The sequence below is a fragment of the Liolophura sinensis genome, chromosome 8 (genome assembly GCF_032854445.1).
Source record: "Liolophura sinensis isolate JHLJ2023 chromosome 8, CUHK_Ljap_v2, whole genome shotgun sequence".
Taxonomy (NCBI): domain Eukaryota; kingdom Metazoa; phylum Mollusca; class Polyplacophora; order Chitonida; family Chitonidae; genus Liolophura; species Liolophura sinensis.
Genome location: NC_088302.1, coordinates 3,749,778 through 3,857,708, shown reverse-complemented (window position 1 = coordinate 3,857,708; position 107,931 = coordinate 3,749,778). Strand labels below are relative to the sequence as shown.

Below are 107,931 nucleotides of genomic sequence, written 5' to 3'. Positions count from 1 at the left end.
GTGAGACTGGCCCCAGGTGTGTATTTCTGAAAGTTATTACCTGGGAAGAATGACACAGGTCTCAATCTATGGTCGTGTACCCATTTACCAGGAAGCTGGGAACCCGTGTGCGCTCCCGGTTTGGTGTTTAGATTTGTTTGCTGTACTTTTATAATCTACTGACGAAAACGCTAGGTATGTGCCGACGCATATAACACTCGCGAGTATACAGTGTGAGGTACTACAACATGGAGAGTAAAACCCGATCAGCGACGACAGTGTGATAGTTGACAACTGGTGACACGTTAACCATGAAATTCAGCCTCTTGTTAGTTTGTCTCGGTTAAGATTTTATTCTAACTCTTCATATAAATTCTTAAACAGTAGCAACGTGCACACTTCCATAAAACCCCGTTTACTTCCTGCCTCCATAGAAACCGACCACAATTGTTTTGACCAATAAGACGGATCCAAGGAGCTACCTCGCGTTCTTTGGAAATTGTCTTAACAATAAATGTTTTATCGTTATCCGATGAGTGAAATGTCGGGCACTGAAGATGATTTCGACAGCATCAAATCGTGCCATGAGCTCTGTCAAAACCTTCCTGTTTGCAGCTAGTATCGCAATTGTTCTCCGCTCGCCCTGGTCACAGCCTTACAGAATGTGTGTTGAATGTATGAGTTCGACATTGGTATACCTCCTGAACTTTCAGTCTTACAAAAGGTGTGTATACAGATAAATACCTTCTATTAGCTCGCAGGTTTGAATATTATCTTAATATTCTTCCTCTTAACATTGTATAGTTGTTCATTTAACAGTTTTCTTTCATAACTATTTAACAAAAAAAGTAGGGGTTGCTTCCCGATTTGAATTAATAAGTTATATTTCATGAATGGCCCTCTTTTACATTTAAGTGTGTGAAATAATTTTATGAAACAAAACCTCACATATGTTTTTCACCACGACATGGCTGAAATTATATTGTATATTATGACAGACAGACAGATATAGAAATAAACACCAACAAAAAGTAACCTTTTTGGCAGAGGTACATGTACTAAATATAAGTGAATGGCTGGTGCAGTGCTTTTCATGATACGGCCTATATTCAAGGATTTGATATCATATGACAATATCTGTAAGATCTACAAGCTCGTTCGCCTGTCCCGCTTTATGGTATATTAAACAATGTATAGTTTACAATTAAATCTGTGATTAGTCTCTGGTTATGTGACAGATGGTAACATTTGCTATATATAGTGACTGGTATAACAAACAACTTTTAATATTCGGCTACTCTTTTACTTTTTATTTATTTTGCCGTTTGAAAGACAACATGGCAAAAATCATACATATTTGGGGAAATCTTCCTTCATTTGCCACGAAGATGACGTAGTTATTTATGGACTGGCTGACCTACTTAAGGGCCATATGATATACATATTTGAATGATTAAAACCAGAAACTGTAAGCATCCTAAAGCAAAATTTATTTATTTGATTATGGCCGGGTTAATATGTGGAGGAAATCGGAATATACCGCCGGCCTTCCCCATGTACCTGAAAACCTCCTGACTTCCGTTCTCGTACCACATGGGTTCTGGTGGAACCTCATCAGTCGAGGAATTATGGGTCCCGAGGAAAATAACAGTTTCTAATGACATAATCATGTGGGCGATCATCGTAGCTATTGTACTGCTTTGACGAGGAAACATTTGTAGAGGAAATGTCACATTTAGTTTTTTATTTCTTTTAAAATTTACAAATGGCAGCTGCTTAAATGAAGATAGTGATTCAAACAAAACAAAAAGCGATTGCCTCATGTTATTCGGCCCATGATATCATGTCTCATGTTTAACAAATTCGGCTTATTAAACAATGTCTAATCTATCTCAGTTCGGCCTATGGTATCATGTCTGATGTATAACAATTCGACTTACTGAACAATATCTAATCTATTTCATTTCGGTCAATATGATATCATGCTTCATGTATAACAATTCAGCTTATTAAACAAAGTCTAATCTATTTCAAATCGGCCTATATGAAACCATGTCTGGTGTATAACAATTCGGCTTATTAAACAATGGCTGATCTGTTTTCAGTTCGACGTGTATGAAACTATGTCTCATGTTTAACAATTCCGCTTATTAAACAATGTCTAATCTACTTTAATTCGATACCATGTCTCATGTATAACATTTCGGCTTATTAAACAATGTCTAATCTATCTCATTTCGGCCTATGATATCATGTCTCATGTATAACAATTCGACTTACTGAACAATATCTAATCTATTTCAATTCGGACAATATGATATCATGCTTCATGTATAACAGTTCGGCTTATTAAACAAAGTCTAATCTATCTCAATTCGACCTATGATATCATGTCTCATGTATAACAATTCGGCTTATTAATAAAAGTCTAATCTGTTTCAAATCGGCCTATATGAAACCATGTCTGATCCATAACAATTCAGCTTATTAACAAAGTCTAATATCTATGTTAATTATGCCTATTATATCTGGACTCATGTATAACAATTCTTATGTATAGATTTATTTATTAATTATTTATTTTCTTGATTGGTAGTTTACTCCGTACTTATGAATATTTCACTTAAGGACAGCGGCCAGCATTGACCCCATGGCACAATGTCCCATCTGTTTTCATTCGGCCTATGACTCCTTGCGTCTTTCCGCCATTAGTAATTAAACTTTTCACATCAACTTTTCATTGCTTTTCTCGGATGCTTTATAATTTGTTACTTTATACATTGGTCTCTCGATTATTTACCCTGAACATCATTGCTGGCTGACGGCTCGTATACAAATGTCAGCAATCCGAACTATGACACCATATCTTCTACATAGAGTTTCGGCCTGTGGTATCATATCTTCTCCATTGCATTTCGGTCCGTTACATCATGTCATGTACACAACATTTCAGCCTGTGACAACATGTAATATACACAGAATTTCAGCCTGTGAGACCATGTCATATGCACAGCATTTCGGCCTGAGACACCATGTCGTGGACACAACATTTCGGCCTGTGACAGTATCTTATACATAGCATTTCGACCTGTGGCACCATGTTAGGGACACAGCATTTTGGTTTGTGAGACTGTGTTTTATACACAGCATTTCGGCCTGTGGCACAATGTGTTATACACAACATTTCGGCCTGTGGCACCATGTCACGTATAAAGCATTTCGATTTGTGAGACCATGTAAAATACACAGAATTTCAGCCTGTGAGACCATGTCATATTCACAACATTTCGGCCTGTGGCACCATGTCTTATACACAACATTTCTGCCCGTGGCACCATGCCAGTTACAAAACATTTCAGCCTGTGGCACCATGTAATTTACACAGATTTTCAGCCTGTGAGACCATGTCATATTCACAACATTTCGGCCTGCGGCACCATGTCATGTACACAACATTCGGCCTGTGGCACCATGTCATGTACACAGCATTTTAACCTGTGACAACATATCTTATACATAGCATTTCGGCCTGTGATACCATGTCATATACAAAACATTTCGGCCTGTGGCACCATGTTAGAGACATAGCATATCGGTTTGTGAGACCATGTTTTATACACTGCCTTTCGGCCTGTGGCACAATGTCTTGTACACAACATTTCGGCCTGTGATGCCATGTCATATACACAACATTTCGGTCTGTGGCACGATACCAGGTACAAAACATTTCGGCCTGTGGCACCATGTCACGTATACAGCATTTCGGTTTGTGAGACCATGTAAAATACACAGAATTTCAGCCTGTGATACCATGTCATATTCACAACATTTTGGCCTGTGGCACCATGTCATGTACACAACATTTCGGCCTGTGACAGCATATTTTATACATAGCATTTTGGCCTGTGGCACAATCTCATATACACAACATTCGGCCTGTGGCACCATGGTAGGTACACAACATTCGGCCTGTGGCACCATGTTAGAGACATAGCATATCGGTTTGTGAGACCATGTTTTATACACAGCATTTCGGCCTGTGGCACCATGTCATGTACACAACATTTCGGCCTGTGACAGTATATCGTATACATAGGATTTTGGCCTGTGGCACAATCTCATATACACAACATTCGGCCTGTGGCACCATGTTGGAGACATAGCATATCGGTTTGTGAGACCATGTTTTATACACAGCATTTCGGCCTGTGGCACCATGGCATGTACACAACATTTCGGCCTGTGACACCATGTCATATACACAACATTTCGGCCTGTGGCACCATGCTATATACACAGCATTTCGGCCTGTGACACAATGTATTGTACACGGCATTTCGGCCTATGACACCATGCATTGTACACAGCATTTCCGCCTGTGGCACGATGTCTTATACACAACATTTCGGCCTGTGACACCATGTATTGTACACAGCATTTGGGCCTGTGGCACGATGTCTTACACACAGCATTTCGGCCTGTGACACCATGTCATTTACACAACATTTCGGTCTGTGTCACCATGTATTGTACACAGCATTTGGGCCTGTGGCACGATGTCTTACACACAGCATTTCGGCCTGTGACACCATGTATTGTACATGGCATTTCAGCTTGTGATACAATGTATTGTACACAACATTTCGGTATGTGTCACCATGTCATATACACAGCATTTCGGTCTGTGGCACCATGTCATTTACACAACATTTCGGTCTGTGTCACCATGTATTGTACACAGCATTTGGGCCTATGAAACCATGTATTGTACACAGCATTTTGACCTGTGGCACGATGTCTTATACACAGCATTTCGGGCTGTGACACCATGTATTGTACACAACATTTCGGCCTGTGGCACCGTGTATAGTACAGAGCATTTGGGCCTATGACACCATGTATTGTACACAGCATTTCGGCCTGTGGCACCATGTCATATACACAACATTTCGGCAAGGGACACCATCTATTGTACACAACATTTCAGCCTGTGACATCATGAATTGTACACAGTATTTCGGCCTGTGACATCATGTATTGTACACAACATTTCGGCCTGAGACATCATGTATTGTACACAACATTTCGGCCTGTGACACCATGTATTGTACACAGTATTTCGGCCTCGAACACTTATATCTTACATGAGTTATATATGTATGATTTACATCTGGAATTCATGTATTCTTTTTATTTAACTTTCCGTGTACCTTTGTATATGGTATGGTGCGTAAACACAGAGGTGAGCATATTGATGCATTGTTTTATGCATACGTTCATTTTAATACATTAGGCCACCAGGGCTTTAGTAGACTCATTTATTCTCGAAAACCCATTAGCATTTAGCCCCAAGTAACACCTTTCATACATGAATGGCTCTCATGTTTTATGAATTTGTTCAACTAAACTTAGTAACGGCAATCCAGACATATAAAATAATACGCCTTGTCACAGTTAACATGGAAATACAACTGAAGAGCCGGAGAAGGAGGGGGTGATGGGGGGGGGAGGTGGAGGTGGTCTGTACAGCAGAATGGTTAGGTCTGTGCGACAGGTAGCTGTGATACCATATCTTTTATAAATGTTGTGATAACGACTTATATAAGCACATGTAATTTAATGCGGTATTCAATTTTATCGTTTGTTTGCTTAATGACGCTGGGATATTTGCACAATTCATGTAAACTAGAAACACTGCCAAACATTGACAGTCAGCGTTGAAATAGTTCATCATGACAACGGCATGCAGGCAGATTATATAAGTACACATTATCTGCATTGAACCTATCTCATTCCCATGCTAAACGCATTTACCTTAGGACACGTTATATCTATATGAGCTAGGCATGCAGTTGGCTTGTAGATACGCAGCAGTGTTATACAGACTACACTATACACTTTCCTTAGTGCATATAAGAAGTGCCTTAATTTGCTGATTTCAATGAAGCCTTTGAAAATTGACTTTTTGGTCAAGGTTCTTTTCATGAACAGCCAGATTTGATGTAAACGGTGTTTTTTCTAGTGTACATCATAGAATTAAGATGGTATAACACTTAAGCTGAACTTTAATTATTGGCGTCTGTAGTTACCTGATCAGTAGGAATTCGCTGACGAGATTTAGAAGTCAGGTGAGGGGTGTGTATTTATTACTCGATGGTCATCGGTTATCAAATTAATTAAAAATAAAAGGTCAGTACCTTTATGATTACAGTTGTGTAACACTACACCTAATTAAATCGGCAGTGCAAGTGATGCGTTAATCGATGTTTATAGGGGAAAGCTGCGTGTTCATGTACTGAAACCTACAATCTTTCTACTGCGCCTGTCACGACTCCATGTGATGACAAGCAGTTCGTGTCACATGTGGAATGAAAGGGAAGGGGCGTGTCATCAGCCGCTTTGATTGGCGTGATCAGAGAGGGCAGGAGCAGTACTCAGTTAGTCACACTTTGTAACTGGCTGTATTTCAGATGCTCTCATTACGCTGCTGGGGCTGCACGGTGCCGGTCCCTTGAACGATCTCAGCCGAATGGCAAAAAAGGCCGAATTACTTATCTGTCCTGTATCTTTAATCTGGCGGGTTTTTACATTGCTTTCTGACAGTTAACTACTCTATTCCTCTGGAGTTAATTTCGTCGTGCTCACCGCTTTAAGCGTAAGCTTGATTAGGGACAAACAGCGAAGCGGCTCTGACGTCCCCGCATTGCATTGTCTACAGAGCGTGTTTGTGCTATCTTTTTCACTATTTACTCTCAACCTGCCGTCCAGAAACAGCCAACAGAAATAAGTGTGTACTGGCAAGCACCAACCACTCCAGACGCGTTTCATGAGAACTATAGGAAAATGACCGGTGCTGCATCAAGGCCCAAGATAGCTGATAAGTGCTATTAGATTACCTGAGACGGACAAGTGCAGAACATCCACGGGCGTTGACAGCGGTAATGCCTAATCCGTTGTCCCCTGGCAAAGAATTGTTGGTGTAAATCTGTCTCATTGTATATCATCTGCTCAAGAACTGAATCATCGCGGTGTCAAAGTAACTTTTGCAACTCAGCAAATATGCTGTCTATAACTTTAGCCGTTGTCATTGTTTTGGCCTGTGGAATTTCACCAGTTTCTTCGCTGTCAGTGCCTCGTTTGCCGCGACGACGGCCTAGTCTGATCTTTCCCCGCACAGGTAAGTAGTGTATATGTATATGTATACACATGTATACAACAAAGTATTTTGTAGACATCCATTCATCCATTTAGGTTACAGACGGTAAAAGTATATATTACTATTGTCTAATATCCTTCATTATAAGTGCTGCTATATCGCATATTCCGACATACCGTGTACAATTTAATAGACCTGGGAAACTTATAGGTATAGATGAGAAAATGAACGAAAGGTTTTAACCCCACATCGACGTATGTACTGGATGGATATGGCAGGTTTACAATATTGCTGGGTAGCCCCGGGCATTGCATGCATGTATATAGAGTGTCCAGGGCATTAGCATGTAGAATACTTGAGATATACTGACGTACAAATGTCCGGTCAGAGTATGTACCATTAGGCTTGTTTGCACGTATATGCAAACAGTTAATGCGTGTCAGATACATTGTCCTTATTTAATTAAACCCGCGGGTGAAAAGGTTAAAGACTTTGCGTGGTAGTTAAGCTGAGAATACAGGCTTCTGTTGTCATATTGCAGCATTGACCTTTACACTCTCTTTCAAAATCAACCTGCGTGTTCTCTTTTTGAAAGATTGATAGAAAAATCATGTAGGCCCAGGTCTAACAAACTGTCCCAATATCTCGGCCGGTACACAGGTATGTATAATCCTTACTAGCTCTGATCGGTCATGTGGAACCAAGCCAGGTGACAATCACTAAAAATACATCAATCAGTCTACCTGCGTGCATCAACCCCAAATGCAAAATAGTGCTCGTAATGTAAAACGCCGCGATTCAGGTGACTTCTGCAACGATCAGTTTTATACTTATCATACATAATTATTGAAGTCTTTCTCCACTTGTGTCACTTGTTCTGACCAATTTCAATATACATGTTTATGTAACAGTAAATGCACGCATGTGCAGTGAAGCTGCTGATCAACATTTCCGGTATGGAGTTGCCGCTATTGTAAACCTTAATTGTTACTTTTCTAACATGGATGATACGTCAGACTAAATGATAAAATGCCGTGCTGCTGCTGTATCTAATAGTTATGTGTTGTTTTAAGTAATTCTATTGATCAGTGTACAGGTTGAAAAACAGAAGATTTAAACTACAGTCTTGTCATTATTTGTACATGAAAATGGCTTAAAATCAACCCTATACCTTTTCAGTTATATTCTGTTTACACTCTGGCATTAGACTAACCGTCGTCGTATCAGCGAAATACTCTTTAAACCCCACACAGATAAGTAAATAAATAAATAAATATAAAAAAAATTCCCGTGATCTGAAGTAAAATGTATTTGCGTGCATACCCGGATCGTGGTTAATGGGTTATCGTTAAGTGCCAGGAATATAACAAATCCTCAACAACTTCCGGCGTGTAAGTAGTACGGTAAATGTCCTCTCTCCTCATTGATAATATGAGAAACACAGTGTACATTTAGAGAGATGTTACAAGTCAAGTTTAAAGGCTGACGTTTGCGCGCAGTTTCCGTACGTAACTGCGTTTAAATGATTGCATCATATTAGTGATGCTTTTGAAATCTGTGATCATGTCGTATTGTTTTCTTTACTGTCGTCTTCATCTAGTTTGCTCCATTAAACCTTATCTATATCTACTACAGTTTATATCAAAATTTGTAGGATTTTCGCACTTGCTTTATTACCACTTTTTAACTGAATCATGCACACGGAAGACAATCGACTGCTAGCTATGAGCTGTTTTAATTCAGATTTGGAGCTGTTTGGAAAAACAAGATTTCGATGAAGCTGGGGTAACATGTGTGCAGGATTTTAATCATACGAATCATGTAAAAGCTTGTTTACTGGGACAATATATTAACATTGTGCACACAGTTTTTTGCTTGACAAAGAAGTGTTTGCATAACACCGTCCTCCATTCATGACTTTGGTCGACATCTTGCTTTTGTTTTATATATAAGAATTTGTTTAAACAATGATCCTATTTTGTGCTTGACCCAGATTATGAAGACATGCTGATTTTTATTGTGTTTGGACTGCTGGCTGTTGATTGGTTGGAGACGTCCTGGGATGGTCTAGTGGGTCGTTTTGCCTCATTAAGCACGTCGGGAGCTCACACTGACGTATTTGTTTGTAGAGGCATTCTTAGCATCCCTGTGACATGCACAAGACAACAACACATCAACACCTTCCTGCTTCTTACCTATTGCCTTTAATCACCTGTTTTGCCTGTCTTTTGGGTGATCTTGAATCAAAGTATTTTAGTATGCCATAAATACCAGCGACATTCTCACTGAGACATTAATGCTCCCTTTGTGTAACCCTGGAGTGTTCGGTAGAACTGTTATGTAAATTATGCTGTTAGAAGCTTTGAAGACACTGTTAATAAATGATAGTATCCATTGTAAGTGACATATTGTTTTTCTTTGATAGCTGTGTATTTTCTTACACTCCATTAAGCAACAATAGTCTCTTGTTTTTTTTGTGGGTGGGATCGAGTGGGGATGTTGGGTGGGGGTGGGGGTGGAACATTTCGATTAGAGGAGTACGCACCACAAAACCATGCCGTTACATATGAGATGATGAAACATTAATATATAAGGTCTATGTCTAGTGGCTTGTACTGGCTAACCAGTCAGCATCCAGCATCCGGTTTATCGATACACAGATTGGGGGGCCCGGATTTTTTTCTTCTATCACTTCACCACTTGCAAATGTGTTTACACCGTACTCAAAAATATTTTCCTTATACAACGGAGACCACCATATTGGTGTGAGAAAACGGGGTAAAGCCCTTGCGAAACCCACGACCATCCGTATATTGCTGCAAGGCCTTCCACTTGCGGCCGGAGAGGAAGCCAGCATGAGCTCACATCGACCGCATTGATGAGGCTCCTGGGTCATTTTCCGACTAAAGATTTGTCATTGAGGTGTGATGTTGCGTGATAGTCATGATGCTTCATATAATAAGGGGTCAGATTGTATTTGAGACGTTACCCTACACCCGGGTTTGTGATGGTCGGCCATAGTGTACGCCATAGATGAGTTGTTTGCCCTATACTTCAATTTGTAGTTGTCGGTCACAGTGCAGGCCTTACATGAGTTGTTACCTACACTACAGTTTGTTGTGGTCGGTCACAGTGCAGGCCCTACATGAGTTGTTACCTATACTTCAATTTGTAGTTGTCAGTCACAATGCAGGCCTTACATGAGTTGTTACCTACACTACAGTTTGTTGTGGTCGGTCACAGTGCAGGCCCTACATGAGTTGTTACCTATACTTCAATTTGTAGTTGTCGGTCACAATGCAGGCCTTACATGAGTTGTTACCTACACTACAGTTTGTTGTGGTCGGTCACAGTGCAGGCCCTACATGAGTTGTTACCTACACTACAGTTTGTTGTGATCGGTCACAGTGTGGGCCCTACATGAGTTGTTACCTACACTACAGTTTGTTGTGATCGGTCACAGTGCAGGTCCTACATGAGTTGTCAACTATACTCCAATTTGTAGTTGTCGATCACAGTGCAGGCCCTACATGAGTTGTTACCTACACTACAGTTTGTTGTGGTCGGTCACAGTGCAGGCCCTACATGAGTTGTTACCTACACTACAGTTTGTTGTGGTCGGTCACAGTGCAGGCCCTACATGAGTTGTTACCTACACTACAGTTTGTTGTGGTCGGTCACAGTGTGGGCCCTACATGAGTTGTTACTATACTCCAGTTTGCAGTTGTCGGTCACAGTGTAGGGTCGACATGAGTTGTTACCTTTACTCCAGTTTGGAGTGGTCGGTCTCAGTGTAGGCCCTACATGAGTTGTTACCTATACTCCAGTTTGTAGTGGTTGGCCACAGTGCGGGCCCTACATGAGTTGTTACCTACACTACAGTTTGTTGTGGTCGGTCACAGTGCAGGCCCCAAATGAGTTGTTACCTATACATCAATTTGCTGTGGTCGGTCACAGTGCAGGCCCTACATGAGTTTTTACGTATACTCCAGTTTGCTGTGGTTTGTAGTTGTCGGTCACAGTGTAGGTCCTACATGGGTTGTTACATATATTCCAGTTTGTAGTGGTGGGTCACAGTGCAGGTCCTACATGGGTTGTTAACTATACTCCAGTTTGGAGTGGTCGGTCACAGTGTAGGTCCTACATGAGTTGTTAGCTATACTCCAGTTTGGAGTGGTGGGTCAGAGTGTAGGCGCTACATGGGTTGTTACCTATATTCCAGTTTGTAATTGTCAGTCACAGTACAGGCCCTACATGAGTTGTTACCTACACTACAGTTTGTTGTGGTCGGTCACAGTGCAGGCTCTACATGAGTTGTTTCCTACATTACAGTTTGTTGTGGTCGGTCACAGTGCTGGCCCTACATGAGTTGTTACCTACACTACAGTTTGTTGTGGTCGGTCACAGTGTGGGCCCTACATGAGTTGTTACCTACACTACAGTTTGTAGTGGTCGGTCACAGTGTGGGCCCTACATGAGTTGTTACCTACACTACAGTTTGTTGTGGTCGGTCACAGTGTGGGCCCTAAATGAGTTGTTATCTATACTCCAGTTTGTAGTGGTCGGTCGCAGTGCAGGCCCTACATAAGTTGTTACCTACACTACAGTTTGTTGTGGTCGGCCACAGTGTTGGCCCTACATGAGTTGTTACCTATACTCCAGTTTGTAGTGGTGGGTCACAGTGCAGGCCCCACTTGAGTTGTTTACTACACTCCAGGTTGTTGTGGTGGGTCACAGTGTAGGCCTTACATGAGTTTGCTGTGGTGGGTCACAGCGTAGGCCCTACATAAGGTGCTACTATACTCCAGTTTGTAGTTGTCGGTCACAGTGTAGGCCCTACATGGGTTGTTAGATATACTCCAGTTTGTAGTTGTGGATCACAGTGCAGGCCCTACATGAGTTGTTACCTATACTCTAGTTTGTAGTGGTCGTTCACAGTGTAGGCCCCACATGAGTTGTTACCTATATTCCGGTTTGTAGTTGTCAGTCACAGTGTAGGCCCTACATGGGTTGTTACATATACTCCAGTTTGTAGTTGTCAGTCACAGTGTAGGCCCTACATGGGTTGTTACATATACTCCAGATTATAATGGTGGGTTACAGTGTAGGCCCTACATGGGTTGTTACCTATACTCCAGTTTGTAGTTGTCAGTCACAGTGTAGGCCCTACATGGGTTGTTACATATACTCCAGTTTGTAGTTGTCAGTCACAGTGTTGGCCCTACTTGGGTTGTTACATATACTCCAGATTATAATGGTGGGTTACAGCGTAGGCCCTACATGAGTAGTTACCTATTCTCCAGTTTGTAGTTGTCAGTCACAGTGTAGGCCCTACATGGGTTTTTACGTATACTCCAGATTGTAATGGTGGGTTACAGTGTAGGCCCTACATGAGTAGTTACCTATACTCCAGTTTGGAGTGGTCGGTCACAGTGTAGGCCCTACATGAGTTGTAACCTATACTCCAGTTTGTAGTGGTTAGTCAGTGTAGGATCAGTAAGTTGTAGTGGTTGTATAACTAATATCTAACGGAATACTTGAATACAATTAGTAGATTGTAGTGGTTGTATAGCTAATATCTAACGGAATACTTGAATAGAATCAGTAGGTTGTAGTGGTTGTGTAACTAATATCTAACGGAATTCTTGAATAGAATCAGTAAGTTGTAGTGGTTGTATAACTAATATCTAACGGAATTCTTGAATAGAATCAGTAGGTTGTAGTGGTTGTATAATTAATTTCTAACGGAACACTTGTATAGAATCAGCAGGTTGTAGTGGTTATGTAACAAATACCTTACGAAAATACTTGCATTAAATAAGTTGGCTATAGTTGTTTTATATCTACTATCTTACGGGACAGTCGTATAGAATTATTTGGTCATGGTGTTTGTATAACTAATATCGAACGGAAATTCTTGTATAAAAATTATGTAGGTTATTTAGATGGGGTATAACTACTACCTTAATGGAACACTTGAATAGAAGGAGTTGGTTGTAGTGATTGTATAATATCTTACCGGAATACTTGTATTGAATGAAATGGTTGTAGTTGTTGTATAACTAATATCTTATCGGAATACTTGTATACATTGGGTTGGTTGTAGTGGCTGTATTACTACTACCTTACAGAAATACTTTTGTAGAAGGTGTTGGTTGTAGTGATATATATAGAACGATTTGGTCATATAGTTGTTGTATAACTGCTATCTTACGGAAACACTTGCATAGAATGATTTGGTTATAGTTGTTGTATAACTAATCTGTTGTGAAACACTTTTTTAAAGAATCAGTAAGTCAAACTTGTTTTGAAATTACTATCTTATTGAAATATCGGCGTTTGTACATAATGAGTCCGTTATATGACATCAGCTTCCACTAAACTTTTTATTATCAGGTCGGTAAATGCAATTCTAGATATCTGTAAAATTGAAGATTTATATGTCTACAGCTGATCTGTACATCTTCTCTTTTTGCTGACTATACCCTATTGTGAAACCCAGTGGAGAATGTATAGGTTGAAGCCTATCTCCAACCATCACCCCGACGGCAATACTGAGTTTGTGCGTGTGTTGGTTTTGCTCGTGTCCCCGAATGTTTTGTTGTTGGATGCTGGTTTTCGTGGCGGAGATAATTTCTGCATTCTGTCATATTCAGAATGGAGGTGCACTGCTGGTGTGTAGAACATGTCAACATGATTTGTTTGGATGGCTTCTCACCCGGCTGTTTGTAGGCCGTCCAAACCGCCTCGTCCCTTACCTCTGCCACGCCGTCCTACATGTACTTCCTCCACTCTGTCCTAGTCCGTGCATGGTCCACGGGAGTTCCTCCCTAACTGACCGTATTCTTTATTAAACAACGCAATTCCCGTCGCACTAATGTATCTATATGATTCGTTAAATCAACTCGAACAAATCTGCACGTATAAAAAAAAACGTAAAAAAACAGTTGCAATAAAAGCGTAACTGGGATACTCTCATTCTGACCAGATGTAAATGTAACTTACTCTTGCCTCTCAAAGAGATGTCAAATGTTCATCGGTCGGTGTCCCTTTGGTTTAATCATTTAACGAACATCTGGAGTAAACTGACCTGGAGTTCACTTTGACACGATTATGTAAAAATACACGCAACGCGTCAAAGGGTGTACCGATGTTGAGATTGCAGGAGTATTATGTATGTAGGCCAGTATGCATGGTTTTACATACCTTAACAGGCTTGTAGATTAACGGAGTTCCATATGTTCACACAGTTTGATGGATAATTACCTAGATATTTCAGGATCGAGCTCTGCTTTATTACGCAGGTGTTCACCAGTGCACAAGATATAATGCGTTTGAATGAATAAACAGTAGAGTCCGGGTTATGCGTTGTGCAAGCAAAGTGTACAAGAGGCGACTTAACATATCAGGTGTAAATTAGAATAAAAAACATGACCTAACAACAAAGAAAGATAAAGGATAACGTACCGGTCTTTTGTTACAGGTATTTGAAATGTGCATTTCAGATTTTATACTTTACAAATAACTAGTCATTCAAACGTCATATTTTCTAAAAACAATGCTGTGTGAAACGCAGAGGTAAAGCATACTAGATTCGTTTGTTTTGTTTTACACATTGCGTGTTATGATTGTATCCTATCTCCATTCATTACTCATCTTATTTCTCAAAATTTGTGGGGAAAAAAATTGCGGTAGTGGTCGGGGTGGGGGTGGGGGTGGGGGGTGGTGGTACTTTGGAGCAAGACAGACGATCGGCGCAGATATTTTTACCGCGCTCAACATATCCACTCTCATTTTAAGAACATCTATTTTAATGTTATCAAGAGAAAGGTCATTACCCATGATGTAATTTCCATTGTCTTTTACTTTGCTCCTTTTTTTGTGTATATGTTTGGTTGAGAGTATAACATTGTGAGCTAACTTACTAAGTGCTTGTTCTTCAGCCGCATCAAATGATACACTCCGCTTATATAGATTCTGAACAATAGAAGTTGACGAGCCCTTGCACAAACTCAGCTCTTAATTTTGACTCGAGGCGCTCCGTGACTTAAGCATCCTATTGTTTTGCCTGCCAATCCAATCGTTTGGGGCCCTGGAATTTAGAGTTAGTTTATTTAAGACAACACACAAAAGCCATATTAAGCTGAACTCGTCCTTCACTTTGACACGAATATGGTCCAAAGCCACGCGATGTGCTGTCTGCAGCCGGCTGGTTAGTTGGGGTATACCTCGCTATTACAGCTTGCCCACCTGTATATACTATTATTACGATATATATTGAACATTTTATGACATAACACACAAACGTTTGAGAATGACAAATTTTGTCCAAAAGATATTGAAAACGTCATATACTTGCTTAAAGTACCCACTGACTACGGAAAGTTTTGCAACAGTTTTACTTGATCTGATTTTTACGTTAGGAGGAAAAATTGTGCATCCCTTAGTCATCCTGGATCGTTCACGATGTGTTTGACCTGTTTTGGGGCACTTATCTGTAACATTTGGACACTGTTTACACGTGTCTACCTGTTGACCAATGAAGTAGCCGGTACGAGTTCAGGAGCGATAGTGCAGGATGTTTGTCAGCTGTTAATTGTGAATGATGTGGGTTCGCAGAAAGATTCGGGGTGTCTTTTGAATCTAACCGCTTTTCATATGGAGGATGGTGTCACATAAATCAGGAAGTCGGTAATATTTCTGTTCAAGTGTTTAATACGTTATACCCCTCTTCACTCTAAAGCGCTTCATACAGCCACAATTCGCCCTGTATGTATGAGCTTAGAGGAATACACTTGATACGTATTGTGTTGAAGTCTGCAAGCCTGTGATGAGCAACACTAAGGCGCTGTAATAAGGTGTATTATTGCCGAGCGACTTTCTGTGCAGTTGTACCTACTTCACCGACATTGTTTTGGTTCCCTTCAGGTCATCCAGTCTAACTGTATTATTATCGTAACGCTTATTGCTGCTGGCCCCACGTGATCGTCGTAACACGGTTACTCGGAGTTGATCTGCTTCATGTAATGTCTGTATAGCAGAATATAGAATATCAGTCAAGTGTTAACGTGGAATGTATGTCGGTACGTGTGGAAATATGAAGCGTGTATGTGTTTGTGTCAAGATGTCAACATTTGCAAAAATTTAAAATATAAATAACGGATTTTGTCCCCCTCCCCTAGATATTACATCAGGTGCTTCCCAGTTTAATTGTTATAATGTATGCACGTGACATCGAAGATAAAAGTGGTTAGAGTATTTATGCCGTTGTGACACATCAGTTCATCAGTGCAGCAAAACGGGAGAGTTGAGAGGAATGGGATTTGTGAAAGGTGGGTACTCGCCAGAGAAACTTTGCATCGACGGCTTGGAATATGTGGGGAGGAAATAAAAAATCATCACTATGGCGGTTGTAAAACTGGGGCGGAATTGTTGTAATTAATAATCTTATACATGTGCGTTGATTTATGTTCAGACCAAAACCCAATCCAAGGATTACAACACCTCTATGGTATATAGGTGAGACATGATCATGGATAACAATACGTGTCCACAAGGTCCTTCATGGGATATAGGTGAGACATGGTCGGGGATAACAATACATGTCCACATGGTCCTTCATGGGATATAGGTGAGACAAGGTCAGGGATAACATGTCCACAAGGTCCTTCATGGGATATAGGTGAGACAAGGTCGAAGAGAACAATAAATGTCCCCAACCCTTCATATCATATAGGCGAGAAATGGTTGGAGATATCAAAACATCTCCACAAGGTCCTTCATGGCATATATGGGAGACATCGTTGGAGATAGAAATACATGTCCTAAGCCCTTCATGGCATATAGGTGAGACAAGGTCGGGGATAACAATACGTCCACAAAGTCTTTCATGGGCTACAGTTGAGACAAGGTCGTGTATAACAATACATATCCTCAGCCCTTCATGGCATATAGATGAGACAAGGTCGGGGATAACAATACATGTCCACAAAGTCCTTCATGGCTTATAGGTGAGACAAGGTCGGGGATAACAAAACATATCTTCAAAGTAATTATAATTAGGTTGAAATCTTGACTGATTTCGTTGACAAATAAAAAATCAAGCAACACCAGACGTATTTTCAAAACAAATCAAGCCTTAGTTCATGATAACAGTGGGATGAAATTTGGTGTATTTTTTTTATACAGAATATATCCACAAGGCTATTTATAAGTAAACAAAGATGAAAACTTAAATCCAGGTATACCTGATTATGTTGCCTTCGTTTTGATGCATTGCTATGTAGCTTACAGGAGGATTAGTGCCCGAGGGTGTCTCATCCTGTACCATCCTAATACCTAACCTCTAAAACGACACTGCCGATTGGCCTGAGTCGTTGTTGTGCGTACTACAGTCACTGAAGGGGGTCATCGGACACTTAAGAGGTTATTTTGCCTGTGTAATGTGTGTACGTATAAGCAGAATTATGAAGTAGTCTGATGACGTACAGGATCTATGTACCTCTATGTATGTCGGACATGACTGTGTTAGGAGACCAACTGTGTAACCTAGTGTTACAAGCTATACCGTATGTAATAGGGTATAAGATGGCTGTCTACAATTGTATTATTGAGAATGTCATGTTTGATTTGGGTATTGATGCTGAAATAGATGTATCAGGCATTATTGCTGCAAGGTTGAAAAAAATTACTGAGTATATGTACGTACATCGCTACATTCCTTTCAAAACAACATTTTAAATACTTAAATTATGAAGGACTTTCGTTGAAGTTCATTAAAGCTATTTTAACATCTGATTACAAGTACATTTTTCTTCATAAAATTCACAAAGTTTGTGGATAAAAGCACTAAAAGTGAGATTTTAATGAGGAGATCTTTTCACAAAGTTTGAGCAGTCAGGATTACGGCTACAAGTTTGAGCGAGTGCGCGTAGATGAGCAGATGATCCCCTTCATTCACACACACATACCTCCTCACACAAACACACACCAACCACCCCTCCCTCACAGACACATACCTCCTCACACACATACACACACACACACACCCTTCCCTCACACACATTCCTCCTCACACACTCACCCACCCCACCCCTCCCTCACATACACATACCTCCTCACACACTCACTCACCCACCCCTCCCTGACACACACATACCTCCTCACACACTCACTCACCCACCCCTCCCTCACACACACATACCTCCTCACACACTCACTCACCCACCCCTCCCTCACACACACACACACATACCTCCTCACACACTCACCCACCCACCCCTCCCACACAAACATACATACCTCCTCACACACACACACACACATACCCACTCACCTCTCCTTCACAGACACGTGCCTCCTAACACACTCACACACCCACCCCTCCCTCACACACACATACCTCCTTACACACTCACCCACCCACCCCTCCCTCACACACACATACCTCCTCACACACTCACCCACCCACCCCTCCCTCACACACACATACCTCCTCACACACTCACTCATCCACCCCTCCCTCACACACAAACATACCTCCTCACACACACACACCCACCACCCCTCCTTCACACACACATACCTCCTTACACACTCACCCACCCACCCCTCCCTCACACACACATACCACCTCACACACTCACTCATCCACCCTCCCTCACACACACACATACCTCCTCACACACACACCCACCACCCCTCCTTCACACACACATACCTCCTTACACACACACACACCCACCCCTCCTTCACAGACACATACCTCCTCACACACTCACTCATCCACCCTCCCTCACACACACACATACCTCCTCACACACACACCCACCACCCCTCCTTCACACACACATACCTCCTTACACACACACACACACACACACCCCTCCTTCACACACACATACCTCCTCACACACTCACCCACCCACCCCTCCCTCACACACATACCTCCTCACACACTCACCCACCCACCTCTCCCTCACAGACATATACCTCCTCACACACACACACACACACACATACCCACCCACCTCTCCTTCACAGACACATACCGCCTCACACACTCACTCACCCACCCCTCCCTCACAGACACATACCTCCTCACACACACACACACACACACACACACACACACACACACACACACACACACACACACACACACACACACACACACACACACACACACACACCTCCTTCACAGACACATACCTCCTCACACACTCACCCATCCACCCCTCCCTCACACATCCATATCACCTCGCACACTCACACAATCACCAACCCACCCTTCCCTCACACACACACATACCTCCTCACACACACACCCACCTCTCCCTCACACACACATCCTTACACACGCACACACCCCTCCCTCACACACACATACCTCCTCACACACACACACCCACCCATCCCTCCCTCACACACACATACCTCCACACACACACACACACACCCTTCCCTCACACACACATACCTCCTCACACACACACACACACACACACACACACACACACACACACACACACACACACACACACACACACACAAACCTCCCTCACACACACACACACACACACATTCACCCACCCACCCTTCCCCCACACACACACATTCCTCCACACACATTCACCCACCCACCCTTCCCCCACACACACATTCCTCCACACACACTCACCCACCCATCCCTCCCTCACACACATACCTTCCCCTTAGTGTACAACCTTTGCCAATCCTTCTGGAACTATGTTCGAACAGGCGACATCGCAACCACAGTAATTGTAACAGGTCATACAAAACGAAATTAATCAGTGGAAATGCTAAAAATGTCAGTTGGTCAGTTATGTTTTACCTGGTCGAGTGAATACAGATAATAATAAAAATATGCTGACCTACTTTCAATAGGTCACGATCAGACAGTGAAATTGTACTGGACAATCAATGAAACTGGCTCTCAAACGGTAACTGAAAAACGTCTTTCCGCATGCACAAGAGCAGACGAGGAAGGTGTCATCAGTAGGCTGTAATGACAAGAGCTTTTGGATGTTTACTTATTTAATCTTCATTGTACTTTATTGTGGTATGGCGGTGCTTCACTGTGTCCATTGTATTAGCCGTGTGCTCGTCCCAGTCGATCAATCTGAGCAGTCAGATGGCAGGTTCAAACCCAGCTGTGATCATGAAAAGGTGCTGCGCTTACTTTGTGACTAAAATACCTCATCAAATACAGAGAAATTAATTACCCCTGTCACGACGGACATGAATCACTTGTAAATATGATCCGAGTGCCCAGTGTCCAGCATCTCAGTGGCCCCCTGCTCCATAATCCTGCCTAATTTCCCTGAAACCTCACCAGGTATATCGCAGTTTAGATACATGGTTTTGATCAACCACAACTTATGAAATATAGTCCGTTTACTTTAACTCATAGTTACTACTAAAAGTGTCGCTCGTTCATGGCACGTAACAACACAGGCTCTCTACGTATACATTCATACGTAGGTCGTCCATATTAATGCAGTAAACTCGGTCGTCCATATTAATGCAGTAAACTCGGTCGTCCATATTATTGCAGTAAACTCGGTCGTCCATATTATTGCAGTAAACTCGGTCGTCCATATTATTGCAGTAAACTCGGTCGTCCATATTATTGCAGTAAACTCGGCCGTCCATATTATTGCAGTCGTCCATATTATTGCAGTAAACTCAGTCGTCCATATTATTGCAGTAAACTCGGCCGTCCATATTATTGCAGTAAACTTGTTTTCAAGACCAAGACTTTATTGCCGCGGGGAACGTATTTATAATTACAACGTTTACCGAAGATATGAAAACTTGGATTAAAAAAATTCTTACAGAATTTAACTTTAAGAATTAGAAAATAAGGACTCTGCATTCGTTACGGTGTATGCCGGTGAATCTTCAAGTCGCACGGCCATCAGGGACTGGGATCATCTTCGTGCGACCAGTTGAGTTGAGTTGAGTTGAGTTAAGTCGCGTCCTAAGCTCTCTTGTATACCGAGCTTAAGGGATGTTACTGATAACTAGATACAGGCGACAAGTTAAAATTATAAAAGTATTACATTATAATTAAGACATACAGCGTATAGCGATACAAATTACACGCCCCCTAGCACCATGGCAGAATTAGGTAAAAATGCAGTGAGGTTAACTGCAATTTAATGGACGTCACTGGTCTTGGATTACTCAAAATGCTGTGTTGTCATCACATTTCACATACATACAATCTATACCACAGGATTTGGTTACTAATTAAATTTACCAATACAGAACATTCTCAACCTCTTTACATTATCAATGCAAACTGTTTACTGTTTTTATTTACATGACTCCGTCCTAAGTTTGTATTTTATGTACTTACTTTGGTGGTTTGTGTTGAACGTGGTCATGGATTATAGTTGATATACCATTATGTTGATTGGTATACGAATGTTTGCTGTGATACCACAAGGTATAGTTGATTGGTATACAAATGTGTGCTATGACGCCAGAAGGTATACTTAATTGGTATACGAGTGTGTGCTATGACGCCAGAAGGTATAGTTGATTGATATACGAAAGTGTGCTATGACGCCAGAAGGTATAGTTGATTGGTATACGAAAGTGTGGTATGACGCCAGAAGGTATAGTTGATTGGTATACGAAAGTGTGCTATGACGCCAGAAGGTATAGTTGAATGGTATACGAATATGTCCTATGACGACAAAAGGTACAGTTGATATATAGATCAATCTTTACCTAATTCTCGGTGACGAAATGTACCATCTTGCACTTTTAAACTAGGTGAGCCTGCCTGGCACTGACATGCGCTGCAACACTCTAGATTGATGTCTTTTTGTAAATTGCGTGGTACATGTATGTATGGTCAGTGTTATGGGTTAGACGTGTGTGTGCAGCGAGTGACAGCCACGTTGAGTAGGCGTACCCAAGAAATCACCTGTAGGCCAATAGGGAGTATACGCTCATTTACATGTGTGTACTTTGTCTTTTTTCATCCGTGAACGATTGTGTTTGTCTTAAATTCTGTTCACCGTAACCAGAGATCTGCTGTTAAATTAGTTGGAGCATATATGAAGGCTCTCTCAAGAGAATACACAGTTGTTTTCAGAGACGTGCAAAATCAACATAAAACGTAGGGTGAACATTGAACTGGTGTCATGCACTGCAAGTTTCTAACTGTCGCCATATGTAAATGAGCCTATGTTTATGGCACAATTTAACACCTCGTCAGTCACTCTGTTGATCATTTGTGTGAACAAGACATGGAACAGTTCTTTACTGAGAACCGAAAATACAAACAGAACAAGCAGGATGCACAGAAATGGTAAACACAGACATTACAGTGAGAACTACTTTCGACAATATCCATGCAAATCGAAATCCCATGGAGCATCAATTTCTTAGCGTATTGAAAACCGTCTGGTAACATTTAGCTAAGCTTTATAGAAATCACTTGAAAAAATGTTCAGGATAAATCAGGTAATACCTCATAAAGGTAGTATGGATATAACCCTCACTTAACAGAAAGAAAGAAGAAAATAAACCGACTGTTTATGATGAAGAGAGATAGACTGCCCGTGCCCTTTTAACCCAATGATTCAAAATGTACATGCCATACACTTTATGGGGGTCATGCAACAAAGAAAGTAGTGCTAGCTTCGACCTGACACTTTGCCGTGCACAATGGTCTTATGCCCGCATCGAAATTTCAACGAGAACGACACTATTGTTATCCATTAGGCTATCAATTACGGTACCTAACAGTAATACATACATGTATTTGGTTATTCATTATTGTATTTGCGTCTAACCCATTCGTATAAACCATTGGTGTATTGTGGAGACTCTAGTCGATCAGTATAGGTGATACAAATAAACAAATATTGCGTGTGGCATATTTCATCAGACTATCCACGGTTGTCATAGTTGCTATTTCCCAGGTTATCTAGATAACTTCAACAACAGCGATATATATATATATATATATATATATATATATATATATATATATATATATATATATATATATATATATATATATATATTCAGACTTTCACCTACATGTAGTAATAACCTCATGGCAGTAGTATCTCTATAATGTATCTCTATATTTCATTGTTGTGTAAAGCCATACTGTAGAATATTCAATTTATATAATAGCGCTGTGGGCAGAGCAAACTGGGCTGTACATGGCATAGGCCTACCACCGACTTTCCGACGCACTGAAAGAAGAAAAGTGGACTTCAGCGAGCATTACAGAATCGTCAATGACAGCAGTGACCGTCAATACATCGCCACCAAAAGAGCTCTGACCATTAGGTTCCCACATTTCTAGTTATTCAGATATCTGCGAGGAATACACATAAGTTACACATATATTAAATTAAATATGTCGAAAAACGAATGATGAAAAACACCAACAAAATCATAAAATTACTGACCAGTTGATGTTTTATGTCGAACTCAGGAGAAGCAATATTTTACTTCTTTAGGGAAATTGGGGATTTAATAAACTTTCCTTTATTACCGATCAAAATCGGTAATTAATTTTATAGAATTTATAAAGCGGGTCACGATATAACTGCGGTCAAATTTTAGTATCATTTTAGGAGGTAGGAGTCTGAGATTTACTTAAAAGCAATAATTTCAGCTATTCTTAAATACTACTAAATTTACTAAAAATACTAAAAATTTGATCGATTGGCCAACGAGGATTGTGTGGCCAAAGTTTCCTCTATAGCCTTTTCGAATTGTAGTATTGAGCCATACTTGCATTAGTGGGATGTGTTACAATAAGATGTCGGATAATACTCCAACTGGAGAGCCTTGTTTAAAACAACAAGTTGCCCAACAAGTGTCGTTTTTTGCGGGGAGATTTTTACATGTTCGTGAACCTGGAAGTTCTGGATAGTTAATTAACTTTTCAAATATTCCTTTGCAGACTGAGCGTTATTCCTGATTGTAAAAATAAACATCAAAAACAACCATTTCCTTGTTTAAGTCAAAACCGGTGCAGCTTTCCATCTTATTCATTTCGTTATATGCATGACTATCAGTTCAAAGTGAAGTAACAGCCACGTGACAGTGTGTGTGGGAAACAGGATGTCATCATGCACAAATCGAGAATTCTCAGGGCGCAGAGGTCACTTCCTTGTCACGTGAAGTGCTGAATCAAAACTGCGTTCAATTGACACTAACATCGACTTGGTTTGGTTGTCATTAAAACAAACAAGTACAAAACTGTTGATTTTCCAGTTGATATGATCTTCGTTTGCTGCAGGCTGTTTATCTGTTGAGATCCACCGAGTGACAAGCACGACTTAACTTTATCATGCTACCGGGGGCACTTAACCCATCTTCTGTGACATATCCGCAACTTTGACTAATTTCACTGAAGCGTTCCACTCCATGAACGACTTGGTATTCAAGGTATTGTCTTATGACCTATGGTGACGTTCACTGGGTTATTGCTATACTTCCGTGGAGGCCTCCGATGGCAAAGTCTTGAGTCCGTGACTTACTAGAACCTATGTGGAATTTCTTTGTTATATTGCTTGTTATGGCGTTTTGCTTGTCGTGGTAATTTGGTTGTCATGGTGTTTTGCTTGTCATGGTCTTGATATCTTAGATGGTTACTGCATCGTTCACGGTCAAAAAATGTCTATCAAAATGCGTTGTGATGTAAAGCAAGAGAAACTATACATACAACTGACTAGAAGCTTACATAAACGTTGTATCAGCTTTACTTATCAATTTTATCCTTACTTATCAGGTTCTCCATTGTATAGTGTAAGTGCTAAACGTCAGAGAATTCAAGTTGATTATCAATGGCTTATAAATCGAAGCTGCATAACACTAAGCATGAAATGTTTTCTTTGGCTATTTAAATCGTTTTATTACGACAGGTATCAACTAAATGTCAGTGTGCTGGGTCATATATTACACGCGTTGGATCCTAAAATGGCACCTTGTGCAACACAGAAGACTACTGTATATAGAGCATAACCAGAGCAGCAATCGCACTACCCCCTGGACCACGGCCCTGTCCCCGGTTTATAATACAACTGTTGTTTGCAAAGTGACCAATCTCAGGAACTCAGTCAAATCGTAACATGTGAATTGTCATTCTATTCCACTGTCACTGGTTTTGTTCCAAAATTTTTAAAATCGTATAAAACAGAGTATGTTTGATTTTCACCCCATTTGTTGATACAACAAATAGCTCTGTGTGAAGGTTGGTTGTTTGAACCAAACACAATGGTTTTCAATGAGGACATCTACTTGGTTATTTTAAAACCTCGACCAGACTCAGGTCACAAGGTCTTGTGCTAATTGGAAAAACTTGACCTGCTATGCCAGAAGAAGTTTGGACGGAGAAATGTCAGAAGTTCCATTAACACGTAAAAAGGATTTGCCGCATGCAAAGGGCAATTCTGTTAACACCTGTATAGATAAATAATAGCCTATCTAAAGATCAAACATTGACTGCTAGCTCTACAAATGTCTGTCTGTAACTGTTGAAACGAACTCCATCATTAAGGTTATTCTACTTAGTTCAGTGATATCCATTTTTCTCTTCACTCAGAAGCTGTAATGGACCTTACTCTTTCATGGAGCAAACATGGGTCATTGTGAATAGGCTCAAGCCTGTCTCGTGCAAACCAACAATAACTTTCCTGTGTTTCATTTGCAAAGCGCACGGTGCTGCTTATTAAATCTTCTTAACAAGTTTGTCCGACACTGAAAGGTTTTTGTACTGTTACTACATATCCTGAGTCTTGCCAAGCAGTACTATTGTCTTGGTGTTCTCACCTCTAATGCATAATTGAAAACACCGTTCGTCACGCAAAGCGGCTTTGTCGTGTACACAGTCAACAGGATATACCATCAACATACTAAGTTTTGCCCAGGCCACAGAAACAGTGTATCCATATAGAGATTAGAATGTTAGTTGATTAGTCCATGAGCAACAGTTGTTATACAACTGTACGTTGAACTGGTTGAGCGTATCGCTATTGTGATTCTTGGTGTGGTATGGAGCTTGCACTAAACCTCACAGCCTTAGGCGACGCAAAAATGGCGGTGACCCAAGGTGAAACATAGCCAACATTATGTAAACAAATCCATTCATTAGAATCTGAACAAACAATACATCAAAGAGAATAAAGAATGAGGAAATTGCATTTATTCAGTTGGCATGCAATTATGGAACAAGCAGAGAAACTTTGGAAAAAGTAATGCCATTGGATGCCTCAGTTATGTGTGCACGAATTACTTCCGGTAACTAAGGGCTTATGGTAAGTTCCTACCATGAAAACACTGCCTCGACTTGTGCCTGAATGTATATATGATAGCCAAAGATTCATCTGTACAACTTATATTCTATTTAGATCTGGCGAACTTATATCACAATCTTATCGTAAAAACGGTGAAATTTTGTTGTGCGATATAAAAACTAAGGTAAGAAAAATGTACAAAGCTTTGTTACTGATGCATAACCATCAAAGAGTTAATAGCGGGCCTCCATATGAGGAAAAATACAAAAATTCAAGGAACGGACGTATAGAGTTAGACAAAATATTTTTAGAAGATAAAAAATCTTTGCAGAACTTATACCATTGCTTGTTTATTCAGAGCTCAGTAGAGACAGAAAGATAATGGAGCGCTAAAATTATAATTCGTGAGTCACCCGAGTTCATTACGAAATCATTTTTCGAGCAGATATGCTTAAAATCTTTGTTCTGCGTTATTTAACATTGATATGTATAGAGTTTGTTTTATAAATCAGTTCACGGCTTCTAAATGTTTCATGTTCGTCATACTCTGTTTTGTGTATTTGGAAGAAGAAATGCCCAGAAGTCTGTCTGAAAGACCGTTGTGTATTTCTGAGTAGGGCTAATAGTTTACCTGTAATACCAAAATGGTTATGACGTTTTCATTAACCTATATTAATCTAATGATGGAGACGCTCAAATGTGTGTTTTTGTCATTAAAATCCTGAGGCGACAGTGTTATGCTCAGTATTTTAATTACCCCCCCAGAGATATTTCCAATTAAGCTCCTCTCCCATAAAGCCCGGAAGCCAATTAATAAATATTATAAAAGCACAGCACTCAACGATTTTGCAATTTCCCCTAAATGTTAATTACAGCTGATAACCGTCAACTGCCACTGTCTGGGATTGGTTAATGAATGGATTTACAAGCAATGTCTTGATTGCGTGGCATGTTCCTTTCCCTAACACGAGCAGTTGTCGTATTGTGTACGCAAACAAGGCCATCTTACAGAGTAAGCATCTCCATAAATCCTTGTGGTTATAACCACGCTGTGTTCATCCAGCCCTGACATTGTACAAGAGAGACGGTTGACTGCATATATGAGTTCGAGTCCTACCCTTAGAGTTGACATGTTCCTTGACTATAAAGTGTGACCTTCTACGAACTTTTGAACGTGCATGAATCAGTCTTTGACATTACTTGACGATGTGATGCACCAATCAAATAAAAAAAAAATAAATATTTGACAAAGTGCCCAAAATTGAACATTAAAGCGAAATTGAGTTACCCAAGAAAGGTTTGTGATGACGTTTGGTAAATTTGACTATATAGTTTTATAACAATATGATGATAAGTGTAAATTGTTCCGAAGGGTATTGTCGAAATAATGTCGGTCTGTTTGTCCGTCCGTGCGTGCACGCTTTCACCCACTCCTCTGTCCGTATTTTCCTTATCAAAACATCTTCACATCCGGATTTATGTACGTTTGAGTAAAATTTAGTGAAAGTTTATCACACTTTCTCGGGTGCATAAATGTTCATGGCTTCACTGATTTTTCTTAGTCCGACTGACCTTTAGCGTAAATTTTCGGGACAAGTGCTCATATTTGGGTTGATAGTTCATCTATAAAGTGATTATTCATAATGGATCTATACTTTCTTAAAACTGAACCACTTGTGTTGACTTCAAGTCGGGCCCTATAGCGGAGGACCTTTGATTAGCGCATACTGAGCAGTAACCAAGGGGCAACTATGCATATGTTAGGCTGACTTTACAACTCAATTTTGTACTTTATACCGCTATCACATTGTGTTTTACTTCTTATGATTTTTTGACGCAGAGCATTCATAGCAAGCGATGTAGATTAGTCATCCAGTCTTACCAAATGAACAAACATATAAAGCTAACCCCAGTTTTGTTTCATTTCTTACCTAATGCCATACTCACATGCTGAAGAGCAGAAATATATAGTACCGATGTCACGTGAACATTCCATAAGACAATTCAAAAGCGTGATTCTTGCGCTGTGCGTGAGAGTATGTCTGTTTTACAAGTATACAAATACATGTGTTAGGTTAAGCCGATCCAAAGTACCTGTTAATTCAGAGACAAATCACAATAAAATCCAAATTTTGAGATTGACAACAAAGTGCAATAGAGAGACATAAATAAAGTGTGCAATGTATAATAAAAGTTGTATTCTTTAGCCTTTCAGGTGCGGTTGGTTAACGGTCCAAATCTCGGAGAAGGTCGCTTGGAGGTTTCCCGTAATGGCTCATCATGGGGCAATGTCTGTAACAACTTCTTCTCCTCTACCGAGGCTATGGTGGTCTGCAAGGAGCTTGGTTATCGCTGGGGAAATGTAAGTCCAAATGAGTAAGGAGCTCGGTTATCGCTGGGGAAATGTAAGTCCAAATGAGTAAGGAGCTTGGTTATCGCTGGGGAAATGGAAGTCCAAATGAGTAAGGAGCTTGGTTATCGCTGGGGAAATGGAAGTCCAAATGAGTAAGGAGCTTGGTTATCGCTGGGGAAATGTAAGTCCTAATGAGTAAGGAGCTTGGTTATCGCTGGGGAAATGGAAGTCCAAATGAGTAAGGAGCTTGGTTATCGCTGGGGAAATGGAAGTCCAAATGAGTAAGGAGCTTGGTTATCGCTGGGGAAATGGAAGTCCAAATGAGTAAGGAGCTTGGTTATCGCTGGGGAAATGGAAGTCCAAATGATTACTTCCTCCTCCAGGCATAATCGTTAACCTCCTCTGTTTTCGTAATCAGACACTTATACGATAATCATTCTATGATTGGTGAAAATCTGCCCAGGTGTCAACCACCCCCTCTCCTCCCCTCGCGTCCCCACCACATATACACCACTCTTCGCCAGGTACCTTACCATCCTCATGACGAAAGGACGTACTGTAGCCTAAATTATTAAATTAGATTTTGGTAGTGTTATTCCTGCAGAAAGAATTCGTGGGCTCGCTCACCAACCACCAAGCATAAAACTGCTATAATAAGATGTAGAAAGGTAACTATTACCTAGGCATAACGTTAGTTTACTTAACATGCCTTTAATTCAGAGTTTAGCTTTCCACTACCACTTAATCCAACGCTGTCGTTCACAGTGTGATACTTTACATCAGTTTGATTGGTACACTTAAACGGAGCGTTTAGGGCTTCTCACGTTTTCTCCGCGATTCTGAAATATGCTAAGCAACACAAATAGTAGTGCTGAGCTTCTAACACATCATCTTTCTAATGTCTGTGGGTTCCACGATATAGTATTTGAAGCAAATATTACGCTTTTCGGTGAATCATGTACAAGGGAGGCAACTTTGTACATTTCAAATTATCAATAGAAAACGAGTTTTTAGCGCACTTCTGACAAGCCGAAGGCGATTTTCTATTTGACCTGTTAGGCTGAAAACTCTTTTGTCATACTCTGTCGCACATCCTGTTTTTTTGTGTGTTATAAAGCATCTTCAGAGATGCCCTCATATTCTAATCGGTTGGATGTGTTTTTCATCCCAGTTAACAAAAGATGTGTCTTGTCACACATGGTAGAGTACATATCCCTCTAGGATAGTCTTTATTTCCGTGATTGCAGACCCCACGTGTTTGTCTGTGACGCAGGTTAGAAGTCCATAGGTCCACCTTTGGACTATTGTCGCTCCATTACCCTGAATGTAAGGCCTGGTTACCCCACTCCTTGTGGAGAGATCTATCTTCTTCGTGTTTAGCTTATACAAGATGAAACTGTATAATTTCACAGAGTTTTCGCGCTGAAATCGGGAATTTCACCAAAATAGCGTAGGGTATGGTGAAACTAACGTATGGAACTGTGCTAACTGGTGCGTGTGGCGATATCGCATATATTCGCCTTACCGGTTAAGCAATCACATACGATAGGTACTTTATACACCGTCATTTTCTGATGGCCATCTTTAAGGTGAAGGAAATTAGGTTGTGCCGCTGGAGAAGACAAAGTTTCACCAGTCACCTAACAAAACCACTAATAAAAGGATTTCAATTGGTCCACGGTACTTGGAATGGGAAAACCGATAAATTTGGTCATGAATTGTATTCCTTGGTCACTTAATTTATGGTTGCATTCATTAGTTCATGAAAATATTTAAAATGTAACACTCTTTACAAAAGTTGTTCTGGTATCTAGAATGTGCTTGTAAGATTGCAAAGATTTTAGGAGAAGAAAACACCGTCTGTCTGGTCTGATACTTTTTATTCTCAGCTATGTCATTTTTCAGCTGAATACATCACTATGTACTGTTCTGTTTTCTAGTCTAAGCTACTTTGTTGTAAACTGGAACAAATTTCAATACAGGGCAGCACAACGTCCCTTTCTACAGTCTAAACTGTGATGTTTTTTCTGGTATACTCAACAATATTTGACAGAAGACGAGCCACGTCTTGTTCTACTATCTCGAGATTTCATGTAAGCTGCAAAACATATGAACACAGGACAACACCGCGTCCTGTTCTGCTATGTAGACTATGATTTTATAAGGAGGACTCATGACTTTCTGCGTGTTTTTTTATCTATTAAGGATTTGCGTTGTATTTGATTGGTGTTTTACGCCATGTTTTACGATGACGGTCAGTTTTATGGGCGGAGAAACCCCAGTACCCGAAGTAAACCCCAAACCTTTGGCGTGTTACCTGCAAACTTTTACACATGTGACATGTCATATTGGTGGAAGGTATGTCATCTTCAGTGAGTTTCATGTACAATATGAAACGCCAGAGCACTGTAGGCCATTGCCACAATGGCCACGTGGCAAAAGAAACAGGGCAATCTCGAAAATTTCCTGTAACCTACAATGGGATGCTTTTATGTTGTGAAATCATATCAGGTTTTAACAGAAGACTATTTTGTCAAAACAACTGCTCACGACAATCTTCTTTAACTGATTTGAATGTAACTTTTCCCACAAATGACGAATTATTCGTCAAATCATCGATCATATACCATAGTAAGAGCAAGTCGTCTGTTTTCATTGTAAAACTACCAATTTGATCCCGTCCCCCAACTGGCTCAGCGCTCTAAGGCATTGACAAATGAAATCGTGTGTTATGATCCTGTCAAGGATTGGCAGCGACAATATGTCACGTTGTTTATCAGTAGCATCCTACACAATTTGGATCAAGGTGTCGGAGCAGCTATCCGTTTTAGTGCCGTCAGCAAAAACGGACGTTCCGGGTTAATAACCGCCAGGTTAATTTCCAAAACAACGTTCAACCTGAACCATCGAAGAACTAAGAAAATACGAAATTAAGGCGGATTCATGTAAAAAGAAGCGTACAACGGTTTTCACTGATGGTGCTAAGACACAATTGAATCAGTATTCATATCGTCTACCATGCTTGTTGCCGTACATCAGATTGTGGATATCTCGGTAGCGCTTTGTAATCATATTGTAATCATATTCAATACATTCCCTAGCCGCGGTTTATGCGGAAATAGACACTGTAAAGAAGCAGAATGGCATAGGTTTATTATTTATTTATTATTGTCTTTTTTATTATGTTTTGAATAATGCCAGACCTTTAAAGTCGGAAGAAATTGCAACCCAAATCAGCCATTTTATTTTCACGGAATAAGTTATGGTGCTAGGAGAATATAAGTTGCTGCTATTTAAGCACTTACATAAAACAGGTGGAATAAAATCATAACTGAGATAAATTGAGATTTATCGGCCTTCATCGTTTTCCTTTTTTCCAACTACCACTCTGTCGTCCTTGCTCTCTGTGATGTAATCTTATCCTTATGTTTATATACGTTCTTAGTTTTTTATTGGTTTTGGTTGTTTGAAACTTAACCGTATATTTGACCGTTCATTATGATTAACAATTGCTATACGAATGTCCGTTTTGATGGCGAAATCCATCAAACATTCCCCAGTTTTCGTGACCAATAAACCGGCTGTTATTTAAGCATATTCTAATTTTTAATTAATAACTAAAATCTTTAAGGCTATACTGTGTTATTTTATAGAAAGTGAGCGGCGATGCGTATGGGGACCCGACAGGGCCGGTGGTCCTGGACACTGTCATGTGCCAGCCCAGGGACACGAAACTCTCCGATTGTTTCCACCGATGGGGCACACATAAGTGCCCCCGTTCTCAGATAACAGGGGTCAAGTGCTCTAATAGCTCGGGTATGCTGTTCTGATTTTCCAACACGCTCTTGTCCTTTTTAAGATTAACGTTGATCTCATATACTTAAATTGATTCGTTACGCTTAATGAAAATATGCTGTTCTAACTCAATTTGAAATTATTTTGTTTTGTTTTTATCGAATCAAATGTTTACTAAGACAAAATACTATAGTCTGTTTCTTTTAGAGAGTCACATATACTCAGCTGTCTGTAAAATCACACTCGCCACCCAAATTACCTTTAGTCAGTGGAATGTAACAACACAAGCTCTACCATTGATATGTTTGAAGTTCACATTATTGCAAGGAGTATGGAGTTATGACACTTTTTCTAATTCATAATGTTGAAGTCCGTAAGCTCGGTTTCGACGGCAAGAACCCATTGTCTCGGGTCATAATTATTCAAAACCAATGGCATGCTGGATGTTTCTGACACTGACGTATTTCAAATTGTTTACATTTTAGTATAATATGATCTTAATAAATGAATTTTATTTTATTTCTTGTAGTGTATGATCTCACGGCAGTATGGTTTTAGAGTTGGTTGTTAGGAAATTTTGTTATAAGAAAGAATGTAGTCTGTTCGCTGAGAGTCCAGTGTAGACTGTGTTACTAGGTGAAATTTGTTCTAATCGCGTGTTGGTGCACCTATTGTAAAACAAGTTACTCTTCACGCCCATTACCTAGCTTGCCACTAGTTTTTTAATAATTATGAAGTCACCCGAGGCAATGAGTTCTTGGAGTCGAAACTGAGCTTATGCAGTTTACCATTATGAATTAGAAAAAGTGTTCTAATTTGATTTCCTTTGCAAGAATATGGACTCACAGCATATCCATGTGTAGAGCTTGTGTTGTTACGTGCCACTGACAAAAGGCAATTCAGGTAGCGAGTATGACTGATTTTACATACAGCTGAATATAGGCGCCTCTCTAAAAGAAATACACTCTAAGCAGCGTTGTGCTACTGTGTATTTAAATAGCGCAATTGTCATATGAGGGAAATGAATGGAATCTCATCGCTCACTAATTGCCAATGGATGGGTTTGCTTACAGTTATGCTTGGCACTGGAGATGATAGTAACTATGGGTCGGTTAAGGTGGAGACGGCCCTTGGCTGGACCCCGGTTTGCGACACGAACTGGAACGACCCAGCCGCCAATGTGGTCTGCACAGAGCTCGGATTCGTGTTTGGTACAGCTCTTTGTTGCTCCAAACTCAGCGGTCAACCTCGCTCCTTGTCCTTCCGGTCTGTGGACAGAGTGAAGTGTTCTGGCTTGGAGAAATCTTTGGACCAATGTAACATTACTACTATGCGACGACCGTGCTCATATTTAAAAAATGCCGCAGTCATTTGCTATAATACGTCCAAGGATAAAGTCAATATGAGTAAGTTAAAAACAGTCAAGACACTGCTAACGGCTCTACTGAATGTCACCATAGCTACGTCAAATATTGTTTCCTTGTAATATTAACAACATTTTGCTCTTAAATTATCGTCAACATTCAGTGAGCTCTTCAGCCTGCGGACATCTCAGTGCTTATCATCTCTTTGGCTAAATTTAAGGCTTCGTTGTGCAATTGGCGTTTATCTAATTCCAGGGTTCTAACAGAAGATGGATTGGCTAGTGCCAGTCTTACATTTTTATCATGTCTCTATGTTACCGCTTTGCCGTTTACGCTGTTTCCTGTTCTAACATCAAAGCACAATAATTGGTACCTATACCTTTCAACGTTGGAATATAAGTGGGATAAAATAAACCATAATTTGCTAAAAGAAACTAAAAAACAAATAGATTTGATGAGACGCTATATCGTTTTTCTTGACGCTTGTGAAAATTCAATGGTTAAAATATTAACTTATCTTTTACATTCCCTTGGTGGCATCATGTATCGTGGCCAAGCATTGCAACAATTATGCACACCAAACATCAATACGCGTGTCTTACTATTTGTTCACAGCCACTGAGGTTCGCATTAACCGTCTGACGCAGAGCGACGCTTGGGGTCGGGTGGAGGTGAGATACAAGGGCCTCTGGGGTCAAGTGTGCAACTCTGGCTTCGGTAACGAAGCTGCCTCCGTGTTATGCAGACAGAACGGCTTCCGAGGAGGGGTGCCGTACGGCTCAGCATCAAGGGGAGATGGCCCTCTATGGCTGGGTGCAATACGCTGTCGTGGAAACGAGACGTCACTGAAAGACTGCGTGATGGAGGACTGGGGAAACCCCGTGTCCGGGTGTGGACATGCCCACGTCCTCTGTTATCGACAAGGTAACCGCCATTGTTCTGCTGGAAAACTAAATATTCTTTAAAGAGAAAAGAGGGCAATGTTACGGTGGGAGGACAAAAATACTGCATGATTACACATTTCTTTTTCTGTAAAACTTAGGGAATTTCAAGCGTAGGCTTACTTGTGATTGAAGTTTGACGTAAATTATGGTTAATATGGCGGCTGTCCTTCACATAGCTTTTCTAGCATTCTGGTTTATCCACATAATTAAAAGTAATGTGTGTATGCTATATTTATCTCTAATTTTAAATCTAATACACTGGAATATATATTTAGAAGATTTAGCCTTCTTTTAGAATTGAAGGTGGATCTTGTGGACGGTGGCGTGAACTACGGTCGTCTTCAGATAACCTACGATGGACAGACCGGAAGTATCTGCGACGACCGCTTCACCTCCAACGACGCCAAAGTCATCTGTCGCGAGCGGAACTATACGGATGGACAGTACTTCCTGGGTTCATACTACGGTCCTGGGAACGGTAGCGTCTGGATGAACAACCTTGTGTGCGACGGATCGGAGGAAACTGTTTTCCACTGCACAAACAGCGGCTGGGATGTGTACGATAACTCATCCTGTGCGAATCACTCCAAAGATGCTTCGGTTTTCTGCCATGGTCCAGGTCAGTTATATTCATTACTTCAATAGGCTCTGCTTCGCTGCAAAAATCAAAAGAGAAGATCTGTTAAGGTGAACTCTTCACTTGCTGCAAAGATTTTCACTTTCTCTACAACACCATCGTTCCTGGCCAGACTGAACTCCTTTTGTCATCCGGTTCGGTTTTACGAAGCTTCTTAAGTTCTTTTGCTTATGCAAAAGTGTTTTTTTTCCTTAAGCGACAGAATACTATACCTATGAACTGTTTAACTCAGGTTTTGTCGATAAACACTCCAGGCTGGACTTAAAGAATAAGTACCAACTTAAGCACTTTATTGGACGTAAGGAAGTTTTAGAAACTGGATCCAGTGCCTTGATGTGTAAGAGAATGACTTTGTTAGTTTGAAGCAATTTACTCGCAAAAACTAAATTGTTACCTATCCAAATATAAGGACCTGATTATAGAGTTCCTGGTAGTAAACACTTCACTATTTCGGTGGATAATGGAGTATGATTGGGCCTATGTATAGAGAAAACAGTATTCAAGGCTAAATATATATGTTTGGAATGCCTAACAACTTCCATAAAATGGCTTTGAAGAACTTAGTTTAAGAAGAAAATAGTTTTCTTGATTGCTGACGGCTCTCATTTCATTCACAGTGAGGCTTTATCGTGGTGACATCAGTCATGGCATTGTTCAGGTCTACCTCAATGGCGGCTGGTCAACTTTATGTGAAACTGGTTTTAATGATGTCAGCGCGGGTGTTGTCTGCCGGGAGCTGAACTATAAGTACGGCAAGCAGCTACAGCTTGGCAGCTTTGGTAGACTGAGCACCCGCTACATACGACCTTACATCTCATGCACCGGACAAGAGAAAAGTATATTAGACTGTAGCTACAGTAGAGGGGTTTCCTGTGAGCGCTGGACGTCTCGTACCAACTATGCTGCCGTGTCTTGTTATAACGATTTAGTAGAAGAAGGTCAGTGCTCATTAAAACAAGGAAACTCATGCACAAATTTTGTACAAATAACTGCTAAGTATGCAGTGCCAATGCTCCATTGTTGTCTCACTGTCAACATTGGTTGAAAAGAAAATACATGTAAAATTCAAAATTTTGTCATGTTTTTGTACAGAAAATGGTTCTGAAAATCAACACATTCCCCCATCATTGACCACTGTCTTAGCGGTTTTAATACAGTAAAACGAATTTATCTCACGCAGAATGTACATAATTGTTGGAAAAATAAGGTTAAGTCCAGAAGGTGTGGACTGCTTTAATACAACGGCGAAATGACTCGCGGCTCCCTGATTCTGTTCATGTAAACTCAGAGTGTAATGGTCACTGTTGTTACAGAAGTGAAAGTGAAACTGGATGGCGCTGGAGAAGGGTATGAGCAGGTCTCCGGAAGAGTCCGTGTCCGGCATAATAATCTGTGGGGTTCAGTCTGTAACCTGTACTGGGATGACAACGATGCCAATGTGGTCTGTAAGCAGCTCAACTTTACCAGCGGTATCGCCATGCAGTATCACGTGAGCACAAAGGGACCATACCTGCTGTCAAATGTGCGCTGTTTTGGTAACGAATCCTCTGTCCTGGACTGCCCACGAGGAACCCAGTCGTGTGTTACATCGTCAACTAACAATGAAGCAGGCGTACTCTGTTATAGGAAGCACGGTGAGGAGTAGTCAGAGCATATTCTTCACTCACAAAGACAAAGTTACTATCGCTTGTTATTATTTATACATCAGTGAAATCCCAGTATTTCCTTCACTGATAAAAATGATATCTTCACTAGTTAGATATCACTTTTGTTATTACATTTTGCTATTACACTGCTGGAGACCTTGACCCAGGACCCACGGCCGTGCACTTCCGCGCAGTATATAGTTCGCCAAAAAAGAGGTAGAAATTCTTCATGTGCTTAATTTACGTAAATACGTATATTTCATTGGTACTAAGCACCTTTGTAGAATGTATAATTACTTACACAGCGTTTAAAACTGTAAAGAGGTTTTGTGAGCGCGGACGTGAACGAAATTGCAGCGCGTATGAATAGAATCATAAATAGAATGAAGATGGCACATTGCTTATTTTTTCACGGATGCAACAGATAAACTGATACGCATTTATATACATGTAGAGAAAATGTCAGGATATAAATAATAAATAGAATATTGCACAGTGAAGGTTAAATACCACAAATATTTCTTCTCGTCTCATGGGTTACCATTTCCACCTCTCATTTGAACAATATTTATGGTATCAACCTTCACTGTGCAATATCCTCTATATATTTGCTTGTTAGCCTGTTTTGTCAAAATATTGATACATTTTCAATTTTTGTTTGTGTAGTAAACTGGATGACCCTCCTACGTTTTTTGGAACATTTAACTGATCAGTTTATACAGAGTAACGTAACCAAACGCTTCTCATTTTCTCTCTCTCCAAAATCACGCGTTACAAAGTGTGCAGTAAAAGACAAATACCGCTTAATTATAGGTAGCAGAAACCGTAAATCAACATTCATATTATTTATGCATAGTAAAATAAAAATTTTTTTATCGTACTTTGTGTTGTCTTCTTCAGAACCGAAGGTTCGTCTTGCTGATGGCCCGGATGATGCATCGGGCCGCGTGGAGATAGTCTACGACAATCAGGTGGGGACGATCTGTAACCAAGGGTTCGGCTCCAACGATGCTTCTGTCATCTGCCAGATGCTGGGCTACGTCGATGGTGAAGCCAGGATGTAGGTCTTCTGGTAACAGTATATACTGGAGTAGTAATCGTTATAAATTTATTGATTTTTGTCTTCATTCATTGTGTAATTTATTGTATTGCGTAAATCAGAATTTTACTGGTGTACTAAGCACCTCCGTGATCTGGTCCCTTTGCATCGTTTTTGGTATAATCATAGAACACAGTACTAGAGCCAAGACGAAATCCACAGTGTTGATAAGTATGTCCTTTTGCCTGCACAGAAACAATTACCCACCCGGTAAAGGCCCCGTATTCATGAATGCGCTCCGATGCTCGGGTTCAGAGGAGAATGTTTTCCAGTGTCGCAGTCACGGCTGGGGTGTCGCGTCAGAAGAGTGCCTTGATCACTCCAAAGACGCTGAGGTGTTCTGTTACAGAAATGGTGTGTTACTGTTCTTATTCCTAGCCTTTTTGCAGCAACTAAGGATGTTTGTATTTACTGCAGGCACGAATTATTGTTCTGGTTTGAGCAGTTTATTCTTGTAGACTATAAAATAATATAAGCATGCGATATGTTCAGATTTTGAGTTTTACTCAGTTCTAATTTGCTGGGGCCGGACTCATGAAGCTCACTTAGCTAAGTTTGCCCTCAACTACCATGACGACGTATGTTGTAGAGATATAAAGTGCACTAGATGAGGGCTAACACTAAAGTATGCTTCATGAAACCGGCCCCATGACAATATGAAACTTGACTGTCATTCAGTGTGATAAGCTTGATTTAGGAACTACATATACTATTACAATCTCATTGATAGATAGATAATAGTGTCTATCTGTTAGTAGTTATTATTGACTATGAATTTGTAGTTTTTACCGTTGTTACATGTTGCCAGTTTTACTGTTTTATGGCATGTGTTGTTTCAGTCCGGGTGACTGGCGGATCACAGACATGGAACTACACAACAGGCAAAGTACAGGTGTACCTACACGGCTCCTGGGGTGGGGTCTGTGCTGAAGGCTTCACGGATGCAGACGCTAGGGTGGCGTGTAGAGAGCTAGGCTTTACCTATGGTGTGGCGCTCAGCCCAGGGCTGTTTGGGCGGTACTACCAGTCGAGAATGATCACAAACGTCAACTGCAGCGGCTCGGAATTGTCGCTGCTGAGCTGCAGATATGGGGAAAATAGCTGCTCTAACGCCGGTTCTAACTACGCCACTGTTGCCTGTTCACGGGTGAAAGCTGATGCCAGTATGTACCACAAATATATGAGAATATATGATAGTCACTGAAGGGGAAAATCAGCGCTATCTCATCCTTTCATGACATATTTGTTTAATGTGGGATATCTCAACACTGCCATGATTTATTTTTAATCGGCAAGTATTTCATATCACTTATGAAGTTAGCTGACTTCTTGATTCGTACATTCTATTTTAACCGTTAGCAGTCAGAAATGAACAGATAAAGTTTCAAAACGAGATGAGCTCATCACCTTGCTGCACCTAGGCCTTTATCGCTGAATACAAATGTAAATAATGACTGACGTGTAGCAAATGAGACTAGCGATGCGGACCAGTAGTGCCAGCGTTACCAATTGGACGATAGTAACATCGAAGTAACAACCCATATCTGTCTATAAAACCTTTCTGTGAATAGCAGACTTATCCTAATCATGTCGATCTAAAATAGTTACAACTACTTGTCGTGGTGAAATTGTATCATCATTCCATGAAGGCTTCCTGGCCATCAGTAGGAATATCTCGGGAAAGGCCTGAATATAAAAGTTTCATTTCTTCTTTAATTCAGATTTGAAGGTATTCCTTAACGCTGTGAACGACAGAGAGTACGCTGGGGAAGTAGTGGTGGAGCGGTATGGTACGAACGGAACTGTCTGCTCCGACTCGTGGGACGACAAAGACGCTAATGTCTTCTGCAAACAACTCGGTTATAAGGGTGGTTTTCAATTGGGACGATCCTACAGCTTTTTTAGTTCCACACCCGTGTGGATCACTGACCTCAATTGCACAGGCAAAGAAGACTCCATCTTTAATTGTAGCCACAGTGAAAACCGGGATAACACCTGTACCTATTCTTACAACCGCCGGGCTTTAGCTCTCTGCTACAAACAAGGTGAGATTCACCGCAACATTTAAGCCAACATGGATGCGTATCTGTTGCTCGTTTGTATATTATTCTGATGACATTTTCTGTAAAATTAATGAGGTGTTGACTATGGCAACACGGGTAAATTCAATGGGTATTTAATAATCTGCTGTCTAGATGCTTTAGGGTATTCCTGCTCATTTCATTTGTAAGTCATTTGGAAATTGTGTTATGACTATTAACTGTTAAAACAGTCGATGAGGTGCAGTTTAACATTAGCTAGATTTCCTACATTTTGATCGTGAAAAATATAATCAACTCCAGACAGATATAAAAATGTGACTTTTTGAAACAGTTCATGTAAGAAAGGATATGGCGAGTTTTAAAAGACGCAGAACAGTATGCAGTACTTGGAAAGCTTGTCTCTGTTCTGACTATGAACTTTCTTCGTGCATTTGTACAGTGCTAGATAATTTTCGTTTTCAGGGATTGGCATACGTTTGCGAGGAGGTGATGCTGTGAGTTCTGGTCGGGTAGAAATCTCCTATGACGGTGTTTGGGGCACAGTCTGTGACAATAGCTGGAATAGTTTTGATGCCAGGGTTTTATGCAAACAACTGGGCTACCTCGATGGTAAAGCGGTGCGAGATTCACAGTACGGAGGCGGAAGCGGTCCGATTTGGATGAATGGGCTACAGTGCAATGGGAATGAAAGTAACATATTCTCTTGCACTAACGGTGGGTGGAACAGAACGATTTTCCAGTGCAGTGAGCATCGAGATGACGCTGGTGTGGAATGTTATGGTAGAGGTAATTATTCTGCTTGGTCAGGTTTACAGTACTAAAAACTATAACACGGAGAACAAAACCAGAGCAGCGATGGCAGTGTGATAGCTGGTAAATGGCAACACGTAAAAAACCGAAATACTGCTCTTGTCAATTTAGTTAGGGTTTTATTCTAACTGTTCATGTAAATGCTTAAACAGTAGCACCATCTCCTAGCACCATGGTTTAAGCTGAATTTTTTGAAAACAAATGCAGTGATGTTAATCACAGCAGGATAGCCTTCACTGGTTTCAGAAATACTCAAAGTGCTGTGTTGTGTTCACATTTAATTAACTCATTTCTCTTGAAAAAAAAAATAACCTTGCATGGGAGCCCAATCATAAAGCTGTCACAAAGTATCATATTGTTATAACACGATTGTTGGTTTTGTTTTCGACAGTTCGCCTGACCCCCAAAGATTCTATGGGAGCTGTGATGATATACGAGAATGGTCGCCTGATGATGGTCTGTGACGCTGGATTCGATGACCGCACTGCCACGGTCATCTGTACCCAGCAGGGCTACAGATACGGCAAGGCGGTTCTGGGCTCCGCTTTTGGCAGGATAGTCTCCCCGATTGGCATTACGAACATACGCTGCCAACCTGGCGCTCAGAATGTCGACGCTTGTGTATACGACACCCTGGCTCTTAATGGACTATGTAATTCTTATGCCTCAGTCATCTGCAGCAATAGCTTGCAACCAGCAGGTCAGTTTATAGGGTACTTTATAAGCAAATCGTAACTATTGTACACAGTGTTAAACATTTTATGGAGATGAAGTCAGCCTAAGGGGATATAGAATCGATTCTGATTGGCCGCTGTGAGGGATAGTTATGTCCAGGCTATGCGAAGATCAAAGTGTGGTCAAAGCTGCAAGATTTATCCCCGGAAACCTTATCTTTTTAATTGGAAATAGTGAAAATCTGTTGAAGCGTGTGGTTTATGACATCGGGATGAGTAATTTTACAAAATTAACATTCACACAGAGGAGCTGTTAGTCAATATGTGACACTGTTGCGATTTTGACAGATCCACAACTCAGCTCTAAAGATTTACGCTTAGAAAACAAGACGAGTGGCGCACTGCAGGTGAAGTTCTGGGACCAGTGGGGCTACGTGTGCGATGATGGGTTTGACAACAACGCCGCCACAGTGGCATGCCGTTCCATGGGTTATAGCGGAGGCGTTCACTACAGGCACACCTCATCCAGAGGCTTCACACAAGATGATATGCCCGTGTTGCTTAGTAATCTTAGCTGCACTGGAAATGAACAGGATCTCAGCTCATGCTCCCACAGTGGATGGGCCAATGTAGGGAACTGCTCAACAGAGACCGTGGCTGGTGTACTGTGCTATCAGAGACAAGGTAAAGTGCTCAAATAGATACAGTCACGGTATTAGATCTTTAGATCATTTGACCAGGTATTTAAGCCGGGTTCAGACGGCGCGACTTGTACTGAATCATCTAATTCGATAAATCAAATAAAATACTACAAAGTATATTTCGTAAACAGTGCGATTTGTCGACCTCTCCAAATAAATAGCTATTGTGCTATTTTCATCCTAGAGGTTTAGTGGCGACAAATCGAAACGTGTTAACACGTGTAAAGACAAATCGCAATATGCGAACACGTGTGAAGAGTTATATAGGATAATATTGGGTAGGGTTTAGTGGCGACAAATCGCATCGTGTGAACACGTGTGAAGACTTATAAAGGATAATATTGAGTAGGGTCTAGTGGCAACAAATCGCAACGTGTGAACGCCTGTGAAGACTTATGAAGGATAATATTGAGTAGGGTCTAGTGGCAACAAATCGCAACGTGTAAACGCCTGTGAAGACTTATGAGGGAATATTGAGTAGGGTCTAGTGGCAACAAATCGCCGTGTGAACATGTGTGAAGTCTTATAAGGTATAATATTGAGTAGGCTCTACTGGCGACAAATGGCAACGCGTGAACACGTGTGAAGACGTATAAAGATAATATTGAGCAGGGTCTAGTGGCGCCAAAGCGCAACGTGTGAACACGTGTGAAGACTTATAAAGGCTAATGTTGAGTAGGGTCTAGGGGCGACAAATCACAACGTGTGAACACGTGTGAAGACTTATAAAGGATAATATTGACTAATACGAGACATACATGCCTAAAATGTTAACCTACATACGAATGATGCTCTTCAACGACCATGGTCTATGGTTACTGATAGAACTCCGGTGCAGGAGCGCTGAAAGTTACTGTGACATTTTGCCTCAAAATTATGCAGATGTAAGAGATTGTCATACATTAATTTCAAGTGAAAATTAATTGCCACTGCAAACTGATATAACTGATCTGATGACCTTTTCCATATACTGTATCTGAGAGCAAAGATTAAAATCTCAAAACTTAATTATTAAGCATAATATTATTATGCACTAACTGGAACTTTATTTTATATTTGTAACATAACGCTACTTACTGTCATAACAACCTGCACATAAATTGTCGCTTTCCCAGGCGATAAAAGTGGGGGTGAGGCGATAACAGTGGGGGTGAGGAGATAACAGTGGGGGTGAGGCGATAACAAGTCATATCTATCAAAAGTGTCACAAATAATTTGACTTTCCTATTTGCTGGTTGCCTTGATACCACCATAATTTGGCTCTCCTATATGCTGGTTGCCTTGATATCACCATAATTTGACTCCCCCATATGCTGACTGCCTTGATATCACCAACTTGAAGATTTTTAACAACGGGATGAATCAGTTTTCTGCCGGTGTCAATCAGATGGTTATTTTTTCTACCTTAAGGAAATCTGAGTACATTTTGGGTGAAAACATAATTTCGAGAATATTTTATAGCTTAGGTGTAGTAAATGTCTGTTATTTATTTCCAAAATTCTAGTCAACGATTTTGTAGAATGATGACGTTAAAAAACTAAACGGCCAAAAGATAATTGAACAAATTCAGACATTTAATGAAAACTTCGACCTAACAAAAGGAAAAAGGTAAAATTATGGATACAGTCAAACTTATTAAGCAAATACAGTTGCGGGCTAGAGTAAAAAGATCAGGAAAATCTTGAGTTTGCGCTGACTCTCGATGGCTGAATTCCTGCTTGCCTATAAACACTATATACATTTCGCCTGTATGAGTCAGGCCTTAATGCTGTTCTGATATTTATGTTGTAATACAGGTTTTCAAATTCGCCTGGCAAACGGGTCTACCAACCACGGTCGCGTGGAAATTGGGATTGACAATGAATGGGGCACAGTGTGCGGGTACGGCTGGTCTGATGAGCACGCCACAGTCTTGTGTCGCTCCCTTAATTTTACCTCGGGAAGAGCTCTGTTCAACAACTACTTTGGTGCTGGCGCTGGTCGGGTTTGGATAGGAAGTGCGCCTGTAAGGGCACCGAGTCCAACCTGCTTCAGTGTAGCTTCGGTGGGATTGGTACAGACGTCTCAGTCATGTGCAATCAACATCTAAATGACGCCGGGGTCTACTGCTACTCCGATGGTAAGTGGCTATCAGAGAACATGGAAGCACGATTTTGTGGCTCACTACCTCTCTGATAAAAATACCAGGATTTGTTATTCATGATCACGTGGTATTTTACTGAAGTCACTGGTATTGTTGTTAAAGTAGATAGAATGTATTACTGTTCCGTAGTTTACAATGTTTGCTTCCGGTTGTAGAGTTTTCGCGCCCTGTTCCAAGTTCTGTATTGTTATCAGAAGGGGGATTAAACCGATGAATAGATCTGGGGTTACGGCTATATATTGATTCCAAACTTGATAAATCGTCAGGAATTACATATTAGAGACATCCCTGCATACTTACTACATGTGTTCAGGTAATGAAACGCCGCGTTAGGCTACACTTCTTTTCTCAGACAAGATTGTTTATCTCACAGTTCGCCTTAGTGGAGGCCCCACTCTGAACTACGGTCGGGTTGAGATGTTGACAAATGGGAAATGGGGAAGCATCTGTGACGACAACTTCTCCAACCAATCCGCAAATGTCGTCTGCAAAGAGCTGGGTTACGTTAGCGGCCATTCACAATGTTGTTCTGCTCTGGGCAGACGAATCCGAGTGAACGCTCCCATAAGCGATGCCAGTATCCAGTGTGATGGTACAGAAACCAGCCTAGAGGCCTGTCAGAAATCGACAAAACGCTGCAAAACAAACCACTACGTCAGCGTTTTCTGTTTGAACAAAAATGTCAGCGAATCAACCGGTAAGATTTATTGTGGAAAAATGTATCACTTTTGTTCTTGGAAATTAGAAATAATGTCTTCTTTAGGAACAAAATAATGTCTAGGTCTCCTCTAGGGACAAAATAAACTCTGTTATGTGAAAAGTGTTGATACTCTTAAATTTCAATCCCCTTTACAATGAAGGGATTCTACGTGACCTCTTCAAACGCTAATGTGATGTGGTACTGGTATTGTTGTCATGGAAACAATTTCACTCCTTTGCATGAATGAGGATATTTATATATTCTTCTTGGTATTTATTTGTCAAGCTATGCGTTTTTATTTTCTCGAATGTTCCTTTTAAAGTTGTACTGGTATGAAAGAAACTGGTAGAGAACATTGTCATCTATTCTGCATATGATCACTAATAGAAAGGAAACAGACAAGTTTCTTGGCTAAACGGTTACAAATCCATTAACAAAACCATGTATAAAACAAAGCTGCTAGCCTTTTGGTAATATCTCAGTGTGTTGTCAGGTATAGTTTGTATATTCCAAATCAACCAATCGTCATTCATGTCAGTGAATCATGTATCAAAAGCTGCATGCAAAGGTCAAGATATAATGTAATCTACTTCTACTGGCTACTGATAATGTTTTCTAGCCGATGAACTTTTTTTGTTAATTATTTAAAATTAGAATCAATACGTAAAAGTTCTATGAAATATGATTATTTTTGTGATATTGAAAGCTGAAAATGAGAGCATATATATGCCCTAAATTTGACCCTTTGTGTAACTACAAGAGCATTTGTGTTTGTTGAAAGATGATAATAGAGCTAGTCCTTGAAAAAGGTTAGAGAACTGACATGATTGTCGTGACATAATAGTAAAGATTTACTGAAGCAAGATTATAGCTATTTAATGCAGACTATTGACAAGCGTGAAACACCAAGCAGATGTATGAGTTTACTTAACTTTCACTCCCTGTCTTTTACTGGATGTCAGTTTTGTTGTTTATTTTGTTAACAAAGAGGATTCTCTGTGTTTTTGTACAGATATTCAGTTGCGAATAAAAGACGGAAGTCATTATGGCTATATCGAAGCCAATCGTTACGGAATCTGGGGCCCCATCTGTAATGCGGGCTGGAACGACACCGCCGCAAACACAGCCTGTAGGCAGATGGGTTTCCTGGGAGGCGTGTCCATGTATGCGTCTTCTAGGTCCAGTGCTCCATTTTAATCGGGGGCTTCAACTGCACGGACAGCGCACAATTCCTGAAGGATTGTACATATAAAGGGCCTGGGAGAAGAGACGGGCTGTGATTACTATACTTCTGGCAGATCGCGGAACTTTCAACGTGCCGGGGTGATGTGCTATAACATGCTGGTAAAACTACAGTCCTCCTCTATTTTCTGTTCGCACATGTGCTCTGTCTTTATTAACTCAAGGTTTGTGATACAGCGGATTAAAGTTAGATTATTGGGCCGCTTTAGCTATAAACTGTTTAAAATGTATTTATTAAAATGGTGTTTTATACCGCGATGCCGACCGGAGCTTTATACATCTTATTCTGAGACGTCCTCAGTCGGCATTACTCAACGATAAGCAAATCGGTTTTGTTTATTACAAATGAAGGACAACTCGACACTGTAACGCTGGAAACTGTATTGTCATGTGGCAAAACTTGACGATAATAAGTTTTTAACTCTTAATCATCTTGCTAATGACGTAATGACTTAATTTCCCCCCCCCAGCTGGTGTACAGTACAGACTAGCGGCGGGAACCAGAAGTAAGGGTCGTGTAGAGATCAACTACGGTGGGATCTGGGGTACAGTTTGCGACAGCCTGTGGGGAACTACCGACGCTAAGGTTGTCTGTCGCAACCTTGGCTTCAAGGATGGCATATCCAGCCAGAGTAGCTACGTGGGGCAGGCCTCTGCCGTGTTTGATGAACAACGTTATGTGTCGTGGTAATGAACCTCGCTACTGCGCCTGTAGGGCCACATGGGGAGTTTCCGAAAATTCTTAATTGTAACAAACACAAAGATGACGCCGGCGTGGAATGCTACTCTGACGGTTAGTGAAAGCATTTCAGAAAAAATGCTTTTATTGTAAAGATTTGCTGAACTTGAATAGTTTTGTCATTACCCGGCCAAATGGAATTAACATTTTATCACACAAAACCACAAACTTCCACTACTATATCGCATCTGCATGTGAAGAAAAATTTTATACCCTAGCAAGAGAATCTGAACGTTGCGACTGTATTTCCCAATAAGTTTTTCTTTATGACTAGTGTGACTAACAACTCACTTTTTGCAGTACGTCTTGTCAGGGGAGACGGCTCTTACGGGCGGCTGGGAGGTGTACAAGAACGATGAATGGGTAGTGTTTGTCACTCCAGCTGGGACGACACCGACGCTTGTAAGCATCAGCAATTCCATTTATGCCGTTACAGCTAGGCGGTTTTTGTTACGATGTTTTGTTACAGGTTGACATTTTGCATCAAAAATAAACATCAAATACATTTTTGTTGAGAGTTACTTTCAGTTAAAATAGATATACCATATCATTCTCTCTCTAACCATTGCTTTTTTCAGGACGGTTGGCAAGAAAATATGTTTTCACACACCAATTTCTGCTTCAGTCGCATTTAGCGGTGGCCAGTAAGTGAACTAATGTATCTTTCCCATTTTAGCTTAGTCAATGTTTCTTTTATCTTCCAGCGGTGGTTTGTCGACAGCTAGGCTTTGAGCATGGTATTTCTGTCTGCTGTGGGGCCCTTGGTTACAACTTCCGATCTGCCATCATGGACGACATTAGTTGCAATGGAAAAGAGACATCAATCCTGCAATGTAACAGACGGAGCCGACTGATAGATGTTTCCGCCTTGACTACGCTTCTGTAGCCTGCTATGATGGGGCAAGACCAGAGAGTAAGTCAGCTTATTTTTGCTTGTCGCATTATTTATCCGTGTTATTACATTTTTGTGTGCTGTTTCTACTGAAAATGCACAATAGTGGTTATTGTCGATAATTTACATTTAATTACAAACTTACAGGTGGCAAAGGATTGACCGAAGTCCATACAAACACCAGTCCCTCTGTTTCACTATGGCGAATTGAGAATCAGTCATATTCACCGGTCACCATGATGATAAGATATAGAATCGGTCGTAACCACTTGTGATTGTGTTGATAACATAGTGAATCGGTCATAACCACTGGTACTCATGTTGATAAGATCGAAAATCGGCCACAACCACTGGCGATCATGTTTGCTAAGATTGAGAAACGGTCATAACCACCGGTGATCATGTTGCTAAGATTGAGAAACGGTCATAACCACTGGTGATCATGTTGCTATGATTGAGAATCGGTCATAACCACTGGTGATCATGTTGATAAGATTGAGAATCGGCCATAACCACTGGTGATCATGTTGCTATGATTGAGAAACGGTCATAACCACTGTGATCATGTTGATAAGATCGAAAATCGGCCACAATCACTGGTGATCATGTTGTTAAGATTGAGAAACGGTCATAACCACCGGTGATCATGTTGCTAAGATTGAGAAACGGTCATAACCACTGGTGATCATGTTGCTGTGATTGAGAATCGGTCATAACCACTGGTGATCATGTTGCTATGATTGAGAAACGGTCATAACCACCGGTGATCATGTTGCTAAGATTGAGAATCGGCCATAACCACTGGTGATCATGTTGCTATGATTGAGAATCGGTCATAACCACTGGTGATCATGTTGCTATGATGGGGAGTCGGCCATACCACTGGTGATCATGTTGCTATGATTGAGAAACGGTCATAACCACCGGTGATCATGTTGCTAAGATTGAGAATCGGCCATAACCACTGGCGATCATGTTGCTATGATTGAGAATCGGTCATAACCACTGGTAATCATGTTGATAAGATCGAGAATCGGTCATAACCACTGGTGATCATGTTGCTAAGATTGAGAATCGGTCATAACCACTGGTGATCATGTTGCTATGATTGAGAATCGGTCATAACCACTGGTGATCATGTTGCTAAGATTGAGAATCGGTCATAACCACTGGTGATCATGTTGCTAAGTTTGAGAAACGGTCATAACTACTGGTGATCATGTTGCTATGATTGAGAAACGGTCATAACCACCGGTGATCATGTTGCTATGATTGAGAATCGGCCATAACCACTGGTGATCATGTTGCTATGATTGAGAATCGGCCATAACCACTGGTGATCATGTTGATAAGATCGACAATCGGCAATAACCACTGGTGATCATGTTGCTATGATTGAGAATCGGCCATAACCACTGGTGATCATGTTGCTACGATTGAGAATCGGCCATAACCACTGGTGATCATGTTGCTGTGATTGAGAAACGGTCATAACCACTGGTGATCATGTTGATAAGATCGACAATCGGCCATAACCACTGGTGATCATGTTGCTAAGATTGAGAATCGGTCATAACCACTGGTGATCATGTTGCTATGATTGAGAATCGGTCATAACCACTGGTGATCATGTTGCTAAGATTGAGAATCGGCCATAACCACTGGTGATCATGTTGATAAGATCGAGAATCGGCCATATCCACTGGTGATCATGTTGCTAAGATCGAGAATCGGCCATAACCACTGGTGATCATGTTGCTGTAATTGATAATCGGCCATATTCACTGGTGATCATGTTGATAAGATCGAGAATCGGCCATAACCACTGGTGATCATGTTGCTAAGATTGAGAATCGGCCATAACCACTGGTGATCATGTTGCTATGATTGAGAAACGGCCATAACCACTGGTGATCATGTTGCTAAGATCGAGAATCGGTCATAACCACTGGTGATCATGTTGATAAGATTGAGAATCGGCCATAACCACTGGTGATCATGTTGATAAGATCGAGAATCGGCCATATTTACTGGTGATCATGTTGCTATGATTGAGAATCGGTCAAAAGCACTGGTGATCATGTTGATAAGATTGAGAATCGGCCATAACCACTGATGATCATGTTGATAAGATTGAGAATCGGTCATAACCACTGGTGATCATGTTGATAAGATCGAGAAACGACCATATCCACTGGTAATCATGTTGCTATGATTGAGAATCGGTCATAACCACTGGTGATCATGTTGCTATGATTGAGAAACGGTCATAACCACTGGTGATCATGTTGATAAGATCGAGAATCGGTCTAACCACTGGTGATCATGTTGCTAAGATTGAGAATCGGCCATAACCACTGGTGATCATGTTGATAAGATTGAGAATCGGCCATAACCACTGATGATCATGTTGATAAGATTGAGAATCGGTCATAACCACTGGTGATCATGTTGATAAGATCGAGAAACGACCATATCCACTGGTAATCATGTTGCTATGATTGAGAATCGGTCATAACCACTGGTGATCATGTTGCTATGATTGAGAAACGGTCATAACCACTGGTGATCATGTTGATAAGATCGAGAATCGGTCTAAACCACTGATAATAATGTTGCAAAGATGGTGAATCGGTCATAACTAATGGTAATTATGTTGATAAGATCGAGAATCGGCCATATTCACTGGTAATCATGTTGCTAAAATTGAGAATCGGTCATAGCTACTGGTGATCATGTTTATAAGCTAGGAAATCGGTCATAACCAGTGGTCATCACATTGCTAAGATTGGGAATCGGTCATAACCACTGGTGAGCAAGTTGATAAGATAGAGAACCACTTGTAATCATGTTGCTCAGTTAGAGAATCGGCCATAACCACTGGTAATCATCTTGATGATATTGTGAATCTGTCATTAACACGGATAATCATCTTCTTGATATTGAGAATCTGTCATAAACACTGGTAATCATCTTAATAATATTGAGAATCCGTCATAAACACTGATAATTATCTTCTTGATATTGAGAATCTGTCATAACCACTGGTAATCCTCTTGATGATATTGAGAATATGTCATAAACACTGGTAATCATCTTAATAATATTGAGAATCTGTCATAAACACTGATAATTATCTTCTTGATATTGAGAATCTGTCATAACCACTGGTAATCCTCTTGATGATATTGAGAACCTGTCATAAACACTGATAATCATTTTGATGATATTGAGAATCTGTCATAACCACTGGTAATCATCTTGATGATATTGAGAATCTGTCATAAACACTGGTAATCATCTTAATAATATTGAGAATCTGTTATAAACACTGATAATCATCTTGATGATATTGAGAATCTGTCATAACCACTGGTAATCCTCTTGATGATATTGAGAATCTGTCATAAACACTGATAATCATCTTCTTGATATTGAGAATCTGTCATAAACACTGGTAATCATCTTAATAATATTGAGAATCTGTCATAACCACTGATAATCATCTTGATGATATTGAGAATCTGTCATAAACACTGGTAATCCTCTTAATAATATTTAGATTCTGTCATAAACACTAATAATTATCTTCTTGATATTGAGAACCTTTCATAAACACTGGTAATCATCTTGATGATATTGAGAATCTGTCATAACCACTGATAATCATCTTAATAATATTGAGAATCTGTCATAAACACCGGTAATCCTCTTGATGATATTGAGGATCTGTCATAACCACTGGTAATCATCTTGATGATATTGAGAATCTGTCATAAACACCGGTAATCCTCTTGATGATATTGAGAATCTGTCATAACCACTGGTAATCATCTTGATGATATTGAGAATCTGTCATAACCAGTGGTAATCCTTTTGATGATATCGAGAATCTGTCATAAACACTGATAATCATCTTGGTGATATTGAGAATCTGTCATAAACACTGGTAATCCTCTTGATGATATTGAGAATCTGTTATAAACACTGATAATCATCTTGATGATATTGAGAATCTGTCATAAACACTGGTAATCATCTTAATAATATTGAGAATCTGTCATGAACACTGATAATTATCTTCTTGATATTGAGAATCTGTCATAAACACTGGTAATCCTCTTGATGATATTGAGAATCGGTCATAACCAGTGGTAATCATCTTGATAAGATTGATAATCTTTCATAAACACTAGTAATCATCTTGACGATATTGAGAATCTGTCATAAACACTGGTAAACTTCTTGATGATATTGAGAATCTGTCATAAACACTGGTAATCCTCTTGATGATATTGAGAATCGGTAATAATTAGTGGTAATCATGTTGATAGGATACACAAAGCTGTCCATCAGCGAAGGAAGTAACTACACAGGCGATATTTTGGTGGAGTACATGAACATCACCGGTCGTATCTGCAGCGATGGTTGGGACGACAACGACGCTATGGTAGCCTGTCGGGAGATGGGATACATCGGAGGAGAAGCCTACAGGCACTTCCGGGCAAGCTACGTCTTCACCAACTACTACGGCCCCTATTGGACGTCTGAATTTAGCTGTACCGGAAACGAGAACTCATTGGCTGATTGTAAGCACATCGGCTGGGGCAACGTGTCTGAGTGTCGATCCAAGCACAACGCAGGCGTGTTGTGTTACTCACGATCAGGTACATCTTCATTACACAGAACAATCGCTATCCACACATTATGTCGTTAGGTATTTAAATAGAATGTTGTAAACGTGGCATTTTGTGCAGAAAAAATTTTAAAGACCACAATTTGTGTTGGAGTAAAATTTCCATGTAACAAATGAACGAATAATTAGGGTTTAAGGTCACACACTGACAGTATTTCAGCCATTTTGTGACGTCATAGGAGAAGTGTTTATCAAAGATAACAACACCACACGTAGATAAAACATAGAAATCGATGGTCAGGGTACATACTATGCCACATAGGTAGTGTTGACGAGAAGATTTCAGTGAAATGCTCTTTAAGGAAAATAATAAGGCAAGTAACAAAATATCAAGTAATGCAACACTTTGGTAACTTGCAGGTTTAGGCTTTCGACTGGCGGGTGACAGTGACAACCAGGGACGGGTTGAGATACGCGTTGACAATCAGTGGGGATCGTTGTGTAATTCCTTCTGGGATTCCCGCGAAGCCTCCGTCATCTGTCGTCAGCTAGGCTACAATGGCGGCGAACCACTCTACAGCGTGACATTTGACAACGCCACAGGCCCTGTATGGGACGGGCGACTGCGATGTGTCGGCAATGAATCCAGTTTGAATGAATGCCCACACGAAGGTTGGAAACAAATCAGTTCCTTTTCAAGCTGTGCAAATCACCGCAGGGACGCTGCTGTCAACTGTTACGGTCCAGGTCTGTTCAGAGATTGTATTGTTGTTTTGTTGCACTGATTCAGTGTGTATTATTTGCAGTATAATGATGAAATAGCCGTTTAAAACCTTAAAGCCTAATTTATTACGTCCTGTGCATTTCATCCTCTCCTGTCATAGGACAGCTTTCCCAACAAAAGTAATTCAGGCCAATTGTATGAAGTCTTTTGGCCATAACTACCTGTATTTGTTACATTATTTGCCATAACTGACAAACTGGTAATATAGTACTCTTGTTACAAGAGAACAACGGTTGGTTAGACTTTGAACAAAATTACCATTGCGCGGGAAAAGCCGACCAATTTAAGGATGATATGGAAATGACCGTTACATCAAGTCAAAGCATGGACAACGTAATAACCGGGATCTGGTCTCAAGCAAGCAGTGCGGACAAATCTCATTGTAACGTAGCTTGTGAATTATTCGGACTGTTTATGGCAGTTCTCCAGGGAAATACAACCTGTCCATGAAAATCGCGGCTTGATAAACTTTTATCGGTTCTCAAATGTGGACTTGTCAACGTGAACAGCATCATGTTATAAATTTCAGCTGTCCTGACTGAAGCTTTTCCGTAATTAAACATTTTGTCGCTGCTCTTTTTGCGTATATTTCATCCTGTTCTCTTTTTTTGTTCAAAACATTTCAGTGAGACTATCGACTGGTCGGAAGGCAAAGCACGGTCCGATTCTTCTGTACCACAACACATCTTGGTATGGCGTTTGTGACTCGAACTTCACCGATCTCACTGCTAGACTGGCTTGTCAGTCCCTCGGCTTTGTGGACGGTCGTGCCGTATGCTGCTCAGCCTATGGCGAGCAACGTTACCTGTCAAATAAAGACATGTTGACGGATAAAACCCTCAGCTGTCGGGAATCTGATGAAACTATTAGCGAGTGTATTCGTGATGTCAAATGTACCTCTTCGAACTATGCCTCCGTGGTCTGCCTACGACCCAATGATCCAACAGATGGCGGTAAGTAGGACAGCAATTTCAGATATATTGCAAACTTGAACACCAAAGGGAGGCGAGATTTTTCTAGTGAAATAAACGGATCTAGTTTTGCTTTCTGTAAAAGGTTAAATTTATGTAGTAGAAATATATTATACAGACAGTGTTGCTGCTCAGGTGGCACTTTAAATCGCTGATTTAGTACGTCGACATCAGAGCTAGGCACCATGTGGTTGTTCACTTTACAAACAAGCAGACTTCAGGGGCAAAGTTAACTGCGGTAAAGTAAAACCACATAGGAAAAGCCTTCGGATATTACTTTGTGAACGCCATGTTGCTTGACTTGAGCGCGTTGTCAGTATACATCATGAGTTGCGTGACATCATGTGACCGTGTATTGACCAATGGAGTCCAAGAATGTCTCTGTAATGTGGAACAATATAGTATCTGCAGTTTACGAAGCCAAATAGTGTTCGTTTTCACGGCATTAAATTACGAGATAAAAAAGGCTTGTTGTAAACATCTATCGAAATATAATGAATTCAGACATACTCTGTAGTACAATTAATAAGTTTCATAACTGGAGCCACACTTCCCTGTACCAGTGTGTGTGAATGTCATAAATTTTAGTTTAACAACTGAAGCTATAATCCTCTCTACCTTTGTTTTTGAAGGTTACAACTTTGACCTAGATGACGACGATGTCAATAGCGGACAGATCGTTGTTTCCCGGTACAACATCAGCGGGCGCATCTGCAGTAATGACTGGGATGATACCGACGCCCAAGTGTTTTGTCGTAGCAAGGGCTACCCAGGTGGTGTGGCTTACTACCATTCCAATTCTGGATTGTCAGTGCCTGCGTCTGCCAGTGGACCTTTTTGGGCAGGTGGCTTCAACTGCACGGGCGATGAGGCCAGGCTGTCGGATTGTGCCTTTGACAGATCCATGACACATGGCAACTGCTCCAAATACCACGTAGCCTCGGTGTTATGTTACAACGACAGTGGTAGGTACCTTTCCTGGTGTATACATTAGGAGACTACTGATACAAAGTATAAAACAAAACCTTGGGGAAATAAAGAATAAAATCCCAAACGACCTAATTCCCCTTTGCCATAATGCCTGATATCCAAAAAGAGGTCACCTGTCATTATGCAAAAAGAGAAAAACAAAGACAATAACTATAAAATATGTATGAACCATTCATATATCTGTTTGCCACCGTGTGGCTGCATCCCACTCACTCTTTGTGCTATCACAGACAGTGGACGCAGTGAGAACTGGGAACACGCTTCCTGTTCCCATTACACGTCTGTTCTAAGTGATAAATCTTACACTATCCCTCTTTGATCTGGACCACTTAATCTGTGTTCTGTGAAGACCTCTCTGTCACCAACTTGGATAGGTATTAGAGTAGGTAGAGGGATCCAGTAGCCATTGGACAAAGAGGTCGCAGGGTGAAATCCACAGTCATATAGTCCGAATCTGGTCATATTCCTCAGAACGCCAGTCCCTGAAATATTCTGGAGAACCAAATAAATAAATCAAGGAGATTCACCAAGCCGACAACATTCGTGAACCATTTATTTTACCAACATATTTCTGAACAAGTTTCTTTTGCACAGGTATTAAATATCGTTTGGCCGGTGGAGATACGTACGGAAGGGTAGAGATAGCAGTTGGCAGTATTTGGGGAACGGTGTGCGACTCTTACTGGGACAGCCGGGAAGCGGACGTCTTCTGTCGTTATCTCAACTACTCGGGTGGTGCTTCCATGCGCGAAGCCAAATATGGCCGCGGTTCTGGTCCGATTTGGTTAAGTCATCTTCAGTGTAAAGGCAACGAGTCCTCTCTACACCAGTGTCCTCACAGAGGATTCAACACCTCCTACTCCGAGGCACCGTATGGGATTCTGCGCTGGTTATATGGTCGTTGTTCAAGCCATGCTCAAGACGCTGGTGTCTTCTGCTACGACAAAAGTAAGTCGGTTATTTTCGATCTGTGACTCTTCACCGTTGTTTGGCGAATTGGCCTGGCGATTATTGACCTGGAACGCCAATTTTGGTTGATGGAATCGATACGAATGTCCGTTTCGATATGGTACATTAATCCGTTCACTAGTAAATGAATCTTACATAATGAGCAGCACTTTTATCTGCAAAACTATTGATGCGATATTAATAATCCCTTAAGTCGCTCATGTCCTCATTCCCCTTGATGATCATTTAATAAGCACAACACTACTGAATGGAAGTAATTGTTGAATTTATTTGTATGAAGTACCTCACTTAAAATATTGAGTGACATGAGCAATGTGACAGATTTTGCGAGTATCGCTGAATTAATTGTTTTGAAACTCTCCTTTCAGTTCGTCTGTCACGTGGTCCTAATGTAACGATGGGAGGCTTGGAAATATACCACAACAACAGTTGGCTGGCAGTGTGTGACACTGGGTTGTCGGACCTGGCCGCTAGGATAGCCTGTCGCACCCTGAACTTCATAGACGGAAAGGCGGTGCCTGGATCAGGCTATGGCAAGATTACCAGCGACATTGGAGTCTCAAGTATCATCTGTGGGAACTTCGCCTCGACTATCTCGGACTGTAAGATAGAGTACTCCAGCAACTGTTCCACTGGGGCTTATGCTTCAGCCTATTGCAGTAACAAACCCATAGAGCACACAGGTAAGCTGTATATACAAAGCCTTGTTTGTCCCTGCAATTCCGGAATAATTTTAGATTCAATGAGAATACGCCAACACATTCCTTGTTGCTGTGTCTTACCATAAACCTATGGCTTTAGTCGGTTTCAGAGATAATTTGACTTACACCTTCAACTACTTCAACCACCCTCGAAATATTTAACGGCTTCGAGAATCTGGTATTTATTGACGAAGCCACAACAATTATAAATGATAAACAAGAATATCTTCCTAATTTTTGCAGGGTTTGAATTGCGCCTGTCCGCCGATCGGTTGTCAGGCCAGTATCACGGAATCCTTGAAGCAAAGGTACAGGGAATCTGGGGACGCGTATGTATGGCTGGCTGGAACGAGGCTGCAGCGAACGTCACGTGCAAATCACTAGGATATACGGGTGGCTCTGTTTATCTCCACATTGTGAAGAATTCCTTGCCGTTCGTCATGAGTAATGTGACCTGTACAGGCACAGAACCGAGTCTGGACAAGTGCCAGAGTCAACCATGGGGCGATCAGTACAACTGTAAATATGGTGACAATGATGCTGGGGCTCTGTGTTACAACTCATCAGGTATGAGTGTTGAAGCCAATAGCCTTACCTGGTTACACTATATCTGCCCGTACAATATTTGTAAATATTTTTGTTCTATTGCTCATATTGGCTATGCTTTATTTAAGGGGTTTCATAGGGGTCAAAGAAAGCGAATGTGGTGCGAATGTCCGATAATGTAACAGAATGTCTATACGATTATATGACAACGGCTTTGACCCATTCCTTATTTTTCTGCAGGCTTCTGTTTACAGGTGATTAAGTTTTGGCGACACAACTTACCTGTGAAATATAACTATAACCACTCTTCACTGTGATAAATTTGTTAACTATAACTATATAAAATATAACTGTGAAATATATAGCCTTGCTATATCTTCTGCTCCCTTTGGAGAAAGACCTTGCAGAATTTGTTGCTTGTCTTCTAGGTATTGCATATCGCATGGTAGACGGAGATGACGAGTCTAGTGGTCGTGTGGAAATCTCACACGATGGTATATGGGGTACAGTGTGTGATTATGCTTGGAATCAGCCGGATGCCAAAGTGATATGTCGTTACATGGGGTATGTGGACGGACAAGCGTTGCCCCGGGGGGAAATCCGGGGAGGGAGTGGCCCTATCTGGGTGAATGGTTTCTTCTGTAAAGGGACAGAGGACAGTCTTATGTCATGCTTGAGTGCGGGGTGGAACACCACCTTCTTGTCATCAAATTGCAGGAGTCATTCACGAGATGCTGCCGTGCGTTGTTACAATCAGACTCTCAGTAAGTCATCCACTTTTTTTGACAACTATAGATATGGAGAAGTTCATGTCCATGTTCTCTACTATAAGTTACCCCGTCCATGCTCCATACGGCAAGTACTTTCTCTCAGCTCACCCAATTTCCTGGGGCGGGGCCTGTGCTCATCGTGTCAGTCATGACGTCGGTTTCGGTTTCGTAACGACTAAGCGTTCGTGAAAACACAGCATACATTGGCTGAAGTACCAGTATTAATCCAAGATAGGTTGTCCTCAACTACTCTTCACTGTGATAAATTTGTTATTCGAGCGTGATCAGTTCGTGAAACGCGCTGATTTATTTTACTTCATTAAATGCGTGTTTAAATTTTAATCTTTTCATTTGTTACTCACTGATACCTTTGTCTACAGACGTGACTGAAATTCGTCTGGTGAACGGTCAGAATGTGTCCCAAGGGCGTGTGGAGGTGTACGTCCAGGGCCCGAACAAGTGGGGCACAGTCTGCGATGATCTGTGGGACGATAAAGACGCCACAGTGGTCTGTCGCTACCTCGGTTATGCCGTGGGTAAGGCGAGGAATAGAGCCGCTTTCGGTGCTGGCACCGGGTCGATCTGGTACGACAACGTCAAGTGTAAAGGTAATGAAACTCGGCTACAGGACTGTGAGAATCGTGGACTAGGTGTGCACAACTGTCAGCATTACGAAGATGCCGGCGTGGAGTGTTCAGGTAAATCCGTTTATCTTTTGTGATTGGATTCTTCCCGCACAATTTCATTGTTTTGTGTAGCAATACTATGCAAACATTACTGCAGTATGGCTTTTCCGATCATTACTGCTGTTAGGCTTTTATGATCATTACTGTTGTTTGGCTTTTCCGATCAGTACTATTGTTTGGCTTTTCCGATCAGTACTGTTGTTTAGCTTTTCCGATCATTACTGCTGTTTGACATTGTCAGGGTAGAAGATTTAAACATGGAGACTCCTTTTCAGCATGAAACTCAGAAGGACTTAGCTCACAAGTGAAGTGAATGATAGGGGATAGTTGTAGGGCTATTCTTAAATTTATTATGAAGTTCAGTTAGCCGCTCGTTGTTACAGTATGTCGCTTCAACGCACAACTCGAGGGTAATTAGGTCAAGTAAGAAATATATGCAGGGTAGTTATTCTGTGCTGTTTCCGCTTTTGTAGGTACGCTGACAACACCATCTACCACAGCGTCCTCTACAGTACCGGCAGTGACATCCAAGAAAATCACTTATATAACAACGACAACGACTACAACAACAACAACACAGACAAATAGACCTACGCGGAAACCAACGACTAATCAACCCGTCTCAAAAACAACAACTCCCACAACTAAATCTACCAGTTCAGTATCTCAGACAACAACAACAACAATGCTGCCTACGACGTCTGCTAATATAACTGTATCACAGAAACCCGGAACCAGTACGTCGACTGGTCTCAACACATCGAGCATCGCGGCGGCCATTGTTGTTCCCGTCCTTATCTTGCTCTGTGTTATCATCGTCGTTCTGGCCATCTATCGGTACAAACGGAGTCCCAAGAACCAGTTTAAACACGAACGCTTCGACAAAAACGTTCATTTCAAGTCTAATGAGGAGGCTGTGTCGTATGGAGCTAATAACTTGTATGATATACCACTTGAAGGTGGCCAGACTAACTCCGGGATGAACGGAAACGGAGCCTTGGGTTACGCCAATGGTAACAGCAGCGACATCTACAACTCTCAGCTACAGCCCAGCAACCATGGGGTAGACAACTCTGTCGGCTTTGATAACCCTCTGTATTCAGAGACTGCGGCTGGCGCCGGAGATGGAACGATTGACATTACTTTACCAGAACGGGACGAAGTAGCCATGCCAAATTCAGTACAAGTGTCGGTTGATAAGGGGGATAGTGTTGCGTAACACTTCACGGGATGGTTCAGATATGTGCTGATTAAAAGTAAATCAAGATGAGAATTGTTTAGGGCATAATTTCTATGGTGCATGTATATTCCAAATTCAGATCTATGCAAAGGTTATAATTGTAAATCCTCTGGACATAATGTTTATTATACTATTTTGGTATTTTTGTTGGACTGTAGCATATTGTATTCGTTACACGTCATTCCAGAGAAGAAATATAGATTTTTGAAACTTTTATACATTCTCTGTGATCCCTGTATTTTAGATACGATTACAAACGAAAGCGAAGTTGCATGTGAAATCGGTATCATTAGATTTCATTTGCTTGTGGGACATTTACATATTTTACGCTGGGATATATGAATATTATTAGGTATTCAAATAGGAATATTAATCATCTTTTTTATGTTGTACGTAATGTTATTTTGTTTCATATTTCTAAACTCTTTGATACTTGCGGAGAACCTGGTATGGAGTAAACGCCAATCTGCGTATTTGACTCTGGTTTTTGTACTTGCTAACATGTATACTTTTTATATTATATTGTGATTAAGCAAATGTGCTGTATTTTGTAACCGTCTGTCTAGACATTAAACATAAATAAATCACTTAAGAGCATAACTTGAGGCACTCCTTGTCGACCTCCAGGCCTATGAAGTCATTTCCCTGCACTTTGTAGGCCTATTACATGATTCAAACATATAAACACAGCAGTGTAGCTCTGGGTAATATTCTGCACGTTTAAGAATATGTCCTCCTTCCAACATATCAATAATCACGGATTTAACATTGTTCTTTCCGTCATGATTTACAAGCTACTTCCAACTTTGTTGTGTGCATTCATGGGCAGATAAATTAACTGACAAAGCAGTGATACTCGTCATGGTTGTGCTATTGACATAACGTGGGAAATACCCTACGTTGATACACGTGTAAGGCGAAATGGCTTGTGAGCCTCCGATCTTTAAATGCAGGATCTATTTATCCATAGATCTGAGTTTTGAAAAGATCCGTGCAGAAACCACCCGCGGAAACAGAAACCCCAATCGAACGACTTGTCATGTCCAAAAAAGTGTGTGCTATTTTATTTCTCGCTGTAGCTTTGCTTCATGGTCAGCCATTAGCTTTTATTGTGTGTTTGTTTGTTTGTTTTCGCTCGTTGTTATTTAGAGTTATATTTTGTTTAACAAAGACATTTACCATTGACATTCTCATTTTCGATGTAATTGTTGCTGGTTGATAATTTAGTATCACCAGAATAAAATTGGACTCATGTTGTTTAAACTTTTCCAAGCAGTGTCGTACTGCCATTGATAGTATAACTGTGTCTCAAGTTCGTCGTTTTGATGAGTAATGTCGTGACTGTTTTTATTGTGTCCAACCGAGAAAATGTCAATACAAAATGTGTGATACTTCATTGATATAAGTTTTGGTTACATTTTATTATTCTGTTGTATTTATGCTCACAACATTCAGTTTTCGTTAGTTCGAATGAGACATGGAGTCAAGAGGTTTGTCAAGTACCTGACGTAAACATTAGCTTTGTACATCATTTCTCTTCGGTTTCCTACTTTCATGGTCATGAGTGCCGGAAAACTCTTCTGCACGACATTCATTAGTGCAATGACCGACGTAAATTCGTCATTGGCTAATTTGCTAGATAGTCTTGGCGCAGTCTCAAATTTAGCCACACGCAATGTTGGCGCAGTTTCAACTTTAGACACACGCAATGTTTGCGCAGTCTCGACTTTAGACACACGCAATGTTGGCGCAGTCTCAACTTTAGACTTGGTTGTGTGGCAAGTGTGTCATGTCGTTGTCGATAGAACATTACCTGAGTGGTGTGGTAAGTGTGTCATGTCATTGTCAATAGAACATTACCTCAGTGATGTGATAAGTGTGTCATGTCATTGTCAATAGAACATTACCTGAGTGGTGTGGCAAGTGTGTCATGTCGTTGTCGATAGAACATTACCTGAGTGGTGAGGGAAGTGTGTCATGTCATTGTCGATAGAACATTACCTGAGTGGTGTGGCAAGTGTGTCATGTCATTGTCGATAGAACATTACCTGAGTGGTGTGGTAAGTGTGTCATGTCATTGTCGATAGTACATTACCTGTGTGGTGTGGTAAGTGTGTCATGTCATTGTCGATAGAACATTACCTGAGTGGTGTGGTAAGTGTGTCATGTCATTGTCGACAGGACATTACCTGAGTGGTGTGGTAAGTTTGTCATGTCATTGTCGATAGAACATTACCTGAGTGGTGTGGCAAGTGTGTCATGTCGTTGTCGATAGAACATTACCTGAGTGGTGTGGCAAGTGTGTCATGTCATTGTCGATAGAACATTACCTGAGTGGTGTGGCAAGTGTGTCATGTCATTGTCGACAGAACATTACCTGAGTGGTGTGGCAAGTGTGTCATGTCATTGTCGACAGAACATTACCTGAGTGGTGTGGTAAGTGTGTCATGTCATTGGCGATATAACATTACCTGAGTGGTGTTGCAAGTGTGCTATGTCATTGTCGATAGTACATTACCTGAGTGGTGTGGCAAGTGTGTCATGTCATTGTCGACAGAACATTACCTGAGTGGTAAAAAATGATGGAACAGATATGCAGACAGTTTACATGTAAATCATAATAATGTCCAGTGTTTAACCACAGATTGTTGGTGTAGACTGATAGGTTTCCTTGCCTAGTTTGGGGGCAGGAAGGGGTTGAGGTATACTTCATCATTACAACATCATGGTGTCTGTATTTCGAAAGAGGAGTGGAAACAGACCTAACCGGCCAAATACATTTTTGATGTAGCTCTGTGAATCTACTTTTAATCAAGAATTCTTATGACATCAACTGAGTCATGTGAGAGGAACCCGAAACACGATGTCACTTACATTTGGTTAGAAGGATATATCCTCGAATTGTAGAAATTACTTGCGCCTGAATGGTTAAATCTGATATCATGGCAGTGCTTTCGAATGTCTCAGTATAAGCGGTTTTACTTACTTTGAATTGCGGTATCTCAATTGTGTTACCCCCCCCCCCCCCCCCCACCAAAAAAAAAAAACGCTTTTTAAACTTTCTTTGAAATGCTTTCTCGATGTGTACATTCGTTTGAGCTAGTGTTGACTTTTTGTTAAAAATCACGCTTGGTCACTATGAAAATTGTCTCCCGATAGTGACACCTAAAACCACTAGCTCTACCCATAGGTAAGATGGCCATATTATTGCAAAGAGATACAGTTAAATAGTTTTCTAATTCATAATGTTAAACTCTGCGTCCTAAATTTCAATACGAATACTTCAATGTTCCAAGTGACGTCAAAATTATTCAAATGAAATGACGCAGTGTAGGCCTAATTAGAACACAAGGCAATGCAGTCAAAACGTTGTGCTGTAGCAAACAATTATTTGAGAACCTGAACTGTTCAATTACACCATGTACAAGATAAAACAGATTAGAGCAAAATACCAATATTTCGGCGCATTATTGACGCAGGGATAATAAGGGGACACAATTCAGCCGATTGGAATCTATGTGTGGTTCATGAATTGCCTCCCTTGGAATGGATATCTTAGGGTGACCGTTGTCGAACTAACATCAACAGCGTATTGACTTCTCTTACTGTTATGTTGTATTTACAGTCCGATATGTGACAGATGCATACACAAAATGAACGTATGTATGTGTGACATGTAAGTGTGAAAATACCGACCAGCATTTAAACACTACGTTTACTTTTAACATGAAATCATCATTCTCCTCAGCAGATTATGATTGTGTGAGACAAATACTTTGATCATGGACAACTTCTGAACTGCAATAACCTCCTACACGAATCTCATGCTGAATTCATTCAATCTCCTACAAAATTCATTCTTTGCAGGTTTCCATGATCACTGACATCATCAAGTGTTAACTGCTCTCAATTTCTATACTTTCACATTTTTAGTAGTGTGTGTTGAACGTAATTTTGGAATTTGACCTTGCTCTTATTGACCTGGAACAGCCATTAAGGTTGATGACTGGTATACGAATGTCTGTTTTGACACCTAGATTCGTATTTACCCTTCGTGGTCCATTTAATGCTCTGACCGCAAGTATTCTAAATATGCAATATAATTATAGACGTGCAGCATACAGAGCAAAACCAGAGCAGCGACGACAGCGTGAAACACCCTACACTGTGAAATACGGCCTCAAGGTTTTTATTCTAACGCCTATATATAAGACATGAAACTGGAAGAATGCTGTACTTATATTGCATGAATATATTGTTAACACCATAGTTAAATAAATAAAAGGAGAACAAGCCTTTAGTGAGTTCATAAATTCTTGCTGTCTTGCGCTATTAACAACAGACCTAGCATTTACGTCTTGTAGACATAAAATTAAACATAAATGTATTTATGTGTTTGACAGGTGTTTAACTTATTGCTCAAGACTTGTTCACCTATATGACAGCTGTCATGTTTATGCAGAGCCCGGGGATGCCCAAGACCATCCACAGGTTGCTGTGTGACATTGGAGTATCTTGAGTAAAGCACAACTGTTTCCCAGGAACCTGACGTAGGACTGTTTTATACAGCATCGCAGTCGTTGATTAATTGTTTAGTTTAATTTACTGGACTTTATTCCTCGGTGATTATCACCTCATGAAATGCCAAGGAGAGTCGCACTTCATCAGCTACTTCACCAAATGTATAGCACACTACAAAACTCTTTTTCAAATGTTGAACTATTTGTTCCTCGTAATCTCGAATTAACCTATTCCTGGTTATTATTGACACACAAGTATGTCGTGTATACCCAAAATGATCAATACGTCTTGTGTATAGGCGTACGTGTATGTCATGAATACCCAAAATGATCAACACGGCTTGTGTATAGGCGTACGTGTATGTCGTGTATACCCAAAATCATCAACATTTCTTGTGTATAGGCGTACGTGTATGTCGTGTATACCCAAAATCATCAACACGTCTTGTGTATAGGCTTGCGTGTATGTCGTGTATACCCAAAATCATCAACACGTCTTGTGTATAGGCGTACATATATGTCGTGTATACCCAAAATGATCAACACGTCTTGTGTATAGGCGTACGTGTATGTCGTGTATACCCTCGTAATCTCGAATCATTAACCTATTCCTGGTTATTATTGACACAGGTCTTGTGTATAGGCGTACGTGTATGTCGTGTATACCCAAAATGATCAACAATTCTAGTATATAGCCGTACGTGTATGTCGTGTATACCCAAAATCACGAACACGTCTTGTGTATAGGCGTGCGTGTACATGTCGTGTATACCCAAAATCACGAACACGTCTTATGTATAGGCGTACGTGTAGACAGGTTGACAGACAGATACGTGTGTAGTGTGGCTGAGTGTGTATAACATTTGTTATTAACTGCCGTCTTGTCTTTCTACACGGCTGGTACATGAACGGGATCTGTCAGGGAATGTTGTCAGGGTACATGTGGGCCTAATCAATGATGTCTGTAACCGCCAAGGTCTCCGGGTGAGGGAAGTGGGTGGGGCAAGAATTGGGCGGTTACCGTCAATCTACTGCCATCAAATCACTAGGGTTAAGTCCACCTATTTCTTAGAAGATCTGTCTTACAAGCTACAGATTTAGGAACGGAAAAACACGCTTATTGATAGGGCAAGCCAAACCAATCACCCCCGAGACCACAACGTACCTTATGTGGACAAATTTGACGTTTTCCATGCCAAAATGTCACTCATTTTTTCTCGCATTGCAGAGGTTTGAGCAATGCCCTTCAAAACCATTCAAATATAAGGAGACATGTCTCAATGTATAAAATAAAGGCCTATGATACATTATAGGGTCGATAGATGAAGAATGGAATTTATTTCAGATCAACCACCTACCCATTGTGACCGTCTGGATGTGTCGATTTGGATGTGTCAGTCTGCATGCGTCGGTCTGCATGTGTTGGTTTGTACCTGTCGGTCCGCATTTGTTGGTCTGGAAGTGTCCGTCCGCATATGTCAGTCTGCACGTTTCGTTCTGAATGGACGTGTTGGTCTGCATATGTCGGTCTGCATGTGTCGGTCTGCACGTGTCCATCTGCACGTGTCAGTCTGGAAGTGTCGTTTCGCATATGTAGGTCTGCACGTGTCGGTCTACATGTGTCCGTCTGCATTTGTCGGTCTACATGTGTCGGTCTGGATGTGTTGGTCTGCAAGTGTCGGTCTGAATGTGTCTGTCCGTATGTGTTGATCGGCTCGTGTAGCTCTGCACGTGTCGATCTGTACGTGTTTGTCTGAAAGTGTCGGTCCGCATGTGTCGGTCCGCATTTGTCAGTCTGTATGTGTTTGTCTGAAAGTGTCGGTCTGCATGTGTCGGTCCGCATTTGTCAGTCTGCAAGTGTCGGCCTGCATGTGACGGTCTCTGTCAGGATGTGTCAGTCTGCAAGTGTCGATCTGTGTCGGTCCGTATGTGTCGGTCTACATGTATCGGTCTGCATGTGTCAGTCTGTAAGTGTAGGTCTGCATGTGTCGATCAGGATGTGTCAGACAGGATGTGTCAGTCTGCAAGTGTCGGACAGGATGTGTCGGTCTGCATATGTCGGTCTGCATGTGTCGGTCTGCATGTGTCGGCCTGGATGTGTCGGCCTGGATGTGTCAGTCTGCAAGTGTCGGTCTGCATGTGTCGGTCTACATGTGTCGGTCTGGATGTGTCGGTCTGAATATGTCAGTCTACATGTGTCGATCGATAAAGTTTGAGCACCAAATTGGTTCATTGCATTTCGTACAATGTAACGCCCAGCTGAATAGAGTTTATGGAAGACGATGAAATACTGGGATTCTTCATTGCATTATGTTTTCACCAGTGATGACAAGATAACCAAAAAGCAGACGGGGAAAAATAAATATAATTAAAATTAAAATTAAATTGCAGAAACCAAAGCTTTGGGTACAACTGCGAATATTTCCTTCTATGTAATACTTGTCCTGTCAACACTAATATTTATTTTAACGTATTACGCTCATTATTACAATAATTTAAAACGATAGTTTTAATGTTATTGGTGTGTCAGCAACTTGCGGATGGCCGTGGGTTTTCCCCGGGCTCTGCCCGGCTTCCTCCGACCATAATGCTGGCCGCCATTGTATAAGTGAAATATTCTTGAGTACGGCGTATAGCACCAATCCAATAAATAAATAAATTTTAATGCTATCGTAACTGTGCATGTGATAAAACCCTAACTGAAGTAAATTGACAAGAGGCCGTATTACATCGGTTATGTGTGACCAGTTGTAAGCTACCACGCTGTCGTGACTGCCCTGGTTTTACTTCGAATTACGTATTTAATTATATATACTAAGTTTTACAGCTGAGCAGGAGCAAATGTTAATTCATTGGATTCGATTTTGGTAAAGGTTTATCATATTGCCTTACTGGCTAGGGGATATCTACTTAAATATCAGACGCTGACCAATCACAATCATACAACATCAGGTTCACTCATAATTCGGCTGGATCTGGATGTAATTCAGTTTAACACTATCTGTTAGCGGGGTGTCGTATGCCGTGATCTCAAATTTAACTTGGCAACGCCGTTAGGAACGTCCTCGCGGCCCGTCTTGGTACAGCTCTGATCAGATCCAGGTTTGTCCTTTGACCATATGGGATTTCTTTATAGACATTTTGGAATATGTGCATGGTGTCGGTTTACCAAGGGATTGCACATATATAAGCGACCCTTTCCCAGATTTAGTGTCAGTAAAAACATGGTGGACTACAATGGTCAGATATTTCTTGAGCCCGACGTTTTGAGACATAATCGGGAAATGCCCTACCCCGTGGGTAATTCACCTGAAGATGGCGCGGTTTGGGTGTTGCGCTGTTAATTGATCGTCCCTGCCCTAGAGTTCTGTCATTATCTTCCCTCTTTGATCAAGATTATCCAGGGCGTCTGGGGTGAAAATTGAATCAATCAGAATACCATATCCAAAACCGAACAGGGATCTGCTCATCGACTCGCCCCCTTTTGACCGCAATTCAATTATCCGAAGATGACCACAGCATTTAAGGCTAGCAATGCAGACGGAACGTATGCTAGCGTCAGGCACGTACGCTCCAAGATTGAAAGATGCCATAATCAGGTCAGCGGCAAAGGGAATTTCTTGGACGTGTATTAAGAACTCCAGACAGACTTCTTGGCTGAGTAACCGGCAGTGGTTCTGCACAATACTGTATTTCACATAAACGGCATGTTGTTTGGTGCTGCTTGACTACAATGCAATGTTATAGCCACAATTCACTGTGGACTGGTATACTGACAGTGAGCTGGACAATGCTTGATCTATCGATTTATGCGGGGCACCAAGTGAGGTAATAGGCCCACCTTCTAGGATTTACTATATTAAAGTCATAGTATCACTGGGCTGATGTACCCCTAGCCTCCAGTGTAAAAGGAGGACTCTTTTACCTTTCAGTTCATTCCGTATCCCGCTATTTTCTATGTTTATATACATGATTTATGTCAGTGATAGTATGACAGTGTTTCTGGACAGGTGTATAGTATAAATCATCGACCGGTCTTTAGAAATCTGAGGAATAACCGCTCTGAGAACTTTCACTACTGCACTTAAGATGTTGGCGTGAAAAGGTCAGAAGTTGGAACACTATACATAGTCATATTTCTTCCACCGATGTTTTTGAAGCGCAAATGAGTCATGAAGGGAGAAAGAGGAGTGCGAATAGTGTTACCACTGTCAGGCTGCAGAAGATACTCCAGCCGCATAAACACACCATCGTGTTTCATTTACGGGAAGATGGTGCTGTTGTCGTTGTTGTTTAGGATTAACTTCTTATTCTTGATCGTCATGTGCATTTTTTAAAAATCTACATGCTCGTCAGTTTGGGTTTTTTTTTTCTTGTTTTTTATTATTGTTAATACTGTACTTGAGAATTTGTCACTTATACGATGGCTGTCATTGTATTGCGGGTGGGGAAAATCAAAGTTTCGCGGTAAACCACTAACTGATGTAGAATACATGTAAGTCAAAGTACGCTTTAGAAAATGATTTCCATGATAATAAATATCAATCAGATTCATGTGAGACCTAACAAATAACCGCCAACGCCGTCCTCTCCATACCGAGACCCTGAGAGCAGCGGAATGGTAAAATTGCTGATCGGAACTGGTATTGAAAACTTGATTGGCTTGATCTTGCCCCAATAATTGGCAATAGCACGGACCAAGTGCCAAATTATGATTAAATTACAATAACACATCTTAGGGTAAAATTGACGGGAACAAAAAATGGCAGTGTCAAGGGAAATGAGGTATCCATGATTTATCCCAGTCATGGTGGTCCATTTTTCTGCAGTTATTGATGGGTATGGACGTCGTAGCTCCGAAATGGCTTTTACTTTTTATCATGTAATGGATAAACATGTTGACACATACAAATAAGCACAACTAAATACGTTAACCCCCCCTCTCCACTTCCACTTCCCCGAGGGTATTATCAGCATTTTTAAATATACAACCGTTATATATTTACTTATTTATTTCCACAGGTGGAAAGGCATTTCAGTTTAAACAGTACGGTTTAGCACGCGGATAATTTTTATTTATTTACTTATTTCATTCGATGTTTTACGGGTACACGAGAATGTACTGAACAAGAAACAGAAACTTCACATGTGTCACTTTTTTTTTACAAATATACCCATATAGAATAAAGTGTGTGGCTGGTCGAAGAATTTGGATTATGACGTAATGAGCGTAAACAAACAGCACAAGGCATTAAGGTGCAATCCCCACAGTCAACATCAGAATGATGGGATCACTTCTTGATTTCACAGGGGCTAGCAATCTGTATTGGAGTTTGTTCAGTACCGCGTGAGTACCCGTCTCGCATTCTTATCCGTAAGGCAACATGGTGTCATTGACTGCCTAAAGCCCGTGACCACCGCATTAGAAAACTGCTGTACCAACATATATTTTGGGGTTGACGTCTCAAGGCAAGAAGACTTCTTTCAAGAACATCCCATACGTATTCGATGGGATTGAGGTCTGGTGATCTCGATGGCCACTTCATGACGTCAATACTCGCATTTTGCAGGAAATTTCGAGTCAAAACAGCTGTGTGTGGTGTGGCATTGCCTTTTTGGATTATGGGTTACTTGTATGGTCATGGCAGATGCGCCCCCCCCCCTAAGCAGTGAGTTACTGGTAGGCGTTCCGATCGTAAAACGAGTCAACATTTTAGGACTTGAGATATACTTGTTTATTTCTCATTGTCTCCAAATGTGAAGTTTCTCTTTTTTTGTTCAGTATATTTCAGCATTATGTGGTGAGCAAACGGACAGAGGTCGAGGTTTTCCCATCCGCACGCTGCATCCTTTTACAACAGTTGCCACGTACATATGGCGGAGCATTTTAGGGGAACATCAAGTTAGGATTTATTTATTTATTTGATTGGTGTTTTACGCCGCACTCAAGAACATTTCACTTATCCGACGGCGGCCAGCATTGTGATGGGAGGAAACCGGGCACATCCCGGGGGAAACCCACAGCAAGTTAGGAAGAAATTGTTATCGATTCCCGCAATATATTTGATGGTCTGTAAAAATTCAATTCAATGAGAAAAAATGAAATTAAAGAAAATTTCCCGTTTCTCTGTGGAATTTGCTATATGGCTGCAACCACAGTGACATTTCTCTGTGGTTTCTGCTATATGGCCACAACCACAGTGACATTTCTCTGTGGTTTCTGCTATATGGCCACAACCCCAGCGACATTTTTATGTTGTATCAGTTATATGGCTACAGCCCCAGTGACATTTTTGGCTGTGGTTGCAACCATATAGCAAATACCACAGAGAAATGTCACTGGGGCTATAGCCATACAGCGGATACCACAAAGAAATGTCACTGGGGTTGTGGCCATATAACAGATACGACAGAGAAATGTCTCTGGTGTTGTGGCCATATAGCAGATACCACCGAGAAATGTCACTGTGGATGCAGCCATATAGCAAATTCCACACAGAAATGTAACTGGGGTTGTGGCCATATAGCAAATACTACAGAGAAATGTTATTGGGGCTATAGCCATATAGCAGATACTACAGAGAAATGTCACTGGGGTTGTGGTCATATAACAGATACCACCGAGAAATGTCACTGGGGTTGTGGTCATATAACAGATACCACAGAGAAATGTCACTGGGGCTGTAGCCATATAGCAGATACCACAGAGAAATGTCACTGTGGTTGTGGTCATATAACAGATACCACCGAGAAATGTCACTGGGGTTGTGGTCATATAACAGATACCACAGAGAAATGTCACTGGGGCTGTAGCCATATAGCAGATACCACAGAGAAATGTCACTGGGGTTGTGGTCATATAACAGATACCACCGAGAAATGTCACTGGGGTTGTGGTCATATAACAGATACCACAGAGAAATGTCACTGGGGTTGTGGTCATATAACAGATACCACCGAGAAATGTCACTGGGGTTGTGGTCATATAACAGATACCACAGAGAAATGTCACTGGGGCTGTAGCCATATAGCAGATACCACAGAGAAATGTAACTGGGGTTGTGGCCATATAGCAAATACCACAGAGAAATGTTATTGGGGCTATAGCCATATAGCAGATACTACAGAGAAATGTCACTGGGTTGTGGTCATATAACAGATACCACCGAGAAATGTCACTGGGATTGTGGTCATATAGCAGATACCACCGAGAAATGTCACTGGGGTTGTGGCCATGTAGCAGATACCAGAGAAATGTCACTGGGGTTGTGGCCATGTAGCAGATATCACAGAGAAATGTCACTCGGGCTGTGGTCATATAACAGATACCACAGAGAAATGTCACTGGGCTGTAACCATATAGCAGATACCACAGAGAAATGTCACTCGGGTTGTGGCCATATAGCAGATACCACAGAGAAATGTCACTGGGGGGCTGGCAATATAGCAGATACTACAGACAAATGTCACTGTAGTTGCTGCCATACAGCAAATACCATAGAGAAATGTCACTGGGGCTATAGCCATATAGCAGATACCACAGAGAAATGTCACTGGGGTTGTGGCCATATAGCAGATACTACAGAGAAATATCATTGGGGTTGTGACTGTATAGCAGATACCACATGGAATTGTTTCTGGGGCTGTAGCCATATAGCAGATACCACGGAGAAATGTCACTGGGGTTGTGGCTATATAACAGATACTACAGAGAAGCCTCACTGTGGTTTTAGCCATATAGCAAATACCACAGAGAAATGTTATTGGGGTTGTAGCCATATAGCAGGTACCACAGATAAATTTCACTGGGGTTGTGGCCATATAACAGATACCACAGAGAAATGTCACTGGGATTGTGGTCATATAGCAGATACCACAGAGAAATGTCACTGGGGTTGTGGCCATGTAGCAGATACCAGAGAAATGTCACTGGGGTTGTGGCCATGTAGCAGATACCACAGAGAAATGTCACTGGGGTTGTGGCCATATAGCAGATACCACAGAGAAATATCACTGGGGTTGTGGCCATATAACAGATACCACAGAGAAATATCACTGGGGTTGTGGCCATATAACAGATACCACAGAGAAGTGTCACTGGGGGAGCTGGCAATATAGCAGATATCACATGGAAATGTCACTGGGGCTTTAGCCTCATAGCAGTTACCACAGAGAAATGTCGCTGGGGTTGTGGCCATATAACAGATACCACAGAGAAATGTCACTGGGGCTGTAACCATATAGCTGATACCACAGAGAAATGTCACTCGGGCTGTAGCCATATAGCAGATACCACAGAGAAATGTCCCTGGGGCTGTGACCATGTAGCAGATACCACAGAGAAATGTCACTGGGGTTGTGGCCAGATAGCAGATACTACAGAGAAATGTCACTGGGTTTGTGGCCATATAGCAGATACCACAGGTAAATGTCGCTGGGGTTGTGGCCATACAGCAGATACCACAGAGAAATGTCACCTTGGCTGTAGCTATATGGCAGATACCACAGAGACATGTCACTGGGATTGTGGCCATATTGCAGATACAACAGAGAAATGTCATCGCGGTTGTGGCCATATGGCAGATACCATAGAGAAATATCACTGGGGCTGTAGCCATATAGCAGATAACACATAGTAATGTTACTGGGGTTGTGGCCATATAGCAAATAAAACAGAGAAATGTCACTGGGGTTGTGGCCGTATAGCAGATACCACAGAGAAATGTCACTGGGGTTGTGGCCATATAACAGATACCATAGAGAAATGTGACTGGGGTTGTGGCAATATAACATATACCACAGAGAAATGTCTGTGGGGCTGTAGACATATAACAAATCCCACATGCCATTATTACGGAACACATTAGTTTTTCTGTGCTATAAACATTGAATGTGCAGCTAAATACATCAAATATATGTCATGTAGGAAAAAGCATTCGATATTCTGATTTAACAGCCAACCATGGTTACCAAGTGTTAGAATAAATAAACAGACATCTCTCTATATGGATAAGGTTTGCTTTACTGTACAGTCATCCTGATAAAATGTCTCTGCGATCAAACGAATATAAATGAACACGATATCTGCATTTCTTCCCCGCCCTTCACCATCTCCCTCTCTTACACCCTACTCTTTCCTACCATTATCGAAATCCGACCAACAGTAGCAAAATCAGTTTGACAAACGTCTTAGCTGATTCTTTTCACCGATGAGAAAAGAAGGTGAATTGATTTTTTCTTTGAGAAAACGAAATTAGGCGACTATAAATCTACAACAAATTTCTGTTCTTCCTGGTAGAAAACAGAAAAGCATCGATGCATTTTAAATTATAGTTATTTATCAAGGCGTTCGTAATAGGTGCGTTCATTCCTTTCATTGCCTTTTTAAACGTGCTTCTTTCGGAGTGAAGTTTATGGCTTGAATAATGGGTTGGTTTAATGTCCAAAACAAATAGAACAATCCTTGGAAATGGCCACTTTTACTCCACTGGAATGAACTCTCTGCAGCTGGTGGCACAGCATGCTGTTCCCGGCCATGTTCAAACCCTTCTCTTACAAAGCGCAATAAAAAAGTTGCAAGACGAACAATTTTGTTAAATAAGCATGAGTTACTTTGTTAACTATGATGTAAACCCCATCAGCGTAATGTTACATAAAACATTATGTGACTGACTTATTCAGCTATAAATGTCACATTGATCATGTATCGATCTGTAATAATCTGTTAAATGTGGTATTATTGCTGTATTTCTGTACTGTAGTTATTGTGCATTTAAAAGCTATTGCTACATTCTAACATGATGGGACCGCTTCGGTGGCCAGTTGGTTCGAGCGTTCGCCTTGAAGGATGGTCATACCAGAGAATGGTACTTGTTCCTGCCTCACCTGGCGCGTAGTTTACCACAATTGCAATGATTGGATGAATCAGGTTAGACGTTGCCATTGGTGTCTTCGGCATAATACTTCACTGTGGCGGCATGGATTCGCCCTAACTCAAGAAGACACTTGTTTTTACATACAGCTAATGACGCATCGTCGTTAAACCCCAAGCATACATACATTCTTAAGACCTAAGTCAAAAATTCAAACTTAGCTATAATTAAAATCCTCTACGAAGATAAAAAAAAAAATTGTACTCTGATAGACATTATTGTAGATCAATTATCCAACCCTAATTTGAGTTCTATTCTGAGGTTTTTTACACAGAGGTTTGTAATATATAGGTTAACTCTTAATTTGCTCGACAAATACGAGCCCAGAGTCCATTTTCACTAATCAGCTTTCTGTAACTTATCTCTTAAAGCAAGTCTTTTTATGCTGTTCTTTAAATTTGGTTTGCATAGTTTGCAAAAGTGGTTCCATTGTCAGTAAACAAAGTTTTCCATTTTATCCACTATAGGATAAACCCAACAGATGTGTCCAATAAACATACAAATCCCACAAAACGGAGTTTGGTTTAGTATATGCTAACAACATGAATTTGTCTTCCTACGTCTGGCCAAACGCGCCTTTGTACATTTCTCATCCAGACACAAACGAGATCGCTCTGTTAGCTAAAAACTAGGACGTAACCTTTTGTCCATAGTCTTGTCTGCCGCTGCGTTCTGGCTTTCTGCGCATGTCATATGGTTTTCATCATATGTTAACTAAATTATCCATAGTTAAGCCACTGACCAATCAACTTTGCTATTTCCTCTTGTAAAGGATATGGCCTAAATCATGGAACTTTAAGTCACTGGCAAACCATCCAGGTGTGATGGCGTCTTGTATGTTAAATATGACATGAATTCATTATCTACTCAGTAGACACTGGTATATAAATGCCCTGTCTGAGCGGGTGATATTCAAGCTAAACGGTGATAAGCACGTTTCACATTTCGAGGGAGAGGTCTGAATAAAGCCTGACAACACTAGTTTCCATTTGCGTCCGTGGGTGGTAAGGCATATCCTGGCTCATTTCGGGCTCATATCGGGGTTCCTTTAGGGACTGTAGTAAGAAACAGATCCCTCGATCATACACTCGTCAAAAAAGCCAATGTGCATTAAAGTTTGCAGAATTTTTGAACGAATACAAGTACTTTATACAAGTACTTATCCTACATTAATATTCGCATTAAGCGACCTTGGAATACGCATTCAGAGAATACATTACATGAAGCACACGGTCTACTTGACACTTGTTTCTTGGTGAGTATTTAACGACTCTGCATGCTATGATTTGACAGTTTTGTGCGTCATTGGGTCGTCACACTTAAACCATCGCAAACGTTCACCCTGTTAGTTTTACAGGCATTACTACGTTATGCCAAGACTGATCTTTCATTTTGACGCTTTCTCCGTCAGTAACCTTGAAAACACATTAGTGACGTGACTTCAATAATCATTTTTTTGTCTGCTCATTGACAATAAGTTGTTCTTCAACCAAAAATACAAAAGAGACAGCATGTATTCGAAAATGGAAGAACAATATATTTATATCTATGCACAGTTAGTTGTTGAGTGAGTACATTTTGGTGAAAGCAGAAAACTAAAACAGATTTCGACATTTTCTATTGCTCTATCTGTCACTTTCGTAAGGCGTTTATTCCTATACCCATTACGTCGACAAGATAAGGAGAAAATGGTCCGCACCCAAACAAAGCGATTCACAACTATACTATAAGGAAAACTGGCGCCCTAGTAAACTTGTCACAGAAATGTGTCGCCACGATATGGTTTGGAAGGCACAAAAGGGCGGGTAATTCATGTCAGACGAAGTCATGCTTTGCATATCAATCTTCCTGTATCACGCCTATTATCTGGAAGTTCCCAATGAGAAGCGGAATTACATGGACTGTATAGCTCGTCGCTATAGAGAGGGTACTCGGTAACAGGACAGTGTTCACCAAGGCAGTATTCGAATCCTCACATGTGTGTAATCCGAGCGTAGTGTTCGAGTTTCGGCTGATACGATTGTGTCCGTGCAAAACAAGCACCGACGGTGCTTTATTTCAATATTCCACTCCTTTCTAACCCTGAGGAAGATGTGGAGTATTGGTCGTTTTGTTGGCGAACAGTGATCTCGTGTTACACTTTGGCATTCGAAACATCGTTCGCGTGTGGGTTCAACACGAGAGCAAGGATTCGAATACGCCCCATGATCGTCAAATAACTTCCCTCTACAAGTACAACCGCTCAGTTCTGTCTCGTGTCGCATGGGACCAGCTTTGACCCATCGGACGGGTACTTTGACAGATGAAGTCTGCTTTCTCACGAATTACAGTCAGCGTGAGGCAAGGATGGCGAGTCGTGAGCGGCTGGCAATGGTGTGGTGTCGTGCCATTTACCATTATATTCTCCAAATGTTTTACATCTTAAAACCATGGAAACCAGAGACAGGTTCTATCTGCTGACAGCAATCCCCACCTAAACTAATCTGGCCAAACAATATCTTAGAAAAAAAAGGTATAATTCGGTGGATATGGCTTTAAAACTGATTAATCACAGGTAGATTGAAATGATTTGTCATTTCAACAATGTCAACAATCATAGCTGGATGGATCAAATAAATTATTTCATGCTTTTTATCAATTCATTTTTAACATTTTTGCGAATTTCTTCAGTTTTTTTCTTTTCTATACAGGGAGTTTTCTTTTACACTTAATCCCGAGTTTCCACTGCGCCACCATAAACTCTCCTTAGGTTCTGATCGACAAGCGTGTCAACGATTTCCATGAGTTGTGACTACGGTCTTGATGCTGTTTAACAGTTTCTGTCCATCCTGAAATGGTAAAACTTTGAGTCACGTTGTGTTTGCTACAATGACGAATGTTTTGAATATGGGCAGCCGGGTAGTGATAATCAGTTATTTTTACCTTCCTGATGATTGCGGTTCACCAGTGTTTGAGTATTGGTCCTACTTTACACCGGGTACTTCTACACTAGAAAATGGCCAGATGCATTAAGTGCGTAAACATGTATGCCAGGTTCATTTATTGTGTTATTGTAGGCTGAGAGAAATCTGATACTTTGGACTGTAGTCTCCTATGCTGCCCTGTGCTCTCAGCTGAGATAAGAAATATCAGTTAATTATTTCTCATACCAGGACATATCACTAATGTCGGATGTTATTGTACGTATCTTTATATTTCAACGGATCACGCTCATAACCACGCTTTGTAGAAACAGAGATCTGTATGAATATAGTCCCAGACCCCTATTCATTTTTCACAAGTGACAATGTTAACGTTGTAGGTGTTGTAAGCATGCTGAGCGTCGAAGAAAGCCGTCATTCATGACGTAAATTGATTGTCAAAATCTGGAAATCCGTCGAGAATTTCAAGCTATGATCAGTAAAACTCATACTTGTTTGGAAATTACTAGTTATTGTTATATCAAGCATACAACTGGGTTGTTTGACGAAAGGTTTAAAAGACTTATTACACAGGATTGCTTTCTCCTCAAAGGCGGAAGAGATGCTAGGATCCTGATTTGATATAAGTTTTTTACCGTTGGACCGTGGTCGCCAGGGCAGTCAAGGGCGGGCCGTGCACATGCCGTGTGTAATAAACTTGTGTTTCAGGCGCTCCGGAACAGAAGGCATCGGACACGGAAAGAGGCCAGCACAATGGTGCACCGCAGAGAAAACAGAAAGAATGTTGATGTCAACCCCTCTTTCACACCCATTAGAGAAAGTTAAGAAAATGATCCTGATGACCATTTTATCTCCGTGGAACAGCAGACTGATTTCTGCTAATGTTTTTGATGAACGGTTCCTAGGTTCCAAGTGTCCCTTCTGAATGACCGAGTCGATACACCACATGGTCTCTTGCTGAGAAAGGCCACATGCTGGGGATATATACACTCATTTATTATCGTATTTTGATACGCTAATGAAATGTCGCATAATGAGGGTGGGCGTGGCCAGGAATACCGTTGTTTTATTAATGATAGGGAACCACGGTCCCTGGATCCTTTATTGTTTGCGATATATTGAATCATGGTAATCGATTTCGATTTCCCTGGGCACGTCTGTTTACATCAAAATGTTTAAATTTACTCAGTACACCTGACGTGAATACATGTGCATCCCGTTGACCACAAGTTAGATGTTAAGTAGAGTTCATCACAGAATCAGGTGTAAGTTTGGAGGCTTTGCCGATTGATTTGAGATAGAGGAGGAGATCATCCATGCTTGCTAATTACACATTTCCCGACTCGTTTTGTTGGATGTAAACAGTTGCTGGTATCAGTTGTCGTGTACTATGTTTGTCTTTAGACATCAAATAAACCCTGGTTATAACTGATCCAGATGTCCGTTACTCAGTACTCAGTCCGTTATTCAGTACTCAGTCCGTTACTCATTACCTAATACAGTATCTTGTTGTGGATTAGGGATATGGTAACCGCAACAGGGGCGACCTCTCATCTGTTCACTGTGCTAACTGTGGCAGAAAGAAAATGAATTAAAAAGAGATGCCTTCAGGGTATATAATTCTGATTGACAAAGACTATTTCATAAATAAGAGGCTCTTTGTAGCCCAGGCAGTTGAAACACTGGCTCGTTCCTCAGGCCCGTGATAAGCAAGGCCACGAGTTCGATTCCAGCTTCGGCAGCGGTTTTAAGGCTGGAAGTTTGACAGCTACCTGGCCGCAGAGCTAGGTTTTACTTCTGGCACTCCAGTTGTCCACCAATAAACCTTACCACTACCGTCTTATACGGGAATTTCATGAGTACGTCTAACAAGAAAGAGTAAAGAAATACGTACGTTTAATATATATGTATATATATATATATATATATATATTTCATATAACTGCTGCGACATGATCGGACCAAAGTTAAATGTATCCTCATTATTCCTCCCAATGAAGTGCGACTATTACACAATCATGACTCAATCTAGTGTCAAACGATGTCTCAATCAAGGTTTCTACTAACTACCTCAAAGTGTTCACCCTGAACGCAAGATTCTCGCATCACATGTAATCCAAGTTTTCCTTGGTAAGGGTTAAACTACGTGTACTGCATGAGTTTAAAGTCGATGATTTACATAAAATTCACATAAAACCCACTTCTGTAAGACCAATAACTGATTGAAAATAATCGAAGGATAATCTCAACGAAAGATTTAATCAATGTTATCTATCATTACCAATAGCATGTCAATGCCGACATGTTCTTTAGTCGCCTCTCATTGGATGTATACACCATTAACGAAGTTACATTAACGTTCACCTGAACACGATTACCAAAACTGCGCTGACTCTGACGTGAAGACCATTACCGAAGTTGCACTGACCCTGATGTGAATACCATTACCGAAGTTGCACTGACTCTGATGCCAAGACCATTACCAAAGTTGCACTGACCTTGATGTGAAGACCATTACCGAAGTTGCACTGACCCTGATGTGAACAACATTACCGAAGTTGCACTGTCCCTGATGTGAACACCATTACCAAAGTTGCACTGACCCTGATGTGAAGACCATTACCAAAGTTGCACTGACCCTGATGTGAAGACCATTACCGAAGTTGCACTGACCCTGATGTGAAGACCATTACCGAAGTTGCACTGGCCCTGATGTGAACACCATTACCAAAGTTGCACTGACCCTGATGTGAACACCATTACCAAAGTTGCACTGACCCTGATGTGAAGACCATTACCGAAGTTGCACTGACCTTGATGTGAAGACCATTACCGAAGTTGCACTGACCCTGATGTGAACAACATTACCGAAGTTGCCCTGGCCCTGATGTGAACACCATTACCAAAGTTGCACTGACCATGATGTGAAGACCATTACCAAAGTTGCACTGACCTTGATGTGAAGACCATTACCGAAGTTGCACTGACCCTGATGTGAACAACATTACCGAAGTTGCCCTGGCCCTGATGTGAACACCATTACCAAAGTTGCACTGACCCTGATGTGAAGACCATTACCAAAGTTGCACTGACCCTGATGTGAAGACCATTACCAAAGTTGCACTGACCTTGATGTGAAGACCATTACCGAAGCTGCACTGACCCTGATGTGAACAACATTACCGAAGTTGCCCTGGCCCTGATGTGAACACCATTACCAAAGTTGCACTGACCCTGATGTGAACACCATTACCAAAGTTGCACTGACCCTGATGTGAAGACCATTACCGAAGTTGCACTGACCCTGATGTGAAGACCATTACCGAAGTTGCACTGGCCCTGATGTGAACACCATTACCAAAGTTGCACTGACCCTGATGTGAACAACATTACCGAAGTTGCACTGGCCCTGATGTGAAGACCATTACCGAAGTTGCACTGACCCTGATATGAACACCATTACCGAAGCTGCACTGACCTTGATGTGAACACCATTAACAAAGTTGCATTGACCTCAACGTGAACGCCGACGTGGACATAACACCCTTTCTTGTTCGAGCTGAAAGGTAATCCAAATCGTCTTTGTCAAGCCTAAATGACGGATGATTCTCAACTTGATCTGCGTGAAGTCTAACTTTAAACAAAGATGCGTCATCCAATTTACCAGCCCTGGGAATGTACAACAACCCGGGGAGCAAATAGCAATTATATATAGTTAAAGTATAGTAAATGAGACACGAATTTGGGAGCTAGAGCTGCAGAAGACGAAGTTTCTAAACTAATATTGATTTCTATCGCCCAACACTGAATGTACTTGCATCACATCCTAAAGGAGATCTGCCAAAAATGGTCGCAGGTAAAATTTGCAATATAAAGTTATTGTAATAGAAAAAAACCCATGTTTATGCCTTCTAGTTCATATCAGTTTGTAGCTTTGTGTCACCCATGAGCAGCACGCATTGTGGTGGGAATGTCCTCTATTTAGTAACCTGTGAAAGGACTAATGGACCACGTGCGTGTTTGTTGGAGGAAGATTCCAGTTTAGACAGCATCCGGTAAATACTTTCAGAACATAACAAATTAGTGTGCCGTTTTTCAGATTAGCTCTGTACATGTTTGTGATTCGACAGTATCATGTGTAATGTATGTTCCAATATTTTTTTTCTGAATATCATTCGCAAGTATGGTAACAATAAATTTCACACCTTCACAAAGAATGAAATAAATATACGGGTAAAGAAAAGGGTTTCTTCTTGTTTCAGAACTGTTATTTAAACGTTACATTGTCCAAATCAGCACAAGGGGTACGAATGTTGCACAAATTGACAAGATTACTAATCATCAACTAGGTGTCCTCCCCATCTGAAGGATTGACCAGACAAGTAGTACACAACAAAGAGGGCCAGTGACAACTTATGTGGGCGTCTTAACTTTTACTCTAACAATGAACAAAAAAACTGAAACAACCTGTCGTGAAAAATAAAGATGATCTTAGTTTTCAAAAGAGCAGCCGAGTTCACCCTATCATCGAAGTCACATGATTCGGCGGTTTGTGAAGTTCTGATGCTGTCGGAGCGATGAGTCGGTTACATTTGTGTTGACTGCGACGTTATGGTCTGACGCGGGACACCTGTTTTTGTTGCGTACAGCTTTGAGGAAAGCACAGGAGACACGACCGAGTTCCAGGTTAGCGAACGCAACGATTCAGAGCGGCTAATGTGGGAGCTAGGCTGTGAGCATGGCCAACCGACCTCAGAGCTAACAAAAAAACTAGGACAAAATTATTTTTGGATCCGAGGGTGTACAGTTGACAGTCGAATCGGATCGCTGATAGCCATACCTGTTAAAAATCTAAAAGCAGAATGGTATAATGTTGCATGTATTAGCCCAATTAACGAACAAAGCACCGTTTTTATTTTCTTGTAAGTGTCTGGCGGATAGTGACTACATGGGACTCCAATGGTTGGGGTGTCTTTCACCAGCTTACTGTATTCAGACGATATTTATCAGAGCAATATTTCCTCAGGGGGTAATTCAGGTAAACCGTAAGATCAAGACGACATGGACAGATATACCAATGGCTGAATAGCATTACTACAACTTCAAAAGTGGGCAATGTTTCCATATGGTTTCATGGAAAGAAAACTGTTCAACAACACGCGGCAATCTAACACTTTAGCTCTGCAGTCGAACGATGGAACGATTTTTCTGTGAGACTGAGAATAAGGTCATTCACAGCATGGACAAATGTACAGAATGGGCTTAAGGTTGATGTCCAATGTTAAAAAGCAGGCTACGAAGAGGTATACAGTTCTCTTTTATACGAGCCATTGATTCCGGCCAATCACAAGGGAATAAACCTATCTCGTACTGTATGGATTGAAATCTATGTTGCCATGTCTAAATGTATTTGAACGAATCCGTCCTGTAAGCTTCCTGGAGCCAACCTCTGACCAACCATAACTATAAATAATCACCCCAGCGGAAATGACTGACATCCGTGTGGATATAATCCAATTTGTGGCTGATCGCCATGGACAAGTCATCGGTGGCAGGCTCAAAAGTAAACTTAGGCAATGATCAAGTCCTCGTTGAACCTGAGAGATGAACCGTCTGAGAAGGGCTTGCCGGATTTTCTCCTGACCACACATGTTTTTTTCTCTCTCACACAGTCAAAGTACACTGGCAGGTAACTCTCACCATCTTCAGCTCGTTATGGATATTAGTTGTGGACGTTTTTCACCAGTATTGTTGTTCTACACCAGATCTTGACCAGTTACTCTTTGACTCTTTATGACACGACAAATTGAATCTGTATATGATTTGTGTATCAAAATGTGCTCTTCGGTGAATGACAAATTCACCGGGAGATATTGCTTCCGCAGTGGACCGCTTATTGACCACCTCTGCCACAGACTTATTAGTTTCCCCGTTTGAACTAGATTATCCTCGGCGAAAACTCAGCAAACTTAGCGCCACATCCAGAGCTGTTTATCGACTCGTCCCCTGTTCGTCGCATTCAATAATGAAAGGATGACCGCAGCCCTGAACTTACAGTGACAGTAGGCTTGCAGTGTCGGAGGAGACTTTCAGATGTATGTGGAAATTCAGTCGCATATTTTAGACACATATATTCATATTATCACTCGTATGATTTCTGTGAGATTTTTGTACTGTGGTGTACTGGGATCTGTCGTAGAATCAACAGGCGTTTTCTTTCAAAATTTTCGAATGTATTTAGGTAAAACACCACTACTGCTAGCTTCGTAACAATACAGGATTGTTAGCTTAGTTCTGCGTTTATGAAATTATTGTCATCCTAAAATCTGGGAGTGCAGTTTTCTTCATACACTGGTATCATTAGCTATGGTTGTAATGTAGAATCTTTTTTGATGAGTCTTTACCCTCTTATTTGTCCAGTTAATCCGAAAGGAATTTTGAAATGGCGCCAATACACCAAATCACTTATATCCTGTTTTCTGATATTATACAAAATTAAGAAAACTTCCTAAAAGTCACTTAATTCCGTGTCGGGCACAGACGACTTCTGCGGTAGGGTAAACTGCTGGAGTTTCTCCGGAATGACTTGCACGAACTTCGTGCGTAACGTGTGGTTGACGTCCAATTTACCAGCCTTAAGAATATAGGACAATCAGGGAAGCAAATACCAATTAGACCTAGCCAATGGAAAAGGCACGTTCTTTGGAGCTAGAACTGCAGAAGACAGATTTTCGGGAGTATTGATTCCTGCGACAGCAGACAGTGTCTGTGGCTGTATGGATTCAGAATGCTTACCAAGATCTGCCCAGGACAGTTCCTTGGTGATACTTGCATTCTGTAATTGATGAATAAAAGCAATGTTATAATCCCAGATTGACCGGAATAGCAAGAAATGTATGTAATTACTAAAATGTGAACGACAATAAGAAAAAATTCTATAAAGTGGAGTAATGGTGTTGTTCGTGGAAAAGAATCCGTTCATACCGTGTCGTGCCGTGCCTTGCCTTGCCGTGCCGTGCCGTGCGGTACCATACCATACCATACCATACCATACCATACCATACCATGCCATGCTTAAACGTGAGGGAAATCAAGAGACATAATTATTCGTAAGATTCTTTTGCTCAGCGGACAAACATTGAACAGCCAGAAGGCTAGCTAGACAAACATGTTTCGTGCAACGTTAAATTAACACAAGACTGTCTCGTGTAACATTACATAACTGAAAGGCTAGATCTTGTAAAATTAAATAGCCACAAGTGTAGCTGCATGGGGAATCCGGTATGGCATGAAAAAGCAAGCACTTGTAGTCAAGCTCGTGCTGGATTTAAATAGCCAGACACAAACACTTGTGGCAACGTGGCCTGCAATATGCCTTTTAACATTATCAGTAGTCAAATTGTTATAACATACAGCAGCCTACGGATAGACAATCCTCACGGATATTGCCGGGCAATAAAACAACGGGTAACAGAATTATCTCGTAAATTATGTTTGTTTCTGTGACCAGTTCAAGAGCGTCTCAGAAACTACCATATCTCACGGATAATTGGCAAGACACTAGACAGTACAGCCAATAAACAACCACTTGTCCCACATTAATACAACATCGACCAACATAAATGTCATTAAGTCTTTAATTATATTATAAAAGGATTGATTATTTTGAACAAGTGCACTGTAACCAGCAGATTTTAACTCAATCCTGGGTTTAAATTGATGTTTTTTGATAAGTTTGGTGGTATCTGTATTAATTGAAATGTGCTGTTTTATCTGAGATTTTGTCATGACGTATACACTTTCCTCAAAAAGACGTTCACTCAAAAAAAAAATTCTACTGTTCGGCTTTATGATCCTGCGTGCTAAACCGTACCTTTTAAACTGAAATTTCCACTTGTGGTATCATAAATTGGCAAGAAAATGTACGGAGAATGAACAGTTTAAAATATTAACGTTCACTGTGGAAATAAATGAATGAATAAATAATTAAATAAATAACGGTTGAATATTTAAAATGCTGATAACATCCGCTATGAAAAGGGGGGAGGGGGTAACGTGTTTAGTTGTTATTTGTTGTATGTGTAAACATGTTTATCCATTACATGATAAAAAGTGAAAGCCATTTCGGAGTTACGACGTCCATACCCATCAATAACAGCAGAAAAATGGACCACTATGACCTTTTTTACCCTAGCATGTGTTACCCAGTAATTTAATCATAATTTGCCGCTTGGTCTTTGTCATCGCCCCTGTCTGCAGTTTGCGCAGCTTTTTGTACGAACAACCAGGCTACGAATGAAGAATGTGCTTAGTAAAGTGACACATATGTGACGTAACACTGACTTATTTTGACTAGCTGAAACCCCATTTCCTGTCGAAAGTCATCAGTTTTGTCAATATTTGATAAACCGGAAAGTCATCATTGCGAGCAAAACCACAGAGACTCATTCAACCCTGTCATTCGACAGAAATATGGCCACTATTACTGTAGCAGAAAAATGTTGTCGTCGGAAATTAAATTATATGAAATTACCGGTTCCTGAATGGGAGAAAACTAAACGCAAGGATTGTTTTTCCCACAAACGTGAAGAAGAAGCACTTTCTGTCATTTTTTTGCCTCTTACCTTCCTCTTTATTCATGATGGCTTAAGATTTTTTTCCAATCGCAATGCTATCTGATGGCATTACTACACAATGCATTTGATAAATCATGACAGATGCCCAATTGTTCTGAAAACTAAAATAAGAACTGATATATCCTTACGTTAAAAGCCGTAACGGAAGTAAGCAGGTCTGCTCCAGTCTCCGACATGGTTTTCTTAGAAATACCCCCCACCTGTCACTCCCTCCTCACACTTACTACGACTGCTTACAATAGGGGTTTAATTTGGGGCCTTCAAGGTGGCCAGGATTTCCACACGAAACACAAATCAAAGGAAATCAACGTACAACACAAGAGAGTCGAGCGTCAACGAAATAGAATTAAACTCGCGCAAACTATGTTTATCACGTTTATAATGACTGAATTCACAAATTTAGGCATTTCCCAAGAAGCCAAAGCTGCTGTGCTCAGCAAAATTTTAGGCATTCCCCAAGAAGCCAAAGCTGCCGTGTTCAGCAGAATTTTAGGCATTCCCCACGAACCCAAAGCTGCCGTGTTCAGCAGAATTTTAGGCATTCCCCACGAAGCCAAAGCTGCTGTGTTCAGCAGAATTTTAAGCATTCCCCACGAAGCCAAAGCTGCCGTGTTCAGCAGAATTTTAGGCATTCCCCAAGAAGCCAAAGCTGCCGTGTTCAGTAGTATTTTAGGCATTCCCCAAGAAGCCAAGGCTGCTGTGTTCAGCAGAATTGTAGGCATTCCCCAAGAAGCCAAAGCTGCCGTGTTCAGCAGAATTTTAGGCATTCCCCAAGAAGCCAAAGCTGCCGTGTTCAGTAGTATTTTAGGCATTCCCCAAGAAGCCAAGGCTGCCGTGTTCAGCAGAATTTTAGGCATTCCCCAAGAAGCCAAGGCTGCTGTGTTCAGCAGAATTGTAGGCATTCCCCAAGAAGCTAAGGCTGCTGTGTTCAGCAGAATTTTAGGCATTCCCCAAGAAGCCAAAGCTGCCGTGTTCAGCAGAATTTTAGGCATTCCCCACGAACCCAAAGCTGCCGTGTTCAGCAGAATTTTAGGCAATCCCCAAGAAGCCAAAGCTGCCGTGTTCAGTAGTATTTTAGGCATTCCCCAAGAAGCCAAGGCTGCCGTGTTCAGCAGAATTTTAGGCATTCCCCAAGAAGCCAAAGCTGCCGTGTTCAGCAGAATTTTAGGCATTCCCCAAGAAGCCAAAGCTGCCGTGTTCAGTAGTATTTTAGGCATTCCCCAAGAAGCCAAGGCTGCTGTGTTCAGCAGAATTTTAGGCATTCCCCAAGAAGCTAAAGCTGCCGTGTTCAGCAGAATTTTAGGCATTCCCCAAGAAGCCAAAGCTGCCGTGTTCAGCAGAATTTTAGGCATTCCCCACGAACCCAAAGCTGCCGTGTTCAGCAGAATTTTAGGCAATCCCCAAGAAGCCAAAGCTGCCGTGTTCAGTAGTATTTTAGGCATTCCCCAAGAAGCCAAAGCTGCCGTGTTCAATAGTATTTTAGGCATTCCCCAAGAAGCTAAGGCTGCTGTGTTCAGCGGAATTTTAGGCATTCCCCAAGAAGCCAAAGCTGCCGCGTTCAGCAGAATTTTAGGCATTCCCCACGAACCCAAAGCTGCCGTGTTCAGCAGAATTTTAGGCATTCCCCAAGAAGCCAAAGCTGCCGTATTCAGCAGAATTTTAGGCATTCCCCAAGAAGCTAAGGCTGCTGTGTTCAGCAGAATTTCAGGCATTCCCCACGAAGCTAAGGCTGCTGTGTTCAGCAGAATTTTAGGCATTCCCCAAGAAGCTAAAGCTGCCGTGTTCAGCAGAATTGTAGGCAATCCCCACGAAGCCAAAGCTGCCGTGTTCAGCAGAATTTTAGGCATTCCCCACGAAGCCAAAGCTGCCGTGTTCAGCAGAATTTCAGGCATTCCCCAAGAAGCCAAAGCTGCCGTATTCAGCGGAATTTTAGGCAATCCTCTAGAAGCCAAGGCTGCCGTGTTCAGCACAAATTTAGGCAATCCCCAAGAAGCTAACGCTGCCGTGTTCAGCAGAATTTTAGGCAATTCCCAAGAAGCCAAAGCAGCCATGTTCAGCAGTATTTAGGCATTCCCCATGAAGCCAAAGCTGCTGTGTTCAGCAGAAGATGTTTTATTTATTTATTTCATTGCTGTTTTACGCCGTACTCAAGAATATTTCACTTATACGACGGCGGCCAACATTATGGTGGGAGAAAACCGGTGAGGGCCCTGACGAAACCCACAACCACCCGCAGGTTGCTGTCAGACCTTTCCACGTTGCACAACAGAATGGTTGTACACGGTCTTACAGACTATTTATTAATATGATTAGCTCACTGTAAACACAAGAAACGCAAGAAACGTCAGAAGAACATGGCTTTGACGATGGTAAGAACGTGATCGATTTATCATTGACAGCCTGACAAATGAACTTAAGTAATGACATACGATATGTTCAAAACGCTTTTAATGACACACTTTTAGCAAACGGGACAGTATTTCATTCTGGAAGGAATCAGTAATAGAATGTGGCTTTGGTATAGATTTTATCTATGTGCAAATGACTGGAGTTATTTTCCACGATTTCATGAAGGTTCATTTCTGAATAAATAATCGCCTACATGTACAGTGTGAAAGTTGCTATTTTGTCACGCATAACCAGAGACGACAGCATGATAGTTGCTATTTTGTCGCACATAAGGAGTGATGATGTTGTGATAGTTGCTATCTTGTCACACACAACTAGTGAGCAGAGTGTGATAGTTTGCTACCTTTCACGCATAACCAGCGAGAACAGTGTGATAGTTGCTATCTTGTCACACACAACTAGTGACCACACTGTGATAGTTGCTATCTTGTCACACATACCCAGTGACCACAGTGTGATAGTTGCTATCTTGTCTTACATAACCATTGACGACGTTGCTATCTTGTCACACACAACCAGTTACGACAGCGTGATAGTTGCTATCTTGTCCCACATAACCAGTGACGATGTTGTGATAGTTGCTATCTTGTCACAAATAACCAGTGACCACAGTGTGATAGTTGCTATTTGTCACACACAACTAGTGAGCACAGTGTGATAGTTGCTATCTTGTCACACATAACCAGTGAGCACAGTGTGATAGTTGCTATCTTGTCACACACAACTAGTGACCACACTGTGACAGTTGCCATCTTGTCACACATACCCAGTGACCAAAGTGTGATAATTGCTATCTTGTCACACATAACCATTGACGACGTTGCTATCTTGTCACACACAACCAGTTACGACAGTGTGATGGTTGCTATCTTGTTACACATAACCACTGACGATGTTGTGATAGTTGCTTTCTTGTCACACAAGGCCACTGACGACCGTGTGATATTTTCAGACACCACTTTTTTGTTTTCTCAAGTCGTTTCTGTTTGAAATTTGACTGGAAGATGCCCTCAGATGTGATCTTTTAAGGTTTTGAAGTTTGTTCTTCTACATGTAGGTCACTTAGTCTGGCGGCCATATTGGATTTTGAGCAAAACCTTGAAACATTTTTATATGCATATAGAGCGATACTGGTTACATAAAGTGCGAAGAGAACATTCAATCTCGCACTGAATTTTGATATAACTTTAATGTGGTCCAGTGTATTTTGGGCCTGTGGTTTCTAGTCTGCTTTATTGTTTATGTTTGTCACTTTTTTGAGATATAGTCATGAACTAATTTTAGGGTTTTAAGTTACATATTTTCCATGGCTTGTAAATCTAAAAACTAGGAGTGCTAGAAATGTGTAATTTGCACTAAATTATGCTCTTTTCCTGAGTGTTTAACCGTTTGAAGTTACCGTCAATAATTTTCTCGCTACAATTCTTTAAATTGTTACGACCCAAACTGTCTGTATTATAAAGAGATGGCTTGATCGAAATACACAACAGTTTAGCCGCACAAAAAGGTAACCAAAACCAGCAGATTTTATTTTTCAACAATTTATTAGGTTTAACAAGAACAGATAACAAGACTTATACAAATACTAAAGTACTTAAGTTTAACAAGAAAGGATAGCAATATCTATACAAATACTAAAGTACTTACATGTACAACGGTGTCAAGTCCAGACAGACGCATATATTCCACAATGCTGAAAACCATACAGGCATAAATGCACAGAGGCAATATTCACAAGAGGGAAAATCAACAGTATAACTGAGTGTATGACGGAATATACACAAAATTCCACCGACATGGTCCGTGTACTAATAAGCACTGTGTACACAAGAGCACAAATTGAATACACGTTCGGACTGAAACAAGTGCTTGGTGGAGATATGATATAACAAAGCCAGAAGCTATAAAGACACCAAAATTCAGCACAAAAGGCCTACTAAAGTAACACACAGCGAAAGCATCCAAAACTCTCAATAATTCTCCTTTCTCCTCTCTTGACCTGCTTTCACAGGTCTTATATAGACTGGTAGAATTTTCTAGAATAAGAAAATTCTTGAACACTTGTTGTAAACAAACAGGCCCCGAACTGAGCGTATTCTGGAACATTCTAAGGCAGAAGCAGACAGCAGGCTCTGAACTCAGCATATGTAAACAGGGGCAAGCTAAATTTAGAAGCTAACGACAGCTGTTCACATAACAAAATGAAATCGGTCTTTTTTAGAAATATAAATTTTAGCCTATTCATTTAACATAGATTTCGAGGGCAACTGGATAATTATATGCCCTTTGACTGTATAGTTAGTTGTTCATGATATCCCGAAACGAGCTGTGTATCTTAATGCACCAGCTTCTCCGTGTTGCTGATCCTCCGTTACAAAATTGTCATGTCACAAACTGCTCTGAAGCAGAAGCTCAAAGCCATTCGTGAGGACTGATTAAAAGCCGTGAAACTGCAGGTAGTTCTATTTTCCTTTTTGAAATGAAGGCAACCAAGTTTATCAGTGAAGTATGAATGGATAGACTTACCTGCCACTTGACTGTAGAATCAATTAGACGGCAATATCTTCCATGGCTGCTGAATCAATAAAAAGCATAACATCTGTATAATTTCCAGTGCAATTCATCACAATTCGACAGCACATCTCCTGGTGAGCATTTCTAACAAATCAATAAAATATCTGTATACCAATGATGATATGATAAAAAAAAACATTGATGTTTACTCAAATAAATATTGACATTGACTTGGCATTTAGTGAAATATTATATGTTTTACCGCAACACCCAACCCCCCACCCCCACCCCCCCGCGCTTTCCTTACCCTCAACTATCAGAGCGAATATGGATATTAAATCCTTCTAAGGCTAACTCAGCTCTCAACTATTGTGCCCAAGAGATGTTTTTGACATCATGCAGTCGCATCAGAGGAGAATTCTGGATTTTAATAAAGCGTATTCAGCCAACGGCCAAGAAAATGTCACTTGCATACTTCACAATAAAAGCCCAAAGTGTGTCCTTTTTATTGTTTTTTTTTTCGAGGCATGGAATGTTCAGACTGATAGCAGGATTGAAGCACAATTTTGTGTTTTACATTTAAAAACATTTCACCAAATTATATAGTGATATTCAAGCAATGTTGTCTGAACGTTGAATTTCGATGCTTGCCATTTCTACGATGTCTTAAAAATCACCGTATGAACTTCACCGTAGTCCGTTACCATGTGGCGATAAACATTACATAAGCTTCAGTGGGTTTTCTACTATTAAGCCATGACACCAGTAACATAGCTTTGTTTTCCCATTCGCAAATTTTAGATTTTTTCAGTAATTTGGAGTATATGACTAGACTAGAAAGATAATGCGAACTGAAATGGAACATTACCTCACCTGGATAATAGTGGTATGTAATTATTCCTGAACAGCAGAGCTATTCAGATTAATAATCACCTTCACACCCACTTACCCCTAGTGAAAACCTTCATGACATCGATCACGTACACCTCGTCAAAACCTTCATGACACCCATCACGTACACCTGGTCAAAACCTCCATGGGGGCCTCCGTGGCTCAGTCGGTTAGCGCGCTAGCGCAGCGTAATGACCCAGGAGTCTCTCACCAACGCGGTCGCTGTGAGTTCAAGTCCAGCTCATGCTGGCTTCTGTCCGGCCGAAAGTAGGAAGGTCTGCCAGCAACCTGCGGATGGTCGTGGGTTTCCCCCGGGCTGTGCCCGGTTACCACCCACCATAATGCTGGCCGCCGTCGTATAAGCGAAATATTCTTGAGTACGGCGTAAAACACCAATCAAAAAAAACCAAAACAAAAACCTTCATGACACCCATCACGTACACCTGGTCAAAACCTTCATGACATCCTTCACTTACATCTGGTCTAAACCAATAATGATACCCATCACGTACATCTGTTCAAAACCAATGATGACACCTATCACGTACACCTGGTCAAAGCCTTCATGACATCCATCACGTAAACCTGGCCAAAGCCTTCATGACATCCTTCACGTACATCTGGTCAAAACCATAAATGACACCCATCACGTAAACCTGGTCAAAGCCAATAATGGCACCCATCACATACACTTGGTCAAAACCAATAATGACACCCATCACGTACATCTGGTCACAACCAATAATGACACCCATCACGTACATCTGGTCAAAACCAATAATGACACCCATCACGTACACCTGGTCAAAACCTTCATGACACCCACTACGTAAACCTGGCCAAAACCAATAATGACACCCATCACCTACACCTGGTCAAAACCAATAATTACACCCATAACGTACATCTGGTCAAAACCTTCATGACACCCACCACGTAAACCTGGTCAAAACCAATAATGACACCCATCACGTACATCTGGTCAAAACCTTCATGACACCCACCACGTAAACCTGGTCAAAACCAATAATGACACCCATCACGTACATCTGGTCAAAACCTTCATGACACCCACCACGTAAACCTGGTCAAAACCAATAATGACACCCATCACGTAAACCTGATCAAAACCAATAATGACACCCATCACGTACATCTGGTCAAAACCTTCATGGCATCCTTCACTTAAATCTGGTCGAAACCAATGATGACACCCATCACGTACATCTGGTCAAAACCTTCATGACATCCATCACGTACATCTGGTCAAAACCTTCAGAATCTTGTGTGTCGAAACAGACATTCGTATACCAGCCGACAACCAATAAGGACGTTCCAGGTCAATCATCGCAAGGCCAATTCCCTCTCCCCATAATGCAGGCCGTCGTCGTATAGGTGCAAAATTCTTGAGTACAGCGTACAACACCAATCAAAGAAACAAATCAAATCAAACAAATTCCCAAAACGACGTATAACTCAAACCACTGAAGAACTAAGAAAGTATATGAAGTACAAAACTAGGACGGGATTGTGCAAAGAGAAGGAGTCAAGAGTTTTCAATGATGTTGGAAACACACACCTGGTCAAGCCTTCATGACACCCACTTACACCTGGTCAAGCCTTTATGATATCCACTTACTCCTGGTTAAAACCTTTATGACTCCTACTTACACCTGGTCACAATCTTCATGACGCCGACTTACACATGGTCAAATCCTTCATGACGCCGACTTACACATGGTCAAATCCTTCATGTCACTCTCACTTACACCTGGTCAAATCCGTCATGACACCCACTTACAGATTGTCTCAACCCTCATGACACCCACTTACAGCAGGTCAAATCCTTCATGATACCCTCTTACACCACATAACATTCATTATTTCAAAATCCAACTATTAACTCAATTTAATGCGGAAGTTACCCACAGAATCAGAAGTAAATCACTGGGCTGCCCAAGGTGTATATAATTCCCTTTGTCACGGCTTGAAACAGCTGACATCAGCTGACCTGTGCCATCTTAATGAATTATTTCCATCAGTAAGAAAACACTTATGTATTTATGTATCTATTTATTTATTTAGTCAATTAGTTAGTTGATTGATCGTGGCTGAACACAGTGGTCTAGACTGTTTCTCTTTATGAAGATGCTTCTGCTTTGTTGCTTCTGCTATTTATCAAGTACCTGACAATTCTCCTTACCAAAGACCATTATTGAACAAGTACGTTGTAGACTACAGCCTGCGGCCTCCTTTTGACCGAGACGATCGCCTGCGGTTAGAACACAGCTCTATGAGTTAGACAAGAGCAGATCCTCAAAGATGAGGCTGGGTTAGGTCTTCTTTATCGAGATAACGAAGAAAGCTAGTGCTTTTAATGTTGAGTGGTACATTGACTCACGCATTGCCCGGAGCACATTTGGCAATTAACAGTGACCACTTTGCTGTCCTCTTTCGTCCGTTAGTCTGCAAAGGATAGCATTGATATCAGAGAGACGAGAGCTCTCCTCCCTGCTGGCACCTCAGCATACTTTCCTTCTCTGGGTTCAAAAATTCTCATGTAATTTTTAAGACATTTAAATATTAGTTAGACTTCAACTGAAAATGGTTTTTACTCTTGACGCGCTTGTGTAACGCTGTGTGGAACCCTGTAAAAGTTTACTATATAAAGACATGTTACCTGAGATATCCATGGAGCTGAACGACGGTGGACATGAGGCGTGCCCACCGATAAGTATGACCAAAAGCTATGTTTATGAAACTTAAAATTTAAGTTCGTTTATTTAATTAATTTGATTTTTACTAAAAGTCCATACTCACGAAATTTTTACTGATACGACGGCGGTCAGGAAATTGAAGTTTCGATGTACAAACCACTGTGGCATTTTACTAACGAACTTTCCACACATGTGACGCACACATACACACACCATATTGGTGGACGACAAGTGATCGTCAGCGAACCTTCCATTGTACAAATGGCCCCACAGGCTTATTGAACCGCCTATTGTTACCGAGGCCTCGTCAACAGTCAGAGACTGGAATGTATTCATTCCACGTCCATGGACCAGGTTTGAAATGTATTTGTGATGACCATGCTATCAGCTCTATGATTTATGGTTAAGGGAAACAATGGCTTTCTCATTGGCGCCTTTTCTTCTTTATTCTCCCTTTTTGTATTTTTAAATTTATTTATTTTGTATTGCATTATTTATTGGAGTTTTACGCCGTACTCAAGTATACGACGGTGTAGGCCTCTCCGCTTAAACCCGTGCTGGATACTTAGGATAGTATTAACTGTTTTAAGACACGCTAGGGGCCTCCGTGGCTGCGTTGGTTAGCGCGCTGTTGACGCCTATACAAAAGTGCAGAACAAAATTCGGTAACTTTTTCATCCCTGTGTTGTACGTCTTGAATCTTTCCCACGTACATATATATTCTAACTCAGATTCTTCCTAAGGGGCCTCCGTTGCTCACTTGGTTAACGCGCTAGCGCAGTGCAATGACCCAGGAGTCTCTCACCAATGCGATCGCTGTGAGTTCAAGTCCAGTTCATGCTGGCTTCCCCTCCGGCCGTACGTGGGAAGGTGTGGCAGCAACCTGCGGATGGTCGTGGGTTTCCCCCGGGCTCTGCCCGGTTTCTACCCACCATAATACCGGCCGCCGTCGTATAAGTGAAATATTCTTGAGTACGGCGTAAAAACACCAATCAAATAAATAAATAAATAAATAAGACAGGCTAAGTTAAGCTAAGCTCAATGTTCAGTTGTCATCAGTCCAACGCGTGAAGTAACATCAGGTTTATTTAAACACGACTGACTAATTTATTACAATCTCAAACCCCGAAGAGTTAAATTCTGAGAAACGTTGAAAATAAAGTTGATCATGACTAATTTTTTTTCCTTTGAAGTAAGATTTACATCTGTTGGAAACACCGACGTTTTTGTTCAAAAATATGATGGCGACATTCTGAAATAAAGAGGGTCAAACGCATTACGTAGATCACAATGCTTAATATTTGAATATTTGCAAAACCTAAATTCTTCGTTCAGAATATAAACTGGAAAATATTGAAAGGGGTGAAGGGCAATGTGGTCAGTGGGTGTTTTGACAAACCCTCAGGGGGAAAGTACTATATACCGTGGAAATACTCGCATCAAAAAATGACAAAACTCAGCTTGCTTATGGCACTTGGTTCTTCATCTCTGTTAAATAACTTTCAGAATTAGAGGCAGTCACAGGATAAGCTTTCATGTTTGCATGTGTCACTTAGGGAACGTCTCTTGAGATATCTCGTCAAACCATCTGTCAACTCGTCTATTCTGGAACAGCGGATTAATCAGTGGTCAAGATGACAATTTCCCTGTTCCCGTCTAGAGGTCAGTGAAAGCTGTCATGTGGAATCCTAGACACCTGTTTCAATTCCTTTGTGTTTTTCAAAACTGTACACGTATTTGTTAAGGTATTTCATTGCTTCAGACGTTGTACATGGGGATTTTTCACATATACACTTATTTGTCAATGTATTTGTTTGCTTCTAACTTTGTACATGGGGATTCTTCACTTATACTTAAGCATTTATTTGTTAATGTATTTGTTTACTTCAAAGGTTGTACATGAGGATTCTCCACTTATACTTAAGTACTTATTTGCTAATGTATTTGTTTACTTCAAACGTTGTACATGAGGATTCTCCACTTATACTAAAGTACTTATTTGCTAATGTATTTGTTTACTTCAAACGTTGTACATGAGGATTCTCCACTTATACTTAAACACTTATTATTTGTTTGATTCTACCGTTGTTCATGGAGATTTTTCACCTGTACGACTACAGGTGGATAAAGGCTGGATTGGTCAGGGGTCCTTCTGTAACATACTTACACAACGATTTGCACAACGGTTTGGCGAGCAAAGCTTATGGCGATTATCACAGTGAGTTACACCTGTGTGTAACTACAAAGTCATACTTCCTATGTTTATTTGTACATCTGGTGTAACACAAGTTACTGTGCGCCAAAATGATCGCTAACATTTGAAGGAAACATGTCATGTAATTCGATAAACAGTATTTTTAGACGCTTAAATGATATATGAGAGAATAGTTTTAATCTAAGAAATCTCGATAAGGTTTCGGAGACCTTGGAATAGTTATGCGTCGAAACAGACATTCGTATATCAGCCGCCAACCAAGATGGGCGTTACAGCATAGAGCTCGGTACTTCCATTACAACATCCATTCCTTCGTCGTCATATGACCGAAAAATTGTTAAGTACGACGTTAAACCCCAAGCACTCACTCACTCACTCCATCAATTCCTGTGGGGTGTTTTGCACAGTGTGATGGCTTTTCATATCTGTCTTGCCACTCAATAGAATGGTGAAAAACACTAAAAACAGAAAATATTGCTGAAAGAAGTTCTGTTATGAATTTTATTAAAATTTGGATTTCATTATCATAAGTATTTGAAACTGTGCTACGAAGAACCCGGATGTGGCAAAACACAGTGACGTTAATAAACCACAACGATAAAGCCTAGCACACCACTACATGACTAAAAGAAGGGGTTAAGCTTCGAGTATCAGTAAGCTATATCATAATGTATAGACACTGTGGCTGGATGGCTGTAATATCTGGACATTATTGATCACTTTCTAGCCAATACAACTATATCCACGATAAATCAGATTTATTAATGTGGAAATAAGAAATGAGGTCACATTGGCATGCTTTACATTAGAGGTCACTAATCTAGTCTATTTTTCCCACGACAAGGTCGTTTCCATTCACCCTACTCGTCCAAGTGAGCATGTCCTACTTAACTCATGAACCAGGCTAATTGCATGTGTCAGGGCTTCAATCTGCTGAGATCACTGTGCAATCTGCTACACCTATTTATTTGCTTTGCGTTTTGCGCCGTATACAAGAATATTTAACAAATAACATTCTGGTGGACGGAAACTGGACAGAGCCCGGGGAAAACCCACGACTATCGGCAGGTTGCTGGTAGACGTTTAGATGTAAACCTCCTTATTTAAAACCGCATCCAAACAAGTGAGAGTGTGGACAAATCTAGCAGTGGACGTCACTGGTCAACAATTCTAACAGTCGACGTCACTGGTCAACTATTCTAACAGTGGACGTCGCTGGTCAACAATTCTAACAGTGGACGTCGCTGGTCAACAATTCTAACAGTGGAGATCACTGGTCAACAATACTAACAGCGGACGACACTGGTCAGTAACTCCAACAGCGGACGTCACTGGTTTAAAAAATAAAGCGTAATTTGTCATGATCTTGTGATTTGAGCACTACGGAGCCATTAGACAGAGAATAAAACTCTTAAAACAACCGCTCTCCCCTTTTTGTTAATATGTAACGGCCTAGGTCGTTTTGTTATGATTTTGGGCAGGTCCATGCCAATGGTGTGTGTGTCAAATAAATCATCCAATCAGAGCGAAGCATATCTACCAAGATGCACATTTCCCGCCAGTACTTCCCCATGCCAGTTTGAGCTCTAAATATGAATACAACAGTTTTGCGTCAAAGGGGAATTGATGGATTTTAATTCAAACTAATAAAAAAATTGTTAGAAGTGAACGATTTATTTCCTGGAAAAACTTGTAGATTCAGTTGAAGCTTAAATGGAAGATGCTTCCTGAGATGGTTGAGTTGCTGTATGACGGGGGGGGGGGGGGGGGTGTGAGGGGGGGATTTAAATTGAGTAAATCAAGTCATTTATTTATTTGATTGGTGTTTTACGCCGTACTCAAGAATATTTCACTTATACGACGGCGGCCAGCATTATGGTTTGAGGAAGCCGGGCAGAGCCCGGGGGAAACCCACGACCATCCGCAAGTTGCTGAAGACATTCCCACTTACGACAGGAGAGGAAGCCAGCATGAGCTGGACTTGAACTCACAGCGACCGCATTGGTGAGAGACTCCTGGGTCATTACGCTGTGCTAGCGTGCTAACCAACTCAGCCACGGAGGCCCCTGAGTAAATCAAGAACACTCTGTCGTGACCTGTAGGAAGGCTTAATAATAAATATAATATAATATATATATAACTATGGATACAGGTGTGGGGTTATTGACCTGCGTATCCTGTTGTCGGTGACGGACATGGAACGTATGTCGTCGAAGAGGTTTGGATTCCACCAATCCGTTAATCAACATTCTCCACTGCCAACAACTCACAACAACCTGGAGCTCTTTGTTTACCTTGTACGTCAAAGTATCAACACTGACTGTCTGTCTCAGCAGAGAATAAACTGGGCTACAGAGATAAATAATTAACGAAACCCACATCCCGTACTTAAATTAATGTTCGAGCCACTAGTGGTGCAGGGTAACTCAAGAGCAAGTTTAGTGAACAAGTCAGATATAGGATTACAGCGATCACATCATCTCCCTGATATATGCCCTTCACATGAACGCATGGATGCAAGAGTACCGGAATTTCCTAAACGCCCTTTTCAATTTTTTGTTCAAATGTGCTTTTGCAATCAATCCCAAATTACATTGGTTCGAAAGTTTTATAGCGCAGCAGGTTGAATTTTGTCCAGAATTGCCAAGAACGATGACACTGAACACAGAATACAGTATCGTGAGGGTGACAAATTCGAACTGCTTCAGTAATCGACGTTTTAGTTTTTGCCAAGCTCATGTGAGACAAAATGGCTTCCCTTTTAGGCGTGTGATTCATGATCCTTCATGGACAATTTCAGTAAATTATCCAGGATCTTGTGGACCCATTTCCACGCGATGTAGCGAACATGTTAACAGCCATTATGGTAGGATGTAGGCCTGGTGGCATTCAGGACTAGACACTACTGAAAGAAGCCACTTGTTTCCTCAGCTACTTAAGATCTCTGAAGACATCTGTAAAAGTCCTTAATGGTGATGTGCTACTTAAGGAGGCTAATTGCTGTTAATGTTCCACAGTCGTGTGTAAAGTGAGTCCAAGAAGGAATGTCTCCACAAGGAGTCCACAAGAGCTCGCCATTGTCAGGAAAACAGTACCAGCAGCTACTTAGTGAAAAGGATGTACAAGAGGGTTAGTCACTTAATGAAACAGAGGTTACCGTGGAAACCATAAAGAACAGAACAAGAAAGCTTTTCACAGGCATGCATATATAACCCCTAGAGTAAAGAGAAAACGACAGTCGTCCAACAGATATTCCAAATCGTCACAGATATTTCCAAACTCTTGGTAAATTGCAATTCCTCATTGCAAATGGTATATGATCAAAGTATGATCAGATTAAAAGTGTGATACCTGCTGCAGTATATAGGTATTTCAATGGGTACAAGTTGTGCCCCTCTTTTGGCTGACCTATACCTGCTCTCGTATGAATACGACTATATGCAGAAACTTTCAATTAGTAACCCTCGCCAGACCCGGCCTTTCTCAGTCACTAGACAGTATGTTAATGATTTGCTGGCTTTTGGGCATTCAGTATATGATATACGAAAAGTTGCCATCAAAGCACAACTGAGATACATATTTTATAATCGATAACTTGTATACTAGCATAGTGCACGATTTGAATACTGATTTTGCTCATTCGCCTGGAACATGCGCTGCGCTTTGGCAACATTATTAGAGGCCCCCGTGGCCGAGGGTCTCAATACGTCAGCACGGCGCAATGATCTAGGAGCCACCCACCAATGTAGTCGCTCTGAGTTCCAGTCCACTTCATCGATGATTCTGGGTTACCGCCGGGCTCTGCTCGGTTTCTTCCCACTATAATTCTCCCCGCCGTCGTATAAGTGAAAAATTCTTGAGTATAACGTAAAACACCAATCAAATAAATAAATTTCCAACATCACTGAAAACTGTTGTCTGCATGATTCCTACATAATTTAGTACTTTATATACTTTCTGAGTTCTTTAGATTTTTTGTACAGTACGTGGTTGTGAGAAATGACCTTGTCTTTGTTGACATTGTTGTCCATATTGGTTGACTGCCGGTAAAAGAACGCCTGTTTCGACGCATAGATTCGTAAAGGATTTGTGACTTGTCTTTGAAAACTCAACCTTTCAAACACTGGCTCTCAAGTATATTCTTCTTCACCTCAATCTTTATTGTACATCATCAAACTGTATTGTAAAAATCAGAAAGACCATCCAAAATTACATCTAAGCGTAAATGGACAAAAGGAAATCTGCCATGGAAAAAACAGCTGCCAACAGGCAAAAAAAATACTTTACCTCCGACCATGGCTGGGATCAGTTCAGTATTCAGATAATAGACGATTTATTCTCCAGCAAAGGATATTATTTCCGATGTCGAACAGAAAACCCTTTATTGAGAACTGCTATTGATGGTGGAGCTTGAGTCAGTACTTTCTCATGGCTTAATTTTACATTAGCGCATTGATTTTCATTACTGTTTGTGTAGTAAATTAAAATTAAACCATTTATCACCAAACTTGCGATGTCAGGCGTATTACCACGGTAACTTATGTCTTCACAGAGTATAATTCTCTGCTAAGAAAATATGAACAGAGCATACTGAATCTCTGGCACTCTGTTTTATGATAGTGTCTAATTTCGCTTGACCCTGGGCTTGGGACTTCACATTCATCGTGTTGAATTAGATCGCCACGGTGGATGTATGAACAGTTGCAATCAAAGCGCAACTGAGATACATATTTTATTATCGACAACTTATATACTGGCATGGTCCATGGTTTGAATACTGTTTTCACTCATTTGCCTTGGACATGCCTTGAGTCTTTCCAACATCAACTGTTGACTGCTTCTCCTTCCATGATTTTCCGACCGAATTTCGTTCTTTATATACTTTCTTACATCTTTCATGGTTTGTGTTAAACGTCGTTTTGGGAACATTCATACTGGTTGATGGCTGGTATAACTTGATATAATTCCTTACTTCTTGAATGGTTTGTGCTAATCGTCATATAACGCACAGGATCTAACAAAGGCTACAAGGCGAGATATGTACACAGCATATATGCAGGACCCTTCTATATATTGCTGTCCAAGTAAGGATAGTTTACAGTGTCAAAATTGAAACTCTTCCTCTTGTCGTAAAATCTGCGAGAGAGGGAACCAGTTTTGTCTTGATACAAATATACGTCCAGGTAAGATGTACCATCTGAAGAGCCTGTGGTTTTTAATTTAAATCCAGCAATGGTGGGTAAATATCTTTCACAGCCTTTGCTATATATGCACTGATTAAACCCAGCAGATCATCAATATACCCTTTTGTGAGAAAGATCGAACCTGGTGAGGATTAATCCTGCATAGCACAAGAATACAAGAACAGATGGTATAGGTCAGCGAAAAGAGGGCAACTGGTACCCATCGGAATACTTGTACACTTTTGATATATGGTTTCTCCGAATTTCACGTACATATTATTAATGAGAAACTCAAGCAATTCGAAACATCCCATGAATGGCGATTCTTGTATGTAGAAGGCTTTGTTACCTTTTATGTTAATGTAGCGAGGACCAGTTTTATTAAACACCGATAAAATGAGTGATGAAATTCTTTCTGTTAAATCCGTTTGAGGTATTGTAGTATAGACAGTGGAGAATACCAAGTAGAGATGCCCTTTTTCTGTAGTATATTTGAGCGTCTTGTTCTTCAGTGAGACGTTTGGAGTTTTTAAGGATCCACAAATAGTTAACGCCCGAATTTTTTTTCAATTGCACAACAGTACTTTTTCGAAAATGATTGTACTTCTTGTAGTGCCTTCGTTAAGAGAATAGAAACAGCTTCTCGAAACCGAGTTTTGTATGGGGATTCATGCATTTTTGGGATTCCGTAAAGTTATGGTATGTCGATCTGATGGGAAGGAATGGATACACTCCTCCTTATGAGAAAAGTCTGATGTTTTTCAATAGTTTTTCCAGAGTACTGATGGCTCTAGAATACGATAGGGACAGTAGCATGTTTTCTCTGAAGGTCATCAAGTACCTTTCGCATGGTAGGATCCTTGAGAACTTGCTTGGCTGTCACATGAGCATTAGCATTAATGCGCATCCGCTACTTTTGGTTTCCTAGCTCTAGCTTTCCTAGTGTCAGTGACTGAAGGTTCTACCTTTTAGCGTTTACACCATTTTTTGCAAAGTTTTCAAGCGCAGAAAGGAAATTTTCTTATAAGCTTTCATATTCGTCGTTCTTGGCTCTCTATACTTGGGACCCCTCAAAAGCAGACGTAATCATCATTATTTACAATATTAAGCCAGCAGCTTCTATAATCTTGAATTACATCAATTCAAAGCAGGTAGGAGGGTTTGATTTGTCTGTATACACTGCTGGGAGATATAGCCGTGACTGTGAATGGTCAGGTTGTATATACCATCCATGTAAAATGTTATTACTGGTCACCTTAGTATTGTTACAAAAGATGTTCAAACCGTGCTTGTGAGAGGCCCGAAACATGGAGCAACCTAAATATAAAATTAAGATAAATTGACAAGAAGCCGTATTTCACCAGTTACGTGTGACGATTTATCAGCTATCACACTGTCGTCGCTGTTCTGGTTTTACTCTCTATGCTGTACACCTTAAATTATATTTACACACAAAGAAAATTACTGGCAGCTGTCGTGTAAAAAAATTAAACCCCGTTAAAAAAAACCCCGTTAATTTTCTGCTCAAGGAAATGAATAAATAGTAGCAAATTACACCCCACCCCCTGCCTCATGGTGTCAGCAACATTAGATGACAAGTGAGGTTAACTGCAATTTATTAGACTTCACACGTCTAGAATTATTTATAATGCTGTGCTGTCATTACTTGGCCCAACAGATTTCGTACACATTACAGTTTGTCAAACCAAAAATCTTCGCCCCTCGCCAGCACTCATTCAAAAAAACAAAATACAAAAAAGCAAAAAATCAAAAATAAAAACGAAATTAAAAAAAGATACATGACATAGAGAATATGTGAGCCATAACGTAATTTGAACAAGGGAACTGACAAATTTCTTTATCACTAAATGAAAAAGAAATCATATTTCACGTTTCACTCAAGTGTGATAAACGATGCGCAGAAAATAGACAAAGAGTCAAAAGTAAAAAACCAACAGAAAAATTATTTGAAAACGATCCAAAAATTTGATAAAATATTCTCTTGGGGAAGAACGGGATTGGCACAGAAATCATATTATTAATGTGAATGGACTTGTAATTTCTCAGCTAAAGGGATAAAATGTAACTTTTCTGTTGTTCACAGACATGCACTCAAGTGGGATGTTTTTCGTTTCCAGTATCATTTGCTGAGTTTGATTTAATATCATTCAAGATTTCCCCGCAGGGAGTTACGACAGCAGATCCTAACAGAGCTTCTTTAGGGAATGAACTGATGTTAAACGATTTCACCAAGCGTAATATCTGTATTCGTTCTGACAGCTGACGCAAAATGCAACGACTGGAGACAAATAAACTTATTTCAGGAAAAAGGAATCGATGAGCCATTGGAGCCTGCCTGCATCTTCAAAATATTTTTTTCGTGATATGTTTCATTCATACCTAGAACGTCTTCGGTGTTGATTATAGTCATAGTGAAGTTTTTTCTATACCACACCCAATAACTTTCAACAATGGTCAGTCCACTGAGAACTATTGCTGCAATGGTGTGGCATAAAATCTGTGGATCCTACATAAAAAATTCAACATAACTGAAAACACTAAACTTGCATTTTTCGGTGGACAAAGCATAGTTCTCAGAGTTGGATTTACAATTCCAGCTTCTACAAGATCAGAAAACAACATTTATCTTTGAACAGTGTACTGCGGACACACGAGTAAAACATGATAGATGGTCTCCTCAGCTTGATAAACATTGCACAGATTGGAATCGCTTATATATACCTTGAATCATTTTAAGTAGTTATTTACAAGTAGGAAACACAAGATTTATGCTTTTAAGTTAGATAAGGAAATGAGGGCTTTTAAGAAGTTTGACAACAGGTGGAATACAAAGGACCCTTTTTGAAGCGTCCTATTCAGTTTGACAAAGTTTAAATAATAATGACTTTACTTCATTTAGGGCCTCCGATATGGACATTTTGACATTAAAAGTGACTTAACAGGTACGCCGGACAGGACCACCCGTGAGGTCAGATTCATTTTTCATGGTTGTAAGTCGTGTGGCATCTGATTGGGTAATCAGGGCTACTTGTGAGATCAGATCCATTGTCCATGGTTGTAAATGTTGTGGCATCTGATTGGGTAATCAGGACTACCTGTGAGATCAGATCCATTGTTCACGGTTGTAAGTCGTGTGGCATCTGATTGGGTAATCAGGACTACTTGTGAGATCAGATCCATTATCCATGGTTGTAAGTGTTGTAGCATCTGATTGGGTAATCAGGACTACCTGTGAGATCAGATCCATTGTTTACGGTTGTAAGTCGTGTGGCATCTGATTGGGTAATCAGGACTACCTGTGAGATCAGATCCGTTATTCAGGTATGTGGGTAAAGTGAATGATGACACATTGCGAGCGTTGCCTATGTAATATGGTGTGTAACTCCATGTAGATTGATTTACACAGATAACTAAGTATATTAAGCCAACACGGAAAGTCCGGGCTGTGGGCTGTCTGATCACAGTCATCAACCACATAGCGTCCGTAGTTTGCTGATGATGAAGTGTTCCGCGGTTTGCCCACTGGCTACAGGGGCTTTATGCTGTGTACATCGCATCGACAAACCCATCTACCACCTATTCGTTCTACAGCCTCTCACAAGTTGCATTTCACTAATTTTTATCGGCACTTGTGCATATAAAAAACACATAGATGGGAGAACATTTCATTAGATTCTCGTGATGATTTTTACGATCGATTTAAGACGAGAGTTTCTAAAAAAAATCGTCCATCAATATCTGTCAATGTACTTATCGGCGCAGGAGAAGGATGTTCCAGTTTGCTACTCTCAGTGGCCCAGCCGCAAAGAGACATTGTACAGCTGATCGCTATATAAGATGGCAAGCGTAGACCTAGTCAAGCAAGAGCAACTAGCTGCAGTCAAGCATTTCATATGCATGTTCTTCTCCACCATAATGTGCTAATAGAGGACCGTTTTTTGTAAGCAGAATAATATAAAAAAAATGACCACAGTATTGAAAATAAAACCATAGTATGGACGATAGTGTGATAACTGTTAAGTTGTCGAAAGTAACCGTTGAAATACATCCTCCTGACAATTTAGCTTCATTAGGGTTTTACTTTTACTGTTCATCTAAATGCCCCAGGAGTAGTGAATTACACGCCCCCCCCCCCCCCAAATGCCTAAGGCCATGGCTTAAGCAGAATTAGGTAAAATATATATACAGTGTTCTTAATAGCAATATATTGTGTTGTAGAATTAAGTGCGTAGAATTACTCAAAATGTTGTGCTGTCATCACATTTAATATAACACATTGCTATATGTGGGATGTTAGTTTGAAGGGTTGCTCTCGCAGAAGCCAGATCAGCCTCCGATCAATGCCACTCTTGCTGGTATTGCTGCAGCTTTCAGTCTGGGAGATTGTCAGGTATTGAACACCAAGCAATGAAATACCTACACTGCCAATTTTACAGTCTATCCCATAAGGGAATGACTCCACTGGCGCTTGAAGCCGGGTCACTGCTCCACTCTAAATGTGTCTTCAGTTGCAGGAGATAACGAGTCCTATGATATACACCTACACAAATGCCGATTGCCTGTTTTAACATCTGCTCTTGTTTCGAATATCAGTTACACTGACTGGTGTTCTACTTTTCCTATTGATCAGGATAACTGTGTTAATGATGCCTTCAGATTAGAGAGTACCCTGTAACACATGACCGTCGTGTATTGATGTTGGAGCGGATGAGCGTATGGTCGTACCGGCGTAATTTGATAACGATTGTCGGCAATGTCGCCATGCCTTTCTGACCGAGAGGCCTTTACGATTATCTTATTGTTATGGTCCAATATTAACTCTCTAGGATACAAGTATCCTGATGTTTAAACATATTTATTTATTCCCAAATATGATTTAATTATTAAAAAAACTGACTTGAATAACTTTTAGCGCCACAATAGCGCCATTGTTTTAATTTCGATCCTGAAGTTCCATCAGATGTGACCTGTTGAATAGTTCAAAAGACATTTCCCTCTAATTTTTCACCAAATACCCGAGCACATGTTACAGGTGTTACAAACGTAACCCCTTCATTTTTGCACCACTTCAGAAGTCCCACAATCCAAAGCGTCTAAACGTTACTGGCTAATTTGGAAATTAATAGAACCCAATTTAAGTGATATTGACATGTTCTCAAACAAAATTTGTTAGCCAGTGCGATTGTTTCCAGACGTTATATCCTTGTGTTGAGCGGTTTACATAATTCGTGTACCATGGGAAAACGCGCCTCTCAGATGGCCTGCAGAGTACACAAAATAATATTGCTCCTTAGCGTCTGAGTTAAGCCACGAGAAAACTCCTGTTCCGTTTGCTGGTTATCTCATGTGATATTGGATATATCATTACGTGATAAGGTAACATCGGCTCATAGACAGCATGTTGGGATATTGCCGATGTCACGCCAGGTAACTTACCAGTAACGGCTGGGTTAATCCAATCCAGT

At 40.9% G+C, this 107,931-nt stretch overlaps 1 pseudogene; it reads left to right on the top strand.

The window, feature by feature from the left end:
• Window positions 1-6,495: 6,495 nt before the first annotated feature.
• LOC135472429 (deleted in malignant brain tumors 1 protein-like) lies at window positions 6,496-61,947 on the top strand (annotated as a pseudogene).
• The last annotated feature ends 45,984 nt before the right edge of the window (window positions 61,948-107,931 follow it).